The 103,499-nt window shown below is 36.9% G+C and overlaps 1 protein-coding gene across 1 annotated transcript; it reads left to right on the top strand.

The window, feature by feature from the left end:
• Window positions 1–42,164: 42,164 nt before the first annotated feature.
• On the top strand, window positions 42,165–101,460 carry LOC149772750 (caspase-7-like). Its single transcript, XM_089947345.1, has 9 exons — window positions 42,165–42,253; window positions 46,254–46,392; window positions 52,270–52,486; window positions 53,790–53,884; window positions 70,616–70,807; window positions 77,643–77,862; window positions 84,605–84,787; window positions 96,787–96,896; window positions 98,441–101,460. The coding sequence occupies exons 2-9, from the start codon at window positions 46,258–46,260 to the stop codon at window positions 98,564–98,566; spliced, it is 1,278 nt and encodes a 425-aa protein (XP_089803471.1). The 5' UTR covers window positions 42,165–42,253; window positions 46,254–46,257; the 3' UTR covers window positions 98,567–101,460.
• The last annotated feature ends 2,039 nt before the right edge of the window (window positions 101,461–103,499 follow it).

Here is a 103,499-nt window from a genome sequence, read left to right as displayed (position 1 = left end):
TTCTTCCTCCACCATTTATAATTTCCGCCACGTATGGCCTATAATTCTGAAAAATGATATTAAGCCCACAACAACACAACCAATAAAGATCCATGCTTGTATGTTTCAAGGTCATGTACCAGTATGTATTCTAGTATGACTGTATGCATGTTTAGAGTCTGTTCTTTTGTACAAAGATGTCAAAATGTTGTTTAAATTTAAATAGCCACTAGTAAAAGCTAAATAGAACTTTTATTTTGTATGTTTTAAGCATATGCACCATATTTAAATAAAGATTACGTACTTGGACTTGAATTACCTTGAAATGTCGATTCATATAGGCTGACAATGGATTATGTAACACTTGAAGCTTATATGCAGATGTGAGATGGTGGGAGTAGATGGCGTAAAAGCGAGAAAGAAAGTTGGCCGTATTCTTAACGCTATAATGGAATACAAAGGCAACCTGTTTATATTCTTAGACCGTGCTGAAAATTACTATAAAAATTTTTTTTTGCCAATACCGATCTAACATTAAGCAGTGTCATAAGAGCGGTTTGAAATTAGCCGGCCCATTCCGGTTTCCGATCCATAAATCCTTTCGATATACCTATTAACTTTTAACCCAATGAGGACGCTTACACAAGCGTCTGTTATTATAACCAGGGCCGTAGAGGGCGATCACAGGTCATGGGGAAAGAAACACCCGGGTCTCTCCTAGTTCTTGTTCAAATAAAAAAAATCTTTTATAAAATTAAAAGTGTTGTTTGGCCAAGTCCCCCTTAATGGCCCGGGGTGCCGGGGATATATCGTCTCCCCCCCCCCCTTGTCGGCCTTGGTTAAAACTCGCGTTAGCCTCCTAGTGAAATTTTCACGAGAACACTCTAATAGGTCAATACATTGATGTGAGCTGTCAGGCTGATCGATATACACAGACAAATATTTACTGAATGTAAATTAGTTGCCTGCTTGGGATCGCTAGAGCCCCGGTGCCGTATCTGTGTGCGAAGACGTTGGTAGTTACCAATCTCAGCCAACACAACCTCCAACTCCGCCATAGTAATATTTGCTTACCCTCCACTATCGATTTTAAAAACGAAAATCATTAGTGATATAAAAAAGGCACCAAATTTGAGTCATTTAATTCATCAATTTAAAATTGTATCATCATTATCGCCAGGGATCCCTCAATTTTTTGACGTTTCAAACTAAACGGGAGTTTCTTTAATAAGACGGAAACAATGGACGAGCCTATTTTTTCAGTCAAAAGATGTAATGTAGTTCGATGTCTTTAATGAACTTTGTTGGTTACATCCCTTTGAACAAATTATACATGAGTTACACCAGTTCATTTGCTCAATCATTTTAAACAGAAATGTAAAATTTAGAAATTGCAAATATTGCCTGCGGACTACACAGTCTTTACTGAATATGGGCTGCTCTGGAAATCGGAAAAGGACAGTGAGCCCTCCGAGTGGTTGTATACACCTACGGCTTTCCTTTGGTCTCAAACGTGAACAAGTTGACAATGTTTTTTAACCCATAGGGTTACTATCAGGTCAGAAATTATAGACTGATGAATGAAATGTTTTCTTTTTTGTGCATTTTTATAACATTTATGCTTTTCTCTTTTAAAATATTAGCGCAGTACAGAAAACGGCTGGGGGGGGGGGGGAGGTAAGCAAATACTATAATTGTTTTATATTCGATGGCCCCAGAATATAGATTACTGTTTGAGTTTAGACTGATTTGTGCCGCCACGTGAAGTTTTGAACAGACACCTATTCGGTTCTGTAAGCGTAGCGAAATTCTTTTTCCAGCTCCAAACACAAAACCGGATGCTACTGATATAGACTCAGATCACAATAATTTGTTCCTCTATAGTCCTTATATTTGTTTGCCACCGAACATTCCAGAGTGTTCAAATCCTACTAAATTATATGTTAATCTAACATAGGTTCAGATAAACTGATAAACTCATGGTGAAGGAATTGCCTTAGGTTAGCCGTGATTTTTTGAGAGGCTGGGCTGTAAACTGCAATATGCAGTGGATCAAAGAGTTCACTTTCGGACCAGCAACAATGCTTCATTATCCACTGACACCACAATACACACATACAACCACACAATTTCCTTTAAATCAATACCAAGATTGCCTATATCTAACTCGTACATCACCACCAAAATGAGAGAAGAAACGAAATGCTCTAAAATAGTCAGGGACAACATTCGCGGGTACTGACCAGAAAGTAATGATTGTGACCTTAGTGCATATTGCCTCAATAACAAATCGGACTGGTGTATTGGTTGTGGTTGATGTAGTCACAATTGTAGCAACACCAAGGCCAACTGTGGTCGCGGCATCTACGACTACACATACACGTGTGTATTTCGCGAGTAAAACAGTTTTCTTGGTGATTTCATCACTCAGCAGCTGTTACGCTTCGATTAATCTTTTGCGTCGGTAACTTTGGGGGTCTGTCATAGTCATTCTATTAATAATGTGATCGCATATTATAATTTCTTGGACTCTTCAGACTCATCACGTCCAGGTGCGAGAAGCACACGCACTTCTAACCAGTTACTCTTTTCAATGGTTTAACTGTCATGCAATCGTATACATTTTTTTAACGGAGGAATATTTAAGTTTCTGGTGGTCTGGTGATTATGCGTTCTGGCCCAACGTACAATAAAACTATACTAATTACGCTTTTGAATGATGTATAAAACGATTTTAGTAATCATTGTCCAAGAACCGTTACACGGACAAGTTGTTAAAAAATGCCCGAGATCTTTCTCTTTTCGGCTGAGTTAATGTTTGTTCAACATAATTGTTGGAAAATGTAACCGAGGTGGATTTGTCAGTGAATTTCACTTCATCGTTGTATATACAATCAATAGGTGTTTTCACACCAGAATTGGTCAGCGACCGGGTTTGTTTTGCATTCATGTGCGATGATTCCAAGCTGGCCTCGAGTTGATCCTGATACATCATGATTCAAACTATCATTTTCTGTCTGACTCTCATCTAATTTATGTTTAACTGTATAAAATGATCTTTTAACGTCACACTGGCGCCGATATTCATCGAAAAGCGGTGCAGATTCATCTTCGACGTAGGCAAATTTTCTCAGCGGATCCAAAACATTGTCTTCAGCACTTCCTTCATCGCCCGATACAAATTTTGCAAGCGTTTCGTCCACAATGTGCACTGTTAGCAATCTTCAAACATAAATACCAAAAACCGGTTAATATTGCTTCGTTCAAACATTTTTCATATGCATCTCTATTCTTTCAAACTTGTTGATCTTGAACGATTTGTAACCAAAACTATTTTAATGGCTTGTCATTAAAGATCTGACCTTAATAAATACTCCTAAGATGTTAATATTTTTGCATCAGCATCTGGATCTTCCTTCCAATGATTGACTTGTTCTACTAATCGAATACTAAGAAACCCCTATGTGGTAGTGGAGGCATACATAAAAAAGAAAATTCATTTGGATCTACCAGAAAGAAGTATAAAGATGCCCCGGGGATGAAACCCATTAATATTTACACGTTTTGCAGCAAATACTCCAGAGGTTACTACATCTATCCTTTTTGTATATTCCAACATATAGCCTCAGAAAATGTGGTAATTTTTTTTTTCGGGGGGGGGGCATCTGTTGTTATCAGCTTCGACGTTAATATAAAATAATCGCAAGCTGAAAATTTATATTCACGTATTCTTTCATCGCAGCATCAGCATCGTCGATGGGTTCGTGCAATCTTTGGTAAAAGCAACCGACAGACCGGCATTTCTGATTCCATCGATCTCAATGATTTCCGCCAGTTCATTTTTTGAGACAGTATCTTGCAGCTTTAAAACAACATTTGTTATGCCCATGTAAGCCGTTTTGCATTTACTAGTTTGATCTTCAAAACACACATGCTCTCCCCGGTTGACATCAACAACAATACAGCTGGTAAACTCAGTCAAATCGGCTTTGATAGTAAACCTGGTTAGATCCACATAAGCGCCGAGTAGGGTCATTGCGTTAAAGCGTCCGTGAATGTTAACAAACATGTCATGTAATGTTAAAAGTACTTTTCATTCGATACTGCAAAAGCCTAACAAGCGCTTCCGGAGTGGACATTGAGGAAACTTTGATTCCTGCAAGTGCCTGCAGTGCCTCAATGACAATATATCCACATGTTAGGCCTTCCATCTCAGTTTGCAACGGCAGTGTTCCAAAAACTATGTTTTAGTGTTGAATTCCGAGGTCAAATAAACAAAAACGTCACGTGGCGGTGCAAGCCAGTATGAGAAGATTTTGAGGAGTTACCACATATGCAGCCCAATAAATCCCAGGTCCTGTTATCGAATCCAGGTTAACGACTTCGGTTTCCCACTTGTGGGGACTCATCGCATGATAGTTTTTGGCTCAGAGTTCATCCCTCATAAAGACGCATCGGAAATGCTTGACTTTGTCATCGCGAGTAAGTCAAGATAGATCAACGGCGAGGTCATTACTATTCGTCCCGGGTAGTAAAACAAACATTGACCAAGGATATTTTACAAGTCGTCCCTGGTAGTCAATCGCTTATTTTTTATATTCATCTACGATCCACTATTCGGCACACAATCACCTTTTTCAGAGCCATCCCTGATGTTCCGACGACTCTTTTCCATCCGCGAGAGCTGCAGCCGCCAACAACTCTGAACTCTCCGCGAGAAATGGAAATAGTCCATCAGTTGCTGACGGTTAACTTTGCTGGATAAAGTTTCAAAGTGACCTCGTAATCATTTCGTATTGCACGTTCTATTTTCACAAGCAAGTTTAGACTTAAACCAACATTAAATTCGTGATATGTTTAGTTTAAGTATGATGTTCCATTACAACATGAGTTTCCACAGGCGCGTTAATGACCCTCATTTGGAAAGCAGTTCTTTCCAACAACCGAGTCTTGCGGAGAGGATCACAAAAATGCATTTGTAATTAGCTCCCTTGAAATCAACATGTGCATGAAAGTAATTGCCGACCACGGACTGTTTGAACAACTAGAGATGTTCCAGTGAAACTTAATAAATCGTGTAGAACGTAGCATAGTAATACGTAGTAATCTTCAGAACCGCATCAATGCTTTGATGCCGGTGTATGTACAACCAAAGCTTGTGATATGCACAAATGATTTTATTGGTTTCTAAGTCAAGCAAGTTTCTTCAGATGGTTTCTGACGACAGTTTCACTGCAGAGAAATGTCAGAAAATCCTAATTTTTAAAATATCATCATACTCTCTTGGTAATCCATTTACATTTTGAAATGCCACAAACATGTGTTTTCGTGATCTGAGACCATGTTGGGTAATTATTAATGGTCCCTGCACATTGTTTGAGTAAGGGTCTGAGGCGAGCGCTAGAAATCATAGCGTTGACGTGTCTCCAGACAGCATAAAAAGACAACAAACTTGATTTTGCGGTCAACGACGAAATTAGCACAGGCATCCATAATGTTCGTCTTGACAACTCAACTTTGCCATCAGCGACATAATCAGCACGTCAAAATTTCATCGGTGGCGATGCCTTTACGAGTTAACGTGACTTAGAGTTTTTCCCAAAGATAACGTTGCAGACAAACCTGAAACACCTGAATAATTGACTTAGAGGGATGCACACGAAAACGATAACGAGCTTCCATTAAATTGCGCACGACACTAATAAAATACATTGTTGCAATTGGCATTTGGAAATTATAACTCTTATATAGTCGCAGGGATGACGGTATTTCCACGGTCTGTTGCTCATGCAATAGTGTAAAACATATCCCACAGAAGCCATCTCATGCTCAAATTAACAGCAATTGGTTTTCTTTCGGACCAATGATTTACGCGCCAATGGTTTGCGCACGAGCCAAGTTTTAAAACATGTCTCTATCCTTGGGTAGTCGGGGCTTTGCACGGACGGAGAAGTCAGTGACGGTGAAATCTTTTCTCTTTTGTGATGCCATATTGAATGTCAGTTGTTGTATAACTCATTTATGGTTTCATATTGTGTGAATTTCTGCATTAAAGCACGTAACACAAAACCAGTTTGGGTTGTAACATGTAATGGTCGAGCAAGAATGGCTGGAACTTGCATCTGATATAAGGCAAAGAACCCTTCCAAGTCCACCAGGAAAAGTAGTTCATATTCAGCGTCTACAAATGGTCGTCGATGATATCACCGCTGCATTACCAAAGCTTCCTGATGCAAATGGTCGTCGATGATATCACTGCTGCATTACCAAAGCTTCCTGATGCCCCTTGGAGTAAATATCCTGGCCAAAGTATAGCCCTGGATACAAATACTGGGACTGGGGCACGGTTTCCACTGCGTGAAAACCCACCAGCTCCCGGAGAAACGTGTTGATGCTGCATTTTTTCCAAAATGACCTCGTGTACAAATCACCAAGTGATATCTGTGCGCGTCAACGCGCTGACATGTATGTCATCTGTGGCTTGAATGCAATAAATCCTACACTCGCAAAAAGAATTGCCAGTTTGATCATCAAATGAGGTATAACGGTCAAGATTGCACGTGGTGGTCAAAATACACTTATTGGAGCCAAAGCACGTTGATATCAACAAAATGGACGAGAGACTGGCTACGATATTTAAGTCTCCGCCGTTACCGGAAGAGTGAAGCAGCCATTGAAAACTTAGCAAGCGTGGCAAAAGTTATCTACAGGATCGCTTTTTGGTCAAACAAGCTTTGTCCAGGTTTACCTATCCGCACCAATGAAACTTCCATGTGGAGCGGTTGATGTGAAAACTCTCAACCAAGTTTATCAGACTGATCTTTTGCATCTCCCACATGATCGGGTATGCGGTTGCACAACCAAAATATAATATGCCCTATCCGTCGTAGATATCCCCAGAAGATACAAGGAAGTCCATCCGCCGCTGACGCCAAGGATTTATCGGAGCAGTTGTAGTGTTGAAAACAAAATAACTTGTGCTGCTTAGTCGTGGACATATCAGTATACATTGCGATCAGGATATTGTCGTGCGAATGGACTGGATACTTGTAGGACCATTATTTGTCATTATGATGCTCAGGAATTGTTGATTAGTGATTGGTTTTGCGAATGGGTGACACAACTTTGGACTATCATTTCAGCGTTGAATAATGAAATCACGTATTCTATCGGGTTAAGACCCACTTACGAGATTCGGTAGTAAATTCTAACCACCCGATTTAGACTAACTCAGAAAATATTTCTTTCGCTTTCGGCATCGGTATGCACCAGGGAAGTTAGAAGGCTGCCGATGTCGAGCTGCTGACCAGGTATGGTGCGTAGATGTATTTACTATCTCGGACTGGACTACTGGCATTCCGGGATAACCAACGAGCCGGTCCAGCCATGGGAGGCATAGCCTAGCGGACTTTCTTAGTCAGAGGCAAAGCCACCTAGTACAGCATTTGTCAGTCGTTTCCGCGAATACGGAACTACCACCAAGATTGATTTTGGGATCTCTTTTGCGAGTAAGTGCTGATTCAGTCAGTGAAAATCCATCGCTTTGTATTCAGTTGGGACAAATTATCCTTTGTGCAACGTCATATACCTACACAATGTTTCATTGACCGAATAATATTTTCCGTGTGTGCAATTTAACGCCGTTCGCAAAACCACTCTACGCAAGTTATGCGAGAGATTATTATGTACAACCACGCGAAGCACTCACTTTACCTTGTAGATACTTTTACTGGTAATACCACAGATTGAGCGCCCAGTTCCTGTAATAATCGATTACATTTTGGGTCTAGACCTACGCATTCCACAATCGGTTTGACCATGCATTCATCTTGGAATGTCTTTATGAACAGAGCTGATCTTTTAGACTCAATTATCAGCGACTCATCGCCCATGTACGCATCGGTTATGTACACCAGCAACGCGATCCGTGTACAGCATCTTGATATTCTCGCCGTACAGAGGCTTTATTGAATTGTAGTAAAACTCGTACATAAGAAGCATTGACAAGTCAACTTCTGACACGCCAACGTAAATATATTTACTAATCTTTAGTGTCGACTTTTTTAAAATAGGGACAGCAACGAATTAACTATAAAATATATTGCATGACTTGAACATCGGCTCTGAACGGCGTGTTGCGTTTGTTGTGCAGATTTTTTTGTGGTCGCTATCGTACACAGGATCCACACAGATTTTATTCCGCCATATCTCCAAGGTTTTCTCGAGCACAGCATTGTTCATGCATTTAATTTGAATGAAAGAAGTCTTCTCAAACTCGTCAGTTGCGACCGTGCGCAGGTCCAAATTCATTTGGATGTATTCAGCCATCCATTCACCCTAGCGAAACCCACTGCTCACAAGGACTACATAATTAAGTTTCTTGAGCCGATTTGGTGCAAGCTTGATCCATTCTGTAAACTTGCGTCTGGAACCGTTCGCGATTTCACACTGGTTTGGGGACAGCAACTCGGTAGAACCGACAGCGCTTCCGGAGACAAGCGGGTGTTATGCTTATCGTCTGGATACCCCATATCAACCTCAATGATGTATCCGGGTTGATTGTTGCTGTTGTACTCATGTACGTATTTGTGTATATCCTCGTGCGCTCGATCTATCGAAGTAAACTCTCCCTCAGCCTTCGGTTGCATCGTTGTCGATTCATACAGATTAGTGGAGCACATGTATAATATGTGACTGGCCGAGTCGTATCCATTTAACGTGGGTCGTTCGAGCGAGCACATCGGTGACTTGCATCGATATAACGGTGTGGATAATGAAATATTAATTAACGTCGTTGAACATTTCCAACTCGAAATTTATTTTTTATAATAAGGCGCACCATGCCAAACCTGCGCGCGATCGAGCTTGTACATGCGCATGGCTGTATCACAAAGCTTCTCAGATACATTAGCGAGAATCTGCACTTCTGTGTGTAGATACAAACTGTAATAGTCGCCAAGATTTTGAGAACCAAACGTGGACCAGACAGTGTTCGAGTGCGCGTAGTTGTTGTCGGAAATACCGTCATGAGACAACGATGAATCGAAGGCGTCAATCGGTTGCATCTTAGCTTCGGCAAACATGTCCCAGTCTCTCATGTACTTCTATGGATAATTTCCAAAGGTTCCATAGTTTGTCATGTATTTTTTCCTTTTGCTGGAAATGACACTTAATGATTCATTCGATGAGATTGCGACCCCTTGCGTTTTTCAGCTATAGGTTTCATGCGCTCTTTGCAGCTCCTCCATATGCATCAATGATGTGACAGAGAAACTGTCTTGCTGAAATCTCCTTGACAGATCCAGCGATCTGTGATGATGGGAAACTAGCTAATATCATTTTTAATTATAACTGATATCTGCGGGCGGGGAGAGCTTTTGTAAAATCCGTGTTGCTGTAATTTCGAGCGATTTAATAAAAATCTCAGCCGAGTCCTGGAAATGGTAGAACTTTGAATGTCACCGCTTGTCATGTTTATCACTGTTCTGGCGTTGGAATATAACTCAACCCGAGGAAAGATTTTTACTGGTAATATGAATGTCAACTTCTTGGCATATGTAAACCATCCATCCTGAAACTTCACTGAAGTATTTTTCTAACATTTCAAGACTCTTTGCATAACCTTAGTCGATTTCATCACTTATGTTCTCCGTGTCCTTGTGTTTAAATGCCCAGGTATGGTAAATTCCACCCTGAGAACAATGTTCAGCGTGAATCTGGATGGCACGGCCATTTTATCCACCTGCTACAATATTGACATTGTCGACGGAGGAAGATTTAATAGAAGGTGCACAGCGGTTTGTACATGTGTCTGATGATTTCTCCGTAATCTCGAAGGTCACGAGAGTTTGTGTAATTTGAAATCTGGAATTCGATTAAAGGCGATATGCAACAGCATCTTCGGCAATAGTATACGAGATACGATGACGGTATGGGACCACGCATGGAATATCAAGCTGTTTCAAATCAGATCTCCCCTGTCCTACTTGAAGATCTGATAGCGACCGTCTATGGGTCATGTTCTGGTGACAAATATTATTACAATAATCGCTGATTTTATCAGCCAATCAAGTGAAGTCCTATACCTTCGCCTTTAGATGACTGAGAATTATAGCTAAAGCGCATCAATATGTGTCGAACGATTTGATTCACTTTAAAATGTCTGAAAGCTGTATTTCCTTTGGCTAATTCAAAAGCTACCAAAACATGACCCCTAAGCTGTCGTTGTTAGATCTTCAGTGGAGATCTGATTTTAATCAGAATGCCTGGAATATCAGTTCCCATGGGACATGGAGGAATCTTAATATGTAACTGTGCTGCTGTTTCACGAAGATGTCTTATGGTTTGATACGCCTCGTCCGTGAGACTCAATATCATAAGTACGTCAGCTTTTCTAAACCACACGGTATCTTTATTCTACGTTATCGTGCGGATTGTTTGAGTTGATTTACAGTTACCGTTGTAACCGGAGGTAGTTGTCTCACGGTTGGATACGGCTCATCTGTGAGCCCTAATAATGTAAATTTGTCAGCTTTTCTCATACCGCTTGGAATCCTTATTCCACGCTCTAGCGCGGATTGCTTAAGCTGATTCACAGTCAGCATGTCTATATATAAAGGGGAAAAAGAGTTGTCTAACTGATATCTTTTTATAGTATTGGTTTTGCTTTTATCAGGATCAAAAACCACAACCGCTTTAATCCTGGATATTATTCATTGCCTTCATTGTCTTTTTCCTCAACAACATCTTCAATTTTTTCTCGTAGATTAATTCCACTCTTCGCAAGCACGATAATACTCGCATGGGGATCTGCATGGTTGGCAAATCTTATTACTTTACTACGATACCACATTTAAGGCATGGTCGAAGACCTGGCACAACACGCAACGTCAGCAAGTGATTTACAATATTCATCATACTACTACTACTGCTACTACTACTAATACTACTGCTACTACTACTGCTATTACTACTAGTGCTACTACTGCTACTACTACTACTGCTACTACTAATACTACTGCTACTAATTACTACTGCTACTACTACTGCTAATAATACTACTACTAATAATCCTACAACTCCTCATCCTCATACTACTACTAATAACAAATATTTATATAAAAAAGGAATCCCAATGACATTTCAAGCACATCAAAAAAGTCCATTATTTCTTTACAGAGGGAACGAGTTCTTCTTCTGAAATCTCCTCCCTTATCTTTGTCTTCATTTTCTCTACGAGTGGAAGGCACTCTGAAAGTCAGTACCCTTGCTCGTTACACAAAAAAAAAAACATTCGTCTGACATCTGTGTTGTGACCCAGGATGTCCATTTGTAAGCTATGTGGTTCCTTTTCTGTTTTTGTGTTCTTTTTCGAGAGGAGCTGAGGATTTTAAAGATGGTTCAAATATTTATTTTCCTGTCTGGATAAACACATCTTCCAGCTTTCACTAATGCTTGCATATGAGCATATACTTTATGATTGTTTTCCTTACCTCAGGGCAGCCTTTTGTAAAGCATGCATTTAGTAGACATTGGGTTTCAATACGGGTGCAACAAGACGCAAGTCCGATTTTAACGTACTCCCCAAACTATGTCCTCTGTGCACAGGATACATGAGTTATAGCTCAGTCAAGAACAGTTTTAATAAATGAAGTTTCATAGTAACATTTTCTTTTAGAGAAGAGAATATTATATAATATCCGAGATCCCCAATTATATTATTATTCACACTGTCAAAATACAATTTGCTGACACGAAGATAAAGTGAATGCACAAATTACTGGTGAATATGATATGTGTTTCCTCCTTCCTCGCTGGCACTAATTGGAGAGTACATTTTATAAGGAAAGACTCAGAACAATGGGACACTTGTGTTTTCCGTAATGTTGTAATCGATGACACCGCAGTACAAAAATATCCAATCGAGTCCATCGAAAATATGTTGTTTTTATTGTTGCTCTTGTTGTTGTCTCCTGCTCAGTGAGTGTTGTGTTTCCACAGGAATCGCAAACAAACTTGGAGAAAATTTGATCGGAAGCTTTCGGCAAATAAAACCCCAACCTTTTAGGATAATAAGAGGATGTGTGGTAATCAATCAGTACACGTCTGTAAGTGACTTGCTAATGTGCCGGAAAGAAGAGTTTCCTCTAAAATTCCAAATCCTATCGATGAGCATTAAAATAATCTTACAGGAATTATAATGTAATGCACATGCAATGGTGAATTTGCTGCCGTTGGTGTATTTTTTTCGTGATAGCCAGGATACATTTTGTTTAAGTGTTCTTGTACTTTGCTCACTGACGGCGAAATTGTTTTGATTCTGGGTAATAATAAGACCTGGGTTTAATTTCTACCAAGGCCAGTTCCCAATAAGATTTTGGTCAAATTGTATGCATTGAGGTAACTGTGCCATGAAGCAACACCACCACTTGTTGCAGGGAAATACATCTAGAGAACAGTCACTAGGTAAAGTCAGATAAGACTAAGAATTCATTATTTGATTGTTCTTGTGTGTTTTGAAACGAAAATATGATTGTTCAACGGTTTTGATTGGCTGATTTGCCGTTTTGATTCCCCTGGTTCTGCCTTTGTCATTGCCATTGCATATGTCGGTATCTATCGACCAGGGATGAAGATAAGCAAGACAACTGCTAAGTAGAAAGAACCTCAATTATTTATCACATTGTTGCAAACTCAAGTCTGCAATATTTTCAGGGGGCCCCGAGTGGAAGGTGGTCTAAAGTGCTCTCCGTTACGGATCATTGCCATCTCACCTCTGTCTGCGTGGGTTCGAGTCTCGGATTCAGCCAATGTGGGTATGTGAGAAAGCTTGCCAGTAGCTCTTCGTGGGTCGGTGGTTCTTTCCGGGCTTTTCCCGGGTTCTTCCTCCACCATTAATACTGGCCGCCATGTATAGCCTATCGTGTGCTGAAAAAGGCGTTAAATTCTACAACAACAACAGCAATATTTGCTCCAATGACAGAATAAATCACGAAGATGTTTATGAAAAAAGTTAATCACATTTTTAGAGACACGATCTCAGCACTACACTTACTGTTGTTCGAGTTGTTTTTGTTTCTGGGGTTCTATGAGAGACAAAGTGGAAGAAGGTGAGAAATTCTTCTTCTTCTTAAAGTCATTGATTTACGATGCTGCAATCCAAGAATCGAATCTCTTGTGGATTTCGTTTCCAAAATAATTAGACATCGTGCATAAAACGTTTTTCTCACTTCAAGTGTTCCTTGATCGAGAGTGATTTCAAGATGTATAATAATAATAATAATAATAATAATGAGGACTTTGTAAGCGCTTTACAACATTAGACAACTCCTATAAGATAGAAACATATAATGATATGATTACAAAAAACAAACACCATCAAATTAGAAAACATAAAAAAAACCATGCTGATAATATTTAAGGTAGGAAACATTATTAGGTCTTTAAGTTTGTTCTTGCAGTCGAAATAAGTGAGTTTTGAGAGCACTATTGAAATGTGATCACTGTGTCTTTGTGTCTATGTATCCGTCGTAAGTTTTCTTGGTCACCCGTTGTAACTATGGCAAGTAAAACGTTCCTTTAATGCTTCTCCGTTCACAGCTTTATAGACAGGCACTTGTCATGTTAGTAGTTAAGTGGGATACCCTACGTACAATGGGAATTAGCATTACAGGGACCCCTGGGACACTCTACGTACAATGGAAATTTAACATGGCGAAAAATCGTGGGACACTCTACGTACAAGGGGAATTTAACATGGCGAAAAATCGTGGGTCACTCTACGTACAAGGGGAATTTAACATGGGGGAATAGAGTTTGGGTTTGTTTAGGGACAAGGGGAATTGAACATGGGATTTTTTTTTTTTTTTTTGAAATTTTTTTTAAATTTAAATTTAAATTTAGGCAATTGAAAGGCTATCTCTTTTCGAGAAATATGGCTGGCCCTGAAAAGGGCCTTTGGGTTTTCTTCTGCTTCTAGTTTCTTCTTTTTCTCCACCAAGTTCTTATTTTATCTCCAACACTCTTTCTCTTCTTTTCTTTCTTTTTTTTTCTCCTGCTCTTCTTTCTTCTTCTCTTCCTCCTCTTCTTTCTTCCTCTTCTCATTTTCTTCTTCTTTTTCAATCTTTTCGTTCCATTTGCTTATTCTTATTCTTTCCTCTTCATCCTCCTTCTCCTCCTTTATCTCTTTCATGACCACTAATCTTGTCCTTTACCTTTTTTAAGTTATTAATTTCCATCTTTACACGATGGGGACTATAGGAATAATGGTCTTCAACCAGTCTTATCAACATCTGCTCCATCATTCCTAAGTTGTCTAAAACGTCTTGTAATGTTTGTATTTTGTCCATTTGGTTAGAAGCCATCTTCTTTTTTATTCTTTGCAGAACGGTTTGAACGACGAATACTGTGGGTTCTTATACTTAAAGCGCGTACGTGAAGGAAAAACATCCCCCTAAAACGTAAAAATGATCTTACCTAGATCATGGCCAAACAACGCGCGGACGTGAAGGAAAACATCCCCTACTTTTTCATTTCATATAATAAAACCCAAACTATACTCTCCACATACGCTAAGAAACAATAAACAAATCCATAATCTACTATCCACACAATCGTACGTGAGCGGGTACAAACACAAACACACAAACACAAACACACAAACACATACGCTAAGAAACAATAAACAAAATCCATAATCTACTATCCTCACAATCGTACGTGAGCGCTTACAAAACCCAAACTATACTCTCCACATACGCTAAGAAACAATAAACAAATCCATAATCTACTATCCACACAATCGTACGTGAGCGGGTACAAACACAAACACACAAACACAAACACACAAACACATACGCTAAGAAACAATAAACAAAATCCATAATCTACTATCCTCACAATCGTACGTGAGCGGTTACAAAACCCAAACTATACTCTTCACATACGCTAAGAAACAATAAACAAATCCATAATCTACTATCCACACAATCGTACGTGAGCGGGTACAAACACAAACACACAAACACAAACACACAAACACATACGCTAAGAAACAATAAACAAAATCCATAATCTACTATCCTCACAATCGTACGTGAGCGGTTACAAAACCCAAACTATACTCTCCACATACGCTAAGAAACAATAAACAAATCCATAATCTACTATCCACACAATCGTACGTGAGCGGGTACAAACACAAACACACAAACACATACGCTAAGAAACAATAAACAAAATCCATAATCTACTATCCTCACAATCGTACGTGAGCGCTTACAAAACCCAAACTATACTCTCCACATACGCTAAGAAACAATAAACAAATCCATAATCTACTATCCTCACAATCGTACGTGAGCGCTTACAAAACCCAAACTATACTCTCCACATACGCTAAGAAACAATAAACAAATCCATAATCTACTATCCTCACAATCGTACGTGAGCGCTTACAAAACCCAAACTATACTCTCCACATACGCTAAGAAACAATAAACAAATCCATAATCTACTATCCACACAATCGTACGTGAGCGGGTACAAACACAAACACACAAACACAAACACACAAACACATACGCTAAGAAACAATAAACAAAATCCATAATCTACTATCCTCACAATCGTACGTGAGCGCTTACAAAACCCAAACTATACTCTTCACATACGCTAAGAAACAATAAACAAATCCATAATCTACTATCCTCACAATCGTACGTGAGCGCTTACAAAACCCAAACTATACTCTCCACATACGCTAAGAAACAATAAACAAATCCATAATCTACTATCCTCACAATCGTACGTGAGCGCTTACAAAACCCAAACTATACTCTCCACATACGCTAAGAAACAATAAACAAATCCATAATCTACTATCCACACAATCGTACGTGAGCGGGTACAAACACAAACACACAAACACAAACACACAAACACAAACACACAAACACATACGCTAAGAAACAATAAACAAAATCCATAATCTACTATCCTCACAATCGTACGTGAGCGCTTACAAAACCCAAACTATACTCTCCACATACGCTAAGAAACAATAAACAAATCCATAATCTACTATCCACACAATCGTACGTGAGCGGGTACAAACACAAACACACAAACACAAACACACAAACACATACGCTAAGAAACAATAAACAAAATCCATAATCGACTATCCTCACAATCGTACGTGAGCGCTTACAAAACCCAAACTATACTCTCCACATACGCTAAGAAACAATAAACAAATCCATAATCTACTATCCTCACAATCGTACGTGAGCGCTTACAAAACCCAAACTATACTCTCCACATACGCTAAGAAACAATAAACAAATCCATAATCTACTATCCTCACAATCGTACGTGAGCGCTTACAAAACCCAAACTATACTCTCCACATACGCTAAGAAACAATAAACAAATCCATAATCTACTATCCACACAATCGTACGTGAGCGGGTACAAACACAAACACACAAACACAAACACACAAACACATACGCTAAGAAACAATAAACAAAATCCATAATCTACTATCCTCACAATCGTACGTGAGCGGTTACAAAACCCAAACTATACTCTCCACATACGCTAAGAAACAATAAACAAATCCATAATCTACTATCCACACAATCGTACGTGAGCGGGTACAAACACAAACACACAAACACAAACACACAAACACATACGCTAAGAAACAATAAACAAAATCCATAATCTACTATCCTCACAATCGTACGTGAGCGCTTACAAAACCCAAACTATACTCTTCACATACGCTAAGAAACAATAAACAAATCCATAATCTACTATCCACACAATCGTACGTGAGCGGGTACAAACACAAACACACAAACACAAACACACAAACACATACGCTAAGAAACAATAAACAAATCCATAATCTACTATCCACACAATCGTACGTGAGCGGTTACAAAGCCCAAACTATACTCTCCACATACGCTAAGAAACAATAAACAAAATCCATAATCTACTATCCACACAATCGTACGTGAGCGGTTACAGAACCCTAACTATACTCTTCACCTACGCTAAGAAACAATAAAGAAACCCATAATCTACTATTCCCACAAACATACCTTAGCTCTTACAAGCACCAACACACAAACACATACCCTCACACTATCTTAGAAAAGAGTTAGTGTTTATATTCACACTACTCTACCTACACATTGGCAAATTGATGGTTATTTCTTTTCTAGAGTATTGGGTAGCCCTGAAAAGGGCTGTTTTTTTGGAACTTCATGGACACCTGGTTAATGGTGGCACCTTCCAGGCCTGGCGCCACATACACATCTTATCCCCCAGTTACTTTTTACTTTTTTGGGGGAGAGAGCAGAGGCAGGATATGTCGCTTCAGAATCCCAATTTTCGCTCTCTGGGATTCTGAAATTTATTCTTCTTCTCTTCTTTTCCTTCTCCTCCTCCTCTTCTTTGTTTCTTCTCTCCTCCTCTTTGTATCTTCTTTCCTCTTCTTCTTCTTCTTTATATCTTCTCTCCTCCTCTTCTTTTTTTCTTCTTTCCTCCTCCTCTCTTATCCTTCCCTCCTCCACAATGGCTTCCGCGGCCAGTTCATTCAACAGGCGCCTGGCATATTCCAGATGCACATGAAGTTCCAACAGTTTAGACAGTCTCGTGTTCATTTTTGGTGTTGATCAATCAACAAGGGTAGCTAGACTGCCCAGCGAGTTTCAATTTATAGTGAAAGCGCGGACGTGAAGGAAAACATCCCCCTAAAAAACATAAAATTGATGTTACCTACATCATGACCAAAAACAACGCGCGGACCTAAAAGAAACACCCACTCACTTTTTTATGCTACCCATCACTATTTATGCAATCCAATCTAACTCCAAATATACACCTCAAACACCAAAAAAAAACATCATTTTAATCTACTATCCATACCAACTTACTTAACCACTTACAAACACAAACACACAAACACATACCCTCACATTTTTTAGAAAAGAGTTAGTGTTTATTTTCACACTACTCTACCTACACACATTGGCAAATCGATCGTTATTTCTTTTCTAGAGTATTGGGGTAGCCCTGAAAAGGGCTGTTTTTTTGTTTGCTATGGCATTCTTTTTTTAGTTTCTAAGAATGCGATGTCCTCTGAGGATAGACTTTCTGGCGATAGGTCTGCTTCTTCGGAAAGAAAAGAAGAACTCTTTGGTGTCGATACGGCAATCGACAAAGCCTCTGTCAGGTTCAGGTTGCTGCTGCTGCTGCTCTTGTTGTTGTTGTTGTTGTTGCTGCTGTCTCTGAAGTCTGTACTTCTCTGTCCATTCTTCTTTTTCCCTGTTCATTTCTTCTCTGAAGAGCTCTTCTATCAGGTCTTCAGTGATTTTTAACATTCTCACATTCTCTATTTCTTCTGGCTTCGGTATCAGACTGTGTCTGACCCTATGCAAATTCACGTAGGCTTCGTTGAGTTTAGCTAGTTTGGAGCACATCTTCTTAGGAGGATGAGTCGACAATGGATGGTTAGACTGGAAACAACCCGGTTCTTAAAGTCAAAGCGCGGACGTGAAGGAAAACATCCCCCACACGGTTTTTGAGTCGCAACGTTTAGTGAGTGTCATGAGAGGGATAGTAAGAAATGAAAGAGCATCAATCCAACATTCTTATAGCTAAACAAAAGACAAAGGCATTTTTTTCAAAACACAACATTTTTTATTCAAAAATCACTTAACACTAAACAACAACTCTAACATTTTTAACAATAATCCAACAATATAACATCAAACAATTTTTTTCAAAACACAACATTTTTTATTCAAAAATCACTTAACACTAAACAACAAGAACTATAACATTTTTTAACAATAATCCAACACTAAAAGTTTCTCCACTAGGTAAAGAGGGATAACAGTCTTCCATGGTATCTAGTAATCTAGGATGACTTCTCTCAAACTGTTGATTTCTATGGTATTATCGAATTCTGCATACAGGATGACGTTCACCGTTTCATCAGGGTCTCGGTCTTTAAACTGAATTTCCACACGAATCTGGCCGGATTTTATAGGGTGGAAATGTCCCTCGTCGCTGCCTTGGTCTGGAGTGAAATCGAAAGCCCACAAAGCGTAGCCTCCTGCATAATCCTCGTACGTAATACCGTGACTGGTATTGGTTCCTAACTGTCCGGTGGCTTCGTACAGGGACAAGTACGATCTCAAGTAATTCTTCTTGGTAAAGTCAGGTTCGAAAGGTCGGGTACACAAGGTCTTGCCATCGCGACTGACTTCGATTTTGGACACGCCAAAGTGTTGAAAGTAGAAAGGATTTTTTTCGGCAGCTCCGTTGAAGGCTGTATTCTCGACGATACCAACGATCAAACGTTTGGGTAACTGTCCTTGGAACAGATGATCTTCGATCATGAATCGCTGTCCCTTGGGAATGGTGAAGGTTTTCACTTCCACGCGTCGTATTGGATACTTGGCGGTCGTTCTACTCAACGTCTGACTGATGTCGTTTCCCACTTTAGGTAACACTTCCACACGGCGTACGTAGAGTCTGGCTTCTAGGATTTTGGTTTTGTAACCGTCACTATCAGCCATCAAATTGAAAGCGGCACTGCTACGATTCAGTCTCAGGCGGACATCCACCCCGTTCAGCAAATACTTTTCTTGCAACCACATGTCCAAATGCAAACGATCCATCAGTTCTAAACTTGTGTCGGCTCCCGTGATTCTCTTTCTTCGTTCTACAAATCCATCATTGTTGTCTTTCTTTTCATCAGTTTCCAATATTTCAAACTTGGTAGGTTCGTCAGCTTCCCATACCACACAGGCATTGAGATGAGTGTTCTTGGCATCTATTCCGTACGTCAAGAGATTTTCCAGGTAGGCACGATAAGGGTAAGTATCCATGCTGCTACTGACCAGTTTGTTATTCAAGTACAAGTCCACTCCACTGAACAAGGAATGCATGAAATTGTTGACGGGAGCTACTGCTTCATCGTCTATAGCACCTCCAGTCTTATCTAGAATTTTGACTTTCAGGTACAAGTAACTGCTATTCAGATCGATGTAATCTTCGGGCTGTCCTTTGATTTCAAACTCGATGGGAGCGGAATCGGTCAGTGAGGAGACGGGGTGAAATTCCACCCACTGGGATTCTTGCATCGTCATCATCGTGGGGGGCATGGCAAACAGATCCAGTTCCGTCTTGGAACAAGCGCAAGATTCTCGGTGCATCATTTTTTTGTCTCTTTTCTCAATAATCGAAAACGTCTAAGTCTCGAACGGTTCTTCTTTTCTTGGCCTTTCTCGCTTGAAGTCTGGTGAAAGGGTGTTTTCTTCGTCGTCTCTTTCTGCCTTGTCCTTGCTGAATGCCTGACTCGGTAGCGTGCAGGGCATTTATAGGTGTTTCTCGTTGGCCTAAAATGTCTTTGCCCGTTTGCAGCAAGACATTTTTGCCTGCCCTCATGAAGGCTTCTTTAGGGTTTTGTTTGTCGATGATGACATTTTGGAGAAATTCTTTGCCTTGCGTCAGTGCCGCATCTTTCAAGGCGTGCAATCCGCGTGTCACCATCGGTTTCAACACTGGGGCCACCGAACGAAAGGCCGATTTTAACATATCTCCTAAGCCGTGTCCTCGCTGTCGAGCAACCCCTCGGTACACTGGATACATGACTTACTTACGAGTCGTGAGAGAACCGTTTTCGAAAATGGAGTTTCACCGTGACTTTTCCTTTGGTGAATGGAATATTTTGTCCCAGATCTCCTTTTATAGCAATGTTGACCGTGTCCAAATACGACTTGCTGACAGGCAAATAGTGAGGATGGACAAATTCGCGGTGGACGTGGTAAGTGTTTCCACCTTCCTCGTCAGCGCCCGTGGCAGAATCTACTTTGAAAGGAATGACACGCAGTAACGGTACGGAGGTGTGTCCCACCACGTTATACTCCACCACATCGGAGTAAACAAACATCAAATTCAGTCCTTGGTTCAGTTCTACCGGGGCACGAAATAACTTGCTAAAAGACTCGTTGTCGTAAACGATGGGTAATTCGTTTTTCTTGATCATGGTCTTTCTCATGTCCATGTCTCCGCCCAACATGTCAAACAATTCAGGACAAAATAAAATGGACATGATTTTACTCCGTTCAAATTTCATCAAGAAGCGACGAGCTGTTTTGTGGTACTCCATGGTGACACTTTTGTTGACATGCTCCAAAGCTTTCAGAAACACGACATTAAACCTGGAGGTTACGGTGCTGACCAAATGTTGACCACTAAAATAATAGCCTGGGGGAATGAACAAGTGATAGATGGTGTACTTTTGATTTTGTGTACGGGTTTTCTTGTCATATTTGACATTGCTATCCATCCACTGTTGCATTTGCTCGTCATGAACTTCCACATCAAAAAAATTTTGATTGGGAAGGACATTGAGGACTTGGGTCGGGTGAATCATTTCTACTAAAGCCACTTCCCAATGGGCTTCGTGATCTAACTAGATGGCTTGAGGTAATTTGGCCGTGTAACAGCACAACGTGTTCTTGGGAAACACCTCCATGGAACTGTCACTGGGTAAGGTTAAGTAAAATTGGTTTTGGTGACTCATAATTCCAGAGTTCTGTGGCTGTCCGAGGGGATATTACTGGACGTCAGAGGCGTGTCTCCGTCTAAAATGGGGTTCTGGTTGTGGTTGAAGTGGTGACTGGCACTGGCACTGGACACAAGGTTCCCGGGGTTCCCGTTCGAGGTGAATTTCAGGGAGGGATTAGGAAGCAGGTAACCGATGCAACTGCTCAATAAAATGGTCCACAATTGTTTGTCTCCTTGTTGCAAACTCAAATTGGCGATGGCTGCCCCGATGACACAATACACCACGAAGATTTGGCAGAAAAAGACGATTTGCGTTTTAGGCACACGTTCTCCACACCACACCCACAAGGGTTGTTTTTGTAAATCTTGCACAGAAGAACTAGGTGAAGGAGGAGTGGTCGACGTAGCTGCGTCTACTGAGTGAAAGGGCATGATGGTCACTTCTTTTTATAGTCGATGACTTGCGAAGCGTCGATCCAAGAATCAAAACTGGGTGGATATCCTTTCCAACGTACTTTGACTTCTTTGACACGTCGTTTGCCCACTTTACGGGTTCTGCGTTCGAGAATGCTTTCGATGTCGTACACGTCGTCTTCTTTTTTGGTGACACGTTCTAACTCGGGCAAATAAAACGTTCCTTTGAGCACTTCTCCGTTCATGTCTTCCAATTTATAGACGGCAGGATGACGGCCATGCACTCGTCCAGTGACGCGAAACAATTCGGTCGTCCAGTTAGGTAAGTAACCTTTGTCGAAAGTGCGTTTGGTTTTGCCAATGCGCACCCAATCTCCTACGGCCAACATTCCACTTTTCTCGGGGACAGCCCTCATCGGGGACGTACCAAACAGACGCTCAAACACCAACACTTCGTTGTCGGGAGTCACGTCTTGCGGGGCACGTCCGATGCTTCGATGGTAAGATTGGTTGTACGCTTGCACCAGGTGCGGTAAGATGTCGATGTACTTCAGAGTGTGGTGATGCGTAAAATATTTCCACATGCGTTCTTTCAAAGTACGTTGAAAACGTTCCACGATGCTGGCTTTGGTTTCGGGATTCTCGGTGGTAAAAAAATGAATGTCACGTTTCTTTAATTCTTTTTGGAAAGCTTGGTTCAGAAATTCGGTGCCTTTGTCCGTTTGCCATCGAAGAGGGTGACGACCGTTTTGTTTCAACACCCGTTGCAGGGCTCGCACTAACTCGCTGCTCGATTTGGAAGTCAAGGGCACGACCCAGGCAAATTTGGAAAAGACGTCGATGACACAAAACAAATATTTGTAGCCACGATTGTAGCTGGCCAAATGAGAGACATCGGCTAAATCGGCTTGCCATTGATGATCGATGCCTTCCACTCGGGTGCGACTTCTGGCAAACTTGCGTCGAATGGGTTTGTGTAAAGTGTAGGTAGCTTGTTCTTGTAACCATCGTTGCACTTGAGGTAAACGGAGACTTTTCAGTCGCGTTTTGGCAGCACGATACAATTTTTGAACTCCTGCGTAACCTGCAGGATGGGAGGGATCGTAGTAAATGCTGGCTAAGATTTTTTCCATTTTTTTTTGTGTTGGTTCGTGTGTTAATAAGACACCCACTCTTGGAGGATGCTACTCTTTTTTTCTTGGGGTATTTTCTTGGATTGCAATGCTTTGCGTGTGCGGCCAGCAATCGGTGTCGAAGAGGAGAAGGATGTCTGAGCGGGAGATATCGGTTCTTGTTTCACTTCTGTCTTCACTTCTGTCTTCACTTTCTTTTTCTCTTGTGAGGAAGAAGGGGTGGCCATCATCTTTTTAATCCATCCAATTCTGGAGGTAGGTGGTGTTGTTAACTTGCGTACTTTTTCTGGTGGAGTTTGAAACCCTTCCTCTTCTTCTCCTTTTTCTGTCTTGGTCACGGGTACTGGTGGTACTGGTACTGGTACTGGTGATGGTGCTGGACTTTTCATCAAGGTCTTAAAATCTTTCAGAGTGGGTAGAGCTGTTTCGTCTAAAGCTTTCTGGTGAAAGAGTTGCAGTCGTTGCAAGAGTTGACCGTACTTTTGCGATTTTTCTGTTTCGGACAAATCTTGGCGATCCATCAAGGACTGCAATTCGTGTTGTAACTGGGACATCTCGCTCAAATGGGGATTGGGAGGTAAATGCGGGGTGTGTTGTTCTTGCCACCGATGGTATTCCATCCATCGTTTGTAAGGTACTAAAGCTAGTTTTCGTCCTTCCATGGGGTTGTCAGGGGTCGATTCTGAGATCTTGGAACTTCCGAGGCCTTTTTATCTTGCTCCCACCATTCCTCCCAACATGGTTCCCAAGACTCCTTTCAGTATGGGGCCTAACAAGAGAGGTAAAATACCTCCACGTTGCACTAACATCTTCTTTTTTTGACGAATGGGAATTTTCTTTTGAACCATTTGGCGAAGAACGTGACGATGTTTGCCTAAGCATTGTTTCTGGTGTTTGGACAAAGGGATCGTGCCTTTCAAAACGTTCAAACAACATTCGCACAGGGTATCGATGACCTCTTTGGAGGCTGTTTGAATGAGTTTTTTTCGTAGGGGTGGAGAAGCTTTGGACAGGACAGATAACATGTCCCCATGTTTGGCTAAACGTGGTGGCAGTCCTTTCCTTTTCTTTCCTTGGGGTTTTCTGGAGGGTGACATCTTTGAGTCTTCAGGAGCACCAAAAAAACACTGATACCCGACTTGGTCACAGGCCTTTTTTATACTGGAACGCGTCGCCACTGATTGTCTTTACGTCGTATTAGTTTGAGGACAGGCATGACACGTCGTGCAGGGGTACGTAACGGACTAAATCGAGCCAGTTCTTGCTTGGACAAATCCAGCAAACTTTGTAACATGCCCGATCTTTCTTGAACTTTGATTTTGGGAGAAGGTACTTTGTGAGCAGCAGCCACTGCCACTAAATTGGAGGGTCCTGCCATTGGGGAAGTTCTTTTGGGGGTCATCAACGGAGAAGTTCTTGGTGTGATCAACGTCTCCAAGTACTCTTCAGTTCTGGGTGTCATTAACGGAGAAGTGGACAAACGTGAAGTTGCCGGAGACGCAGTCACCGCCGTGGCAGGTCGTGGTTTGCGAGTGTAAGGTTGCGTCCTGGCCGAAGTGCCTCTCTTGCGACTAGTTTTCTGTGGACTTTTCTTTTTCTGGGGGCTTCTTTTCTTTTTCCGGGGTGGTGGTGGTGTCTGGTCAGAGGAAGGTCCTGCCACTGGAGAAGTTCTCCTTGGGGACCTGGTCTTTTTCTTCTTGGGGCTTCGTTGGACTTTTGTCTTGGGGATAACTTTGGGGGCATGAGGATCCCATCTTAAGAGTGAGCGAATGATGACCCCTCCTAGAGTACCGCTCCCTCCAGGTTTCAAAATGATTTGTTTTTTGGTTTGAGTGTCGATGCGGGGATCGGCCAGTTGGACCAAAGCGACTTTGTTTCGATCGAAAAAGCGATTGGTTTGATGAGGAATCTGAATGATTCCTTGGAGTAATTGACGTGCCGTCACCGTGAACCATCGTAAGACTTCTTTGAGACTAGCTTCTAAGACACGAGCTCGTGTTTGTGGATCTTTTTCTCGACTGATGCCATACAAGGCACGAATCAATTTGACGGGAAGATGCGACTGAAGGGACGTCATGTTCACACTGAGAGTGAGACAGACGAAAAAGGGTCTGAGGTTTTTATAGATTTTTTTTATGGGGAGTGAATTGAAGTCGAGGACGGAGACGTGTACAGGACAGGCCCTCCGTCTTGGCACCAGTGGTGAAACAAGTGGGTACGAAATCGCAAATCCTCGGGAGTCGTAGGTTTCAAATCGACGAGTAAATAGGCGTGTGGAGTTTGAGTGGCATCGTCGTACGCCTGAGTCAACCAAGGCGTTCCTAACTGTTTGGCTAAGACTTGCACTTGCGATTTATCTCGAGGGCTTTTAAACAAGACCACGTAATGCGCATTGAGACTGATGGTGCGATGGGCTTTACTTTGTTGAAACAAATTTTGGGTGATGTAAACGACACTGGCATTACGGTGATGCCCTTTGCGCGTGAACCACAGTTTAATTTCTTCTTCGTCTTCTCCTAACATGTCGTCGAAAATGACCAAATGGGTTAGACGGGAGTCAGAGACGATGCCATCGTCTTCTTTAGGAATGCCTTCCACAAACACGATGGAATCGCCTTGACTTTCTCGCAAGAGGCTGTACGCCGATTGCCACTCTTTGTAACACCACACGATTCGTTGAGGGGGTCGATCGATCAAATGATGTTTATGTTTGATCAAACGTTTGACGAATTCGATTTTGCCTGAACCGCTAGGTCCAGCAATGAGCATGTTAAAGGGATGGCGAAGATACAAAGCCTCCCAACTGGCACGATCTAAGTGTTCGTCGATGACTTTGACAGTAGAGGAAGAGGGAGCAGAGACAGCAGAGGTAGCCATGGTGTGAGAAATGTCACTTGTGACACGAAAAACAAACAAGACAAGAGTTTATATACTTTTTCAGAACACGTTTATTGAATGTTTTTTTCAAACATGAATACGAAAGACAAAAAATACATAAAAGCCAAAGGCTTAAGTACAAGAATAAAAGGCACATGATAACCATGAACGTGGAATAAACACAAGTGTCTGTACAACATGTTTTGGGTAAAGTTCTAACCAGTTCTATAGTAGGGGTAAGGTCACACAAGTGTCCTCCCGAAAGGGTCTTTCAGGCCTGTCCACGACAGTCCTGTCCTGGGTGACGGGTTCTTCTGGCACCGTCACTAACACAGGTTGAAAAGTAACTTTTTTCCTTGAATAACTCTCGTGCATACTAGGCCACCTCTTGTGTCCAAGCCTCAAAACCCTGGTCTCGGTGATGTCCAACATTTGACTCCTAACCAATCTGGTTTCTTCTTCGTCAACGACATGGTAAGTTACTTCAATGAACAATGAACTATCGATCTTGCCTAGGGTTCCTTTTCATATACAGACCAATACCGACGTGACCGTACGGTAAGGTGAAGTGATTGGGAAGTCGCACTCGCTTCTGGTATACAATTTGATAGACTTTTTCCAAGGGTCGACTGACGATGTGGTGAGTGGGTAAACGTACAATCTTGTTCGGTTGATAGGTGGTCACTTTAAAGTTTCCATCCTCTCCCGATTGCAAGGCTTCTTTCAATACCCCAAAGTTGACCACTCGACTGGTACGATGATTCAGAGTCAGTCCTTTCACTTTGCACGTCGTGTGCACTTCTCCTTGTTTGTCCCGGTATTCGTAGCCGTAATTTTTGGGACCACCACTGACGAAACTTAGAATCTTGTCGTCGGGATGCTCGTCTGTCCAGGCTCCTAAACGGTCTCCTTCGATGTCAGGGTGCTGTTGACTCGGGTGATGGATGTAAATGCAACTGTCCGTGTCAAAGTACAGGACGCGTTCTTCTAACAGTTCTAAAGCTTCGTACAATTTTAAGCGAGCATGAGCTGTCACGTAAACCGCAATGATGACATTTCCAAAAGGGTCGTCTTGTACAAAGTCCAGATCTTCTTCGTAACTGACCAAGATCAAATCCTCTCGAACGACGTCCACGTGTTTCATGTATTTGGTTTTGTCGTGAATCATCTGGAAGTAGCGGGAAGGTTCTGTCAAATATTCCGTCTTGGGTAAACACGGTCGTTGTGCCATTTTACCCCACAAGCAATTTAACATCACTTTGGCAAACGATCGCCTGCCTTCGTTTTTCTCTATGTGGTCTAAAGAGATGCCTTCTTGTTCATAGTATTTCTCTTTGAATTGTATTTGGTCTTCGGGAGTGTGACACCAGGACGGATAGCCGCTAGCTTCTTGCTTCAGTTTCAAAAAGGCATCCACGTAGTCGGCGAAAATGCCATTCTGCGTGGGGTCACCCTTGTGGTATTGTTGTGTCTTGGGAAAGTGGCAAATTTCGTACACTTCTAACAGTTGGTATCCCATGTCCAGAGCTTTGAACAATTCCACGCTGACCCAGGTTCCCGTCAAGGCCCGTTCTTCCTGGCTGTGATGGCAAGGTTGGTCCTGGTTGCACGTTTCGGCACAAGTACGGCACAAGGGAAACATCAGTTTGCCTTGACAATGGTGAGGTAAGACGGGATGGTATAGGTTCGTGGGAGGCAAAACTTTACACTTGATCAAGCCTTCGTATTGTCGAATGTTTTTCAGGTCGATGTGTTCCGTCAGCAATTGCGGGTGCCCTACAGGAAAGCGACAATATTTGCACACGTAGGGATACAGCGAACACACGTCCAAGTATTTGATTTCTTCTCCTTTCTCTTCGTCGGCTTGGTACAGCAAACAGGTGGCATTGGTCCTTCCTCCGTACAAACTATCCCTCGGGTTCAGGGGGTCCATGAACTGGTAACTTTGCACGAGGCGTTTAAACTCGGGATCGGTTTTCATACGGTGATCGTATTCGTGTTCCCACATTTCCACCACTTGGTATCCTTGCTGTTCTAGCTTTAGGCGTCGCTGACAAGTGTCCTGGTACAGGTCTTCCATGGTCCGTTGTAAAAACTGATTTTTAGTGTCATGGTCAGGGTAGCAGACGGGACATCCGTGAAATAAGCAACCGTTAAACTCGTACACGATCTTGGGGTTTTCTAAGTCCCAGCCATCGACCGAATACGTTCCGATGGTCTTTTCGCCTCCTCCGTTGCGGGCATGCTGAATCCATTTGTCTTCCTTGTCGCACAAGTAATGTAACCAACGTAGGGCTTTGACCGAGTATTGACGCTTGACATAGTGGGTCGTTTGAGGACTGATGACAGCCACGGTGTTTTCAGGCATGAATCGTTGGCGGTACACTAAGGAACACGCTTTGGCAATGGTGCAAGCTTCTTTCAAAGGATCGACCCCTCCGTGTTCCATGAACAGTTCTCGAAATTTTCCACAGCAACGCCGTAAAATGTCCACGTCGGAACGACAATACTTTAACATTTCTTCCTGAAAGTCGAAAGGGTCCGAGGCGTGAGCTTGGTACCAAGCGTAGAAAGCTTCTCGTTGTTCGGTACGCATGTTGTCGGGGTCGTAATAGTGAGCCTCAGGCAAATGGGGTAGAACAGCATGTTGATTGGCTTCCGTACTGAAAAAGTGTGGAAAGTACCCTTTAGCCATTTCTGTCATTCCAAACGTTTTAGGCATTCGGCTCAAAGGCATGGCCAAGTAACTCATTGAATCTTTAAACTGTACTTGTCCCACTTGCATGAAAATGATTTTGGCTCCGTTCAAAATCACTTTAGGACGTTCGGTGCCATGTTCCGTATAGTACCTCAAAAGAAACTGTCCATCGTATCCGGAGAAATTGTGAGCCATCACTGTGGCATGACGATGACAATCTCCGTAACGTTCGATGTCCTCTTGGCTCCACGTCTTGTCGATGGGGTCTAAGACCCATTGGGCAAAATCGGCTAACGTGTTTGGTCCCCGAAAGATTTTTTCACGCCCTCCGGGAATCTTGCTGCAGTGAGGGCAATGACTGAAGATAGGTTCTTGAATGCACTTCTCGCACGCTCGATGAGCCACGCAGAAATTAGGAATGTGAATGCCGGTCTCTTGCATGCATTCGAAATCGAAAAAGATGAAATTGCCTTTCTTCTTGTGACCGTCCTCTTTCTCTGGTGGGGGATGGTATTTTTGCACGTAGCATTCGTGTTCCAAGTCCACGATGTGGTGACAAATGTGACATTTTTTCTTTCCTCGACATACGTGTGCCTTGGCCTTGTTGGTAAGTATGCCTTGTCCACAGGTAGGGCACAATCTCAAGAGTTGACAAGCACATTTCTGCTGTGAACCTTGCGTCTTCAGATGTTGCTGGTAACAGGCAGGGCTGACAAACGTACGCAGACAAGTTGAACAAGGCACTGGTTCTTCGCTCAGACAGGGTGGAGAGGCCAAACATCCTGGGCATTTCAATCCACAATGCTTGTGTTGCTCTCGATTGTTATAACCATAATCACATTTCTCACAATAATAACCGTATTCCAGGAATCCAGTGATACTGGTAATGGTATCGAAATGGTCATCGTGATGATAGACATGAATGTATTTTCCGTCCTTAAAATCTTGGCCTCGAAACAACAGAGGCCCGCGCATTTCTTGAGGGTGCACTTTCAAGGTGTAGCGTGGAGCTAGGGCATCTTGCAATTTTTGCATCTCAGGAATGCCACAGGGTGTGTCTTTGGACAGTCCGGCTTGTTGTAACAGGAGTTCTGCTTCGTTTCGTTGTTTGGCTCGATAGGAACGTTGAATAGTGTTCCAGGTTCTTTTCCATTCTACCGTGTCGTTCTTGTTGGCATAGGTTCGTCCCACCACGATGGCTCGAGCTAAACACATCTGGTCTTGAGGGTTGTTAATTCGGACGAGACTTGTTTTGATGTTGCGAAGGTCGTCCACCAATAACATCTTTTTGCGTCCTGTCCCTTGAGGAAGAGAGACGTGAGCCATTTTCAGTGTGGCTTTACCATCGGTGATGTCAAACTCGTCATTAGATTGTTGTACGTGTTGAATCTTGTCCATGACTTTGGAAGGGGTCAGTTCTGCGGGTCTGCTAAACTCGATCCAAACAGGGGATTTCAAACCGTCGTGATCTATGGATAGTGTCAAGCGATCGTCTTCTTTGGGTTGACATTGTCGCTTGAGTGCAGTGAGCAAAGAATCCCACATCTCGGTGATAAACCCTTCTGCTTTCTCTAAGGGTACGTCGGCCTTGAAATCTTTAAACTTCACCGTGTAGGTGTAAGCCGTGGTTCTAAATTTTCTAGAGGAGCGCTTTTCCGTCTCTCGAATGGAATAGTATTTTTCAGGGTTGACTAAGGGTGACGAACTTGGTTTAGAGGGTTCGGATTCTGGTTCACTCATGTCCTCTTCAAAATCACTGGCATGAATTTGTGCCAAGATTTCATCCCTGGTACGAGGCGATAGATCACGTTTCTGCCTCTTACTTTCTTCTTCTTCTTCTTTCTTCTCGAATGAATAGGATCGTTTCATCTTGAGTGCAAAACGTCAAATGACTCAAGTTCAAACACCATAGACTAATTTATAGTCATGGCAAACCAGCGCGTATATAAAAAGGGTGTGTCTTGTCCTTTCACTATTCATTTCACTCTCAAACCGAGCACAACGATGGAAGAGACTACCCAGATGGAACGTTTCGTCAGAGCCTTGCGAGGGGTCATTAGAAAATTCTCTTCAGACCAGCCGACTGAATACTCTCCTTCCTTTCGAGATAAGAGTCAGGATACTTGCTATATCTGTCAGAAGAAAGGGCATTGGTCTTCAGAGTGTCCAGACCGTCAAAAAAGAAAAAGAAACAGGGGCTAAAAACGACAAAAGTCAAGATACCTGTTATTATTGTAAAGAAAAAGGACATTGGTCTCCAGATTGCCCAAAAAAGAAACAAGAGGAGCCAGAAGAAAAGAAGGATTCTTCGGAAGAAGAGAGGGATTCTTCGAAAGAATAGAGAGATTCTTCAGAGGAAGAAGAGGAAGAAAGAAGACAATTCTATTTAAAAGAAGCAAAGAAACAGGAGAAGAAAAGAAGAAGGGAAGAAAATGAGGTAAAAACGGTGAAGAAATTCAAAAAAACAGAGAGACTAAACAAGGAGAAAGAAGAAGTCAATGAACTTTTAATTAAAGTGTTCTGTGGTGAATTGTGAATTGGATTGTAAAAAAATGGATAAAAGAATACATGAATGATATAAGGTAAGTGTCTTTGAGTTTTGATTTTAAAATAAGAAGCTACACTCACGCACTCATACACAGACACGTACTATAAGGGTAAAATGGGTGGGGTTTATTTTTGAGTTATTGGCAAATTGAAATTGTATTTCTTTTCGAGAAATGTGGGTGGCCCTGAAAAGGGCCTTTTTATTTTGGTGTAGGGGTGAGTTTAACCAATCAACTTTAACTGCCTTAAGCCTTTGCCACGGCCAAGGCCTACTTCTGATGATTGGGTTGAAATCACTAAGGGTGGTACGACAGGCTTAGTCACAGGGTTGGCGTGTTTAGCTCGGGAAGGTCGTATTCTCTTCGGTCGTGATAAAGAAGTCTGATACATTTGTTTCAGACTTCTTAACTCCGCTAAAATGTCCAACAGTACCGTAGCCGTTTGATTTTCACCCTCTTGTTTCTTTGCTGCTACTTCTTCTTGCTGTTGTTGCTGTTGTTTTTTTCTTACCTCTTCTTCTTGCTGTTGCTGTTGCTGTAGGAGAAAAGCTTGTTCCGCTTCCTTTTGTCGTTGCATAAATTTCTCCAATTCTTCTTTCTGTCTCTGTCTAAAATTCTCAACTTGCGGTAATGAAGAAGGTAACGAAGGTTCCGGAACAAATTCTTGCGAGGTAAGAAAATCCACAAAATCCCAATGTACCTCTTCTGAAAGTAAGTCCGGGTTCCCTTGGGCAGTCTCCCCTGCTGGTGCACCCCAATGGATCGTTTTCTGAGTTTCCGTCATGTTGAATCACTGTCGCATAGATTGACTGCACACAAGCGCTAGCGAATCTATATAGACCAACTGACGTCACAGACTACTCTGTTCGGATTGGATGCGGGCTGACTGAATTTTGTAACGCGTGTTTGGATTGGTGAATGAACTCAATCCGTTTCAATCCTACCTCTACCTATAAATAAGCGCAGTTCAGTGCATTGATTCACTTGTTCTCGTCGCTTCAAGATGTGGACCGATGTGCAATCTTCTACGCTTGTGTCTTCCATGATGTTCCGGACGGACATACCCATGTATGTCCGATCCAAGTGGACCGTTGTCCACAGGACAAACACCAGCCTGTGGATACGTAGGATCTACGTAGAAAGACAAGGATGCCTCGAAAGAGTCCTGATTTACGGACCAACAGTGAGACGTAGCCTAAGGACAAGAAGAAGACCAATGCGGTACCCTTTATGTTAATGAATACATTAACATAAACCCAAAGGCCATTTTCAGGGCCAGCCATATTTCTCGAAAAGAGATAGCCTTTCAATTGCCTAAATTTAAATTTAAATTTAAAAAAAATTAAAAAAAAAAAAAAAAAATCCCATGTTCAATTCCCCTTGTCCCTAAACAAACCCAAACTCTATTCCCCCATGTTAAATTCCCCTTGTACGTAGAGTGACCCACGATTTTTCGCCATGTTAAATTCCCCTTGTACGTAGAGTGTCCCACGATTTTTCGCCATGTTAAATTTCCATTGTACGTAGAGTGTCCCAGGGGTCCCTGTAATGCTAATTCCCATTGTACGTAGGGTATCCCACTTAACTACTCATGTTAGACGAAACAATCAACTCATCAAGTAATTAACCTTTGTCAAAAGTGCGCTCATTTCCGATGTGAACACGATATACTATGTTTAACACTTCTTTCTTTTGGAACGCATCATAAGTTCCAAACAATCGATCAAACACTGCCACTTCGTTTTTGAGAATGACTTTGAAAATTCCTTTTCAAGTCTCAACCAAGGTCATTGACAGTTTTGTAATTTTAGCGTTGATTTTAGTCTCTGCCATATTAATCTGGTGTTCCTGTTTTTTATATTTGATTTATTAAAAATTTTATTATCACGTTTCAGCTAAATTACATGATCTTTTATTTTAAATTTTAGCATTATTTCAATTTACTTTTGATGTAGTGTTATTCTGATTTCTGTGATGTTTTTTTAATATATATTGATTATAGCTAATTAAAACATCGGTGCAATATATGCACAGTTCCCGAACCCGCTAACATAATATGATGGTATAATTAATGCTTTCTATATAAATATCAGGAAGGTGCAATATTCCTACCACTGTTTGGTCTATAATATATGTGGGTGAAGGCCAGACCAAACAGCGTATTGGCTAGCATTTGTACGTATTCGTCATTCTTTGGTGTGGTTGGTCTTTAGATGACTGAACGTTGGTGTGTAAAACGGCATATTGGATAGTATGTTTGTGAGTTTGTCAGTCAAATAGCGTAATGACCAGTAATGTGGGTATTGATCAATAAATGACTTGATGTTGGTCAGTCATAAGGGTAGTTTTTCTAAAAACCATTCCCATGTCCACCATATGCGTATGCACTAATGTTAAATCCCCTTAACGTCACATTCATCAAGTCAGCATTCGGTTCGGTTTCAATGTCATGACGATTGCTTATGGAAGTGTGCAGTGTTATGTCATCTGTGTCCATGTAAGCACAGAAGCTTGTATCGTTGCTTGCAAGTTAGATATGAACTTTATACGGGCAAGATACAGTATATATGTAAACTGGTAGCAACTACACGAGTCCTTGTGCAAGCACGCGTCAGTGACTCAGTTGTAAGAGGTAGATCATTAACATGTAATACAAATGTTCAAGTTGGGATCTCTTTGGTATACCATTAGAAAATGTTTCAGTGTTGATAAAATTAAAACAGTTCCAACTTGATGGAGCCAATTATTCACATTTGTATAGACTAAGTTTCTGATTTACAACAAGAAAAACATTCTTGACGTTAATGACTATTTGTTTTTAAGCAGTTTTAGATCGGTTCTATCTAATTCTCAAGATCTCACATTAAATAAATTAAATCTGAGATACATTTAAAAAAAAGTTACACAAACGTTGCAGGGTTTCTTTTCGAGGAAAAATGTAAACCCTTTTAACGGGTAAATTCTTTCAATAGATCAAATAGACACGACACCGTTTACAGTGACTGTACCACAAAGCTGAGTTTACTACGCCACGTACATTGTCGTGTTTTGCAAAACCAAACATTGTTTTTAATTTACTTCCAGGAATTATTGACTTTCACTTGGTTGCGATCTTTCTCGAGAAATTGCATAGATGTAGGCTCCAACTTGGAATAGGCCATTTCTCGAGAAATTGCGTGCAACAACTTGGAATTCCAAATTTTCAGAGGTATTATTCGGTGTGTGTGTGTATATCTATCTATCTATCTATCTATCTATCTATCTATCTATCTATCTATATATATATATATATATATACACACACACACAGATAGAACTCCTAAAAATAAAATGTCCTGAATGAAACTGAGTTCAAATCCAGACAAAATCCAATCAATGTAAGACGATGACGTATGTTGTAACCTGCAAAGTGCTGCGGTGTCAACAGTCTCCTGTTGAATCACAGAAAATATTATTCTCGTTTTAATTCTGTACAAATTTCTATAAATGTTCTTGTCCAAGAATTAATTTAAAGCACTAGTATTTCAAGGGAAAACAATCACTTGGAATTCAATAATTTGAAGACAATAAAATAATTAGCCCAAAACTGGTTACAGCATAAAGCAACTTGGCTTCTCAAGTGTTAAGGCACGAATGACTTTTATTTCTCAATACATCAGTAATAAGTCTAAGATGCAAAACAGATTCCCATATGGGGGTCAACATTCTAGAAATAGTAGTTTGTTACATGATAAATATCACGTTGCCCATGTATGGCCTTGACTTAACATAATATTTCTTACTCTGAGAAAGAATATTAAAAAGGTGTTTACTAAAACTGTCACTGGTTCTGAATCGAGGTCAGAAACTAGATACAGTATTTCTATAATTGCTTATAAAAAAAACAGTCAGGTCAAACAGAACTGAATTTCTGGACAATGTCAAATCCAGTAAATAAAGTTACAATAAAATAGCATGTAATGGAAGAAATTTAAAAAAAAAACTAACAAACAAACAATTAAATAAAAGCATATATAAATTAAATCAAATATACACATCACTTACCCTCATAAAAGGAAAAGAATATTTTTATAATAAAGCTTTCTTTTTAGCAGAGGGCAATTTTATATATGTGGTTTATAAAAAATTATACAAGAAGAAATCTTATGAAGGATACAAAGTATGCATGAAACAATACATTCCTATACACGAGAAAGTGCATCTGCTATTAAATTATCATTTTCCTTGATGTGCCTGAAATCAATATCATAATCCCTTAACAACAGACTCAACCTTAATAATCTTTGATTTTTGTTTTACATCTTGCCTTTGACAGGAAGGGGGTTGTGATCACTAAACACAATAATCGGAGAAGGTCTGAACTAATGTAAAATTCAAAATGTAATGCCAATATCAAATTCAAACATTCCTTCTCCATTGTATAATAATTTCTCTGGTGCTTATTTAATTTCTTAGAAAAATAGCACACTGGATGATCAACGCCAATTTTATCTCATTGAATCAATACTGCTCCAACCCCAACATCACTTGCATCAACAGACAATTTAAATGATTGTCTGAAATTTGGAGCTGTAAGAACCGGTGCGCTCATAAGTATGGCCTTTAACTTATTAAAAGCCTCCTGACATTTTTCAGTCCAATGAAACATGGTTTTCTTGCTCAATAAATTTGTCATGACTTTGGCAATTATAGAAATATTGGAACAAAATTTCTGATAGTATCCAGCCATACCTTACAAATTGCATCAGTTGCTTTTCACTAACAGGAACAGGGAATTCAGAGATCTATAGGTTTAACTAGTCCATGTCCAACTATATATTCTAAATATTATACACAAGCATGGCATAACTCACTTTTGGATAAATTAATTATCAAACATGCATCAGTGAGTCTGTCAAAGAATTTTCGAATTGTCACTAAATGTTTTTTCCAGGTGTCATTGCAGATGATAACATCTTCGATGTAAGCATCACAATTATCTAGAACAGATGTAAACATGTTCATTAGACGTTGAAAAGTACTTGGTAAACCTTTCATCCCAAACGGCATCACTTTATGTTGATAAAGTCCACCTAGAGTCCTGAATGCCAAATTTTCTCTTGTCTTTCCGTAAGTGTAATTTGCCAAAATCCTTTCAGAAGGTGAATTTGGCGACATTCATGGTATTTCCGATTTTATCAATGCAGTCATGAATTCTTGGTAATGGAAATGAATCTGTTTTAGTCACACTGTTCACCTTGCTATAATCAGTGCACATATACGGAAAGTTTTATCTGATTTTGGAACATGTATATATGGTGAACTCCAGTCACTTTTACTGGGCTCTATCAAATTATTCTCCAACAAATACTGAATTTCTTTCTCAAGTATTCCTGTTTGAGAGGGTTCATCCTGTATGGGTGTTGTTTCACAGGTATGGAATTTACAATTTTATCATCATGGTAAATTGCATTTGTTCTTGTAGGAACATCTGGAAATAAGTGCTCATATTCAGGTAATAAATTTAAAGGTTTATTCCTTTCTTGTTGTTGCAAATGTGAAAGTTTCTGGTCCAGATTATTAATAATTTCTGAATTCCGAAGATATGTTATTCCAAAATCAGTAGAGTCTGAAAGTATTCCTTCGCTTAAATTCTCATTGAGTGGGACAGGTACAACTAAATTAATTGCATGATTAACCTGGCTATGTCTTTCAACATACTCCTTTAACATATTTATGTGGTAAAGTTGTTTTTGTTTTCACCTCCCAGGAGTATTTATGATATAATTTAAATCATTTACTTTCTTGTCAACCGTGTAAGGACCATACTACTTTGCCTTAAGAGGATTTTGTGGTATGTGCAAGAGAGCCAGAACTCTATCACCAGGCTGAAAACTCCTTTTCTTTGTATTTTTTTATCATACCTTAATTTCATTTTTGACTGAGTATAATGCAGATTATTTCGTGCAACCTCACAAGCCTTTGACAACTTATTCAATGGGAAACATAACCAAGAAGATTGATTTCAGTATCTTCATTAGAAAGAAGTATCTCGCTTAACAACTTCAATAGTCCACGCACAGTATGTCCAAAATCTAGTTCAAAGGGACCGAATCCTAAAGATTCTCGAACCGATTCCCTAATAGCAAACAAAAGTAAATGAATGCCTTCATCCCAGTCTTTATCTGTATCAAAACCATATGACCAAATCATATTTTTCAAAGTTTGATGAAATCATTATAAAGCTCATTGGCTCTCGGGGTAATAGACAGAAGATCTTAATTGTTGAATGTGTCTAATTCGTGCATAACTTGCTGGAAAATTCCAGACATAAGATTTGACCCTTGATCAGATTGGACAGATTTGGGAAGTTCAAACTGAGTAAAAAAAAACCTTATCAAAGCTTTTACTATGGTTTTAGTTTTAATATTCCTCTAAGGAATTGCCTCTATGATCCTTGCTGACGCATACAGTATGGTCAACAAATATGTGTTACCTGACTTGGTCTTAGGTAAGAGACCAACACAGCCTACCATTATTCTGCAAAATGGTTCATCAAATGCAGGAATATGTTGCAGATGAGCCTTATGTATCTTCTAATTGGGTTTTCATACCATGTGACAAGTATGACAAGACCTACAGTATTTGCCAACATCACTTTTGATTTTTGGCCAATAGAGGTGATTGAAGATCTTGTGATAAGTCTTATGAATCCCTAAATGACCAGCTAAAGGAGTTTCATGGGCCAGACTAAGTATTTCCTGTCTGTATGATTTTGGAACTACAATTTGTTAGTCCAATGACCACTTGTCACCAGCAGGTACATAGGGAGGTCACCATTTTCTCATAAGAATCCCATTTTTGATTTTTTTAGAAAGACAGACAGATACTTTAGTGGCTTCAGTTTCACTAATGGCCCTTTGAAACAAACAGGAGATCTTAGGATCGTTTTCTTGTTCGACGACAAGTGATTGTCGTTTGTCACTCTGATTAGAATACAGAGAATGAATAGTTAAAAGAGGATCACTGTGATCAATACATTTTGATTGATCCAAACAAGGAGTGAAAGAGACCGCATGAAAAGCCTGATCAATACATGTGTCAGCTAAAGGAATACTTTCCTGATCAACATAATTTTCAAGAGCTTTCTTTACCATAGCTCTAGTAACTGCACAAGCTGGGTATAAATCAGGGATTTTTTTCTCCAATAGGATCGACTTTCGGATCCAAACAAGGCTTGTTAGGTACATGTGGATTAATCACAACCTTATATCCAGCTAGGCCATTGCCTAGTAATAAATGAATGCCCTCAATGGGCAAGGTAGAGACTGTTCAAACTGTCACAGGTTATGAGACTAAGTCTGATGACAAATTTACGCAATGGAGAGGAACATTAACAAAACCGCACTATACTCCCTAAATAAGAACATTCTCATTAGAAGAAGACTTCTCAGAAAAAAGCAAAGTACCTGATAATAAAAGACTCTGAGAAACTCCTGTGTCCCTTAAAATTAATAATTTTCTTAGTAACATCAAAACTTGAATTTGTATGTGAAGTGGGAACATGCATTTTACTTGTCAGCTCTAATTCCTTTATTCTAAATTGATATTCCCTCTCTTCCTTCTCTCTTTTCATTTGCATATGTCTCTCTCTCCTCTTGTTCTGATTGTAACTGTATTTGCATCTGTTTCTCCTCTTTCTGTAATTGCATTTGTTTCTCTGTCCTCTTTCTGTAACTTCAATTGCATCTATTTCTCCTCTTTCTGTAACAACATTTGTTATTTCTTTTTCTCCAATTGCAACTGCATTTGTTTTTCTTTTTTATCTTTCTGAAGTTCCAGCTTTCTTAATCTAATTCCATCTTGTATTATAATTTTAATTCCTTTACTTTATGTCAGAGTCTGATACAGGCTTACTGATCGAAACCAAAACACTTTTATTCAAAACATTCTTTTCCACCAAATACTGGACCAAAATATTTTTTTATTTCTTGCTTCATTAAAGGAGCTTTTGCCTCAGAAAGATCATATTTTCTGACAAGTTGAAGCAATTCATCTTTTTTTTCAAGAAGTCTAGCTGCTCCTGGGTAGGATTTGAAAGAAAGATCTCTACTTTTGATGACCTTATAAAAAGCCTGTTGATTTCACTAATGATCTCTAAAATGTAAAATAATACTTGGGATTTAAAAAATTTCAAAATCTAGGGAAATTTAAATTCCCAAAAACAAAGTTTTCTGAAATATTGTAGCCAAAATTCATATATCCCAAGGACAAGCACCCCAATTTTCCTGTTATGCTCATCTAGATAGGAATTAAGAATTTCTGTTTACTTTTATCTTATTCAAAAAAAAAAGACACAGTATGAAGACCAAGATGGGGATCATCGTAATGAAATTTTCCATCAAGGTGTATGCATAATTTGATTTAGAATTTTCTAAGTTCAGAATTAAGGCTGTGTCTAGAACTCAAAACCAAATAAACATGTTTCCATGCAAATAATAATTATCTTAATATATAACCTACAACCATAGACAAAAATTAGCTGTAATATGTTGATAAAAAAAGACATTAGTCAGGAAGGCCCAAACTCGTACTCTCAGTCATGGAATTGGGTCAATCATAAAATAAAATAAAAATAAGCAGAACATATAATCATTGATAATAATCAACACACAAAAGAGATAAAATAGACACAACAATCCAGTGAATTATCTCTCTCTTCCTCCTCCCTCTCTCCATACCATATAATGTTTCCAGGCCTTGTTACAATGATTACTGATTGGATTATTCTAGGCCTTGATACATTGACTATTGATTATTCCAGGCCTTAATACATTGACTATTGATTATTCCAGGCCTTGATACGTTGATTATTGATTATTCCAGGCCTTGATATAGTATATACAGACTTGACTGCTCCAGAGTATGTTATAATAAATGAAAGTTCTGATTTATTCTCCTTAAGTTGCTACTGGGATTTTCTAACTTCTGATCCTCCTAGACGCAATCAAGAAACGGCTATAGACTGCATCTTCTGGTATAGTCATCATTCCATTCCCTTTCTGTACAGCCTGTTAGTACAAACGAATACAAGTAATGATTACCAAGTTTTGTTATGAAGTTATTTTAATGTTTCTTTTTATACCTAATAAATCTTACTTTACTTAAGCAGATAAACCACTCCAGTGACCTAAGTGGTTAGAGTGTCTGCCTCAAATGTGGTAGGTCATGGGTTCAAACCCTGCCTAAGTCATATCAAAGACTTATAAAGATGGTACTATTAGCTGCCTAGCTTGGTGTCAGGATAATGTGGCCCAGTGGTACATGATCCTACATATCTGCTGCATGATGCTCCAGTGCTAGACATCGCTATAAAGTGCCATACTGTAGACTCATAGTGATATGACTAAAATTGTTAAAACTGCATTAAAATCTAAATAACACACACAAACTTAATAGGGATTTTTTAAAAAAATCTGTCTTTCAAATTTACTGTTTTTAAATTACCATGAATTCTTTTAAAGACATTTTGGATTGCATCACTAAGATCCGTCAAGAGCACTTGCACATCAGTACAATATAGTGAACTTGATTCAGAACACCAATGAACATCAGCATGATGCCTCAGTGTTAGACATCACTATAAACTGCCACACTGACAATGCAGACATCATAGCAAGATTACTGACATTTTTTAAAATAAAATTTACATAAAAATCCAAAACACATACACTACACACTTAGAACTAAAATTAGTCTGGATTATTCAAATATTTTGTGGGTTTGTTAAAAAAAAAAAGCTTGTTTATAGACACTTCAGTGTATAAAGCTCTGAAACTGCTGATGTAGGATGGATATTTCTCATAACAAGTTTTATGAGTGTGATTTAGTCGTAACTATTTCATGCTAGCTTCATTTACAGGTTGAAGTTGTCATGTGTTGAATATTTCTTACACTGTAAAACTCTTTAAAATGTTTCAGTCTATTGTAAATGAATTTTAAGGTTGGTATAAGAGAGCAGATTGTATAGTAGTGAAGGTATTACTATGATTTGCAATACCAATGGGATTACGCAGTTGCTACAGTACAGCTACCATCATTAGTCAATACAATTTTAAAATTCAACTGGTGTCAATGGCATTATTATTAATATATCTTTCAGTTCTTTTTATTCTCTTCAACTGTGTTACAAACAGGTCTTACCTGACATTCCTCTGCACTTGATTTCTAACTTAAAAATGTTCTTTAAATAACAGCATAATTCATTCAGTATGTTTTTATCAAAGTATAAATAATTTATTTGATAAATTCATGAGTACTATCTAAACAAGCTTATTATTTATTTGTTTAAAGCAAAGTGAATTTAATATAAAAAATGTTTCCAAATTTGACCAATATAAAAAGTTTAAATGTTTTAATCATTGCTTTAACAATTAGGAAAGATAAAAAAAAAATCACATTAACAGTCTTTAATAAAATGTATACGTTATACTACATACTCTTAGAAAGCATTTTGCAAGATTTAACTTTACCACCTATCACAAAATTCACTTGAAACTGTTATGGAAGTGAAGAAAAAATAATTAAATTGTCCTTTATATTTTCTAACTTCGCTGACACATCTTTGGGTCTTCCATCTAGTATACAACATACATTATTGTCAAAATCCCTTGTCACAACTTGTTGTTTTATTATTCATGTATTTTTCCCTGCAATTTAAAAAAAAATGCCTCTATTAATATTCTCCATCGTAAAGGCACTAATGGAACTGAATTGATACAAAACTACTTACTTATTTATCTTCAGTTTCCGGCGTGTGCGACAATTCGGCCATGTACGTCGAATTACAAAATCGGCCTCTAGATCCATTTTCTATCGCAATTTCTCGAGAAAGAGCGAAACAACTCCGGATTCCGAATTGTTGCGTTATTACAATTTAGAGCCAGGATATCGATTTGGAAACTATTAGTAATATCACGGGGATTCACCTTTAAAGCATCCCACATCAGATGTGTTTGAAAAATAGAATTGTAAGTTATATCACGTTTTTTTTTTTTGGTTTCCTGAATGTCACAAATTGCAAGGTAGTAGCATTTATAATATTATGAGGCTTCATTCAGAGCACATTGTGACAACGAGATGACGGAGGCGCGTTTTACAATTTACCTATAATTAGTATACGTACTATATATGTATATTACATAGTACCACAGGTGCTCGACGCGAGCTTGATGTTAAGAAGAAAAAACAATCATCTAAAGGAAAAAATCATACAGTGACAAAAATATCTTAGATTACCCTCATGACCCTTTCTGACATAGGACCCTTTCTATCATAATATATAAGATATATATATCTGTATGATTTTTTCCTTTAGATGATTGTTTTTTTTTCTTAACATCAAGCTCGCGTCGAGCACCTGTGCATAGTACACGTATTATTTATAAGTAAGTTGTAAGCAGCTGTAACACTGTAACAGCCCATCCCAAGTCATTTGTTGGTGAATTTTGTAACATTAATGTTCCAAATTAATTGGAATAAATTTCAAAATGTTATGAGAATTATGTATTTGTTTCAGAAAGTAAAATGGTATGCTGGAAAGATTTTCTTCACAATCAGAGTCAAAAGTCGTAAACAGAAGAGGGGAAAAATTACTGCGTCACCTAAACTAATTGTTTGGCTGATTGGTTGGACGACACTGGTGACTTCACATTAAAATTATGTTTAGTCTTTGGTTGATTGTTCATGGATTATTATGATTCCTAGGATTACACTATTAACCAGCAGTTTAAGAATGATTATATAACTGAAACTCGTGTCATCATATAAATAAAAGGCAAAGTCTAAATTAGTAACTTAATGCCAAGTGATGACTTACTGTGATATCGTAAGTCACATAATACTGCCAGGGAGTCCATGACATAATACTATTTCTAACACCATGAGACATATACATTATTAACATGTGTAAAAGAAACTGTTATTATGCACAAAATATCTATTGATTATTTTTCAGTTAATGACCTTTGTTTGAAAAAACAAAGTACTAGTTTATTCAGAACATTTAAAATATATTTGACATTTTTTGGGTAACCGTAGCAGACTAAAACTTAGAAAAATTCGTAGAACTGACTTTAACAATTTTTTTTGCAAATGGGCACTTGTTTTCTTTGTCTTGATGTGTGATGTGAATTTGATTTTTAATGTAGCTTTAACAATTTTTCAGTCATATCACTGCAGTGTGGCAGTTTATAGTGATGTCTAGCACTGGGGCATCATGCCACAGACATGTAGCATGATGTCCCACTCAGTCACATTATCCTGACACCAGGCCGACCAGTCCTAACACTAACATTTTTAAGCTGAACACCAAGCAAGGCAGCTGTTGGTACCATTTTTGTAAGTCTCTGGTATGACTCATCTGGGGATCGAACCAATGACCTCCCGCATCCGAGGCAGATGCTTTAACCACTAGGCCACCGGAGCGGTCATCTTTGTCTTGAATGTGCCAGTTGTTGGCTAAAAGAAATAGACTAAACTTTTGGTCCCAAGTCATGCATGTTAACCAATGAGCCACCTTGGCTGTTTCTGTGTTTGTAAAACATCTATTTATCTACTTTCCAGTTTTGACCTTCAACCATAAGTTTGAGATTTAAAGTAGACTCTTGAGAGTAAGAATTACCACAGGGCAAATATAAATAGGGTGTTTAGGGTGGAGATCTCAGTATGTTTGTCCCACAGTAAATATCTGTAGGTTGTGTTTTGCACAGTGAATCCTCAGATACCACGACAAGCAGACAAACACGGTTTAGTAGTGTTGCAATCAGAGCTTAGGCTTATGGGTTTCCAGGGATCGTCCTGGGCTTCGCCAATGTCGCAAATTGCGATTTTTTTTCCTTATTGGCGACAAAAATATCCCACCTGGCGATTTTTTTGGCGACATACTTTTTGGTTATTTAATTTGTACATACAATCATGGATTTGGACTGAATAAATTTAAAGCCAGAACGAAAGGAAGCCACAAACTTGACTAAGCAATGCATTGGAATCAATCTGTTACACAAACGATCCTTTGTTCTTATTGACAACCCTATCTTTACAGTGCATTGTTACGTCATAATCTGCTTATGCTGACATCTGGGCTGAGTACTACTGTATGCTGCGATACAGTCAATCATGCTACCGCACTATACCTACAACTGACCGACTTCTGAAGACGCGAATAGAACAGATACAATTAATTGTATGGCTAATCCTTCTGTTTTTTGTTTTTTTTATACATATACCAATACAGTAGTTTTGCTGAACCTTCATAGAAAACTGATAACCTTTGAAGTACCGACTACTGTGTATAAATACAAAGCAAATGGAAAAAATCTCAAATCACAATTACATCTGTCGCCAGTGCAGCATTTTACTCATTGATCTTTTCCTTTTGCCATCAATCCCGTGTTACGGCTACAGAGACTTAAACTCCGCAACAAGAAATAGCAAAAAAAAAAAAAAAAAAAAAAAAAAAACAGTTTTGCATAATTAATAATAATTATTTATTTCTCAAAATACAGGAGTGAAAGAATCCCTAAATTGGGTGTGAATTTACGCTTATATATACGGTCCAATATTGCCAGGAGTTGACTCGTGTAAGTTTCATTCGTGGGAATGGAGATCCTATTTTTCTTGTCGAGAAAATTTATACAGCATTCAGTGATCATTCTTGGGATTTAGGAAGCAATTCCCTACAAGCTTTGTGAAGCTAGCCATAAAAAGGGGGGGGGGCTGCTGAGAGACTACTGGTGTCACCTGCCAGCACTGAGGGCTGTGAACGTGGATTCAGTAAGATGAACCTCATAAAAAGTGACATCAGAAATAAGCTCTGCATCTCATCTCTCGAGAATTTAATGAGAATCAGCATATACAGATGTGAAAAATTAGACTTTGAAACTGCATTCAACAAGTGGGCAGCCCTAAAATGGCGACGGATCTTCATGTAACACTTTGTAACATTTTGTTAATGCTTGTTGTAATTAAAGTAGTAACTAATCCATCTTTTGTAATTTTCATTGCCTGTTACATTAATAGACTAAATTAACACTTGGAAAAATGTACACTACTTTTTTTGGCGACACTTTTTGAAAATTGGCGACAAAATATTGAGGTTGGCGATTTTTTTGGCGACAGCTTTTTAAAAGCCAGGACCATCCCTGGGTTTCCCACTATTGTTTGTCTCGTGTCCCTCAAATCTTGACCTTGGGTGTCCTCCTGGACATGCTTTTTTCATCAGAAAAAAATCTTAAAACACTCCCGCAACTTTTCATTAGTTGATATTCACCAATGTCTCTGTGCTAGCAGTGTCCAAAGTTGGGAGAGGTTATAAATTGATAAAACTGTTGTTGTTGTGAGGTTTAACGCCATTTTTCAGCACACGATAGATTCACCAAAAGAATGTATCTGGCAATGAAAACATCAAGAGTTTTTGATGGTTGGACAAGTTGCAATTTAAAGTTTCTGATAACCATTAATGTAACATATTTTCGAAGTTAAAGCCACACATTGGTGAGGAAGTTATAATTTATTTTGAGATTGACAGAAGTGACAGTTTATGCAAATGCACAATTTGTCATGTAATTAATGATTTGTTAGTTTGGAATGAAAAGTAATTCAGAAAACATGGGTATTTATTATAATAAATGCTGGCAGATAATGAGTGTACACTAAAGGTAAACAAGAGTGCAAGATGCAGAATTGAATATTCCATGGTGCAGATCATTTCAGGTTAACCAGATAATAAATGTTTTAGGAAAATATGACAATACAAACTACAAAGTGAAGTGGAAACACTGTTGAAGCAATCAAGATTTTCTCATTTTTATAGCACTGTTAGTTCGTTATTTACTGTTATTTTCATTTATCCCTTGAAAATGGTGGTTGTATCCCAAATCTGGAGGGAGAGACACATTGCCCCCTGCCCCTGGGATACTTGACGCAAAACTGACTTGTTTGCATATTGAATGTATTCTTTATGTATTACAGCACAATGGATGAAAGACATAAGGAAATTTTAAAGACAAACAGAATTAACTTCAGAAAGAACATAGCAAATCCAGATGACATCAATGATATGCTTTTTTCAAGAGGTGTATTTACAGAGAGCATGAAGCAAGAAGTTGAGGTAAAATTTATACATCTTGGAGAATCAATATTTCTAGATACATTTTTATTGTCTGAGATAGCATAAGATTCAATTATAATGGGCTTGTGAACCAGACAGTTATATTTGATTTTTCCAAGGTAAATTGCAATTTGCTGGCACATTTTGACATTTTGCACAATTTTGAAAAGTGCTTAAAGTTGAGGTTGGTTCAAAAAATGTCTTGATTTTTTTAATGGAAAAAAGTGTTGACTAAAGTACATTATAGCATATGTCACTATGGTTAATATTATGTCATTATCTGTAAATGCTGACATTTACAGGAAATGGGTTCATCAGTGTTGTGATAAGAGTTTCGGGCTTCACACAGCTGTTGAGTTCTTCTCTTTGATATTTATAACCAGATGTAATTGTCAAGATCATAACATGGTCCAGGAATTGCATGCTGCCTTGAAAAGTACTTGACCTTTGATTCATACTTGAAAATTGTTTTTACCTTAAAAGGTACTTGAAATAAGCCTCAGTCCTTGAAAAATATAAAATTAATTGACAAACGAGCGTATGAAAGTTTCTTTTCATACCATTATGTCATGTAATCAAAATAAAACTATTTGCTTTTGGGTGGTTTACAACACGTGACCAATCAGATATTTAGAATTGTGCATGGACTTGATTACAGAGCATTTACAAGTATGTTTCCAACGATCAATCTTCTTCATTGATTTATTTTCTGAGGCAGTGGTTCATCTTTGTACTTTAAATCATGTTGAATTGGCTGTTCAAACTCTCAAAATGAAAGATAATGAAAAATATACACAAAAATGGTCACAATTTGTTTTTGTTTTACATCCAAGCTTTTACCTCCTCCACTTATGATGATAAGTTAGCTATTTTAAAAATGCACATTGCGATTTGGCAACATATCAACCAATATTATAATAAAAAGGGATGGAACAGATCAGGTTGGAGGTCAGTGGTCAAAGGTTAGAATATTTGCTTATCGTTTAATATGGAAGAAAGTGAATTTGCTTTGTCAACATTTATTTCTTAATTTCAATACAAATAACTAAAAATAAACATTTTAACTATTTATTTCTTGCACTTAATGCAACAGTTTTAAATTTAATTTGTTTTCACTACTGTATTCAAAGACTTCTAATTTCCCCATAATTAATGTCATTACATACACAATACTGCCTCAAGACATATTGTGTAAGCAAGACCAAACAAAGCATAATTAGCTTATTTTCATGCATAAAATCAATGTTAATATACCGTTTTGTTCAGAACATGATACATAATGATATGAAAATAAGAAAAATAACTGCAAATGTTTTAATATTTGTTTTAAGGTGGTGCTCTACAGTTTCATATTTTGCATAGGGTTAGAATTTTAAAGAAAAAGAGTTTCCCGGGTGCTCTTACTGGTTATACTGGCTATTTAAAAAGGACCTTGTATATCTTAGAGGTATTATTCAAAGAACCTATAATTCCCTTTATTTTGGTATATGATTGATGGGTATAAAATGGGTTATAGAGTATACAGCTTGGCCTTACTTCAAATGTGCACCTTTCAAAAAACTGCTTGCTTCACTTGGTCCTTTTCTCTTCCTGGACTTCAGAGATAAATTGTATAAAAAAAAGAACTGTTAACTTTTTTAATACATTTTATGTAATTGGTAATTCATTCATTGCACTTTCAGAAGTTGTTATTGTCTAGTGGCAAAATTCATTTTCCCTATTTTAATAACTGCAAAAGATAGTGTACATTAGGCTAATTCAGACTAATATTTTTAGCACAAGGGAGCAGTCATTTTAGTTAGCTATGTGCTTAGATCATTTACAATTTCCACAAGTACAATATCCAATGAAATTTCAGCCACAGTACATGAAAGTAACATAGAGGTATGCCAGCATTTTCTCCATTGTGCATGTTGCAAATGTAAACAACATCACCTTACACCCACCACTTTCTCAGAAGTTCATAATATCTGTAGAGCATCCCCTTTAAAAACAATGCATATTCTCTACTCTACAAAAGTTTTGTCTGCATAATTAAATTGCAGTTCTGTACAATTTGCAACCAGGGAATAAATCGTCACAAGACTTTAACATACCATGATGCAAACAGAAAATTATTACTTTAGAGGAAAAAGTAAAAATTATTTAAAAGTTATTTGCATCGGTGACAATTGGTAGAGGAAGAGTTCTTATAAAACAGTTTGATTTTTGAAAGACTCAATAAACAATCTTGTAACAGATAAGGAGATTATTCTGTGGAATGGGAAAATGTATTGAATGAAGAGAATGATTTTAAGTGACAAACATTGTTTGTACCAAAGTGTAAATGATATTTTGAGTGGTTTTGCAATGCTTGTGTCAACAGTACCCCATTTGTTTACATTTCATGCTTAAGAATCAACTATTACTGTATGTTCACTTGATGTAAATCTGTTCTCAAGACCAGAAGAACCTTTTAATAATTAATATCACTTATAAATGAAGATATTCAATGCTTTGAAGTTTTATGTAGCTTTCTTACTACATACACATATATATCACATACTTCTCACAAATATAGCTCCCTTTTCGAAAGGTCACCTGTTTTATATGGCTACTTCTTTCCCGGTGCAGACATAGTGGCCATGTAAGAGGCAGACCATTGTACTGTCACTGTATGTGCTCATCAAAATGTGACATTTCTGGCCCACCTGAAACAATAGAAAATTACTTGCAGGATACAGTATTATTTTTACTGAGTTCAAATCTTTGAAAGAATACCATAGGAGTAGCTGCAAGTGCAAAATTGACAAGATCTAACAACTTGAGGTCGGCTCTAAAATCCCACTAATCAGTATAACTTTAGACTTATAGTGCTACAGTAATTTTGCTAGATCAGTGAGTAAAAGAGCTTTGAAGTCTCGAGGGAGGGTGAAAAACATAGAGGAATGAATTAGAAAATGTCAAGGCAGGGATTTACAAATTTTATTAAAGTCATATTGGTTTGTTGTTGCTGTTGCACACATGGCATGTAGTTAATACATCAGGTCCAGTTCATCAACAGGATAAAAAAGGACAATAACTTGTTTGTCAGGCTATTCTCTGCCAACAAGGATTGATCAGTACACAATCCTTACACAAGTGTACACCTATGAGAGGCATACAAATCTTTTAGACTGGTTGACTGTTTTTTTGTGTATGTCAAGCTCTCTTGTATGCATTAAATGACAGTACATTTATGATTAAATAATTTTCTTTCTAATCCCCCTACAATTAGAAAGTCACTATATTTTTCGTCTAAAAGATATGGTGGGGTGGAGCTCCCACTAAAATTTCAATTCTAGAATAGACCCATTTTAGGCACAAGAGAGATAAATTGCCTTATAATATAAATCTTATTCATTTAGCTCTCTATCAAGGCCATTCTTGTTTTCAAGAAACCATGACAGTAGCATATATATCACAGGCATCATAGCAGTCACTTTATTGACAGTAGCATATATATCACAGGCTTCATAGCAGTCACTTTATTGACAGTAGCATATCTATCACAGGCTTTATAGCAGTCACTTTATTGACAGTAGCATATATATCACAGGCATTATGGCAGTTACTGTATTGACAGTAGCATATATATCACAGGCATTATAGCAATCACTTTATTGACAGTAGCATATCTATCACAGACATTACAGCAGTCACTGTATTGACAGTATCATACATATCACAGACATTATAGCTGTCACTTTATTAACAGTAGCATATATATCACAGACATTATAGCTGTCACTTTATTAACAGTAGCATATCTATCACAGACAGCAGTCACTTTATTGGCAGTAGCATCCTTGGTATCACAGTAGATTCAATTTAGGGGTTAACCTTTTTAGTTCCTTAGGACTTTTGGGAGGTGGAAGTTACAACTAAGATTGTATTTTAAAAAAATTAGGGTATGTTGTTTGGTACAAACTTTTATTGTTGTTGTTTGCTTCGACTGTATTAAATGAAGAATAAACTTGAAAACAAAAGCGTCAATTGCATCTTGAATTTAATTTTGATCATAGTGACATTCCATGTTTAAAAATATGGTTGGTTGGCAGTTAAAAATAAGGTCGGTCAGTTCTCAAAGAATTTTTTTAGACACATGCTCCAGTTTGGTGATAAAAATAAACTCACGAGCCTTGACTGAAATTCCACAAGCCCAGACTCCAGTTTCCACATGCCCAAAATTTCCCCTTTTTCAGTATTGTCACACAACGTTGCCATAGCTACAATTCAGATATAAATTCAATAGCGTTCAAAGGGGTTTGAATGTAATGCAGGTGTCATTAGTGTTCATTAATACACTCACTAGGGGCTGGATGGTCCTGGTGTTGCAACTTCTCTGCTGGATTCTCAGAGTGAATCCTGGTCAGAGCCATGTTGACATATGTCGATGTGTTTTTTGCAGTATGTGCAAAGAATTAATATCCCCCACTGCCTCCTTTTGTTTTTTGGTTGGCATGCTTCACGCAGTAAAACTCCTGTCAACTAAGAGAATGATAATGCTTTGCATCCTATATGTGCAGTAAAATCTGACTTCAAAGAAATGTTGCCGCTGTTCACAAACTTGTCAAAAATTTAATACACATAGGTTAAACATTCTCATTCAAAGCGACATTATGTAATAGCTTTTGTTTTTGTACACACATCAAGCATCTCTTAATGGGTTGTTCCACTTCATGATCCTACATAATTATACAAATCAGCACAGTATGCCAATTTCAAACATTATCAAACATATCTCACTAGTTATTGTCAGCCAATTAAGTAATTTGTGAAATGGTGGTTTGTACATGAGCCCTTTGCCTTTAATTGCTGCTATTTAAACTGCCCAAGGAATAGTTTTAAATCAGATCCAATCATGACAGTTTATCATTTATAATGCTACATATAATGGGCATATACTGAAAGGCGTGTTGTTTTGTTTCTATTTTCTTTTTTTTTTTGTTTTCTTCAGATTACTGAAAATTGTGTTTTGTTGAAACATGACAGCTGAGGTAATGGGAGTACAGAACTGTATTTTCAGCATGACATGCCATGTTTCAGTTTGACTAAAATTGGATCTCAATTTCATGTAGTCACAGTGGTATCTGATTTAGATCACAGGGGCTTGTATCGTTGCTTACAATTTAACTGTTAGTCATACATATATTATAAAATAATTCACTATATATATATGACTGACAGTTAAGTTGTAATCAGCGTTACGAGCCCCACTGATTTAGATTGCGCTGTATCAGGTATGTCAACATTGTCAAAATACATTTACATCTTTCATCAGGCAAATTAATTTTATTTTTTGACAATCCTGATGGGCACTTCACTTGGAATACTGGATGGGCCTGATTTAAAATTAGAGGGGCCAGGGCATCTGGCTATCGGAATTTTTGAGCAGTGTCAATTGGGGGATGGGTAACCAGAACCATGCATGCTTTATTATTTTGGCATACTTTGTGTAGCCATAGGTACAAATATATCTGATATAACCACAATACAGAAAGAGAAGAATTAAATAAAAAGTCATTGACTTAATGTTCAGATGATGTAGTCTGTTTCATAATGTAACCAATTTAAATGCTTAAGATGATGTACAAGAATATGGGAAATTTTAATGTTCAGTGGAGAATGTAAGAATTTGATGATGTTCTATCATTTAATTTTTTATTCAGAAATGAGGCCTAAATATCATCATAGTTATATATAGAAATGGACTATCATTTGTACAGCATGTGTCAATATATATATCCTTACATGAATATTGTGATCGCATCGAGCACTATTTGTTCATTGTATTGTATTTCTGGCTATTATAATTTTGCTTAAGAATGAATAACAATCTTCTCTTGTACATTTCAGGCAGAGAAGACTCCCATTCAGAAGTTACAGAAGATAATGGATATTGTTCCAAGACGAGGCAGTGAAGCTTTTGACATATTTTACGAGGTTTTAGTAGAGACTGGGAATGGTACTGCAGCTGATTTTCTTAAACCAGAGCTCAGGGCATATCGACTACAGAATCCTGGCCAGCCAGTTCGAAGCATGGGAATGTCAGCTAATGATCAACTTCCACCTGGTAGTTTGATTTTTTTATAAAAAAAATTCTCTTTTAGTTGTCTGACAAAGTATATGAATTCTACCAGCATTTAAATAAAAAGTGTGTAAATCAATCCTTTTGGGCAATAGTACTACTAAGTTTGTTGTTTTAACCATGATTTTACATTGCACAGACTAGCAGCTGTTTCATTTTTCCTCAAAATATAATTTTTCTTTATTTATATTTTGTACATTAAGAAGATCTAGGCTACGGTCAAGTTCATTGCTTTTCATCAGAGAGTATATGCAATGGCCTTTATTTGACTTACAACTTTGCGCATCAATTTCATTTCCACTTAGTAAACTCTGAAGGTTTAATTTGGTTTCTTGGGGTTCGATGCCATTTCAGTATGTGATACATGGCAGCCAGTTTATTTGGTGATAGAAGAACCCAGGAAGCACCACCAAGCTACGGAAAGCTACTGGCAAGCTTTCTCATATACCCACATTGATCAAGCCGAAACCTGAACTCCCGCAGATGATGTGAGTGATCTATAAAGGTGAGCTTCTTAGAGCACTCTGCCCCCACCCTACTTGTCGACTTGTCACCTGCCAACCTTTGAAAGACCTGATGAACTGAAATCAACTTTGGCATGAGGCTTTACTGTAAAATTTAAGTCATGTTGATTTTCCAGTTTTTATTTCTTCACAATTTACAGTTCTGATCTTGTTTGACTTAGGAAATTTCCCCATCATTATAGGCATTGTAACTTTTGAAGGACTTTATAGATTGATTGTCAGTTTGGTATAAGGCTTTATATTAATGTCAAGGTCGATTTTGCTGGTTTCTGGCAAACTTGCTTGGAGTTGTGGCCCCTGTTTGAGCCATACCTTCGCCTTTGCCACATTGCATTTTATTGGCAGAGACATGTGGGATATTTACACATTTGTGAATATGTTACTGACCTCTGTCCATGGTATTTAATTCAAGGACTTATGAATATATTAACTCTATCACTGAAGTAAATATTTTGGGGTTTTTTTACAACCAGAAAGGGTATCTTTGATTTTTTTCAAGACTATCTTCAGTGGCAGAAAATAAATGGAAGGAAAAAGCATAGCTGTCATTAATTCCTAAAAATTATGTTTGGACAGTGGTGCTTGAGTCCCTTTAAGGGAATCTTGTTTTTTTTAAAATAAAAATATTGTTAGTGTTCAGTTTTAAAAAGCCTGGTGAAAGTTTAAGTGGTTTGGTAAACATGCATGCATTACAGAGTAATTGGAGATGCATGTAGTTTGTTAGTCCAAGCTTTCTATAGTATTATCATAATGTCTTTTTTCAGAATGGCCAAATGAGCAGGCAATGACAGATGCGATAGAAGTTAAGCCCTGTAAACGATCATCAAGGGTGTTCAGAGAGCACTGGAACGATGCAATGGTAAAAAATCTTTCATATGGAACAATTAACTACTAGGAACCATGTAATTTTTAAGAACTTTAATTTTGACCAAGTTTAACAAGACAACTAAGTTTGTGAACATTTTATTTATTTTAATAGCATGCAAGAAATATCATGTGAAAAATAGCCTTAGTGTTGATACAAAAATACATCTTGCAAATATTATGACAATTTAATATTAAAATATTTTTTACAATAAATAACAGCGGGGGTCTGTATATTTAGACCATTAAGCTGTAATTTTCATTGCTTTGTTACTAGTCAAAATGTACTTGATGTTTTGTCATTTATAAGTCATTTCAACAATGGTGGCCATTAGTGATTGTGTCTGCCCATATAAAAGCATATACTGCGTGCAACCTAACTGCATCAAAACCAATTTTTCTTCCAGGGTCTTAGCAGTTTGGATTAAGTTTCATAGCATTACACCTTTAGGGGGAGAAGGGGGCTAAGCTTTTGTATTTTGCTAAAGTTTTTTGCACAATGTACATATAATGTTATACCTGGATTCATTAAACCTGGTGAGTGGTTGATTACTGCAAATTCCTCACAAAGGTAAGTAACTGCTATATTTTATGCTTCACAAAAGAAGGTCACTGTCAACTACATTGGACATTTTACTTAATTAGGTTAAGTTTGTGCAATTAGCTAATGACCACATATTTTGCATCCTGTGTACACACTGTTCCACCTAGATTCATGAAGACATACATCTTGTGGTGTGGATGTTTGAGCATTATAGTCACATGACAAAAGCATTTTTTGTGATCCGTTTTTTATGCTTAATTGATTTTAGTTCAGTTTTGGGGTTTTGGTAGTAGCAGCAGAGAGGGTGAACAACCTCTAATCGGTTCACTGTCCATTTTGCAAAATAAGCCTCCCTGGAAAAATCGCAAACCCCCCCAAAAAAAATCGCGATTGTCTCATTATCTGGTACAAGACAACCCTGTCAACAAACTTAATAAATTCTAATTGACCTACCCAGCCTATTGCTGATAAGTTTTTCTGATCGCAAAAAATCTCAGGAAAATACGCGATCAAGTCGGTGTCAAGTTTGAGACCACACCGTCTCTGCTGCTATTATCCGAAAATTGTATCAAGACCGACTCGGTATCGTGATCAAGGATCATGTAAATATATTGTTATAAATCCATGCGGGGATAACAGAGCCTGACTAAATAAATTTCTAAACTTAATTATGTCCATATCCCCGCTACACCAGGTCTGATGAATATTTCATAATGTGTGAGTAACAACTCCGTTAAACACAGCAAGAATATTGCAAGTATCCCTGATCACTTTTGGAGTTTGTGTATATTGCTAGGTTACATAAATCACATCAGTGTTTTTGTGTCTACCTGAAAAAAATATTCTAGCTGGATTGGACTGTTTGTCCAGCATTATATCATCGTACGTGACTAAATTGCTAACGAATCCATCAAGATCGTCTACAGATGGCGCTTCATCAATATCCGTGATAAACTCAATAACATCATCGTCATTTTCATTTTAACAAATTTGCATTTTCATTAAAATCCTTAAGTACATCATAGCACCACTGGTCATCTACAAACTGAGCTACTTAATACAACTTATCCCACCTGAGCCATCTCATTATCAAATTAAGTAGCAGTTGTGTTTTACCACTTCCAGATGGTCCTATAATAATAATACAAACATAATTTGGTAGTGCAATATGATGCTTGACTGGCTCTTGTTGTTTTGTCGCAGAAAAATCAATTACATTCATGGTATATAAAAGATAAACAAAATATGGATTTATATTGTGTGAAATGAAGGGCGCATACCCCAACAAGTGATCTAACAACTATTACAACAAAAAATAAGAGATCAGCGGTTATAGGTAGGTGTGAACGATGCGGTACAAAAAATTTTAAATTTATTCGGGTTTTAAAGAAAGCAACATGGAGGTGATATTGCTGCAAAATTAACAAAGTTACCTGGGACTCCTTGGGCTAAATATCCAAGAGAAAAACACCTCCCAGGATAATAATTATTGTGGTCCTGGAACCAGGCTAGATATCAGACTTGACAATCAAGACCAGCCAAAACCAGGTGAGTATCCAATAAATGCTATTGATAAAGCATGTCATGCTCATGATGTAGCTTATAAAAGTAAAGATCTACAGCATAGTCACATCACAGATATGAAATTAATTCACGCGCTAATTCCATTACAAATAAATCTTTCAATTAATCTCTAGTATAATTGGTTAGTAAGATCTGCAATGAAAGGTAAACTCTGGTAATTAATTAACTGATTATAATGGAATAATAATAGAATCGATTTATTATTCTCAAAAGAGGATATTGGAAAGGTAGAGCAGCGATTCGTAAACTCACCGAAGCAGCATAAGTTACATGTGTTACTGCTGAAAAATGGTTATCACGACAGGTAATATGGCAAATTTAACTACCACCGCCTAAAACAATATGGTATGCACATTTTGATGTCAGTTTTCCTAATGAAGTTCAGACCTGCCAACCCTCCTGAAAAAATCGGGAGAATCCCGAATTTTGGATCTATCTCCCGATTCCCCGATTTTTCAGCTCCTCAAGAAGCAAAAAGTCTGTATTTTTTTTTATACAAAAATAGCATTTTCCGTTTCCCTGTTTCTGTATCTGGCTTTTCTGTGTCTGGTATGTTTCTTAGTACTTTACCATATCCGGCTTGATTCGGATCTTTTCCGGTTTTCACCTGCCAGTTTTTAAGCTGGATTCAGAAGTTTTGACAGAACCAACCAAGCTCTACAGCATGACAAGCCCCTAATTCACAAGACCAGAGACATTCTACTATCTATGTACCGAGAATTCCTTTCTATTGTTATTAAGCCAAAGTACTTTGTTGACAAGACAGACATCACAGCAATTGATGTAAAAGATGAAAGTTTGTACATTTGTTCTCAGGACTTGTACTTGGGTGAGGCAACCAACAAACTTCTAGAGAAGATGAATAATGAAGCACAGTTACAGACAAGAATGCACTGTAGGGCATTTCTGATCAAATCACTGTCATACATGAAGGAAAAATTTTCATTAAAGAATGACTTACTCATTCATGCAAGCATTGCAGATGTGGCTAAACGATCTCTAGCATCATTTAAGGACCTGGCCTTTTTCTCCAGCCGAATGGAAGGAATCAACACTGATGAGCTACATAGAGAGTTTCATCTGTACCAAAGCTACAATCTAGACACAGAATTGAATATGGAAAGAGCAGATCATCAGTGGGTTGCTCTCGGGGAAAAAAAAGGATCTGGCCAACTGTTGTTTCCAACCCTAGGGAGAGAATGCTATCAGTACTTTCAATACCGCACAGCAACAGCAATGCTGAGAGAGCATTCTCAATGGTCAGAAAAAAACAGAACTAGTCAAAGAGCCAGCCTGTCAGCATCAACCCTGGAAGCTATTCTTGTTAGCAAATTTGGCACCCAAGGACAAGTAAATGATGAACTTTTGCAGAAATGCAAATCTGCAACATTCAGTGGGCTGAAATAAAAAAATATACATCGTTATCATGATATATACACCTTACTCTTGTACCTCCTGATTTTTAATGGTGATTTTCCTGATTTTGATTTTTTCAATGTTGGCAAGTCTGGAAGTTCATCAGGCTGATATTTTATTTTTACCACATGATACTATACATCGTAGCACGTACGAATAAGCGCTAACTGTCGTTGATGTTCCAAGTAGATACAAAGAACCAGAGCCAGCAGCTGAGGTAGCTTCTGTGTTTAAACGAATTTATCAGCGTGGTAGTCTGCGATGGCCACAGCTGTTACAGGTTGATCCTGGCAAAGAATTTCAAGGTGCATTATCATCGTTAATGAAACAACATAACGTCACCATCAGACAAGGACATACTGCAATTCATCGTGATCAGGCAATTGTTGAACGATTTAATCGAACACTTGCTGAGCGGTTATTTGGATATCAATACGCGAAGGAATTCATTCAAGACAAGAGATATCGCAAATGGGTTCCAAGATTACCAAGTGTGATAGCTGCACTAAATAATGAAGTAACTCGAACAACTGCATTGAAACCCGTTAATGCAATGAAAAGCTCACGTATAACAATACAACGACGTGATTTTTCAAAACAGCCAGTGCTGGGCAATGTGACTATAAGATATTTATATGAGCCAGGTGAACTTGAAGGTGGTAAAAAAAGAGCAACTGATCCTATTTGGAGTATTACGACTCACAAGACATCTAACATAGTAAGATCCTCGGGCAGACCCACAATCTACAGACTGGATTCAGCTGCTCCTCAACGTGGATTTACACATGAACAATTACAAGTAATTCCTGAAGACACAATTACCACTGCGATCACTTAACTACGTTGATTACGTTCAAGACAGGTCAGTATCACATTTTCTCGTGTATGACTGCAACTGTTATCTTTTCTATCCATGGTAAATTGTTTTGGATTATTACTCGAATTCTGCCATAACATTATACAATTACAACTTGTACAATGATTATTCTGCTGTTGTTTCAGTACGTTGATAAATTCAATGTCAAGATCAAAATCGCATTTTTTTTTGTTGTCACTTTGTTTATAATCAGCTAATTTTTTTTCCTACTATATCGTCATTGATCACTGGTGCGTGCATCGTAATCCTTCGCAGTTAAGATATTTTTCTAACTCTAGATACTGCTAAATGAACTAAGTTTGACCATTCGATACAATCATCAACAATCCAAACAACTGTATCAGTAATAGTTAACCCCTGAGATGAGTGAATTGTCATTGCCTATCCTAGTGACCACGGAGATTTATCCAACGATAATGCATTCTATACAACACTGACATCAACTAAAACAATATCATTCATCACCAGATTTTGTTTCTCGGTTTGTCTCAGTATGTCAATGTCATTATTCTGTCGCCGTGTATCAGTTGGTTTATAACACAACGGTACCCGTAACACTGAGATTTTTCTTTATGCGCTTCAAACAACTTCCATTGAAGTGTGTCTCTAACTATCTTTCTACTTGCCACTGTCAGATCATTTGGTTTCCACATTTGTAAAAAGTCGTTCATGGAAGTTTCTGGAATTACCCTGCATATTATTTCACATTGAATTTTGTTCCATTGTGATCTGATTAATTTTTTTAATTTTCTTAATTCTGCATCAAGTGATCTATGATCATCGGTTTTTTCTTGATAGTAATATTCAAAATCTTTTAGCTATTGATGTGGAGATGGTCCAACAAATGGAGGTGGTTGACCGTGATCGCCTTACTTTATCAAAGCTACATTCTTTAACAATAACCAGTTGAGAGACATTTTTAATATATCCAACGACACTGTGCATAACTCATCCCAAATGATGATAGCAGGAATATATTTATCTCCCATTCGGTCAGGAGTCCATGCATCACCTTTATATCAAAAAAGCTGTGGTAAGTACAATAATTGAATCCTCATTGTTTTATTTCTCGTGCAAATCTATGTGTTGGTGTAAGCACAATCATATCATTGCGGCTCTGTCGAAATAATACAATAACTCGTGTTGTCTTACCACAACCCCCTGGTCTGCTTAAATAAACGGTTTTATGTCTTGGATACTGGACATACATGGATGGTTTCAATGACAATTCTGATATCTGATTGCTGCAATAATTATCTTTAACCACAACATCTGCAGATTTGCAATAATCACGTAACATTTCTATTTTTATTCTCCATGAGCTCCATGATGCATCAGTGGTTGTAAAACAAGCCAGTAATTCTGAATATTTTTTATCAATATAAAATGAATCCATGGCAACTCTGACCGCTGTGCGAGGAAATTTATTTATCATCGATAATAAATTTATGGAAACATAAGCGAGCATTGAAGATCTTAAATGAGTATATTGAGGAGATTCTCCACTTATAAAATTTACAACAGTACCCAACCATGTTGAGTCAGATAAGTAAGCGTCATCCCGATTACAAAATATATTTTTCACTGCTGCATCAGTGACCACAAATTCATATTCGGCGGGATCCATAATCAATAATTTTTCACTGTGGCAAAATGAGCCACGACTGACGGAACTGTAAAACAATTACTCAGTAACTGGTTAATGTTTTCCATTGAGAATCTTCCCGCGAGTTTTCTCATTGTTTCATGAAGAGATTCTCGAAGATATAAATCGCCGTTGGGTCTTACAAATTGATCATATTCTTCATCAGAACTTTTAAATAACCACACTGACACAGGATCATTTCTACTTAATGTGTGAATAAAATCAAACATGTTTTTTTCAGAATTTTCAGATGGGTAAAATCTTACAGTACGATTCCGTGGGAATATTGTTACTGCATAAGTCCATGCATCCGCATTGTGATAAATAATTTTTAATTGGTTACCCTTTTCCTTTATTCGCTGATTCATATAAAATCTCTCCCGTTAACGTTTTTACTACCATTGGAAATTTTAATTTACTTGATAACTTGGTAACATCATTTATTGTAGCTCAGGTATTCTTTACTGATTCAGCCCACTTGGCACTTGACACTATCGGTCGAATAAACCAGTCAGTTTTGTTAGTAATGCCAGTTATCTTAGATTTAATGTTGGCAAAAAGAAAATTTATTACAATCACAGGTTTGTATTTGAATGTTTCCATGGGGAGATCAAAGACGGTCTTGTGATCGATGATATTGACGGAAATAAAGCTATCACACAGACTGAGAATGCTGCACGTGGGAATGCTGGGGAAAACAGAAAGTCTAGTGTAGTTAAATCTTTCAATATAGAGACCAGCAAAGAGAGAATTTTTCAATCAATGAACATGGCTGGTAAGTATTTAGGTATTAACTGTGGGGGTTATGATATGTTGCAGAAAATATAACCAAATCAGCTTTTTCAAACAAGTATGAAAGTTGGATCTCATTCTCTTATGTAAAGATACAGGCAATGAACGGAGACAACTCTACTGAGGCTATTAATGTGGTTGATAATAGAGTTATCCTTGTTTTCTGTTCTGATTAACCGAATTCTAATTTCACTATCATTTGTTCTGTACTGCGCATCACAATGCTACCTTTAATAAGCAATACTTGTGTAGCTGAGTGTTTTCTTAATTATATACACATTACAGTTTTTCATAGACTTAAACGTAAGTTATTATTCTTTCCTCACTGTCCTTGATTTCAGAATACCTATATGGAAATAAAATATAAACGATTACTTCCTGTAGATAAAACCAAGGTCTGTCAACACGGGCAGGTGTAATTGTTTATCTAAGATAAATATTTTTTGTCACAGACAATATACTTGTTTTGCTGAATCTGTCTGGTTTATCTATATTTTTTCTACGATATTTAAGAAAACAAGCAGCAAATAAACCACACCCATCATGTGAGTTTCTAAGTATCAGCTTATATACTATACGACCCCATTTTCTTATTGGGGTTTTCAAAACTCAACAACAAACACACCTTTCCGCCATGTCAGTATTGATTCGTAAAGAAGATTCAGACAGCAATGCGTCAGTCACTAGCTACAGTAGAAGAAGAGCGAGTAAAGGAATTTGTTTCGTTGTCTCGGGCCATCAAAAACATTAGATAAGAATTATCTCATGAATATGAAGCAAAGAAGATAATACGCGTGTGAGGCAACTAAGAAAAATTCTGTCTAATGAAAACGAAAGTTAGACTATTCGTGGAAATGAAAGTAAAAGTAGTATGGCAGTCAGTAAAAAATAATTCTGATTACACTGACAGATTTCAGTAAAATATACCTTTTTTTTTCTTCACCAAAATGTTGGATTTGCACAATATTTACTACCTATTACCCTATCAGAATTGAGAAATTTGACAGATTTTCAGAAAAAAATAAATTATAATATTTTTGTGAAATCTGAGTGACAGCTTGGGTCTAGTCAGTCAGTAAAAAAAAATATCCACCTTGACTGTCAAAGACAAGGAGGACAGTTATTTTTTTTAATACTTTTTTCTTGATAACACTGTTAGATCCTTAAGATGAGATCTTAAGATCGGAAATCTTAAGATTTTACATATAAATTTATATTTACAGTCTGATTTCTTAAATCCAACAAATGCCATTGCTGGTCAGTTAACTTGAAATTTATTCTTGATAACAGTGGATTATGACATCGTAGATAGACTGGATTGATCGGTTCTTGTACAATAAAAAATCCGGGTAGTTCTTTCGGTGTGAACGAATAAAGAATAAATCCTTGTTGTGCTTGATTTGATATTGTTGTGTCTGTGCTGTAACTTCCATCAATTACATTACACACAAGATTGACCGCAACCGTTGGAGTTATATTTACGATTTCTGGAGATACATGTCATCCTTATCCTTGCAGATTATTGTTGTAGTTGCCAGTGGTAGTGTTTTTCTCCACTGCGTAAGTATTTCAGTAAAGAACTCATTGATGATATAGTTGATGGATTTTCTTAATTCAATTGCGTTATATCATGGAAATTTAAACTCTGGCAGCGACGCTTCTTTTATCGAGTATGCATATAAAAATTGGTGTTTATATCTATTTATTTTGTAAGTGTAATCAGTTGTTGCCTGGATTTCTTGCTGGTTAATATATTCCATGTCAGATACAAGCTGATTCAATATTTCTGTTTGTTTAATGATTTTGCTATGTGAACTTGTTATATCAAAAAGATGTTCTTGGAAACGTTGCTGTAGTTTTTCTTGTTGTCATTTACTTTCTTGATTAATGATTTAAAAAATGTTTTGATGTCTCCCAGATGAATAACAATAAATTTAGATTCTCCTCCTACCACAAATGATAGTTTATAACCAAATGCCATGATATATTGTCCTTATCGATAAAGACAAATTTACTGCCCAATATTGAATTTTTTATATCAAATAAATGATCTTTGTAACGTGGGGTAACATCTTGGTATGATTGTTTATTTATCGTAAAATCAGACTGATTCAGGTGATATCATTTTCTCAGGTGGAGGAATTTCAGGCCATCCAAACACCGTTCTGATCGAAGATTGATATATAGTCGGGAGAGTTTATCTCGATTGCAGATGAAAGCATTGGTTCATGAGCTGTTAGTGTTATTTTAGACTCCTTTGTTGTGATATTTTTATTCTGCGTGCTAATTCCTCATTGATTTCTTAAATTTGAAAGCATCCAGTTGGTATTCCAACAACGTTCCAGTCGGGTGTACCATCTTGTTTAATTTTTTTTGCAAACACAAACGAATTATTTGCTGGTAATCCACCAAATGATACTGAGCTAATATTTGGCCAACTATGGTATACTCGCAACTGTGCTAACACGATTTGCTTACTCGAATCGCAATTGGAAAATTAAAACTGAATTCAGGCGTAGTTGAGCTTATTGTTATCATCGTGGTTTTCGGGGGGGTTGTATTTGCGGCTATCTGCTGAAGTAGTTCTGTCATTATTGTTTTTATTTTCTTTCAAATGATGGTTTATTACTTCATTGTATGTCTTAGCCATTAACGTGAATTCGGAATCTGATATTTTTTCATCATTGAGGCTTGATGATATCAGCGATGATAATTTTGATTATGCGGCTGTTACCATGTTTAATTTTACAGCATAGTCATTTAGTTTGGCGCCCGTGCATGTTGATATCTTTTTTGCAATAATATTAAAAACACCTGCGATGGCAGCCGATGATGAAATGCATATTGTTACTGCTACTGCAGTTGTTACTGATGTTAGCACTGATAATACTACTCCGGTGGACGCAACTAACATAGATACCAAATAAACTATAGCATCTAGCATGATTACATGCCGCTTGTATTTTTTTATACTTTCAACGTATACTGGTCAATGATGGTTTTTAACTCTGATTGCCATTCACATACCAGATCGTATCTGTATTGTTGAACAATTAATGTTGTTGACGCTTTGCTTGACTTCGTCAACACCATTATTATTTTATGCAATAACCAATTGAGGTGTTTCAGCAACAAATTCCAGACACCACCAGTAAGATGTTGCGATTAATTTCTTATCAGCTGCTTCTAGTATAAATGTTTATTCGGTTCCGCTATTTAATATGATACAAAACTTGTTGATTGAATGACGCCATGGATACATTGCAAATATCTCGAATTTTGCAGCACTGAACACAGACAGCCTATACTCAGCAGTAACTTTTGCAGTATGTTTGATAGTATTATTTTGTTTTGACCATGTTGCAAACCTGGATGACACCATGTATACTATGTTGGTAATATGCCCAGGAGTTTCTCCAAGTGGAATTTTAATCAGATGAATTTTGTTAACAATATCAGGAATTCCACTTACGATATCTTCTTGTGTTTTCTTAATCATATTAATGGTTATCTTGATATCAGAAAGTTTCATATCAGTAGTGAGCGCACTGAGCATTCGTCAGATTATATCATTCCATCTGATATTGCTGGCTTTTGCTTGCCATATCGATCCTGAAAAATAACAACCTCATCTGGGTCTAACCCGGAGAAGTTTAAAAGATTATCGATTTCATCTTTAGTCGCATATTTTGATAAATCAATATCTTGTTTTTTGTCTTGTGCTGAGAGATCTTCCATAAATATCAACCATATTATCTTTAAGGGTTGTTTAAAATGATAAATTTTGCTGCGGTGTACTCGTGCACAACTTTGTGAAGTGGTTTGGTTGATTTTGATAACGCGTCAAGTACATTAATTACTTCACGGCCACATATTGGTGGATCGGTTAATGTTTGTGTTGGTATGTTGAGTACCAAACTGGAGGACTTGGAGTGCTTTGTACGTATTTTAGAAATTCGACTGGTGGTGCAAGCCCATACGAATCGATATAAACAATTCCAAATGGATCAATCGCTTAGGCAACCCAATGAGTTCCTGGACCATCGCTGTTATCAAGATTAATAATTCCTGTTCCATTGGTGCTTGGTTGACTCGATAACTAATCTTGCATAAAAACACCTGAAACTTTTTATTTTAAGTTGTTTAGCAGCATCGAGTAAATCAAAATTTGACATTGGTGAAACACTCTGTGTTAAAAATGTTTTGGGTACCATGAGGGCAGAGTTCCTGGAAGTCTTAGACCTGCTTTTTTATTATTATATCACTTCCCATTTGCTTTCTTTAATGCCATTCCAGCCGTAGTTCCAACTGCACCTAACATGGCTGCTTTTGCAACAGCTGGGACAGCAGCAGTAATTAATGCTGTTTTAGTCAACAATAACTTGTTTGTACCACCATTAGCAATTTGTTCTTGCTTTAGTGTTATTTTTGTTGTAATTCTTTTACCTGACCAGGAGTCAGAGTGACATTAACATGACTATATGACATTTTTTAAATTAATGTGGTTGGTCTAATTGTCTACATGTTTTCTACTGGTTCGTCAACAACTTTCATTTGTCCACCAACACTTTCAAGTAGCATTGCTTTATCACTGAGTATGACCGCGATTGCCCTACCATTAGGAGCAGCTGAGCGAGCTCGAAAGGTTATATCATTGATAGATTGTCTGAATAAATCCAAGTGTTCCAATGAAAAGTAATAGTAACTTTGTAGAATCAAGTTGAGATATCTGCAACCCAGTGTCAATATTTTGATCATGCCCCAAATAAGACATCAATCGATGGTATACACGTGAAACATCATTATTTGCAAAACTTAGTATTATGTCTTCAGAAGGTTCTTGATGTCCATTTACCCTTAAAGAGATTTCAGTAGCCTCAAAATTGTCAAGTACCATTGAATTTGTTTCTTGATTTTCTCTTCTGTTAGCAGCTTAGAACGTGACAAATATATGTTGTGGTGCTGAGATTCCTTGTTGTTTTGATAATTGCCATGTAAAATGTTCTGTATTACAAGCTACACTATTTGTATCCATTGACAACCATGATAATGCTTATTTACCACCTCACTCCATAAAAGCAAGTATTTTCTGTTCTTCAACGATTGTTGGAGTCAATACTGGCATCCACAAGGATAATTTTGTTAGTACTACTTTACCTGCAGCAACTGCATCATCTCGCCATATTGCATCATTGTCATTGCCTTTCCTAACATGTAATACTTCGTGTCTGGCACCAAATATAACCTTTCGGACATCTCTGCAAAATCCAAAAATATGAGACAATGGAATCATACATGAAAACTTTCTCTCATCACCTCCTAACATTGATTTACACGCTGCAAAACCTAGGTTAAAAGTAGGATTTTTTTTTTAACCACATTTGTTCTCCTGTCACCAGCTGCATTTCTCACATCACCTGTGGCTGCATATTGGTGCTTTGGGTGATCAGTTGTATCTTTTGCAAACATTAACGTTAGACCAGACGATCTTGTGTAGTCATCCGAATATCTTGCAAGACTAAGGATTGTCGTGGCAACATCAACATCATGATGACATGATTCGATTTCCCTTCCATCAATAGAATACGTAGCTTTGGAAAATAATGCCATCACACCGTTGTTAACAAAACTTAATTTTATCATTTTCTGCGTAATTAGTATTACTGCTTTTACGATTCGACCCACGATTTCAATAAATGCTTCAAAAGGCAAAAAATATCTACTTGTATCATGAATTTTTAAGATCATTTTTCCTGTCTTGTTGGGATCAGGCTCGGTATAAGAATAATGCTGAAAATCGTGCACAGACTATTTTGACTGGTGCGTCGATGTCAAATGCTGTATCAGATATATGCTTAAATATTTTATTATTTACCATGGTTTAATACAAAGACCATTTCCTGCTTTCAAACTCGAAGTTATATTTTTTTATATTTCTTCACCAGCCAGTGCTGCTAATTTTTGATTTGCTGCTTGATTTATTATTTTACTAACATTTGCCGGCATAACTTCAGTGCATGACAATTTTACTGGTTGGACCGCTTTCGGTCTGCGTAATAATCATACTAATCTGTCTTTGACTGACGATAGAGCCTTACCAGCAACGTCACTGATTGTACTAGGAGCTTTTTCAAGAATAATATCCATGGCTTTCATTGATAATTGTTTTGCAATTGGGCCTACCTTTGGAGCTATCCTTGTAAACAATCCTTGAATAACTTTACCGAATCCATCCCTGTAATATGTTGTGTAAACGGGGTATTGTGAGTTTATTACTCTAACCATCCATTTTTTGCGATGAGAGTCGTGAACATCTTATTTGATAGTTTCATCAACAAGTCTTTGGTAAGTATTAATATCCATGATTCCACTTGTGAACAATCGCTGGCAAATATCAGCAGCTTCATTAATTATTTCTGGAGAATTATTTTCAGTTCATACTCCTCCTATAAGAACTTCCAACCGTTGCACATCTCCGAGGATATTGTTAGGACAAGTAACAAGACCACTTCCCAAACATAAAATTCTTCTTCTTTTTCATCTGGATGATACATTTCATCTTCCGTTTGTTGCATTGGTGGAGGAAGTTGATATGAAGGTTCCTCTTGGGAAGTTTTTTTCGTCGATTTTGTTGTTGTTCTTGTTTTTGTTCCCTTTTTGTTGTTGTTCTTTTTCTAGCTCTCTTTGTTCTTTTAATACTCTGTTATGATATTGTACTCCTTCTGAATAAATTTTATTATCAACTTTTTCTTTGTCTATATAATCAATATTTCGATTTATTTTAAACACCCAATCGTTTCATACCTCACTATTTACTTTTTTTTAAACATATTCAGGTTTTAAAAATTGATATCTGAGAGGAAAATGTTCAGCAGCAAACTTACCCTAATTGGCGTAATCCTGGCGAGTGTTCAATTTATATTTTTGAATTTCTTCTATACTCTTTTTAGTAAATTTCTCCCTACAATCAATTCCTCCTCCTCCTTTTTTTGGTTTTTCACCAGCAGCACCTTCAGGTTGAGGTTATGTGGCGGTTAGTTTAGTTGGAAACTCCTGTAAAATTTGTTCTGTTCGTTTTAATACTGGAAGAAGACCCTCCTTCTCCTCATCCTTAATATCTCCCCATATAACTTTTTCGCTAACTTTAGTAATGGGTCTAAATAATTGCTCAGTACCTGCTGCAAATTCAACTTGAGATTCTTGACTTTATTGAAGATTTTGTCTTAGAGAATCATAAACAGGAAGAAATTTTTTGATTGCTTCTAGTCACACTTGTGCTAATCTAGCGGAATATGGTTCTCTGATGTTTGCCATTATTGATATAATAATGATTAAATTAATAGCAGCAGAGAGGGTGCAGTCTCAAACTTGACACCGACGTGATTGCGTATTTTACTGAGATTTTTTGCGATCAGAGAAACTTGTCAGTGATGGGCTGGGTAAGTTAATTAGAGTTTATTAAGTTCATTGACAGGGTTGTCTTGTACCAGATACTGAGACAATCATGATTTTTTTTTTGTTTTTTGGCGATATTTCCAGGAAGGCTTATTTTGCAAAATGGAGAGTGAACCAATTAGAGGTTGTTCATTCTCTCTGCTGCTGCAACTCTTGCTTGAATCAATAAACCAGATGATTGTATACAACTGTAGTAACACACCTGCACAAAGATTATGTTGACTCTGCCCTACATTTGAAATTTTACTGGCTTGGATTAATTGTTTTTTTGTTGTTTTTTTCCAGCTGATGGCCAGATAGTTTGTGGGGTGGGGGGCCAGGTGGGTGAATGGTCTAAAATGCTTTCCTTTACCAATCATGGCCATCTCACCTCTGTCCACATGGTTTCAATCTCAGGTTAGGCCAATGTGCTATGTGAGAAATCTTGCAAGTAGCTACCCAGGGGTTGGTGGTTCTTACCAGGGTTTTCCTGGGCTCTTCCTTAACCAGTTATTGTGACTGCTATGAAAAGTCTATCATGCACTGAAAAATGGCATTAAGTGCAGAATAACAACAAAACTCAAATAGTTTTTTTTTTATATTAGATGTTATCCACATAGTAATCTATCTAGAATCATGAAATTTGGTGTGGAGATGCATGTTGAGGAGCAATGTTTCTTTATTTCATTAGTTGGTCATTATGGTTCATATATATTGACTTTAAATTTTTGTTTTTTAATGTTCATTTCTCAGGTAGTATTCATGCTTGACTTGTGAAATTATTGATGATTGTATCTCTAAGTACCACACACTTGCAACAAAAGATGCTCATCACAACCTGATTTAAGTCAAAGTCTGCATTTAGCTCATTATCATGTGACTTTTTTGGTATACTATATACATGTACATACCTAAAATCATTAAACTTGGATATTAAGCAGATTCATCTTTATAAATACTACATTCTTGTTACAGAAAATATTGTGACCAATATTTCCAACATCAGAGACTGTTCAAGTTTGTTTTGTGTATGATTGTGTGTGATTTTGATTTTTGATGTAGCTTCAACAATTTTCTAGTCTTATCACTACAATGTCTGCAGTGTGGCAGCTTATATTGATGTCTAGCACTGGGGCATCTTGCCGCAGACGTGTAGCATCATGTCCCACCCAGTCAAATTATTCTGACACCAGGCCAGCTATTCCTAACACTAACCTATTTTTGCTGAGCACCAAGCATGGTGGCTGTTAGTACTATTTTTATAAGTTTTTGTTATGACTCGGCCAGTGTTCAATCCCACAACCTCCTGCATCCAGGGCAGAGACTCTAACCACTTAGGCCACCAGAGCGTATAAATTTGTTTTGTTTAAAGTTCATTTATTGGATGTTGTTTATAATCCAGTCATTAAAATGATAATTGGATGCATCACTGTTAATATACTACACCCGTACCACCATAGATGGTCACTGTAATCTGCATTTTATGTTTAACTAACATGGGTTAAATATTAGTATTAGTTCACTGTTACATTGTTGTTGCCATGCTGTATAAACCCTTGCATACACAGAAGTTCCTTTCTGTCCAGTAGGAGTAAATATGTTAATTCAGTGGTAAACCTTACACATTAATGACTGTACGTGTATATTTGTATGGGTTACCCATCACAGATTAAATGTGAATTGCTCACAGGCATGAGTAGTGGAGTTAAAAAAGTGCACTGCATGCTTTTCAAGCGAGGCCTTAGCTGTAATGGCTATGAAGTGTCATTACTGTTGCATGAACCATGCATGGCATACTGGCCATCCGAAATTACTCAAAGCCTGTGACTTTTACTGAGTAAAATCTGGCTTCTAATGGTAGACAATCATACTTTCTTCCATAGCTAATTGTAAGAACAATATATTTAAATAAAGAGAAGAAAATCAAAACTAATTTTTTTTTTATTAACTCCTTATAGTACTTCTATGTAGATATCATGGAAAAATAATGTTCTTTTTAATTGTTTTATGTCTTGTATGCTATGTGTTTGTTTCTGTGCTGGTGGGTGGGGGTATAATGGTACTTCAGGATAAAACTAACTTGACATGGGTGAATAAAAGTGAAAAAAAAAATAGGAAATAAAATTTCGTTAGAAAAATAACCAGCATTTTGTTTTCAAAATTACTTAAGTCTGAATTTATTTTCTGAATGATAATTATTGCTTAAAATGACCACTAGATGCTGTTAAAAGCATGACTGAGGTAAGTTATGTAATCATTGATTACACTCTGGTTATGCAGTCTTTGGACTTTTCAGTTTTCCAATTCATGTATTAGAAACAAAATGTAGAATTTTCCCATTGATTTCAGAAGTAAGGTAGAACAATGTTAATGGTTAACAGTTCAATCATTTTACCTGATTATTGGCTTTAACACATTGAATAATTTCTTACAGACATACAGCATGAAAAAGAAAGTAAGAGGAAGAGCCATTATTATCAATAACACAGTTTTTCATGGACCATGTGTGAATGGTGTTCTAGTGCTACCGATGAGACACGGCACAGAGAAGGATAGAGATAGGCTGAAAATACTGTTTCAGCAACTCCACTTTGATGTCCATGTACATGAAGAGAAACCAGCAGAGGTTTGCTTTTTGTATAAAATATCCAGTTTCATTTTTTATGGATTTGATCACTTTTCTATAAATCGGTTTCATTTATTATGTGGAATCCGATCTGATATTCCATTTGTCCACGCGAGCTCCCAACTTGAAATATAAGTTTGATTATTGTCCCAAAGAAATTAGTGAAATTTTGTTGTTCATAATAAGTTTCATAGCATATTTATGATTGATATGTGTTTTTTTTCCAACTGCTTTTTAAGTCCATCTAAATTTCTGTGACTAAGAAGCAGAAGAATTGTCTTTAGCAACACTTCCTCAGACTGCTGAAATTGTTGTTGTTGTAGGGTTTAATTCATTTTTCAGCACATGATAGGCTATACATGGCGGCCAGTATTAATGGTGGAGGAAGAACCCAGGAAAACCCCGGAAAGAACCACCAATCCACGAGAAGCTACTGGCAAGCTTTCTCATATACCCACATTGGCTGAATCCGAGACTTGAACCCACGCAGACAGAGGTGAGATGGCAGTGATCCGTAAAGAAGAGCGTGTTAGACCACTCGGCCACTCGGGGCCACAAAACTGCTGAAATCAATCCAAGGTCCTTTAGTGTGATTATCAATAGGTTTTTCTCCTTTAACATCAAACCACCGTATCATCTGACAATGAGGTATGCATAACCACGGACAATATGTCAACCATGTTTTGTACCTTATATTATGAGGTGTTCAAACAAGTTGTTCAGCAGTAGATAATTATGTTGATTGCCAGTATTTTTTAGCAGTAGATATAATCATTGCAGTATGTTTTTCCTCATAATTAGCAAGTATGTTTTTCCTCATAATTAGCAAACTTTTAATGACATTTGTATTAAAACAAATGCTATCATTCAAGTTTTGCAGAAGCTTACTGTATATACTGAAATATAAGCCCATTTGCATATAAGCCGACCACCCAGACTTAATAGGTATAAACACTAAAAATTGCATGACCTGCCTATAAGCCGACCCACAACTCCGTGACGTCATAATATGCACACGGTAAGTTCTAAATGCATTTATTTAGGCAAAATTATATTAACATAAATTACACATTTACTTCTCTCAGGTTGACATCTATGATTGTTGAAAAGAAATGGCATAAACTTGTTTGAAAAGTAATTTATTTTTAATTTTCTGTTTTCTTATTGTTTCTGCCTAATTTAGATTTGTGTATAACTTGATCGAACGATCACAAGAATTGAGCATTCGTGAGTTGCTGTAACACTACCTCTCCTTTTGACTCAATTATTGTTTGTTTATGCATTATTGGATTGGACATTAGCACCTGTAATTACATTTTCATTTTGCCTTGAAATTGTTAACACCTAACTCATTACAATGTGATCCCAGTATGACAAAACAACGAACAACAAACTGGTTTGATTCAATGCTCACAATTAGGTTACTAAATGTATTTACATAATGGCGCCACCGCATGTACATTTAGGTTTAAACATGCACTGAATGAAGTACATTCCACTGAATGAAGTACATCCCTTGGAGTCGAATCATGGGCACCACTGCACTAACCTTTAATGATATCTCCAAGATACAGTAATAAAGTTTCAGAAATAATGCTTCAAAAAATTATGCTAATGCTGTAAAAGCTGAACTGTAGTTTGCTTTGATGTAAGCGACCTTACACAATACCTGTCAACTCTCACGTCAGGAGGAGAAAAACCAAAACCTCCTGATTCTTAGGGTTGTTCCACACCAGCTTCCTGATTTCATAATATCTCCCGATTTTTGCAGAGAACTCCCAATTATTACATTATATCTTCGATTTTCATTTATCTTTAAAAAGCCCTTCATAAATAGATATATCATATGCAATCCATGGAAGCCATTTTCTGTTGTATCACCTGTGAATATTGTTGTAATGAAATAATTACGTTACTAGAAAGAATTTGCTTCTTTTTAATTTAAACATTATTCACTTAAATTTATGATATTTTTAACCTCTACAAGAATACAAAATCTGAAAATAAACCAGAACAAAAAATAAACCACAATAATAAAATTGTCAACAATTAATTTCAGTCCCAAGAATGATCACTGTGATCACTGTAACTCCATATGCTGTAGCACTATTTCCACCAAAGAAACTTACACGAGTGAACACCTGGCATTTTTATATCATATATACAAACATTAATTATCATTGTTAAATTAAAAGAAGGAATGAAAATACATAACACGCAGCATATATGTCCTCAAAAACTAATTCAGAATACATATGTTTTATAGTAAACAATACTAAATGCCTTATGAGTTGACAATAAAGAAATAAGGTCAGATATACGAGGGGAAAATAGTTGCCACATGATTGGTTCCATGAGGCTGCCTATTTAGGCAGCTTTAGTTCAACAAAATTGGGAATCCTTTATTTGCCAATCGATTGCTGGTGCTTGCATAATACACAGCAGTGTAGAACATGGTTTCTTTGAATTATGACAGAGGGCCAGTCATTTTCACAAAATAGTTGCATCTATAAGCAGGATTAACTTTCTTGCTTGTTTATTTAAGACTAACCTTTAGCTGTTGTGCAGTTTGGCCACAGCTGGTCAGAATATGAAAATAGGGCATGTCCTGGGGTAAAATAAGGGGCGTCACAGGGAAAAATTGTGTGTCCTTTGTGAATTTCACACATATTGGACCGAGAAGATCAGTCAATATTTAGTGAAACCAAGGGTTTAAAAATGCCATGAAAAACCTCCCAATTTTAGGTCCCAATCTCCCTAAATGTTTTTCAGTCTTTCTACTTGGATTTTGTAAAGTATACAGGTATGCCTTACACCCTGTTTTACAAAACTGCGGTAATTGTGTTAATTTTATGGAATGAAAAGTAATTACACATCAATGTACTGGTATAGTTACCAGTCATAATTCCCTCTTAACACAAGCCAGTTTCAGAGTTTTAATGATTAACTGGCCTGTATTGCTGTCAGAAAGCGAAAGACAAATCAGGCCAACTATAAAAAAAAGAGACGCTGAAACGTCCAGTTTTCCATTGTGTGGAACGTTATGATGTTGTTCAGCCAAAACACAAAACTAAAGTAGATTGTTGATTAGTTGATTATAATGAGAATTTTAGCCTGTATTATTGCCACTATTCATGGTCATGTAAGTTATGCTTGTATAATTAAATGTGTGTACCTTTTCATAAATATTACCTCAGTTTATATGTGGCTTATACGCGAGTGTGTATAGTAATTAAATCCAAAGATTGACCAACTCGCATGTGATCTCTAATCCTTTTATCAGGCAATGCTTTGGTACTGCTAGTTTTACATAGATGAAGAATGCCTTGTGTTTTCCAAGCTAGTCAATTAATTGTAAGCTTTCTGTTAAGAAAGGTACGTTGTCATAAATTTGTTTTGTTTCTCTGATAACACTGGACAACAAATTTTTACAAAAGTCATGTTACTGAAATAAAATTAGTCAATTCTTATCAATTTTTATGTGCTGAACACGAATATGACAGTCAAATTGCAAAATTGGCTCTAGTTTTTTTGTAATCTGCAAGAAATTAATGTTTACATAACGAAATGCATTCCAATAGTAAAAGGTCAACTGTAATAGCCTACCTATAAAAAATCAAGTCATTGACTACATCTTAGATTTCTTCGCCTGTCTCTTGTACAGCTGTTCGGGAGCATCTCTGAGGAGTGTCCAGCAGTAGTCAGCCAGCATTGTAGTGGACCATTTTCCCTGGTATCTTTGTTCCATTGTTGCGATATCTTGATGAAAACGTTTGCCGTGTTCATCACTAACAATACCACAGTTGCTAGGAAAGAAATCCAAATGGGAATGAAGGAAGTGAATCTTTAGAGACATATTGCAGCCAAGTTTCTTATACTTCATCAACATGTCTTCTACTAGTTCCTTATAGTTTTCTGCCCTAACATTTCCGAGGAAGTTTGTAGAAACTAGGCGAAAAGCATTCCATGCTTGTTTCGCGTCACCTTCCAGCAAGTTGTTGAACCGGTCATCTTTGAAAAGCTCTCGAATCTGAGGACCCACAAAAACTCCCTCTTTAATCTTTGCTTCGCTGAGTCGAGGGAATTTTTCATGCAGGTATCGGAATGCTGGCAAAGTCCGGTCAATGGCTTTCACGAAGTTCTTCATCAAACCTAGTTTGATGTGAAGGGGTGGTAGCAAGATTTTCTGAGCCTCAACCAGAGCTGGGTGTTGGATATTCTTCTCTCCAATGGCTACATTCTGCCTGTGAGTCCATTCCTTCCTCATGTAGTGCATTTCCCTTGCTCGGCTATCCCACTCGCATAAGAAACACATGTATTTTGTATATCCTTGCTGCAGTCCCATTAAAAGGGCAACTACCTTCAAATCACCACAGAGGTGCCAGCTGTACTTGTTATACTCAATGGAATTCAGTAGCTGCCTTAAGTTATCGTATGTCTCTTTCATGTGAACAGCATACGCTACTGGAATAGATGGAAGAATGTTTCCATTGTGCAAAAGCACAGCCTTGAGACTCAGTTTCGAAGAGTCCACAAATAGTCTCCATTCTTGTGGGTCATGAGTGATTTTTAAAGCATTCATGAGGCCCTCAATATCGGAACAGAATATCAGATTACTTTCCTTTCTGAAGAAAGGCTCCAATTGCTGGTGGCGCTTTCGATATGCAGTAATTGTGACATCTTCTTCTAGAAGATTCCATTGTTGGAGTCTTGATCCTAGCAATTCTGCCTTGTTCTTTGATAAGTCCAAATCACGAATCAGGTCATTTAGTTCTTCCTGTGTTATTCTGTGTGGGTTGATGATGCACCACAGTGAAAATCTGGATCACTGCATGCTGATGGACCAGGAGAAGAACAGGTCGACTCACCTTTGTCTTCGTCAGATGAATCAAGAGAATATTCTGCTGGAGGTTCTGGAATAGGAAGTCCCTCACCATGTGGAACTGGTCTCAATGCAGACGGAATGTTTGGGTAGACTATTCTCGACTTCTTTCGCTTCGTTATTCCGCCGGAAAGAGGAGGAACCAAGCAGAAGTAACAGTCATTTAGGTGGTTGCTTGGCTCTCTCCACACCATTGGGACTGCAAACGGCATTGATGACCTTTTGCAATTCAACCACTGTGAAAGCTGTGTTGTACATGTAGCACAGCATATATGCGGAGCCCAAGGCTTGTCTTGGTCACCAACCTTGCATCCGAAGTAAAGATGATATGCCTTCTTCACTTGAGAATTGATACTTTTCTTCTGGTTGGCAAATGTCACTTCCCCACAAATATAGCAAAAATTGTCCACGGTATTAACACACTTTCGAGGCATTACTGTTCTTTATTGTACGTAAATGGATAAAATAATAAGTTTTATGTAACAGTAGCTTGAACTGTCTCGCACAACGTCTAAAATATTTTAAATGCTGAACCTATCTGATTGGGCTTTATATAGTACACTGCTTACGTCAGCTGCAGCAGCCGCCTGGCATTAGTATAATAGGCCTACACATGTATAGTACACTGCTGACGTCAACTTACTTCAGCAGCCGCATGGCATTAGTATTGCATTGCATCAGAAAATGATGCAATCAACTGTGGATGATGTGAGCATGATGGTATTATGCAATGTTACATCATTATTCCGGATGTTGCTGCAGTCCTACTGGAGAAATTTACACAGTGAAACATAGAAAATGAGGTATATGAATATCTTCAAAACGAGAGCCAATACAAATTTTTCACGGTTATATTCGTGTTCGGCACACCAAAATACTACAGATTAGGGCCTTTTCAAGTCAGTAATGATTTCACTGTTGACCAGTGTAATAACTTGTCTCAGTTTTTCTGACATTACAAGTAGTAGTACAATTTAGAGTTACCATATATACTCACCTATAAGTCATTTTAGCTACAAAGATAGACCTTGATCTACCATTGCATAATGTGCCAGCTGATCAGTGTCTGGAGTTTATGCTACTGATTATAAATGGCATAGAGCCAGATATGTCAGCTCATTATAGGATGGCAGATATGGGTCTGTGCAGTTTGCAGTTGAACTCAATTTTGCAAATTAATTATATAGAGTAATCGGGAATAAATACTACACATCAAAGGCAGTATGTATGGTTTTGATGTGTCAAAAATGTGACGAAACTAACACACTTTTGAATCAAAGAGACACTTATATTAGTCTTGTGAATTTTATCATGTTTGTGACTGGTTTTTTATGTGCTTGGATATGTTGTATCTACATGTTAGTAGTTTGATGAATAAACCCCAAACCAACAGCAGAATTGTGAAAAATGGTTTGAGAGCTGGTTTATTGGACATAGGGAGAGAGAGGGAGGGAGGAAGTTGCAGTTTTAATGGTTGTCAAACCCTCAGTTTTGTAGAAATCAATTTTTCAAACGTTTTGATAATATGTAAAATTGTGTAAAATTCTTTGATGAAAGTGATATTGCACAGTCTTAGCTCATAAGTTACAACATCAAAATATAATGAATGTGCTATTTGACACAAAAGATTATTATACATCTGAAAGACAGATGGGAATGAGTTCCAACATCAAAATATAACGAATGTGCTATTTGACACAAAAGATTGTTATACATCTGAAAGACAGATAGGAATGTGTAATGAATTGCTCAGGATCATTTACTTATTTCAAGCATCATGACAAGAGTTTATGCTGTATAGAAGAGTGGACATTATCGGATCTTTACTTTTTAGAGGTGGGTGGGTGGGTATAATAGAAAAGCACTTACTTACAATAACAGATGGTACCATACATGGTAATTTTTTACATGTATCTTTTTTTAGTTCTGAAACATGATTCCATACTTTTTCAGGAAATTAAAAATGTTTTGGCAGCAGAGATAGGAGATCCATATCATGCAACGGCAGAGTGCTTTATCCTTGCAATTCTCAGTCATGGCACTGAAACAGGAATCTATGGTGTTGATGGAGAAGTTGTGTCTGTGGAAGCCATTACTGGGTTTTTTAGATCCGATTCATGTCCAAACCTGGCAGGAAAACCCAAGATCTTCTTCATACAAGCATGTCAAGGAGGTACTGAAAGAACAAGGAATAATTGATTGATTTAACTACTGCAGTTTGTGCATATGTTTAAGTTTTCAGGAGTGTAATCATATATTTAATTGTTTACAATTTATTGTGATGGCCACAGGGTTATTTGTTACTGAGGTCCAAATAGTCCATAAACATGCACTTTGTATGAAACATGTATATAAAACAAATATTTTGTTTTAAAATGGGTGATGATTTCAGTTTTAATGAGGAGTAATGTTTTTAGATAGCATTCTGAATGAAATACCGGTGATGATATGTTACATTGTTTGAAGTCAAGAATTTCGTGCTAAATACACTTTATCAATTTAGATAAAACTTATTGTTTAGAATAAAGGTATTCGACACATTTGATAATGAGTGAAAAATGCACATTCAAGGCTCGAATTTAGGATTGTTTCACTAACAGTATCATCATAATATATTTTTTACTAATCTTGCCTAAGTGCCATTGATCCGGCTAAAATCAAACAGAAGCCAGTTCATTTTCTAATTCAGTATTTATTATTCATTCATATCAACTCTATACGATAACTTTATTTCACTAACAAGACTCCAGAATAGTTGACAGGTCTGTATCTGATTGATCCTAGGCCGTAAAAAGGTATATTCTCTTGCCTGGCATGGGGGGGGGAGCAGACCTTTTTTTGGAGGGTGACAACCCACCTTCATCCAAGGCCCCAATTCTTTAATTCAAGCGTTATAAAAAAATTCACTGCCCTTGTAAAAGTGTTAATTTTGTTGTTGCCAAAAGCCAATCATGTATGTAAGGGGGCAGACTGACTTCTTTTGATAGGCCCCCCCCCCAATCCCTGAATTTACAATCCAGTCCTTGTAAAAATGTTGATTTCTTTGTTGCCAAAAGCCAATCCGAGCCTTGTATATAAGCCTCATTGGCAAGATGAAAGTTGTGGTCTCATTGTGCAAAAAAATATAGCAAAAGGAGATGACCATGTCGTGCTGAATGATGTTTCATATACTATTTCAATGGTAATTTCCCCTGTGCGTGAACATGCCCCCCCAAGCAAATCCCTAGATGTGAAACAAAATGTTAGAGGTTCAGGGGGCTCTCCAGGCAGAACTTTAATTGCTAATTTCTAATCAGGCACCCACCCACCACCACAAGTGAACCCTGGGTGTAAAACACACCAAAACCTTATTGGGTTTAGGGGCGGGTGTGGGGGGCAGGCAAGTTCACCTGGGTCAAGTTATATTTGTTACAATTACCTGTTCATTGATATTTCAACATCTTCATAGCTGTCCCTGCATACTTTTTTTTTTTTACAAATGCTAACAAATTTGTCACATGGATTCAAACATGAACAAAGTTTCACAAGACGACCATAGAGTAGATGCCTTAACCTTTTCACTATCACACTACTGAAGCAATATATTTTTGAAACAAATATATAATGGATACAAACAGTGTGTTGTTTACAACAGGTTGCTGAAAATTTATAATTTTATCTGTGTAATACTAAACAGACAAAGATAGAATTTATAATTCTCTCAATGTAAAACTAAACAGACAGACACATTTATAACTTATAATTCTGTCAGTATATGCTTGTTGTTGTTGTTGTTGTAATGGGGTTTAACGCCATTTTTCAGCACAAGATAGGCTATACATGGCGGCCAGTATTAATGGTGGAGGAAGAACCCGGGAAAACCCTGGAAAGAACCACCGACCCACGAGAAGCTACCGGCAAGCTTTCTCACATACCCACATTAGCCGAGCCCGAGCCTCGAACCCACGCAGACATAGGTGAGATGGCAGTGATCCTTAACAGCGAGCACTTTAGACCACTAGGCCACTCGGGGCCCCGTCAGTATATGCAAACTTGGTGAGTCATGCTTGATTTTCTCCCACTCGGTATGAACAGGCAGACGGTATTGTACATGTTGTACAGGCTGTCTACTAAATGTGTTATATAAATCTGTTACGGTGGCAAAAAATACTCTTATCCATGAGCCTGCCCAGCCAACAAAGCTTTAAATAGAAATTTGACGTCTGTGTTGGTATTGATAGATTTTCTAAGTATTTTAAACGAACTTATGTGTGGACAGGTGTCTTGTTTGAATGGTCCAGCTACAAACTGCAGAGACCCAGATCTGCTGTTGCATAATGCACCAGTAGATCTGTAGCCGTGCATATACATAACGTGTTATTTTTAGCTCAACTAAGTAAATCATTGGGAATTACTATGTTGGTAGCAGAATGTGAAGTCTGCTCACCCCCCACCCCCTGCTGCTGGCTTTTAATTTCTTGATCCATTAACTTGATGGCATCTTTTGGATTGCAAACCTTTATGTCTGGTGAGGTAAGCCTTTATGTCTGGTGAGGTAAGTTTTTACGGATCATTACCATCTCACCTCTGTCTGCATGGGTTCAAGTCTCGGGCTTGGTCAGTGTGGGTGTGTGAGAAAGCTTGGCAATAGCTTCTTGTGGGTCGGTGGTTCTTTTCAGGGTTTTACCAGGTTTTTCCTCCATAATTTATACTGGCCGCTATGTATAGCCTATCTTGTGCTGAGAAATGGCGTTAAACCCCACAGCAGCAACAACAACAATCATCGCCTTAAAATTTAACAATGAATGGATTATCTTGCATCTTAAACTAGGTTACTTATCTTTAAACATGCATGATATTTATAGCTTCAATGTCAAGTGCTAAACTAATGTGCTTACACAGTAAATATATTAACAAGTATTTACATGTCTACAGAAGAACTGTCAATCAAAGATAAGATCGAGGTATTGTGCTATAACTTTTGTTGAAAATAAATATATTTAACTAGTCTAAGTACTTAACCTTTTGACTGAGAAGACATGAGAGATTCAGATTTGTATATTTTAGGATCAAATTATGTAGGTAAACATTTTTTAAGGCCACAAAAGAGGAAGTGATAATCTGTTTCAGTTGTATTTTACTCACATATTACACAGAGCCTCTCTGGATATGTTTCTATAATGATCAAATTCTTCAGCATGTGAGAGCTATTCAAAATTTATCACATCTAATTGTGTACAGATATGTTTCTATAATGATCGAATTCTACAGCATGTGAGAGCTATTCAAAATTTATCACATGTAATTGTGTACAGATATGTTTCTGTAATGATAGAATTCTACAGCATGTGAGAGCTATTCAAAATTTATCACATGTAATTGTGTACAGATATGTTTCCAAGCCATAATTGTTTTATGCATGTCAGTTTACAAGAAGGTGCTTGTGACTCCCTACATAACTGTATAAACTGTTCATAAAATATTTGTTTAATTAGATTATGGGGTATCAAAACATTATACTGTGTCAACTATAAATATGATCGTCCTAATTCACCTAGTATAAGTTTGGTTTGGTAAGCCCAATTTGACTTCTTCTGAAGTTATACTAGCATCATTATTATTTTTCAGTATTAATTATATTTAATACAGCAAGGATTTACAGTTTGATAAAAATCCATGATCAAAAATTTATTGAGGTTGTACTTTGTCAAGCTCAGCATATAATGCATCCACCTTTGTACATCTTTTAACTCTAAAGATATTTCTACAGAATTTATAAATGCATATTCTCAACATGCTTGGCTTGGTGAAATCCACCATAAACTGTTGCAAAGATAATGAATCATATCTCTAAAACATGCTTGTGTTCAGAACCATCCTCCATTCTTAAACAACATAATTCAAGATATTTACAAAATTCAATGACTATTAGTGATTGATCCCTGTAATTAAAGAAGCAGTTGTATCTATTCCTTTTCCAGTGATCAGTAATTTGGTCTTGACTGTAATCACTTATAATGAGAATAAGTTGCATTAAAGCATTTAAATCATTTAACATTGATAGTAAAAAGCATCTTTTGATTAAAAAATAGTACAGAATCATCTGCATACAACAAAATAAACAGCTTTAATCCATCGTACACACGTACTCAAGCTAAACATTTATATTTTCAACAGTGTCATTGGAAAAGAATATAAATAAAATCAGAGGTAAAGAAGTACCCAACCTGACACCAATATATGATTGAAAAGATCTTGACATACGCTCATTATATGTAACAATGACCTTAATGATGAAGAGATAGCTATCAAAGCCATGTGTTTCAGTACCAGTACCTTCCTTTATCAGGTCTTTTAACTTTTTCAAACTTCATAGCAAAACCAGTACACGCACAGTATAGTTTATTATAATTGCTCATAATATTTTTAATTGTAGAACAAATTTAAAATATACAATCGTTGACTTATGGGCTTGAAAACCAAACTGATTATCATCCTTTTTTTGTACATTTGGTCTATTTAAATGGTCTTTCATACAATAAATCTGAAATTAGTTTGACAAGTCTACTACTGAGTATTATTCTCCTATAGTTTTTTGTGTCATTTTATCACCCTTTATATGTGTTGGAACAATGCGACCATCACCCTTTTTATGTGTTGGAACAATACGACCATCACCCTTTATATGTGTTGGAACAATGCGACCATCACCCTTTTTATGTGTTGGAACAATACGACCATCACCCTTTATATGTGTTGGAACAATGCGACCATCACCCTTTTTATGTGTTGGAACAATACGACCATCACCCTTTATATGTGTTGGAACAATACGACCATCACCCTTTTTATGTGTTGGAACGATACGACCATCACCCTTTATATGTGTTGGAACAATATGACCATCACCCTTTATATGTGTTGGAACAATACGACCATCACCCTTTTTATGTGTTGGAACAATACGACCATCACCCTTTTTATGTATTGGAACAATACAACCATCACACATTTGATAAATTCAGTCAGTAAAAATAACATTGAACAATTTTAAAGCAAACAGAGTAATAATGTCAAAGAAACAATGATAAATTTCTGAACATATTGAATCAAAGCTACCAGTATTATTTTTCGGCAGTGATTCAGAGACCTTTTTAACCTCATCTATAATAATATCAGAGTCAAGATTAAAATCCATAATAGTTATATCATCAGAGTAATCCACCATGGGATTGTCAATATTAGAGTCACAGGAACCATACATATTCTTAAAATGGTTGTGGAAATCAGCCTCACTTCATCTTAGTGTTATGTATTTATTTCCAAAATCATTTTAGAAACCTTTATGCCAATCCCAGTATAGACCTTCATATTTTTCTAAAGATCAACAATGCTCTTCTTTTGATTTAATTGTATTTTAAACTAACAAACGTTATCCTATTTTCTTTCTCATAAAGAAGATAATTTGATTGTTTATCGTTCTGCAAGCTATCAGTCTTGGCTTTATATTTAAAATAATAATGGACTGCTGCCTACTTCTCAAGTCGGGCAATTGTGTTTCAACTCTGGGTTTTAACATAAAGGAAGTAAGTGAAACCAACAACTTAAGTAAAATTCAGCAGTTTTTTACCCATGAATACAAAGTGAATATTAAAAACACAGTATTGTGAATTAATCCCAAATAATCCTAAATGTCCTATCACAAGTCCAAAAGTAAAGAATGTATTTTTTTAAACGAATTTCTGTAGTCTTAAATGTCCTGATATACTACTAATCTTGAATGTCCTGATACACATAGGTAATCCATAATGTCTTTGAATAAATTCACAAAAATACCAAAATAATGTGTTAATCCAGTCATTGAGCATTTAGTAATTCCAAGGAATGATTGAAATAAATAATGCTTCTAGAATTATATCTGAATACAGTTGTTAATTCTGGTGAAATAGGATTCCCACAGACTGGCCTAAAACAGGAATGAATTCTTGTTTACAAAGTTCACTGATATATACCAATTTCACATTACCTAAAATACAATAAAATATTCTGGAAACTAAACATTTCTAATAAAATAAATTCCCTGAAATTAAAACAAGTTTAGGCCTTGAACTTAATTTCAATGAACATATTGTTTACTACTTACAATCATGACAAAAGTCAAATAGGCAAAACCTTCACAATCCTCAAACATGGACAAAAATTAAGCACACACAATAGATATACATAACAATGGATTGTGTGATTTATTCCATGAACATGTCTGGGTATAGCTAAGCTTGTGTGACTAGAAAGGGACATGCATGAGATATGATCTGACATCTTGGCACATTTTAATATATAAATGCACAAACTGGAACCATATTAACTGTGTAGTATGAAAATTTCACTTTGAAACCAAAATTTGCTCTCGTAAATAAGTTCAGTTTTCAAAATAAAATAATGGCTACTTACAAGGCATGGTTATTTCTATTTTGGGAATTTGATCAGTCTTCTTGATAATGAAATATGAGATCAATGTTTGGCAAAATCCTTTTAATTATATTTGTTAAGCATTATTTTGTCCAACCATCCTATTCCTTTGCCTTTAATTATATTTTATAAGCATTATTTTGTTCAAAGAATAAAAGCTGTCCAACCATCCCTGTTCCCTTGCCTTCAGACTTATAGTAGATAGTTATCAATATTTGGTCATAAACCAGTCCCTCTCCAGAAAGGTTTAGATAATAATTGTCATTTTCAAAAATTAACTGCTACGTTTAAATGGGAAATAAAGGAACATTTTACTTTACATAGTGCAATAAAATGCATTGTGTTGAAAAAATGTCTAAATACAATTATATGTTTTGAGGCGGAAGAATATAAAGTTATGTATTCATCCATTTACTTTCTAATTGGTAGATCAATAAAGTGACATGGCTTCTATTTTGTATTACAAGAGAATATAGATCATGGAGGAATAGTAAACACTGGACCAGATATCTCGAACATAGGAGCAATCCTGAAGAAAACAAAAGATCTGAGCTTAAATGAACAGGATGCTGTAAAAGATCCAATACAGTCAAGTGAGAACAGAATTGCTACAACACGGGATATATTTATTGCTTCTGCCACACATCCAGGTATGTGATGTAGTCAGAGTTATCTGTTTCAGCCAATGTGGGCATGTGAGAAAGCTTGCCAGTAGCTTCTCATGGGTCGGTGGTTCTTTCTGGGGTTTTCCGGGTTCTTCCTCCACCATTAATACTGGCCGCCATGTATAGCCTATCGTGCTGAAAAATGGCGTTAAACCCCACAACAACAACAACAACAACAACAACAGAGTTATCTGTTCAGTTTATTCAGTATTTATACACATTAGAAAATAGTCACCACAGAGATAATGTCATTTAATGAAATAAAGCTAAGATGTAATTCATTATATCCCAGGATTCAGAATTTTTAGATAAGTGGGATCATTCCCAGTTTTGCTTTGTTCAGACATTTGTTTGAACATGAGGAAGGAGTCTGATACCAAAGGCAAAGACCTTAAGTTCAAATCCTTTATGGAGAATTTCAGTAAATATTAGATGTGTTGTTACAAATTAGTGAAAAGTTTGAGACCAGAGGCAAGGTCCCAAGGTTCAAATTCCCTCTAGAGTGTTCCATCAATTTTTGAAGTGTTAATAGAATGCGAGAGGAAAATTTGAGACCAAAGGTAAAGTCCTAGGGTTCATATTCTATCTAGCTATGTTGCAACAAGCATTGAAGTGTTAGAATGATGGGAGAGTTTGAGATCAAAGGCAAAGTCCCAGGGTCATTTGAGGTGTTGTTAGAAATTGAGGAAAGAGTTTTGGAAGAAAGGCAAATTCCCAAAGTTCAAATTCAGTCCAGCAGTGTTCCAGCAGACATTTTAACTGTTGTTTGAACAAGGAAAGAGTTCAAGACCAGAGATGAAGTGGCTCTGTTTAGTTTCTATCATTAGTGTTCCAATAAACATTTGAAGTGTTGTTAGAACATGAGGAGGAGTTTGAGAACAAAGGCAAAGTCACAGAGTTTAAATTCTGTTTGGAGTGTGCCAACAAATAATTGAACTTAGACAATCGTTTATGATTGTTATACATACATCATCAATACCAAAATAATTTTTTTACGAAATACATATGCAGTGGTCACACTACCAGGCAAAGTGCATGACAAAGTTTTCCTAAAGAATAAAAACTTTGCCTTTTCTGTTAGGAAATCAAAAACGACTTCGCCCTTTGTTTTTGTTTTATAGATGTTCATTGAGTGACTAGCTTTTGAGATGATCCCTTGGCTTAGCCAGTTATTTCCGTTGCTCAAGGTGAAATGTAAGAATCAAGCCATCAGTAGCTCATGTTGATTTCATTTGTGCTGAGAAACTCTTGTACATTCACAGGCATGTGTTTTGATAGCTGATTGACCATTAACCCTTTTGTGAGTAAGTTATAGCAGGGATTTGTTATATACGTCTGTGGTTATAGCAACTGTCACTGTCCGATTTCCACAAGGTAATATCTGTTGATAAAAACACACAAATTTGTGTTTTGAAACTTAAACAATAGTATGCAAATAGCATTTTGTATTTTAGGAATAAAATTAGTGACCTGAAGATTTTAACTGCTGCCGGTGCAATATTTTCTTCATAAAATCATTTTGAAACTGTAAGTGAACCCATCAGGGGAAAATAATGGCTGGCATTACTGATTCTGGGAAGTACCACTCTGTTAGATTGTCTGTTTTTATAAACATTTGGTGAAACATATTAAGGAAAATATTCAACTCATAGAAAGAAAAGTCTAAATATTATGTTATTGAAGATCTAGCATAAAAATGCAATGTATGAGGCAATGCCATGTTGTGGAATTTGAGATGCGCTGTAAGGTCAAAGTTGTTTTCACTAATTTTTTGTGAAAATGCAGGGAAAAAGTAGCAAAGCAGATAATATTTAACCACAGGTATGTAGACAAATAGTAAAACCAAAACTTTTTAATCCTAGCATTGGATTGTTTTATCGAAGCTAGGATGCGAGTGGTTACATTAAAAAAAAAACTCTTTCGAAAAATAGATGCCCTTACATGCTAGCTGTTTCAGTTCAATTAGAAAGAAGGGTTTAGTTCATTCATATATTGACTTTAATGCTTCAGAGTGTTATCTAGGAATAGTTATGGTAATGTTGTTTTGGCAACAGAGAAATTGAGATGAACAATAGTATATAAAGACACAATGTGCATTTGCTCTCATGTACATGTTACAGGGATTGTTTCAAAAAAGTTTGCCAAGTTTTTTCAATGACTATTTTATAGTGAACTTTCAAAAAGTAAAACAAAAATTCTATACGGGTAGTTGATTATGAATTTTTTTACTAACATGCAATTACAATACTGTAATCTAGTTACTCCTATCAGTTAAAATTCATTACAGTGTATAGCTTATAGTGTTCTTAAGTCATGTGGCCATTATGCACTGCATATGAATCTGATAATTTTTATACATGTACAAAATGTGTTATAATGTATATGTAACTCAGAAATTTTCTCATTAAGCAAACAATGTGTCAGTTACATAGATATGTTATAAACAATATAAAAAAGTTTTTCTTCCGGTGTAATGAGAAAGAGGGTGTTGTATTAAAAAAAGAGTACTAAGTGGTCTAACTTTTTGAAAACATAGTTGATCTTTATTGATTCAGATTCAACACTAAATTTATGTACGAACACCAGTTTTCATCGAATTTAGCCCAGTTACAATTGTTTAAAGCAATAACTTTGTCTCTTTTGCAAATAGAATATTTCCAGAGTTTAAAATGCAGAAAATATAAATGATGTTGATTTATTTTACACTTAAAAATGTAGTTTTGCACACAGTAGATTAGTATTCACAGTCAAGTCTGCTTTAATTGAATCTAATATTCCAAATATTATTTCTTCAAAAATTAGATAGAGATCATGCATTTGGTTTCAGTCCACTGGTAAAGTTCTTACCAAGAGAGATTACAGCTGGTCAAAACCAAATTAGTTGCATTAAGTTTACAGGATTACTTTTACACGGTAATATGTTGTCAACAATAAATACAGGTAAAACCTGTTATGGGATGTGGGGACCCCCCTCTCTTTCTGGGAATTGGGGCTTTCTTCCTTCCCCTATCCAGCACCCTGGATATCACTCCCATGGTTTTGATAGGTCTAGGAAATTACCCCCCAGTATATTACCCCCCTGCAACTACTCCCCTGCCATTACCTCCCCCGTATATTACCACCCTGCCATTACCCCCCATATAATTGTTATATCCCAAGAGTAAAGAATAAATTAAAATAAATTTCAAAAGAAGTTATTTTAAATTTTTATTTTAGTAAATGAATCTCAGCCTTGAAAACATATACTTATCCTGGAATATTCAATAGTAAAATCATCATATCATAATGTTATATTACCATAAAATATGTTATATTTATAAGATTACAGCTGAATGTTATGTGCAATCCCTCACAAGTATTCTAAGTGCTCTCTATTAGCAAAGGCATTAACAATGTTCATAATCCGAGCATTGCAGTCACGATATTTCTTTCAAGTTGGTTCTGCTGGATGTCCTCCAAGTTGCTGAGAATTTATCACGTTCAGGAATGATTGCTGTCTTTGAAGGATTGTCAAAAAGCACCAGATGTTTGGATGGTCAGCAGCAACGGCAGCTTGCATTTTTCAATGCCAACCTTCAACGCTGTTGTTAGTGCGAGGTAATTTATTTTGAACACGGCTGTGTACACTCCAAACTTGAGGAACAAAGACAGGATTAGCTCGGCTTCGACGTCTTCTTCTGCCAGTGTAGTTATCTTCAAAATAATCTAACAATTGATTCATGTCGTCATTTTCTGTAAGTTCTTGAAGTTCTTTGAAAACCTGCACAGTGTAAGAAAGCGGCACAAAAGCCAAAGCAGCCTCCATTCTAATGGACATTGCAAATTCTGAATCATCTTGATATCTTTCCTGAAATCCAAGAGCTTGTACTTTTCGGTATATGCTCTGAGAAAAATGATAAAAACATCCTTGTACATCTATCCCTGCGTAGCATTCTGCAACAGAATTCATGGCTGCTTTTTCATAATCCATCATAACTGTTTCAGGCTGAGCATTTAGAATTAGTGCCTTTATCTCCATGAAAGACGCTGATAAGTTTCCATAGTTTTATTTGGGAGCAAGCAGTAGAGGCAAGAAATGACATCACCACCGATGAGTGCATGCACCGTATATAATTGAAAGAAAAGCTCAGGCACAATAGCAAAAGTTCCATCCATGAACCAATTAGGAGATTGTGCTAATAATGATGACGTTTTATAAGTCCCAAAGATTAAAATTCTGTTTATATCTCGTAAACCGCTATCAAATAACAAGAAATTCTCACCATTTGGAAGTTTCTTGTATACCTCAGGCAGTTCAATGGTTGCTCGATCAGTTGGAAGAGGCTGTGGAGCATGACTAACTTGTCGCTTTCGTCGGACCTGATGACGAAGATGTTGTATAGGAACCATTTGTACTGATGCTCCTTCACTTAGATTCAGCATTTCCCAGCCAAGAATCTGTTGAGGTGTTTCTTCAGTTTCCACTGCTCTTTTTGTAATGTTTTGTCTAACTTGCAGAACTTCACATCGTGCTGAATCTGGTGCATGTGTATGTTCATGCAGAGATCCTACTACAACATCATTTATAACTTTGATCTTTTCTTTACATTCAGATACTCCTAATAAATTTCCTCGTCACTTTTCACATTCGTAACTGATTACACCTGCCGCTAAATCTTTCTGCTTTACATAGACATATCCATTGTGCATAATTTTTTGCTTTCCACATATACTCTGAACTTTATCCATGGTAAAAATATTTCTGGTGATATATATTTTTAAGAACATATATATATATATATATAGTTTTTCTGGAGCATGTGCATAGAAATAATTTTTGCTTGAAGTATATTCAATGAGGTGAAGCCAATACCCTTATCAGATTGTATTTGTGTACACTTAATTAGAAACCATTTCTGCTCGAAGTATATTCAGTGAGGTGAAGCCAACACAATTGTATAGATGGACCACAGATTAAACTGCTAAAATCATTTTTATTGTTGTGAAGCCAATACTCTAATCAGATTGTGTTTGTGTACACTTAATTAGAAACCATTTCTGCTCGAATTTTATTCAGTGAGCTGAAGACAAAACAATATTATAGATTGAGCACGGATTATCAGATTGTGTTTGTGTACACTTTAATTAAATTCGTCGTATTTGCTTTAGTTCGATTTTGTATCTGTATGTCTAAATGATGCTAATGGCAGGGGGTAATTGATAGGGGGGTAATATACGGGGGGGGGGGTAATTGACGGGGGTAATGTCCTGCTCCCAGTTTTGACGTGGGGCAGATGCGACAGATGGTGGACCTGCTCCATCACCTCTGGCCAGGGGCAACAAAAAGGAGGCAGGCTACCACTAGATAATCTAGAAGGAATCAGTGACGAGGTCCACCAGTAGGGCTAGTCCCATCATATTCCATGAGCTGCTTAAGGAGGAAAACAAACACATTTAATCATCTTCTCTGGGGAGTGATACTGGTAGGGAGAGTCCTGTCATGGTTCGGGAATAGGTTCAGATGATGTCATCTCCTCGGTGGTGTTCTCAATCGAGTTTTTGGAGGAACAAGTGTCAACAACCCCTCTCTAGTAGGATCCCCATTCTTTACACAAGGTGATGTGTTGGAGGTGGAGGAAGTTTGGACATTCAGTAAGTCATTGAACAAAGATTATTTTCTGTGTCCAATTCTTCCAGTTCTAAGGACAAGAACATTCTTTCCAGTTTGGAGAGGCTTTCTTTGGCAGCTTCCCATCCAGACCTTCATTTGCTCCACTGTAATTGTCTGAGAGCTTACACAGAGGTTTTCCTGGGGATATGAGATCACAAGGCAGCAGAAGAGGTGATCTGTTCCCACTTCTACACATCAGCTTCTACACTTCTACACATCAACTGATGGTTTCTGCCTACAGCTGTCAGGTCCATTCATTGGTGAGGCCCCTTAAGTCCCCCCATTGACTCTATGGCATCACAAGTAGGGATAATGGCTGAGTCATGGGCTCACCTCCCATTCAGTGTCTTAGAAACCTTGGAGCTTGAGGTCCATAATCTTATGCTGATCATCTTAGATGCTGATCTCTCATTTGCATATCTATTTTAGTCTCTATATCTCCGGTGGTTCTTAAGTGTTTGCTGGAGTCTGTAGCAAATATAATTCTTCATATGCTATGTCACTGTTGCTGTCTTTACCACTGAAGGGATGCCACCATGATGACATCTGGATCACATCAAGAACCTTTTAAGGTCTGCATATCTTAAGGCAGAGGGCATTTCTCCATTGTGGCATCGCATGATTTGAGGTGTCAGCAGTACAAAATCAGGTCCCTGGCAGCAGTTCCTAGTATGCCCACCCTGGCTGCCCTATAGGACCATCCAAGTTTTTCAAGCAGGTGCAGCCTCAACTGCCTCACAAGCAGCCTCAGTTGAGAATTACTATCTTCCAATATCATGACCACTGATTGATGCACAGTATCCTCAGAGCGTCACTTCTGAATGATCTGTCACTTTGGTGTTCGATTGCAACTCATCAGGGTCTTTTGCTAATCCTAGAGAAGTCACATTTCATCCTTTCTCATGTCCTTATATATTAGAGGGTGGATTTTCTGAATCTGCCTAATGAGAGATCATGTTTCTTCAAGCAGGATCAATCAAATCCAAATTGGCCCAAGTGACCATGACCTCATTGTTGGCTTGCCTTTACCTGTGTCTACTGGGGACTCTGAACTTGGATGCAGACCTGACTTGGTTCCCCTAGGCAGACTAAACTTGCCCTCTCTCTAGTTTATGCTTCTTGTAAAGTGGAGACTACATAAAGACCCTCTGTCAGATCAGATAATACCCCTGGGATCTGATTTTCATCACCACCTGCATTGGTGGCTTAATTGGGACTAGTTTCTGACCACTGTCCCAATTTACACCCTTGAACACCACTCCTTTCCATACGCCCATGCATCAAATTTGGGATGGTGTGCTCACCTGGAGCCAGATAGTGTAGTTCTTCAGATATTTTTATTCCTGAACAGAGCGACCTATATAAACTACTTGGAGGTGTAGGCAAAGTTTTAGCCTTACAGGTGTCAATCTCATAATGTGTAAAGTGTTACTGTTCTATGGTCACCTCAAACGTGATGTCAGTTGTAGCATACCTCAGGTATCAGGGAAGTTCATTTCTTTGTGAAAGTCTGGAATCTCCTCTTTGGGAAAACTTGGAGAAGATCACTTGCCATGTCCACTATATACTGGAAAGAGGAATAATCTGGCAGACAGTCTATCCAGAGTGTGATTCTCACAGAATGGTCTCATTACCAGTTGGTAGAAGAATCACTTTTCCAACAGTAGGTGAGACACTTGGTAGACTTGCGTGCTATAAGACTGAACAATAAACTGCACCACCATTTGTGTCTCTCCGCTACCAGATTGGAGAGCTGGGCAGTGGATGGATTTAGTGTAAAGTTTGTCGATCAATATGGATACACTTTCCTACCTTACAAAATAAATCTGTGGCTGCTCCAAGTCAGAGTCCTCGCTGCTCTACTCAATCTGTTACTCCTTCCCCCACCCCCTTGGCCCTAATTGTTTTGGATCATTGATTTACTTGAATTGTTGGTAGATAAACCCAGGAGATTACAAAAAAGGAGGGACCTGTTGTTGCAGCACAGGGATTCACTCCTCCAAAACAGCCAACAGATTCTCCATCTTCGTGCTTGGCTCATCTCAAGTGATCATTTCATCCAGACCATTGTTTTAGCAAGGTTCCCAACTACATCATCCAGGCTAGGAGGCAGTCAGCTTCCAGGGTTTATGATACAAAGTGGAGAATGTTCTGTGATTGGTACAGTAGAAAATTCATTGATCTTAGCTGTCCCCCTTTAAACACAGCTGCAAATATTTTCTTCTCCTCAGGAAAGAGAATGCTTAGTGTCAACTATTAAAGGATATAGGGCAGTCCTTTCTAACACTCACAAGTTCTCTAGAAGATCCACAGTGGGTCTGACCTTCATCTTTCCAGTCTAATCAGGTTTTGTGAGCTTCAGAGACTGGTATCTTGCTCATTAATGCCTAGATGGAATCTTCTGTGTGTTCTTCGAGCATTATCAAAACTCCCTTATGAACCTTGCTTCCTTTGAGAACTTTGCCTTCAATATGTTTTCCTGCTGTCCATAGCATCTGTGAGGAGAAGTAGGAAGCTTCATACCTAGTCAGTGGAAAAATATATGATTCAGTGGTAATTATCATTCTTTTTCTATTCTTTGTCAGCCTGGTTGTTGTTGTTGTGGGGTTTAATGCCATTTTTCAGCACATGATAGGCTATACAAGGCGGCCATTATTAATGGTGGAGGAAGAACCCAGGCAAACCCCAGAAAGAACCACCGACCCTCAAAAAGCTACTGGCAAGCTTTCTCACATACCAACATCGGCCGAATCCGAGACTCAATCCCTGGAGTTTTTAATAAGAATTATTTACCTTCAGTAGCTCCACTTCTATTGAGATCCCAAGTCTCTGTCATATCTGTGCTGGGGATGAAATACATAGGTTTCTTTTCACATTTAGGGCCTTATGGTTTTATTTGCCTTCTTCAAAAGAGAGCTAAAAGGGTTGAAAGCGTCTCTTTCTGCCTCTTAATGGTTCTTCTGATATATTGGTGGCTACTATTTCCAGATGGATTGTCCTCACTATCAAGAGAGTTTATCAATTCCTCACTGAAGTGTACATTTTCTTGAGGATTAATTAGGTCTACTTTTACATCGTGGGACTTAAGGATGAACTCATTTTAGCATGATGTTTGGAGAATGACCTTCTGGCAGTCTTACGCTACTTTCTCCATTTGCATTTGATCAGAGCAAAAACATTTTTGGGGGGCTCTATAGGACTTGTGTACTAATTCAGTCCCCATTGTAAACTTATGCTAACACCATGATATTAAAAATTCAGTAACTTTAAATTTTCGAGTGCTCATGATCAAATCTATATTTATCAAAATAGATGCATCCTGGATGACAGATTCAGTATAGAGGAAAGGATATGAGCTGCTGCATTTTCTGGACCTGCATGTGTTTGAAAAATCAGCTTTCAATTCCGCACCAAAGAGTGTTCTAAACTCAAGACTATTAAAGGATTGAAATTCCGTTAATAAAACAATGTCTCTATTCTTTTTTCATTTACAACTACAATAAGATCTCAAAAGAATCTTTTTACTAAAATCTGTCTTCCATTATCAACCAATCCTGGCCAGCCAAACCCATATATATTTTATCTTCACCCATTTCCAGGCTTGTTCCCATTTTTCACACAATTTGTACTGTGCGTCCTATAGTGATGGCACAACATCTGACCATACAGCTTACAGTATTGAATAATCCTACCTGCTGACAGCAATACTTTAGCTCTCTGGTACACGATAGTTTTACTTAGCAGATTTGTTCAGGCCACCACCCTGCTATCTAACTGGTAGATGCAGCAATACAGTTGTAGCAGGTATTTTGTTACTGCTATTAAAATGTTGTTTTGGGGTGGGGTGAGGGTGGTAAGACTAATTTTAAAATAATACCTGCTACTATTGCAAAGATTACTTCCTGCCATCATGCTCTGATTAATGAATTAACAATCTGAATTATATTGCCTACAAGATTAAGTCTGAATCAATTAAAAGAGAATTATATTGGTTACAAGATTAACAATCTGAATCATTTAAAAGAGAATTATATTGCCTACAAGATTAACAGTCTGAATCAATTAAAAGAGAATTATGTTGCCTACAAGTTTAACAGTTTGAATCTATTAAATGGGAATTATTGTATTGCCTACAAGATTAACAGTCTGAATCTATTAAAAGAGAATTATATTGCCTACAAGATTAACAGTCTGAATCAATTAAAAGAGAATTATATTGCCTACAAGATTAACAGTCTGAATCAATTAAAAGAGAATTATATTGCCTACAAGTTTAACAGTCTGAATCTATTAAAAGGGAATTATTGTATTGCCTACAAGATTAACAGTCTGAATCTACTAAAAGAGAATTATATTGCCTACAAGATTAACAGTCTGAATCAATTAAAAGAGAATTATATTGCCTACAAGATTAACAGTCTGAATCTATTAAAAGAGAATTATATTGCCTACAAGATTAACAATCTGAATCATTTAAAAGAGAATTATATTGCCTACAAGATTAACAGTCTGAATCAATTAAAAGAGAATTATATTGCCTACAAGATTAACAGTCTGAATCTCTTAAAAGGAATTATTATATTGCCTACAAGATTAACAGTCTGAATCTATTAAAAGAGGATTATTATATTGCCTACAAGATTAACAGTCTGAATCTATTAAAAGAGAATTATATTGCCTACAAGATTAACAGTCTGAATCTATTAAAAGGGAATTATATTGCCTACAAGATTAACAGTCTGAATCTCTTAAAAGGAATTATATTGTCTACAATATTTACCATTTGATTGATTTTTAATAGTTTTACAGCTAAGAGATATATTATGTAACCTGCATGAATTTCAGATGGGTCCGTGTCAAAAAGTAAGGTTTTAGAAATCATGATAAATTCCAGCCTATTGTTTCAGAGAATGTATCTTTTTCCAAGTGAATTAAGACTTATCCAAATTCAACTCTCACACAATATCTATAAATTCAGTTCCAAACATAAAATGAATACAAATTCTCTTTCATTTTTTGGTTGTAAAGCAACATGTAATTGCATATATGTATATATATATATATATTGACTGTCCATTTTTGGGTTGTAAAGCAACATGTAATTGCATAATTATATATATATATATATATATATATATATATATATATATATATATATATATATATATATCTTGACTGTCCATTTTAAGATCAAAAACTTCATTCATAGAAGTTACCTGCTGCAACTACAGTTTTGTTGCAAAACCTAACTCTCTTAATCATTCATAAAAACAGGCCTTTTGTTATTGAACTGACGTATGTTAGCAAAGCTTTCTTTCTTGTATTTTTTAATCAAAAATTGTCTTACCATCATTTTCCTCTGTTACATTTGCTGGAGTTTGTGCATCAAGTTTTAATATTGCTAATCTAAGTCAAATCTATGCATAGTTCTTATAGTGTTGTTTTCATGCGATGAAAAGTTCCTGTCCAAAAAAAAAGATATTGCAAAAAAAATTATTTAAAAAACAAATGATGTCTTTTCATTTTTCTTCATCTCCTAACTCCTGATGATTCATTTAGCTCATTTTTATATATCTATCCATTTTTGTATCGAGTTTTTTTTAACAAAAGAGGAATGTAACATTCTTGCACAACTATTCTTCATTGTTGTGCTAAATAAAATAAATTCTTGCATATATATATATGTGTGTGTGTGTGTGTGTATTTACACAAACAACTCTTATCTAATAGTTGTTGTTGTTGTTGTTGTTGTTCTAGGGTTTAACGCCATTTTTCAGCACAAGATAGGCTATACATGGCGGCCAGTATAACTGGTGGAGGAAGAACCCTGGAAAACCCAGGGAAGAACCACCAACCCACGAGAAGCTACTGGCAGGCTTTCCCACGTACCCACGATAGCCAAGCCTTGCACCTTATCTAATAGAAGTAAGGATAGATGAAAGATATCATAAGAGGGAGTAAAATGATAAAGAAGGAAAGTGTTACAGAATGAGTGTCAATTTGATGACAATAGTTGGTAGGATTAATAAAAATTTCCTTCAGGAAGAGGTTAAGATAGACCTACACATTTTATGGACCAAATTTACCTGCAAATGTTAACAGCACATTATTTTTTTTAAGCACCAGCCAGGACAAGTTTCACTCTGCATGAACAGAAATATTCATATTTTGTGGGCCAAATCACCATAAGATTCGATAACAGAGTCCTTTGTTATATGTAAAAAAAATTAAAATTCTGTATCAGTATTTAAGGTAATTTCAAATATATAGTTAAATCCTATTGGACATTATTAGAGTGTCAGAACTATAACAGATACTCTGTTCTGTATTTCAGGCTTTGTTTCCCTGAGGAATACCTTATATGGCTCTTGGTTCATTCAAGCTGTGATATGGGTGTTTCAGAGACATGCTTTTGAGGAAGAATTATCCGCTCTCTTAAAGAAGGTCGGTAGAGTGATGAATAACCTGTATAATAAATGTATATGTTACTATACGTTTATATCAAGCATAAGTGCAAATATGCTTACCCATAGATTGCAAAATTGCCATAAATTATTGATTAAATTTAATGCAATGATTCCATTTGTAGTTGCATTTTAAAATATTGTGCATAGAATTTTTTTGATAGTTTGTTCTTGACATAAAAACTATGAAAACACTCATTTGCAGTTAAAAGTACTGTAAACGATGAAAACAATCATTAATCATGCTGCAAGCATGATTAATAAGTTGTGGTTCTTTTTTGCCACACAATTTAAAATCACTGAAAGTTTCTTTATAAGCAGTAATCATATGATAAACTTTGTGTACACTTTTATACATATATATATATCAAACATACAATTATGTTCTAGATTATGATGATTAGATGTAATACTGTGTATTCACAAATTTTGAGGGTTTCCAATTTTCATGGGTTATTTTTTACAATTGTCCGGAACCAATGGTCTATTGGCATGATAACAATAAAAGTAATATATAATAACTCATTATAAGGTAGATTTATATAATAACTCATTATAAGGTAGATTTATATAATAACTCATTATAAGGTAGATTTACATCTTCAACATTCCTTGATAATATACATATAACAGTTTGTCCATTCAGAAATCAGAAATTATTTATTGGTTTTTTTTTTAAGTTCCAATATTGTTAGTCATATCTTTGTTGTAGTTTTGTATGTAGATAAATTTAAATTATTTTGTGCTCTATTTAAAATACTTTTTTCTTATGTTCAGATAATTTTTTGTGCAATGAAAAAAACCCAACAAACAGCTTCTTTCCCAATTCTTAAATTTATGTACCTACAAAAACTATGATTTTAAAAAACATGAAAATTGACAACTGTAAAATACTGGATTCACTGTAACTCATGCATTATTCAAAAGATTTATGAGTTAGTTACTAAGACATAATTATTAAGTGTTATTGAAGAAACATTTTACCCCAAAATCTTATCAAATCTGTATAGTATTATGTTATAAAATATGCATTTTCCTGTTGGCATTGTGAAAGTCTAAGGTTAGTCTTTTTTACTCAAACTGGGTATATTGAATCAAGGTAGTAGGACTGATGAAGAACTTGTAAGTCAACAGAATAATCCCGTTGAATACAATTTTTAATCATTATATAATGTTGTAATATACTTTGTTGTGAATTAAACTTTGCAAAAATAAAATTTGTAATCTTGTGTAATATGTACATGTGTTGTGAAAAACGTTGTTATAAATGTTAATAAAGCTTTCGTAAGATCAAATGGTCCAAATCTGAATACATTTTATTGTTGTGAACTTTATTTTGATGATTATTATTATTATTATTTGCATTTTGAACATATTATTTTGAATTTTATTATTATTATTACTGTGAACATTATTATTATTATGAACATTACTATTATTATTATTATTATTATTGAACATTTAGGATTACTATAATCTCTGGACTTCTTGATTACTGTCATCTCTACACTTAATTTCTTACAGGTAAATTACATTTTGTCTAAAGGAAGGACATCAGATTCAAGATCACAGGCGGACATCTTTCAAGCAGCACGTTATACAGACTCTTTTATCAAAAAGTTCTACTTCTTCCCAGGATGTCATGAATGAATGTATGCACATAACATCTTTGATGTAAATGTTTTGCAACCTCTCAGATTCTGTTTCTAGATTAATGAGATACAAAATTTTTATAATTTATGGTGAGCACAGAATTGTCTTTTTGTTCTCCAAGTTGTATTATTGTCATAATGACATTTCTGTGTAATTTTAATTATACAGTTTTGTTTCTGTTATTGTTTGTTTTAATTGAATTTATAATGCATTATTGGCTATATCATGCAGAGGAAATGAGAGCTAAGTGCCTTTCGCAGGGACAAATGGAAACAACCCTGGCTGGCCAGGGCTGATATAGAACTTGAAACCCTTCATTGTTATGTCTGACGTCATAGCAACTGAGTTACCATGACTCCCATTTTAATAATAATAACACTAATTGTGTACAGATGCAATGAATTAACATCCTCATATGAAATGCTAACAGATATGTCTTCAGATCTTTGAACTACAAGTAGTTTTGCTCTCTTCTGTCAGGACATATAAGACGATGAAGTTTGGTGTCTAAACTAGTTCACATAATTAAATGAGTATTAATCCAGAGTAAGAATTCTCACCGTTATCCAATTTCATCACAACAGTAATAATTTCACAAACCTAATCAATTCATCAGAACATTTTGAACACACACACATGTACATATATATATATATATATATATATATATATATATATATATATATATATATATATATATATATATATTGACCTTAGAAACCTAAACAAACAAAAAAATCTGAATGAAACCTAATTTTAAAAAAAATCAACAAAACAATTGAAACAAACATGAGCAGCTCTATTCGACCCAACAATAAATGCTTTTTTCACACTGTTTTTTATTAGGCTAGCCAACTAGTGTGTAGTGCGCACACATGTGTATTATTTAGATTAAAAACTGCCAATATAGTTGCTAATTTTACCTTTGATCCTGTCAGCAATTCCAGCTAGCTTCATTATTTTTTAAGTTTCTTGAGGTGGATTTTACCATGTATAAACATAACTAATTGTGATATATATATTTCCACACACATACACACACACAGTGAGACCCCCCATAACATAGTTGTTGGGTTTCATAAAACCCATCCATGTTATAGACCAAACCTTGATATGACTAACCAAGTCAGTCAGCTGAAGAAAATGATGCATGCAACAAAAAATAAAGCAAAATTGTGTGCTTTTGATTAAAAGAAGATTAAACTAGCCTGAAATACACTTGTATATTGACATCTTACATTTATGTACTACCGGTATATTCCTAAATGCCTTGGGTACTGTATTATATATATATGAAAAATCCATGAATTAGAGTATATAAAACAAATGATAAAATTAATGTATCAGTCACATCCTGTTAGAAAACATAAATAACACATATTGTAAAACTCTGGTAGTCCTTGTTTGTTCTATATACCATTGTCACCAAACACGTATCACTTAACAATTCACTACAATATTGTCACTAGTAGCACCTGGCTATAGTTGTTTACATGCCACATGTACTGAAATTGGCCTAGATTTTGGTAAGCTGGAGACAACTGTCATCTTGCTGAGGCTATCAAGGGGATGAGGCTATTCAAAGTGAAATGAAAACATGAACAAATTAAAAAGTAACTTGATGGCCAGATATCTGTGGTTTCAGAAGATTGGCAATTTAATTTGTGTTTTATGCCACCATTGGTAGCAATCAAAAGCATACACGTTTTTCCTGCAAAAAGGAAACTTTCATGGCACAATGAATGTCTTTTGGAAACTTTGGAAAATGCAACAACCCATCAGATTCCATTGCATTAATTAAAGCTTGATTGTGACCTACTTTCATGAAAGTGCTTTATTTTTATTGAAGATTGTAGTCAGCTTCTTTTGATGAAGAGTGCATGTGTTATTGAATTCACTGCTAAAGTTCAGTTTTGGATGACCAAACAAATGTGTGTTTGTTATTCTGGTGCAACATCATATGGTTGTAGGACACTGATTAATCCTGAATTATTTTTTCATTTACTTAGTATTTTTACAGAATGACTGATGTTTCAAGGGTAATTAGTTTTTTTTGAAGTTTCATCTAAACTGTGTTTTTTGGGGTACGTTTGATATTTTTTTTAGCCATTGTTGGTCGAGTGTAATCATTTATGTTCCTGCCTTCATGTCAGTTGTAGCTAGTCTGGTAGTATGACTATTTGAGTGTATCACAGCACTAAGGTACTCAAGCCAGATGTCAGAATATGCAGATTATAACAATGCACTGTTCAGATGGCTTGTCAATATGAACAAAGAATTTGTTTATGTAACAATAGATTCCAGTGCAGTTTATATCCAAGTTTGTGGCTTCCTTTCATGGTGCATTTTAATTTCTCCTCTCAAACCTAATGATTTTATATACAAGTTTAAAGAGCCAACAATGTAGTCCCCCCAAAAAAAATCACCAGATGGTTTATTTTGTTGCCAATAAGGGGAAAAAAAATGCAATGTGCGAATTGATGAAGCCCAGGGTGATCCCTGAATAAATTGTTTACACTTTATTTTTCATACTTTATTTAAGTATGAGAAATTACTGGAGCTACAACATAATCATCTTGCATTAGAATTCATATACGATCGCTGTGATGGTAAACTTTACATGTTAGTTTTTGTACTTTTGAGATCATGTTATATCTGAATTCATATTAGAATGGAACATGCAGCATCACACTATATATATATATATATATATATATATATATATATATATATACACAACACAAAACATGCATTATTATCATAACAGTGGCAAAATCAATGACATATAAAAGAAAGTGTATATATTTACAGTGTATCCTTTATTTCCTTAAGATTTTGTATATAATTTCTGTCATGCCAAAACTCATTACAGTCTTTCTTTTTAAATATAATAGATGTGTTTTGTTTCTTTACTTCCCCGTATGTCTTTAATGCCACATTAAAGCCAGAGTCCTGTTCTGATGGTTACAAGAACCCTCAGTGACAGCCTGTTCCTTAATGCACTCTTGATTCCTTTCATGATTTACAATGTCCTTTTACCATCCAGGAAAAATAGAACAGTTTAATAATGTGTGTAAGAAGATAGAGAAAAGCACCAGATTCCAAATTAATAAACTACCAAGGACAAATTCTTGAAGGGTCATGACAGTGACATGCTTTGAAATAATTAACATAACACATATTCCTTTCCATTGTATTTCTATTTGTTATGGCTTATTTCATTCAGTGTCAGAGAGCTGGCATATTGTTCAAAAGTTCAAGGTTTTTATTTATCTGCTGTAGACACAATTAGCACACTAGTTGTTTGGAGAAATATTTCACATATAAATGAGAGTATAATCCAGAACATTTTCTTTACATGTTTTCATAACAGGTAAAATTGAAGATGAAAATTTTTCCTTTTCTTACATGGATAGAAATGTCAAGAGAAATTCCTTTGGTGCCACCCATTTAAGATTTGGGGTGTGTGTGACCAAACTTCATTTTTTTCTTGCTCAAAGTATACTTTATAAAATACATGAACGACTCATGCAGTTTTCATTATTGAAATTTTACTTAGCACATGTTCTGGAAAATAAAGGAAATGACAGCAGTTACTGTTACCAGCACTACTAGAACTATAAAAACAAAACTAATAGATTGTAATAGTGCCCAAGGAATTGTACACAAATCGCCTAACCTCACCTGTTGCTAAGCAGACCAAGGCCAAACATTGTTAAATGGAAGGCTTGCCATCTGATCCTTTGGTTTCCATTAAAAGATAGGAAATATTCAATTCAGTGTGAAACTTATTTCATTTCTTTTGTTTCGTTGGATCTTTCTTTTACTTCAGAAGATAAATCCCTTGATCTGAATCTACAAATTCTGCAGCTGATTTTTTTCAGACAGGTCCACACCGGCTGGCTTTCAGCTGGATAATGTTTATGATATTTTTAGACAGGTCCACACAGGGGCTGACTTTGAGTTGGATAATGTTTATGATATTTTTAGACATTTCCACACAGGGACTGGCTCTGAGATGGATAATGTTTATGATATTTTTAGACATTTCCACACAGGGACTGGCTTTGAGATGGATAATGTTTATGATATTTTTAGACATTTCCACACAGGGACTGGCTTTGAGATGGATAATGTTTATGATATTTTTAGACATTTCCACACAGAGACTGGCTTTGAGATGGATAATGTTTATGATATTTTTAGACAGGTCCACACATGGGCTGGTTTTGAGATGGATAATGTTTATGATATTTTTAGACATTTCCACACAAGGACTGGCTTTGAGATGGATAATGTTTATGATATTTTTAGACAGGTCCACACAGAGACTGGCTTTGAGATGGATAATGTTTATGATATTTTTAGACATTTCCACACAGGGGCTGGCTTTGAGATGGATAATGTTTATGATATTTTTAGACATTTCCACACAAGGACTGGCTTTGAGATGGATAATGTTTATGATATTTTTAGACATTTCCACACAAGGACTGGCTTTGAGATGGATAATGTTTATGATATTTTTAGACATTTCCACACAGAGACTGGCTTTGAGATGGATAATGTTTATGATATTTTTAGACAGGTCCACACATGGGCTGGTTTTGAGATGGATAATGTTTATGATATTTTTAGACATTTCCACACAGGGGCTGGCTTTGAGATGGATAATGTTTATGATATTTTTAGACAGGTCCACACAGGGGCTATCTTTGAGATGGATAATGTTTATGATATTTTTAGACAGGTCCACACAGGGGCTGGCTTTGAACTGGATAATATTTATGATATTTATTTTAACAGGAGTTACTGTTTAGTTAGTATTTTACTGAATGAGATGTAAGGAAGTTATTAGCTTGAAAAGTAATAAATGCCATGCCTATTGAGCTGGTAGTGAACACAACTGAAATATTTAAAAAAAAACAGT

This window comes from Sinohyriopsis cumingii, unplaced genomic scaffold (genome assembly GCF_028554795.1).
Source record: "Sinohyriopsis cumingii isolate HCF-2022 unplaced genomic scaffold, ASM2855479v2 utg001176l, whole genome shotgun sequence".
Lineage (NCBI taxonomy): Eukaryota > Metazoa > Mollusca > Bivalvia > Unionida > Unionidae > Sinohyriopsis > Sinohyriopsis cumingii.
The sequence above is the reverse complement of the archived record's forward strand: the minus strand, read 5'-3'. Positions and strand labels throughout refer to the sequence as shown.

Coding starts and splice junctions, on each gene's coding strand:
- LOC149772750 (XM_089947345.1), top strand. CDS start 46,258: ATGGATGAAAGACATAAGGAAATTTTAAAGACAAACAGAATTAACTTC. Junction 53,885..70,615: donor AGCACTGGAACGATGCAATG/GTAAAAAATCTT, acceptor AATTTCTTACAG/ACATACAGCATGAAAAAGAA. Junction 96,897..98,440: donor TATCCGCTCTCTTAAAGAAG/GTCGGTAGAGTG, acceptor AATTTCTTACAG/GTAAATTACATTTTGTCTAA.